Source organism: Magnolia sinica, chromosome 18 (genome assembly GCF_029962835.1).
Source record: "Magnolia sinica isolate HGM2019 chromosome 18, MsV1, whole genome shotgun sequence".
NCBI classification, from domain to species: Eukaryota; Viridiplantae; Streptophyta; class Magnoliopsida; order Magnoliales; family Magnoliaceae; genus Magnolia; species Magnolia sinica.
In genome coordinates, this window is record NC_080590.1 from 64,479,938 (window position 1) to 64,624,116 (window position 144,179).

Consider the following 144,179-nt stretch of genomic DNA (forward strand, 5'->3'; position numbering starts at 1 on the left):
TTTGGGAATGGGAAAGAGATGGGTTGTTTGTACTTGTGGTATGGTGTGTACTTGATTGATTGATTGATTAATTAATTGATTGATGGGATAAGTTGTAGAGATTCTGTCGGAATTCGCACGCGCGGCGTTTTTCTCGAAATGAATGCGAGCTCATATCTTCTACTCTAGGTATCCCATTGGCCCGCGAGACGCGGCTTTAGAACTGTGGCAACGGAGTAGTCGCTCGGATATAAGTTTCGAGTCAAGCTGACTTAAATCTATGGGTTGTAACTTAGGATTGCGTGCAAATACCGATTTGAGGTCGAGGGTCGCTGGAATTCGACCGGAACGACCGCGGAAGCCTATGGAACGATACGAATTAGGATACGGGTCTTACAAAAAGCTAGTTTATCATGAAGATAACTAGAAAAAAGGCATTCCACCTATGCATGTGTTATATGAACGATGCTGTCATAAGATCTATATAGTAGTCTGACGGCTGACGCACCTCTCCAAGAAAACCATAATGTCTGCATGGAGAATCATCATGGCCTTCATGGCCAAATACAGAAATGTCATGGCCGCTTTAGCCAATAAGAAAATTCCAACTGTTGAAACAAACTACCTATCAGGTAGCTTAACTAGAATGGCTAAATTAACAGTCGAAAATTAACTCAACTAAGTAACTCATACGATCAGACTGAGATTGGAAATTCAGGTCGGTCATCCCATATTGCACTTGTGATTTCGAAGAATAACAAGAATACGAAGAAAACCAAAATCAATTATTGATATTACGTTGGTACCCAACGGGGCGTATAGAAGACTGCCTAATGCATTAGTAATGGATGTTCTAGTCGAACCTTAAGTGTATTTTAAATTTCATATGTTTACCTTTTATTTTGAGTTTAATTTTGGACGTGATGATGAATTGTGATCATGCTTAAGTTATGTTGAAAAGGAAGTAAGATTATGTGATGATGAATTAAAAACGTGTTTACGTTATGTTGGAAAGAACAAAAGATTATGTTAGTTATATTTGATGCATTCATAACACATCTAATGATAGCACGAATTGCACTACCCTAGGAAAAAATAAATAAATACGATGCTCTGCCCTAGATTTCCTAAAAGTATATGCACGGGTGCTCTGCCCTGGATGATCTGAAATGAACATGATGTTGTGCCCCAAATTCTCTAAAAGTCATGATATACTATTTACTTTTTTATGTCGAGAACTACATGCATGATGTATGTATTGATTTTAAGTTTATTAGTATCTATATTATTTATCTGTTAATCTGAAATTTCTAAGGATTCGAAGGACATGATCCCAGTCTGATATCTTTCAGGCACTGAGCTAGGAGCACTTCGAACGTGCAGGCCACTAGTATTAGTTCTTCCAGTGCTCTAGACTTGGTTTACTTTTCATTACTATTCCTTCAGCTGTAATAGTTTTAGTTTAAATTTCAATCATCAATGTAATAAAAAGTAAGGATGAGTGATCAGTGAATTTTATAATGGCTTGGAATTTTTTTCAATAGAATGTCTCTTTATATTAATGTTGATTTTATAAATGGTTTGAATTATTGTGTATATGATGTTAATATCAAAATATATTAGTTCAAAAGCTTGGGATTTGAGTCTCGAATCACTTTACTCAGGTATCCAAATTTCGAGACGTGACAAGGTCTAAATGACCCATTTGCCTAGTTGGATGCAATTGGGGCCCATGTAACCTTATTTTGTTGCTCGTGGGACATCAGCCAAATCTCAATTTGGTGAGCGATCTTGCATTTTGGTTGGTTAGGATGACCAAAGTCCATCAACGTGTTCTCTTTTACCTGTAATTATGCTTGACACTTTGAATTTTGATTTTTAGGATGGTGCATCATGACTTCGTTATTCGGACGAGGCTTCCTCAATTAGGCTAGTCCACCTCCGGATCTTTGTGTTATGGAGCTAAAGCATCATCACCTCTCTGCACGTATAGCTCAAAGACTTTCCCATCCTGGCTTTCATCACTATTATATAGGGTAAGGGCAAAATGCTGTGACCGATACCAAGTTGGTTCCCGATGACGGAGACTTTCTGTCGTGACCCAAGTCGGTCCCCTCAACAAATGATGATCATACATCTCAAAGATCAATGTTCATAAATATATCAAGTATTATGTGTTAATGTGGCTCATCTAGGCATTTAGATCCATGAAACACAACTCTCTTTGATTAGTGACTATTGATGCAGACCAATGTCTAATCTCAAGTTCCCTGATACCAAAGGTTGTATCGTGTACTACTCACACAACCCAATGAACATAAGATTAATGTGACACTAAATATATATAAGGCATCAAACATATTTCTAAGCAGAAGTCATGATCATTTAGATTAATGGCTAAAACTGACCCTATCACATCCACATGGCTAGTGGATTAGTGCGCCATTGGTTTTCTAGTAGACTAACTCCAACAATCTTCCGCTTGTCCTAAAACTACTATGTGCTTAAATCAATCAAGCACACATGTCAAAAGAGACTTCTTAGCTTTTAAATTAAGGAATCATACTAATCGTATAAGAAGTTATTAAGTCTCTCTAATGGTAACTCTTATTGTCTTATACACTAAGCCAAGTGCATTCAATTTCCACAGTTGTTATTTTCATTCTTTATGCCATTTATCCTTGTGATCGAAAACCTGATCACCCGACAATCACAATTCACTTAAGAACTTTAATTGATCTAAAAGATAAGAATTTCAGTGCATATCACACATTTGGATCACTATGGAACTCATGGCATATCACATGTTAAACTGATAGTGTCACTATACGAGTGAAATTACACAGATATGATATCTAAAATACAAATATAAGAAGTATATCTACCCACAAGGGTGGAAATTAATCACCAAACTAGAGTCATTATTATGTCTATTTTCTCCCACTGAATAAGACAACCATTTGAAGTCATATTTTACATGCACGATCTAAACAGGGAAATCCTTTTAAGCATATTAAGATCTATTGGTCCACATCCCTTAATTGTACCTTTGATTAGCATCATCTAAATAACGCCTTAAATCTAATCAATCCAGTAGAGAAAACACAAGCAATCAACCCTTAAGCTAAGGTGGTAAAACATCTAGATGATATCATTTTATAACTTGTGTGTGGAAAGTGAAGTGTAGAAGCCATTTTAGAAAATGTGATTCATCATGCGTCATCAAGTGATAGGCAAAGTCCATATGTTCTCATCACCACCATCTAGAACATAAGCAGTGGCTATCAAGTTAATGTTATGTGTTTGATCGACAATATATTGTGCCCATCTTAAATTCTAGATAATCAGATGTAACACCGCGTACTTTTCATTACTCAAGTGTTACCATGAATTTAATTTAGTATATACATGTGTATGTCACCAATTTAGTTTGTCCTAACCTTACATCTATTCACTAACCTGAATCTAACCGTTGGGAATAATCTTAATCCATAGATCAAGACATCCGACTATCGATTTGTAAGACAGACCATCATATATCCAAGTATTCTCACATGTCCATCATAACTAACTATTTAGTCAAATATTCACCGCCAGATAAAGACATCTTACCGTCTACTTTGATTTTGGCCACTCAAACATAGTAAACTAACTATCTGATCTCTACACCTTTTCATACATGTATCGAATCAATATTTTTATCCGTTCATCTTGTTCACACCTATGAATATGCTTAACCCACCATCAAAACTACAATATGAGGAACTTACATATATGAACAAGTCACTTGAACCTAACGGTATATATGTTTTACCTCTTGACCACTGTAAAAATCCACTAGTGTTCATTAATTTACAAAATTGATAGTACACCCACCTACATACATGATTAAAGTACTAACCATCAAGTTTTTCTATATGCCATAATTACCGGCTAACTTCTTTATTAGATTTATGAAAGTATTGATTAGACCTCGGGGCGGTATAGCCCATTAAAAATGCATATTGGTTATCTAAAAGCAATCAAGGCTCAAACTAGGGTAATAGAAAGAGCATGAAAAATAAAGAATTCTTGCTAAATTTCTATGCACTCGAATGGTGTAGTTCAACGTTACGGACATCGGAAGTTAGAGAATACTTAATGTCATTAACCTAGACCCTTGAATTCCAGATAATATGGTTCTTATGATCTGTTTGATGTGAAATTTTATACCATGCCTATATGTCATAAATAAACTATACACGTAGAATTTCAGCCCTTAGATCATTGTAAAAGTGACCCAATTGACAAATCAATCCCTTAACCGTTGATTTTGGTATCCATCGAGTGAGGAAAGATCGTGAGTACTCGTAGTGGGATATTTTCCTTTATATGAATGACTTGGATTGCATATCACATGGATCGAGTGTGAAATGTGAGAACCCCACCTTGTTAGGCTTTTTCTTAAGCTTACGAACTCTTTCTAAATTTGGAGCCTCTGATTAACCCATTTTACATTGTCAATCGCAATTCAAATTTGGACAATACTTTGGCCTCGTATGACTATGAGATCATACAAAATTTAGACATTGATCTATGATCCTACATAGCTAAATGATGACCACCTTAACTCCATGTAAGACCCTAAACTTTTCAATACCCGAGTATTGAAGTTCTCGAGTGTTACTATGAAATTTAACGTAATATGTATGTGTGTATGATATCAACCTAGCCATCCTAGTTGTACATCTATTCTCCAAACACAAATTTAACCGTTGGGAATGATCTCTATCCATAGAGTAACTCATCTGACCGTTGATTTGTGAGATATGATCATTATATAACCAAATATCCTCGCTTAACTATCATAACCAACCGATCCAACCATCATAACGATGATAAATGACACTTAACAATTATATCACAGTTGATATGGTCCACCTAAGCCTTAGATCTGCCCCATTTTCAATCCTCTACCCTAATAGGGTCTTACAAGATAGACGTACGGACTGGATTTGTCAAAGGCATCCATGTGGGCCCTAGTGCAGTTGCATGTGCATAGAGTGTGCATACACTCACAACACACCTGATTTGCCAACACGGCCAACCCTTGTTGACCCGTGAAATCTTTAAAGGAGGAAGATTTCTCCAGAAATCTCGTCGACTGTAATGAATGAACAGCGTCCGTTTAAAGGACGGTTTGGCCCATCAAGACCACCCATCCGTTCGATCCGAACCGTCCATCACATTCGGAAGCTACCTTGTCCGAATCCTGGCGGTTTCCATATGAGACTGTGCATGTGTGTCACCCAACTTCCAGCAAAGGAGAAGCCTCTGCACTGCAAGCGTTAACAGGCAGTGTCTTTTGAGGACGCTGGTGGGCCACCATCATGGTGACCCACATCAATCTGAACCATCCACTAGATTCGTAGGTCGAATCAGATCAAACCCCACCTCCTTCCGCTCCCAACAGGAATTAAGAAGACAGTCAAACTCCTCCCGAAACTTCGTCCGCAAGCAACATAAAAAGAAACCAATCCGGTTTCGAATTCCATGCGTAAGGAAATCTCACGAAGGATACGTGGGACGAGCAGAGCCATCCAAAACCCAGTAGAAGTGATTCCGACCACACGTATGTTGAGGATAAGGAGGGAAACAAGTGCGGAAGGATGCACTTCCCGATTTTCACACAGATGATTTCGTAGAAGGATCTGCCACCAATCAAAAGGTCCCGCCTTCAAAAGCATGATCAAGGCCATCCATTCAGAGGCCCACTTAGGGACAACACAACACCATCCAAGATCTGATCAGATCTATGAAGGAGAAAAAGATATTGCCGGACAGGCAATGGTTTCCCTCGCAAGACCTGCGTCCAACTTTCACCTTTACATGGTGCTGCGTAAAGGAGTCGGTTGATTGCTTGCCTCCAAGTGCAGAGGTTCGTAAGTAGTATCCCGTGAATACAGGGTCGATCCCACAGGGAGATGAATTGTGAGGAGAAAAAAATTAAATGCAAAACAAACTAAGTAATAAAAATTAATCTGATGATTTGATTTTGGAATTTTTGAATGGATGTAATTCAACTGAATAAAATAACACCCAAGCTTCAAAGTTCCACACATAGGTTAATGTTCCAAAATCATGATGACTTGGATAACGCAACTAGGATCTAAGCACTATAGTCAACCTAATCGGAAAATAAAACAGTTTAAATATTTTAATAAATGATATAAAAGATTAGAAAATAATGGATTTGCACCATTGACAAATATTCTCAAGCACCAGCGATTTTAAGTATTCAATATCTATAGGATAATGAATATCAAAAAAATATAACAGGTTGAGAACATCTCCTATCTAGGAAATTTGATTGATCCAGGGTAAGCCTATCCATCAACGTGGATCTCATATGATGGAAACATATGGATCTCACAAGAGGATAAAAAATAAAACATAAATAATAGATAACATGCATACACTATTCTTCTCATCATTAAAACAATCAATCATCATAACTTAAAGAATTATTAAACCCATGTGCTTCCCTTCTAGCTTAGGCTAGAAGGAACTTAGACAAACATAACTAGAATAAAGAAAGAAAGAAACAAGAAAGAATAAATGCAAATAAAAAAGATCTAAAAGAAAAAAACAATTTATAAATCTTAAATAAAATCGAAAACCCTCTAAAGACCTTAAATCGTGCTCTTGAATGCTTTGAATGATGTTTAAGAATGCCTTAAGAAGCCCTATTTATAAGTAGGGAACTCCAATTTTCGTACGAAGTTGAAAAACCCTAGAAAATGCCTCAAATATATGTATTTTCTTAAAATAGACTTCTCGCTGTATAGTTTGTTTAAAACAGACTTCCTGCTGCGCAGTTTTCCAAAATAGACTTCAGAGCTTTAAAATACACTTTTCAGGATGATTTCAAGATTCTTCACTTCAAATCTTTGATTCTTTTCATTCCTCACTTAGTTTTCTTGGATCTTTGGCATGTGAATTCTTCGATCTTGGTCTCCTAAGATCCATCACTTGCCTTGGTGATTCTTGAGTATCAAATCCATGCTTTTTAGCACCCTTTTTCAATTCAAGCTCATAAATTCACCTTGCAACACATAATGAGTAAAATAAAATATTAAGGTGATTTATGTTCATAAAACCAAAATATAAATGGGAAAAATTATACAATATTTGAGTCTCAACACACCCCCCAACCAGCATTTTGCTAGTCCGGAGCAAAATAAGCAAAGAAAAATAAAAATAAAAATAAAAATTAATTTAAAAAAAAAATTAAAAAAAATTAAAATGAAAAAAATTCTAATTACACCACTTTCACAGGTAATCGTAATTGCATTTAGCATATGCAACAAGCCTTTAAACCCCTAGGTTTCCCCTAGTGGACGAGTTATAGTCTCGTGAGGGTTTCCAGAAATATTACCCACAAACATTGAAAACAAGAAAAATATTTCAACACTAAAAAATTTATACAATTATGCATCCATTCATCATATGAATTCCAAAACAAAACAATACTTAACCTAAGTCTGAAGTTAGTTAGAATCTCAATTTTTTAATCCATTACATCCATGAGTTCAGAGACCTAATCAAAATTTAGAATAGTTATGATCCAATATCTTTAGGTACTCCGTGACACTAGTCTAACCTTGAGAAATATGCGTATTCCCTATCCTAACTCCTTTCAATCATCCCAAGAATATGAAATCTCTAGTTATCTCATTATTTTATGACATTTTTTCTTTTATCATCATATCCTCATTATTATAGACCACCCTTAGATGAAGATTTCCATCGGGTTTGCTTCATAACCTAAGGTATCGTACTTGTAATGGTAACAGTAATGGATACTAAGTAATCCTTACTCTGGATTACTGACACGATTGTTATGGTCATTGCATTCATGCTCTATAATAAAAATTTCTTTTTTCCATCACTCTTTTTTTCCTTCAATATTCTCTCTTTTAAATATATATCAATGGTCCTAGTTCATTCAACCTTGTTTGAATCAAAAGTTGTTATTCTAGTTCACATATCATATTCCTCACTTAGTTAGCTAGGGTGTATTGTGAATTCAGTACATCAAATTATAGCTCACTTTAAACTAGTGATTAGATAATTGAACCCAAGTCTATAATTTTCAGTTATCAGATTTCTGACTACTATCAACCTAGACTAAGTATTAATTTTGCCTTTGTAATTCGCAAAATATCATGTTCACATTCTTGTATATAAAAATATTATTTTGAAAATGTTAAAAAAAAAATTTCCATAAACCTAAAAAAATAAATTTAAACCTAATTGAAACTTATGACTATCCACACCCCCAACCTAAAATCTACATTGTCCTCAATGTAATGATAATGTAATGCAGACAACATAAAAATAAAAGAAAGGATGGATAGTACGTACCATAAAAAACTCACCTGCTATGTGACACTAAAAAAATTGAATATGATACAAATCCTACACAAATGCCCCGTCAGACCAGGAGCATCAATCTGAATATTCTGGCTCATGAAGAGGGAAGAACTCCTCTCCCAAATGAAAGTTTTCCACATAAGGCTTCAATCTCTGACCATTAACCTTGTACACATTGTCATTACATGGATTCTCAATTTCAACAGCCCCATGAGTATAAACATTCTTCACAATGAAGGGGCCTGTCCACCTTGATCTTAACTTTTCCGGAAAGAACTGGAGACGGGAATTGTACAATAGGACATTTACTGAGGTTTAAAATTCTTCCTCAGGATATTTTTGTCATGAAAAGCTTTGGTCCTCTCTTTTTAGATTTTAGAATTTTCATAGAAATCTCTCCTTAGCTCCTCTAATTCATTCAACTCTAATTTCTTTTGTCTATATCAAAGTTTAATTTTTTTATTGCCCAGTAGGCTCTATGTTCCAATTCCACAGGCAAGTGGCAAGCCTTTTCATACACCAATCTGTATGGAGACATTCCAATCGGGGTCTTATAACCAGTCCTATAAGCCCATAAAGCATTGGATAGTCTGAGGGATTAATCCTTCCTATCTGGCCTTATAGTTTTCTCTAAAATGTGTTTGATTTTCCGATTAGAAATTTCAGCTTGCCCACTCGGTTGTAGGTGGTATGGGGTACTCACTTTATGTTTGATATCATATTTCTTCATCAAAGCCTCAAATGTCCTATTGCAAAAGTGAGACCCGCCATCACTAATGATGGCCTTTGGAGTTTCAAATCTAGCAAAAATATTTTTCTTGAGGAATTGTATGACCACTTTGTTGTCATTGGTCCTACTTGGAACTGCCTCAATCCACTTTGAAACATAGTCCACACAAACCAATATATAAAGAAATCCAAAAGAAGATAGAAATGGGCCCATAAAATCAATACCTCAACAATCAAAAATCTCCAATGGTAAAATTGGGGATAAAGGCATCATGTTGCGCCGGGATACTCTTCCCAACCTTTGACATCTATCACAAGCAACACAGAAAGCATGGGTGTCTTTAAACATGGTGGGCCAGTAAAAATCACACTGCAGGATTTTTGCAGTAGTTTTCTTAGCAGAAAAATGACCACCACATGCTTCCATGTGATAAAAGGAAATAACACTCTGAACTTCATCCTCTGGGACACAATGTCTAAAAATCTGATCAATCTCATATTTATATAAATACCAGTCATCCCAGAAGAAGTTCCAAACCTCGGTTTCAAAACACTTCCTATCTTGTGACTTCCAATGATATGGCATTTTTCCTGTTACAAGATAGTTCACTATATCTGTATACCAAGGCAATTTGGAGATCACAAATAATTGTTCATCAGGAAAAGTATTCTGGATATGTATCTCCTCAGTGGAATCATCTAACACCAATCTAGAAAGGTGATCGGCTACTATGTTTTCTACTCCTTTCTTATCTTTTATCTCTAAGTCAAATTCTTAGAGTAGGAGGATCCATCTCAAAAATCTCGGCTTTGTATTCTTCTTAGATAACAAATATTTCAAAGCTGAGTGGTCCGTGAAAATGACCACTTTGGATCCCATCAAGTAGGACCTAAACTTATCCAAAGAAAAAACTACTGCAAGTAACTCTTTTTCAGTTGTTGAGTAGTCACTTGGGCCGAGTTTAGAGTTTTACTCACATACTGAATAACATAGGGCCGTTTATCTTTCCTTTGGCCCAAAACAGCCCCTATAGTATAATCACTTGCATCGCACATTAGTTCAAAAGGAAGTGTCCAATCTAGTGGACGCATTATAGGTGATGTGGTAATGGATGATTTAATTTTATTAAAGGCACTTGCACACTCATCTGTCCACTAAAATGAAACATCCTTTTGAAGAAGATTAGTCAAGGGTCTATTAATGACACTAAAGTCCTTGATGAATCTTTTATAAAAACCAGCATGCCCTATAAGTGATCTAATATCTCTAACAGTTCGGGGGATAGGTAGATTAGCTATAATATCGAGTTTTGAGAGATCTATCTCAATTTCATTTTTGGAGATAACATGGCCCAAAACAAGTCCCTTTTGAACCATGAAATGACATTTCTCTCAATTTAAGATAAGGTGTTTCTCTTCACACCTAGACAAGACAAGAGATAAATTGTTGAGGTATTCCTCAAAACTACTCCCAAATACAGAGAAGTCATCCATGAAAACCTTAAGAAACTTTCTAACCATATTTGAAAAAATACTTAACATACACCGTTGGAAAGTTGTTGGGGCATTACACAATCCAAATGGCATCCGTTTGAAAGCAAACGTGCCAAATGGACAAGTGAACGTGGTTTTCTCATAGTCTTCTAGGGCTATCTCTATTTGGTTATATCGGGAATATCCATCAAGAAAACTATAGACTGAGTGACCTGCTACCCTTTCTAAAACTTGATCAATAAATGGTAGAGGGAAATGGTCATTCTTTGTGACTTAGTTCAATTTTTTATAATCAATGCAAACACGTCAACCAGTGGTGACACGTGTTGGTATGAGTTCATTATTAGAATTCTGCACAATAGTTATTCCAGATTTCTTTGGGATTACTTGAGTTGGACTCACCCAAACACTATCGGATATTAGTTAGATGATTCCCACATCCAATAATTTGATCACCTCATTTTTTACAACTTCCATCATGTTTGGATTGAGACGCCTTTAAGGTTGTCTAATTGGTTTGGCATTATCATCGAGGTGGATCCGATGGGTGCATATGGAAGGGCTTATACCCTTGATGTCAGAAACAGTCCAGCCCAAGGCTCCTTTGTGGTCCCTTAGAACTTTCAATAATTTAATCTCTTAATCCTTCTCTAAAAATGAAGAGATCACCACAGGATAAGTTTTATTTTCACCTAAGTATACATACTTAAGCTCATTTGGTAATGGTTTTAGATCAAGCTTTAGAACATTGGTTGGTGATGGCAGAGGTCGCAAGTCCTCGATAAATAGGATTTGAATGCGTGGTCTCTATTAGTACATACCAATGTCCTGGGTGGTAGTGCTCTCATTATCATCAGAAATTTCAGTAAGCATTTTTTCTAAATCATATTTTTTCACCCTAATTACTTAAATCAATTCCTCAATCAGACTAGGTTCCAATTCCTCTTCTTCTATCAAGCAGTTCATGAAATTTAGCTCATGGATGTCATTATTATCAATGGGCTGCTTACATAGATTGAAAATATTTAGCTCTAGAGTCATGTTACCAAAAGACAAGTTCATCATTCCATTCCTACAATTTATGATTGCATTTGAAGTTGCTAGGAATGGATGACCTAAAATGATGGGAACTTGAGCACTAGCATTTACACATGGTTCAGTGTCTAGTACAATAAAATCCACGGAAAAGTAGAATTTCTCTACTTGGACTAAAACGTCCTTTAAAATTTTCCATGGTACCTAAATAGAGCAGTTAGTGAGTTGGAGTGTAATCATGGTTAATTTAAGCTCGCCTAACCTCATTTGTTTGTAAACTGAATAAGATACTAAGTTGACACTTGCACCCAAATCTAGCAAAGCATGCTCAATTTGAAAATTTCCAATAATACAAGGAATAGTGGGACTTCCCAGGTCTTTGTATTTGGGTACAGCCCTTTGTTGAATGATAGCGCTCACTTTCTCAGTAAGGAAGGCCTTTTATGCACATTTAATTTCCTCTTTACAGTGCACAAGTCCTTGAGATATTTAGCATATGATGAAATTTGTCTAATGACATCAAGCAGATGAATATTGACAGTAACCTTTTGGAGCACATCCAATACCTCTTGATATTTCATGTGGACAGTTGGATTCCAAAGTCTAGATGGGAACGGAACTAGAGAATCATATGACTTAGTCTCTTTATCCTTTTGTTGTTGCGGCTCTTGAACCATAACTAGTTCATCATTTTCTTGAGACAGTGACTCATCCTTCGGTATTTCTACCGGTTGCATTATCTTGTTATCAACCTCTTTTCCACTTCTCAAGGTAATGATGGCCTTAGCTTGTTCATGATGTAGCTCACTTGGATTTGAGTCTCCAATGAAATGTGTTTCTAGGGTTTGGCACAGGTTGAGAATGAAGGGTGCCTTTTTTCCTAGCATTTAGTTGAGTCTCAATCCTAGCCACAACTGTCTTTAATTCCTGATTTGATTGGATTAGAGACTGATTCATTTGAGCTTGAGAGTTCATGAATATGGTTAATGCATCCTCCACAGATGATCGCTTTGGCGGGGGCACATATGGTGCATTATTAGGTGCCCCAAAGAAGTTATTTTGTGGAGGCATTTGAGGTGCATTGGGCTCATTAATTTGTGGTTCATTCCTCCAACTAAGATTATGATGGTTACGCCAATTTGGATTGTACGTGTTTCCCATTGGTTGCATAACTGACCTTTGGTAATTATTTATAGCATTTGCTTGATCATGCTCATGCGTGATATTTTGTACAACTGAGATTATTGGACAATCCTTTGTGTCATGGTCTATACTACCCCAAATACTATAAAAATTACCTAAGGAAGTGTTTGCTTTAACCATATCAACCTTTCTAATTTCCAAGGCTTCGACCTTTCTAACCAATACATCGAATTTTGCATTAAGGTCGTCTTCCTCTCTTAGGACATACATTCCCGCTTTGTCTTTAGGAATGGGTCTAGTTTGGTCTAATTTAGTAGAGATATCCCATGTCTGCGTATTCTCTGCTAACATATCTAGAAAATCCCAAGCCTCCTTATGATCTTTATCAAAAAAGGTTCTACCACACATCATCTCTATGAACTGACGGGTATCCATGGTGAGCCCCTTTTGAAAAGCATCAATCACGTGCCATGGTTCATAACCATGATGTGGACAAGTAATTAGAATGTCTTTGAAACGCTCCCAAGCTTGAAAAAATAGTTCATTCCCCTTTTGGAAGAATGACATGATTTCTTGTTTTAGTGCATTTATTTTGTGCTCGGGAAAGAACTTTTTCAAAAACTCTCTACTTAAGGCTTGCCATGAAGTGATGGTATTAGGTCTTAGAGAGTTGAGTCATGCTTTGGCCCGATCCTTTAGAGAATATGAGAATAACTTAAGCTTATGTACATCCCTATTACCATTATTTACTTGTAACGTTGCAATTACTTCCTCAAAGTCTTTGAGGTGCAAGTAGGAGCATTCAGAATCTAAGCCATAAAATTTAGGAATCAATTGAATCACACCTGGTTTAAAATCAATGTTCCCTATATGAGCAGGGAACACTATGCAAGATGGTAAAGTTGATCTCTCAGGGTGTAAATGTTTACGTAAAGTCCGTGGTTGGTTTAACACATTCCTATGAACTTCATTTTCATCCTCAAGAGGAGGATTATGTTGATTTTCTCTATTTTGATTTATAGTTAGATCTGACAGATTTGGATTTGGCTTATCAACTAGGTCTGCCATGGAATCCAAGTGATGCTGAGTGCCTCTTCTAAGTGAATGATCAAGGCCTGGAACTAGTCCCCCTTCAGAGGAGAGTCGATTGTTTTGATCCCTACTCCAATGGGACATATACCATCCACACCACACAACAAATACCACTAATTCAAATAGCAAGTATGATACTTAAAATAAAAATAAAAACTTAAATCAACAACCCAGGCGGCAAGGCCAACCATGAGGGTTCAGTCCACAGTAAAATAAATCAACAACCCAGGTGGCAGGGCCGACCATGAGAGTTCAATCCACAAAAAAAAAAAGTAAAACTAATGCAGAAATTAAACTATGCTAATTTGAAAAATAGATTCAGCGGATGATCTTTGTGATCAAACAGCAACTGTAGGACAACCATAGCACTTGGGTGATAAAATCCCAAGTAGGGCAACCTTATATCATAGTTAGTGCTTGAAAGACCCAACTGAATTTATTTTCAAAGAAAAAGAAAAGAGAAAAAGAAAAAAAAAATCTACAGAAAATCTGGAGGGTTTATAAGAGAACTTACCTTAGCTATCTTGCACAAATCTGATCTATCTCAGTCTTCCCCTGGCAATGGCGCCAAAAACTTGATTGCTTGCCTCCAAGTGCAGAGGTTCGTAAGTAGTATCCCGTGAATACAAGGTCGATCCCACAGGGAGATGAATTATGAGAAGAAAAAAAATCAAATGCAAAACAAACTAAGTAATAAAAATTAATCTGATGATTTGATTTTGGGATTTTTGAATGGATGTAATTAAACTGAATAAAATAACACCCAAGCTTCAAAGTTCCACACATAGGTTAATGTTCCAAAATCACGATGACTTGGATAACACAACTAAGATCTGAGCACTATGGTCAGCCTAATCGGAAAATAAAATAATTTAAATATTTTAATAAATGATATAAAAGATTAGAAAATAATGAATTTGCACCATTAACATATATTCTCAAGCGCTAGTGATTTTAAGTATTCAATATCTATAGGATAATGAATATCAAAGAAATATAAAAGGTTGAGAACATCTCCTATCTAGGAAATCTGATTGATCCAGGGTAAGCCTATCCATCAATGTGGATCTCATATGATGGAAACATATGGATCTCACAAGAGGATAAAAAATAAAACCTAAATAATAGATAACATGCATACACCATTCTTCTCATCATTAAAACAATCAATCATCATAACTTAAAAAATTATTAAACTCATGCGCTTCCCTTCTAGCTTGGGTTAGAAGGAACTTAGAAAAACATAACTAGAATAAAGAAAGAAAGAAACAAGAAAGAATAAATGCAAATAAAAAAGATTTAAAAGAAAAAAAAATTTATAAAACTTAAATAAAATTGAAAACCCTCTAAAAACCCTAAATCGTGCTCTTGAATGCTTTGAATGATGTTTAAGAATGCCCTATGAAGCCCTATTTATAAGTAGGGAACTCAAATTTTCATACGAAGTTGAAAAACCTTAGAAAATGCCTCAAATATACATATTTTCCCAAAATAGACTTCTCGCTGCATAGTTCATTTAAAACAGACTTCCTGCTGCACAGTTTTCCAAAATAGACTTCAGAGCTTTAGAATACACTTTTCATGATGATTTCAGAATTCTTCATTTCAAATCTTCGATTCTTTTCATTCCTCACTTGGTTTTTTTGGATCTTTGGCATGTGAATTTTTCAATCTTGGTCTCCTAAGATCAATCCCTTACCTTGGTGATTCTTGAGCATCAAATCCATGCTTTTTAGCACCCTTTTTCAATCCAAGCTCTTAAATTCACCTTGCAACACATACATGAGTAAAATAGAATATTAAGATGATTTATGTTCATAAAACCAAGATATAAATGGGGAAAAGTATGCAATATTTGAGTCTCAACATCGGTGCTAGAAAATTCCAGCCGACTTGGAAGCCTTATGCCTATAAAAGGGACCTTCAACATCCACCAGGAAGAAAAATGTGAGAGAAGGGAAAGAAAGGAAGAAAGAAAGAAAGAAAGCAAGAAAGAGAGAGAAAGAAAGAAAAACAAAGCAAGGAGATGCCTCCCAGCATCCACCGCAGAACACGAGAGGAGAAAGGGAAAGAGAGAAAGAGGAAGAAAAGAAAAGAAAAGAAAGAGAAAGAGAAAGAGAAGAAGAAAGGGGTGAACGACCCCACCAATTCACTGATCTACTACCAATTTTGGTCCAGGTTAGAAATCCAAATCCTCTTCCCTTTCCGAAACCTTCCTCCTCTTTTCACATTAATAGACAGAGAATAACAGGATAAACCTAGATATAATCTAGTAGAAACTATAACTAGACTCTAAATTCTAACTATTTGAATCCTGCGGAGTAGGATAAAGGAAACAGGCTTGATGCTAAGAATCCCCTAGATCATTAATGTTACTAGTAGACGATTGAACAACTCAAGGTGAGTGTTTTATCCTTAGCTTAATTTAATTTAAATTGTATGAATTATCTTGCCTTTTTCATGTTTCCGTATTATTCTGAATTATCCTTTCAATTGATTGATTTACCACCATCATTTACTTATCTTTTGGGAACTATGATATTACGCGTGATCTTCATAAATTTATGTGAGGCAATGGATACAAGTCTTGCCCTTGCCTTTATCAATTTATTGAGTTGGCAATTGCCACTCCTCTATTTATTGAGTTGGCCCTTGCCGCTCTTCTTATTATTGAGTTGGCCATTGCCACTCTCCTATTTGTTGAATTAGCCATTGCTACTCTCCTCTTTGTTAAGTAATCATTGCTACTCTCCTTTTGTTAAGTTGGTCATTGCCACTTTTCTCTTTTTTGAATGGACCATTGTCACTCTCCTCTTTATTATATTAGCCTTGTACTATCAACCTTTAAGGCTTGGGCAAGTGTCTTGATATTCCAAAATCCCGTGATTCAATTTATATTCTCTATCAATGCAAGTGATATGTTAAAGGTATCACAACTAGTAATTCAAATATTTATCATGGATGTAATGTGTTACGGGTAGTGGCCCTCTTGGTTGGCACGTAATTCCATGGGTAGGTTGGCGTAGTGCACAATCGATATAAGTAAATCGTCATAGTGTTACATCACTTTCTCGAGATTGAATGTCACAAATAATCACTTCATGAACGCATCGTGTTACGTAAATCCTCAAACCATGTTGTTATGTCGCCTTTGGATGTTCGCATAAATCTATGTTAACATTGGCCATGTTGGCGAATATCCATGGTTATGGGATGCGGGTCGAGTCGGGTTTTCTATTAATCGTAGTCCACATTGTGATGATCACTACATATGATAAGCCGCACACACTTTGCTAGGCATACATCTCATGTAGGTTGTTTGCGTATACTGATACTCCTTATAGTAGTGGAATACGAAACGTATCAAAACCTTTATATTTCTTTTATAAATCTCTTGAATTATTGTTAATCTTAAAGGATAACCATCACTATGAGTAGGGCGTTGACCCTCTCCAACCGTACAGATGATGCAGGTGATGTATAGTTTGAAGACCTAGAGGACAATCTCCCTATGGAAGATTATGCTGAGAGAATAAGAAGATAGTTTTATAATTTAGTTTTATACTTCCACTGCGAACTTGATAAATGTAACAAGCTCCCATTGTGAGGCCATTTGATTATTCTTTTACCCTAATGAAATAATCAATATAGTCGATTTTATTCTTGTGAATATTACCTTCATGAATGTATCTGGATGTGATCCAAATGAAAATAATAATAATAATAAGGTGTGATTTTAAGGCATCCAATTTATACATTATTAACACCTGGTTTTCTCGGGTACGAGTACAAACTCTGGCCATGAAAATTTCAGGATGTTACACTCCAATTCCTTCCTTTTAGTACAAAAGATGAAAATTCATATTTAGGCTTGTTCCACCATCGATCAACCACCAAATTTTACCAATCAATTTCCTATTCTGACTGCACGTTTTCTTCAAAATCGGGCACTGATCATTAAGCATGGAATGTTAATTGAGATCAAGACCATTTTGACACTCGCTAGGAGAATTTCTAAGATAGGCCAATCTAAATTTGGGATCACCAAGAAAATCATATACCCCAGCTCTATTCGACAACCCCGACATAATGGACAAATTAGATTTAAAGAAAGATGGCAGAAGAGACAAATTAAAGAAACCTAATTCAAGTGGGATGAGAAACCCAATTTGAGAAACCTACAAAATGAGCCGTGTGTCCCTTCTCCACTCTCAAATCAATGCACACCCACCACCTTCTCACATCCAAATAGCAAAGAGAGAGAGAGAGAGAGAGAGAGAGAAAGAGAGAGACTACACCAAACTCCCTATTTAGGAATGGTTTTTAACCTCGTTCAAGTAAGGCGTTGTAAAAAATTAGGAACGGTTAAAAACCATCGCAAATGTTTAATTTCAGAATAGTTCTCAACTTCTCCTAAAATAGGGCTTCGCAAAAAAATTAAGGACAGTTGAAAACCGTCGTAAGTTTTCAATTTCCCAGTACTAGCCATGCAATTACTGGCAATATCCAATAAAAATATTTTTCAATTGAAACCTGTATTTTTTATAAAAAAAAAAATTTAGAACCCAAAGAATATTGCAGTACAATTAAAAATAAATATTAAACAAATATTGTACAACTTTATAAGAAAAGATATACAACAATAAGTAGAAAATTATTCGAATACATTGGAAAATTCATCCATGTGGTCTAATCCTAGCTTGAACAACACAGTCATTCCAGTCTTTGTCCACACATCATTTCAACCAAGCAGCGTTGATACCCATCTACAACGATCACTGTTAAAGTCTTCATTTACAAGTTTAAGAGAACAAACATGTCAAGATATTGAACAAGACTGTAAATTTTAAAATGCATATTTTTAGTTCTCACAAACAAACAAGACAAATGAATATTGGTTGCCTAAATATGTTATTTATTGAATGTATACTGTATCAAAGCAACCAAAGGCTTGTATATCAAGCACATAACAAGAATTAGGAAAGTAAAAAAGGACAAAAACAAATATAGAATTTTCCTTTTTTTCTTTTTCTTTTGTTTCTTAAAACAAAAACATTTTGCTTTGCCACACTATGTTTCTTTCCCACAAATCAGGGATAAAGAAACACTTACATTGATGAATGCTTGAAAAACTAACGAGTCTCTTCATCATGGGTTTCCATTATTGCACCCAGTGGTTGTGAAATATACTAGGGAAAACCTAGTGAGGCCCACATATCAAGGCTATCTAAAAGCAACTTTTAAGTTTGGATGAACCAACAAGAAGACTTAACTCACTTATGAGAATTTAAAGCGAATAATAGCCAAAATGAGAAGAAAAAAAACATGGAAACTGATGAAAGATTACAAATAATCTTGATTGCCAACAATCGCTATCTTTAATACACAAGTACAATTAATTAAAATGAGATGAACTCATTTTTAAGTGGCAACCAAACAGGACCTTATGGGTTTGTTTAGATGCAAAAATGCAAAATAGATAGATTTGACATCCCAAATCACTGTCCAAAATGGACAGATTCGACATCCAGAATTACCATCCAAAATGGACAATAAGGATCCACACAAGGACAAATTTGAAGTTGTTCAACAGTCCCAACCATGGATAGTTTTGTGCTTGATCAAAGGTCCAAAAGTGTACAGATTTGTGGCTTACTGGAGTTGTCTAACATGTATAGTTTTTTAAGGTAAATCTTGTTGTCCCAAAATGGATAGATTTGTGGTAGATTTATGGACTGTCCAGTGGTCTAAGAGACCAGATTTTGTGACATCCGACAATCCATATTTGGGACAGATCTTAGGATAGCCATCGGTCAATTTTGGACATATTTTAAGGGTCATCTACCCTTTAGTAGAACATATAAAGCAGTCAATATCTTGCAGCTAACTTCAAGACTAGTGCCACAAACTATCAGTTATCAACTAATACAAATTTAGGTTCATTGATACTGAAGGTGAGAACTTATAGTTTGCTTAAGCGAAATCAACTCATTCATTACTGGAAACCAAGCAGACCCCGACTTTTTTAAACTCATCTGTATCATGGCATGTAATTAAAAACACTAATATTAACTGAATCATGTGTTATCTCATCCTCAGTCACACCACTAAATCATACATAGCCCTATAAAATATCATGAATTCCCAACTGCACCCCTATCCAGACACCTTGAAGCATGTGCAATTCTCATCCCTATTTACTTTAATTACAAGAATGTTAGTTCTAAAATACATACCATATAAAGTACTTCCTTGTTAACAACTTTGAGGGCAACTGATTTCTCATCCATATTGCCTTGTCTTTAGTCTTAACTGGCTAAGAAATTTTGTTAACGACGAGTCGGCACAAACAAATACAATTGATTAATATTATAATAATGTGTCTATCATGTGCAACTGAATATATGACACACTCCATAACATTGTAGTTGACTCAAAAGGGTTAATTAAAAAAATTAGTTATGCCTTGTTTTATAGATATCCAAAGATGAGATCGTGGCAGAACAAGCAAGCTAACATAAAAATCCAAATTCAGTTAAGAGCCTACCTGAAAAGATTCGCAAGGAGAACCTTCTCTCCCAATAAAGAAACTTTAACTTGACACCGTCATTATCATCAAGAGTGATTTGTTTCCACTGTAAACAATTGATTGATTAGTATTCACGATCTTGTACAAGTTATGTGCAATAATAATAATAATAAAATCTTTATACAAAAAACTAGAGATCATATGTCACAATCGGAGAAAATTGTAGAAGAGAAATTAATTCTCTCAATTTAGACAAAAAAAATAAATCATTTGCATTTGTTATACAATACATCTGAAATGACAAAGGTAAGTAAACTTAAGCTTTTAGGCTATAAAAGGACAAAACTATCTTAATAAAGAATATGCGAATGACAAGATTACTCTTAATATAAGAAGAATAGAATACAAACTTCACTATTTGTTTTGCATAATCTTATTCAAACCCAGGTTTCACAACATTGCCTGCAAGAACTTTAGAACAAAAAAGTTACAGCTAATAAAGAAATAAGGAAGGCCATTTAACCTACATTTTTGTTGCAATTATGCAATTCCTATATGAGTTCTCATAGAATACATTAGTGACATCCTTAAGCACTGCCCTCCTTTTTTGCTGACATGCTACAGTGATGAGCAATGTGATTGTTCTCATCGAAGGCTGCCCTTTTCAAATTTCCACGGAGAACCCACTTTTGGTCATGCTTCGTAGGCAGTGGTTTCAAGGGTAGCATCCCACCAACTAGATGAGAGGCTGTAGCTCGAGCTCGTGTTATTCGACCAGTAGGCTCTCCATTACCAGCAAGTAATGTATTTTCCTTTGTCATCATTTGAGGCCTTGGCGAAAGACTGCAAGGCTCTCAAACAAAAGAAAGTTCATCATAACATATAGGACAAAATAACCATGAACCACATTCATATATTTCCATTCATATTAATTTATATGATTCAATGGTTTAAAAAGTACACGCAGTGCATATGACTTCTAAAATTTGCATATGACCAACATATTATTTCAACAATGCAAAAGAACTAAACAAAGAAATTTAGTTTGTTCAAAAAATCTTAACAAAGCATGGTTATTGGATTTTAAGCATCAATAACGACATTAGTCTTCCTGAAATAATTTACTGGGATCCTGAGAAACTATGTTATGAATTCTGTAACCTGGAAGTGGCATTGGATTCACACACTATATATCCTCGATAACTGTAAATTTTGGTCTAGTGGATTACCTTAGTTCAGATGACTGGCTTCTTGTCATTGGTTGACAACTTTGAAACCATACCTGGATGAAGGTGCCAAATATCATATTACGAGACTATTTAATATAAGATTGATATTTATTATTTCCTTGATATTCATGTCGAAAGAGTTCAAGATAACTGAACTTCTTCAAATACAAATTACTAGCTTCAATTCATTTTTCTACCACATTCCTGATGAAAGGACAAAGATCATTAACCATCATTAGGAGAATACATTAACTTGGAACTTAAATCCCACTACTTTTACAAAAGATCCAATAAATGCCACTTGCAAGAATATACATGTAACTTTTCAAGGGAATGCCTATGTGGCAGTCTTGGCACAGCTACAAAGGTAACATTACATAATGATATGATTAGACCAGCTGAGATGGAAAGTCTAGTAAATCAACAGAAATTTTGTTCCGTTTCAGAAAAAGGACGCAACCAACTTAAATGCAAGAGTTCAAATTTTAAGTTGCATTTTGCATGGGCAGTGTGGAATCGCCACTCTGAATTGAGCACAATGGATAAAGTCCATCAGACCAGCTCCAAATGGTGATGGAACGCAATGAGGCAAAGAGGAGCTAAATTGAGCACAATGGCCATGCCGATCTATACAAATATAGTGATTTCCAAATGCAGCCTTACGTGAGCATTCACATCCACATTTCTACTAACGTGTCTTAAAGACACTATAGATCCTCTGCTTGGGTATCATATAATTGCTTGCTTCCTCTATATGGATCTCAGGGATGATCACTATTTTCAACCAATTCCTCTTTATTAAACGGGCTCTTTGCAATAAAATTCACCTGTGCATCCAAACATGGTATTACTGTGTTTTGATTTAAGAATACATGACATGCCAGTTTATTCATTGGGTATGATGGTAATGTTATGTGTAATTATAGTTCTAAATGTTGTACTTCTACTAACCATTCATTTAAAATGTTCTCTAACACAATAAATGAATACTTAAAAGTTAGAACATGGCAAATGAAACGGGATAGTGGATGGACCATGTTCTTAGAATCTCTAAATTTGGAAGATCCTAGCCACCAATCTTGGAATTTTTTCAGTCGAATGTGGACCATCGCTGTATTTCTCTTCTTAACATTCTATTTGTCATCTATAGATTAAAAGGTTAGGTTTTAAGGCATGATACATCCACTGCATGGCCCAATCGATCAACACTCTGGTCCCTTTGTGACATTTCATCGAGCACCTGGTGGGGGTTGGCTCATTAGAGGCATTTCGTCGAGTAAGTGACTAGTTTAGATAACTACAAGAAGTAGTTACTCTAACATTTCTATGGTAGTTCCAATCTGAAGATTATGGACTCTTGTACTCGGCCATTACAGTCATCCTCAACCATCTTTCCATCACCACATCCCTATTTATCTTCTAATTACCCAGCAACCCATGCCCATTACCATCATTCTCCTCCATTTTCATATCACTCCAATCCCCACAATATCAATATGCCACCCTATGAGATTCGACCATATTAAGTTATTGAAAATTTTTAAACCTAAATCCACAATAATTAGCCAACACATGGAATTGGAAACAATACAAAATCTATATTACACAAGTTCAATAGAATTAAACTGCAAATTCCATTGCTGGAAAGGAAAATTAGAATAAAATACCTGTTTGGATGCCTCTAAGTTCTTTTAAGTTGTAAGTGACTTACCTACAAGTCACTTACAGGTGAAAGTTACTTACAGGTAACTTGTTTGGATGTAAGTTGTAAGTCACTTACATATAAGTTAGTTTTTCTGTTTGGATAACCTGTAAGTTACTTACAGGTAGAAAGCTGTATATTCACATTGAGCAGAGCTTAGATTGGGGAATCGTTCTAAAATGTTATAATCATATAAAAAAATGGAATCAAATATGTTATTTTGTTAAGCCCATCAAGATGAATATTTGAGATAATTATTAAGCTAAACCAATCATCAAGTCGGCTATAAAAGTGGGCCCACAAATTCAAAATATTTATAATATGGAGTAATAACTCAATTCAAGCATTGAGAATAAACTTAAAAATATTAATAGAAAATCTAATAATTAAATTACATTACCAATGTCTTCTTTAACTATAGAAATTACATTTAAAACTTTTCACTTGGGAATCATCCTCTCCAACCATTCATTCCTTTGAATAGGACTTACATGATCAATGAACGTAGAAGCAAAATGCGGTCTTTCCACAAGGAATGTGTAGGCCCTATATATCATGTCAGAATCAATGGTTGTCATATTCTCCAACTCGTCCCGTAGTCTTCCTACTGTTTTAGTTTTGAATGAAACATATTCATCCATTGTTTCCTGTATGCATTTAAACATTTCAATAACAGTTGATGCAATAGAAGCATTCTTCTTCTTCTTTAATGGCCTTAGAGCAGAGTTTCTCACATCCTTTTAACCGCTTCCTTTGCCATATTGATATTGACCTTGTGTTTCGTCGGAATATACATCATCGGGTGGTGTAAATGGTGTTTATGATCTAGAGGAGTATGAGGACAATGGGATGTCATCCATGTAATGAGATGAATAGAGGACTTCTTCCTCAAGATTGACTCTAGTTCGTGCTGCATTCCCGGTAGCAGAATCATCTCCACATACAATATCAAACTGAGCTAGCAGTCGGAATGGCTTGTTACTAATTTGAATAGCTTCAGGTTTTACCTATAAAACAAATGAAATTTAGTTAGTTTTCATTGTATATGAATGACTTCAAGTTTTGAATGAAATTCACCTTGATGAATTCATTTCAAACGTCTGGTTCAACAGTAACACATTTCCTTTCTTCATTCCAACCGAAGTCACTTTTGCTAAGTGTAAGCTTTGCCAAGTTATATTTCTTTTTAAGCATTCGAAATCGATTCCTGCACTTTTCTCCATCCACTTCCACAGAAAATGTTTCCATCACAAATTTTGCTACTTTATTCATACTAGCTTCTCGAAAAGCGTTGTCAGATTTTTTTCCAGCGATACTTCCTCAACTAAGGAGTTCACCATACATTCATCCATGTATGATGTCCAGTTAATTTATGCCTTTCGGCCGCCGCTACTTGCCTTTGCATTTCGTGACATACCTTAAAACATTGGACATTTAAACATTACAAATTTGTAAAACCACATAAGATGTAGAAATATTATATAAATTGCAAATAGATGTAGAAATATTATATAAATTGCAATAATCTTTCTATCAGCATCCACATTCTAAAATATTTTTCAAAATTAACGAATTGATATTTTGTTCTGACTTATATGATTCCCACATAGCTAACGCAAGTCCAAGTCAAAATTCCCTCCATCTTTGTTTTTCCCTCCTAGCAGCTGTAGATTCATTTCGGAAGTCGCATTCATTCTCCTTCTCATTACTCTCATTACCTTTATCTTCATGCATCTCACTTTCATCTTCTCATTGTTATTTTCAAAATCAAGCTCTTGATCACGTTTTTCATTAATAATATGATTATATAGGATATAACATGCAACAACTATATTGAGTTGTGTATTTAAAGGGTAGCCTGAAGCAATCTTCAATATGGAAAATCGTGCCTTTAATACTCCAAAAGTGCGTTCTATAGCATTCCGCAATGAGGAATGACGAAGATTAAACAACTCTTCCTTTGTCCTAGGTTGATAACCTTGCCTAAATTCTTTTAGATGATACCGAACGCCACGGAATGGTGCTAAAAAAACCAGTTGCATTAGCAAAACCAGCATCTACTAAGTAACATTTGCCTATAAAAAACACACCTTAAAAGTCATGTAAATGTAATCTACTTATTAATAAATAAATACATATCTATATGTCTACTTAGATTAGTACTTGCTAGGACAATCAATTTGTGTTGTCGGCTAAGAGTGTCTGCTAGTATTTGTGAATCTGATGCCGATCCCTCCTACCCCGCTAGTACATATTGAAATGTTAAATCAAAAGAGTAGCTGGCTAACACATTTTGGGAAATAAATCCCCTTTGATTACGCTACTTGGCTTGCTCTTTTATACTGATCATCGCTGGAATATGTGAGCTGTCTATGGCTCCGACACAATCCTTAAAGTACGGAAAAAATCTTGTACCATTCATTATTTCGGGCGGTACACCATTTTTGGGTGGTTTTATAATATCGTGTTGTAAAAGTACAACTGCATTAAGCATTCTGTTAAAGTGATGACTAATTGTTTTCCCAGAATGGTTAAAATGATGTTGCATGACATGGTTCTTAATATTATGGCTAATTATATGAAGAAAAATTATTAACTTTTCTTCCAGTGATACACCAAATGTGCCTTACAGGTTACTCTTTTCTTGTATCATATCACGAAGGCTAAAGAAACCATCTTTGTGCATATGAATGTAGTTGAAGCATGTTGGCCCCGGTCCATTAATAATCGCATTCGCAACCTGTGCGCCTGTTTAATTTCGTTGATGTCGTTGTGATTCTTCTAACATATTGTTTTTATCAAGTCAAATAGCCATTACTGCGTAAGCCGTAGTTATTGTAGACATCATATGAAAATCTATCTCAGAATCTGAATCCATTTCTCAAATAGATCTAAAAATCAAAGAATACATATATAGTAAGATAAGCTAAAGATTGAAACAAATGATTGGTAAGGTCACAAAGATCCAAATTTTAATTTAGATCTTTTTCTAGTTCTAGTTCTAGTTATTTTTATAATACGTATAAGTTTAGTCCCTGTGGATTCGATCTCGGTTTTACTGAGTTATTACTACATCGCAACCCTACACTTGGGGTTGTGAACATTGGACCAATCACATTTTACTCTAACAGGTAGTCCAGATAGCCTTTGATTTGCGACCACCATTATTACCCTTATCTAAGGATCTTATGGCAATATAAGTAACTTTAAACCCTAACTTTCTTATTGCCCTTTGGAAAGGTACACATTCTTGCACCTTGCATCCCCTTTTCCAATTTTGTATCTTACCATCAACTGCATCCTTTCTACCACACTTATAACATGTCCATGTCGCATGTGATGGTTCCCACTTCATACTATAATGTTTCTAGCTCACATTGGATGGTGGAGAGCAATAAAAGATGAAATGGTTGTTATGCATCATACTTGAACATGGAAATTGGTCTCATTACCATGTATGAATAGTTGGTTGTCAATAGATATATACCATTAAATACTTACCCAATAGATTGATTGAACATTTGAAGGCTAGACTTGTGGCCAAAGGATATACCCAAATTGTTAGACTGGACTATGGGGAGGCATTTTCTCTTGTTGCTGAACTAAATTCTTGTGAGTTTTGAACTTTGTGGTAGCTAACAGGTCTTGGCTATTATACTAGTTAGATGCCAAGGATGCTTGTTGAACGATGAGCTATCTAAAGAAGTTTACATGTATTAACCTCTTGGGTTTATTGCCCTGGTGGAGAATGTGAGTGTATAAACTTTGGAAGACAAATAATAGTCTGAAGCAGTACCCCCAAAGCTTGGTTTGAGATGTTTAGTAGCATATGCAAAGGGATGGTCACCTTGGTTGTCTATGCAGATGATATTATCATTAGGAAGTTATCTAATGTGGATATCAGGAGTCAAAGCTCACATTCAAAACCAGTTTCAGACCAAAGATCTTCGATACTTCCTAGGGATTGAAGTGGCCCAATAAGCTTATAGGATTAACTTACCCCAAAAGAAGTACTATGTGGACCTGTTGGAATGTTAGGGTGTAATCTAAGTGATACTCCAATGAAACCAAATGGTAGATTGTTCGACAAACAAGGGGAACCATTTGATGATCCGAAGAGCTTAGGAAGCTTATCTAACTGTCACTTGGCCAAACATCTCATCTATAGTTGGGGTAGTGAGTCAATTTATGCATTAACCAAAGATTCAACATTAGGAGGCAATTTTATTTGTCATTTGCTACCTAAAGATGCTAAGGACATGGTTGTTTTACCTATCATATGGGCATTTTTAGATCGAGTCTATGTTAATGTTGACTGGGCTAGTATAGGGAGAGACAGAGAGTCTATCTCTATGTACTGCACTTTTGTTGGAGGAAATATAATAACTTGGAATAACAAGAAGCAAAGTGTTATTGCTTGATTTAGTGCTAAGGTAAAGTATAGGGCTATGGGCCATACTGTTTGCAAGCTTCTATGGGTTCGATATATTCTTAAGGAGCTTTAACTATTGGATGAAGAATCTATAACTCTTTATTGTGGTAACCAAGCAACAACACACATTGTCAATAATCCAATTTTTCACGAAAGAATAAAATATATAAAAGCAGATGGTTACTGCATTAAAGAAAAAATATGTCAAAGGAAATCATCACAGAACACACGTCCTCTATTTACATGTAAATTTTATTTATGAATAGCAAGATGTGCATGATTGATATATTCCTCTCTCTCTCTCTCTCTCTATTATATATATATATATATAATTGCTCACCTGCACACCTTCTTATGTGAGCACCCGTGTGCACCTTTGCACACGTGTCATGGGTGCATAATCTGAATAGTACACGTGATGCAACACCCCTTTAAACTCTATGGGCCCAATTTTCAACTTGATCGAAAACTCTAGTGGGCCATAGCAAAGAGAAATGCAAATCAAGGGAGGAAGCTGTTTCATTTTGTTATAGCCTACCAGAGTTTTGTATCAGGCGGAAAGTAGGGCTTGTGAGGTTTCATGGGTACCACATCACGTGGACCGTTCAAATTCTGTGCCCATGACATGTGTGTAAAGTTGTGCATGAGTGCTCACGTAAGAAGGTGTGTAGGTGAGCATTCCTCTCTCTCTCTCTCTCTCTCTCCCTCTCTCTCCACATGCGCGCGCGCACACACACACACACACTGAGGAGAGTGGATTATATTTAAGGCCCACGTTGACCCTATGGCATTTATATACTTTATTTTCATTATTAATAAAAGATTAAAATGGGTGTCCAAAATCCTATGAGACGTCACTCTCCTTCTCTTCATCTCTCTCACCTATCTACCTATCTCTCTTGCTTTCGCGCTCTTCTGTCCCTTTGTTTGCTTCTCTTGTATATATCATCACCCATACAAAACATTCTCTTTCAAGTGTTAAGGCTTGTTGTGAAATGAGTGGGTGAGAGGGGTTTATAATTTAACTGAATAATATTTTAGTAAATAGTGGAAGCTTGGACAGGAAAAAAAAATGCCATGTGGCGTGATTTGGTTGGTTATTGGAACCCTTTAAACACGTGGCATCTTTCTTTTAGAATTGGAATGGCAATTTTTGTAATTTAGCCAAAAGACATAGGTAATGAGTGATGAAATAACAACATAAATCCAATTTTCGCTAGTGTTGTCCAAGCTAAAATCCCAAAGCATGTGGGTGAGAGTTTCGGGAGCATTACCTGAGTTAACTCATCGTGGTTAACATGGATAGTGGAATTTAGATTCCCGCTACCCTTGCTGGACTCGAATTTTAATGCAAAAGTGGTTTACTGTTGCTTCGAGTGTCAGATGGGGCCCTCTAATTGGTAGATGAGTGGCAAGGAATTAGAATTCCGACACCCTTATTTAGGGCTGGGGTTCAGGTGTCGGAGAAGTTTTACGTGGGTATCATTTGGGCTTTAGAGGTTTTTGAGCGGGGATTTTAACAGTTTCATTTCAGGCTCCCGTTTCTAGAGACTATAGGTTTCAATTCTAGGTTTTTGGTTTTCGGTTCTTAGGGTTCTATGGTTTTGGGACTTGGTTCCTAAGGTCTGGTCTGGATTTATAAAAATCGGTCACCCTGTTTCAAGCAGGGTGTCTAAGGAACATTTGTCTTTTTTTTTTTTTTTGTTTTTTTGTTTTATTTTTTAACTACTCAAATTGATTGGCAACACGTTTCACACAAACGATGTTCCAAATCATCCAGTGGCAAATTTATTTTATTTGGTTTGGAACATCATCTATATAAAAACGCAATTGTAATTTTTATATCTGACCTAGACTTGATCAGCCCCCTTACCCTACCCTGCTGTCTTCACCCCTTATCCAGGCTTTAATCAATGGGGTTGCCAAATCTTTTATTAATCTTCAGCAATCATGGGCATGGGCAATAGATTCGATTGAGTGTGCCTAATATGTATTTGGGCCTGAATCGTAAAACCTAGGCCCAGCCCATGGAGTATCTACTAGGCTCATGGCAGACTGCACCGGGTCTCTTTCTCATTCATACCTCATGCGGAATGTCACACAAAAGCACTCCCACTCATCTTTCATACCTTTCACCCCCGTCACGTGGTAAAAATAGTGAGAAACGTGGGAAGTGCATCAAAACTCAAAATCGCAGCCAAAAAAAGCAGACGACCCTTCAAATACAGAACGAGAGAGAGGGAGAGAGCTTCGAAGACTGATGGTTAAAATGGCGGACTCAAAACCTTAACCCTAGACCTAGAAAACCCTTTCCGTTTCATCCCCACCATATTACAGATGGAACGCACGTCCGGTCCCGACCCTCCATCATCAAAGGCTGAAACTCTTCAATCCCTAGCGTCTGGCTCACTCTCCTCCTCCATATCTTCCCTTTCGGCCTCTTCAAGACCCATCCCCTCCGACAAGGACTTCCATTTCTTCTACAACTTTGACGACTTCAAGCTCCCCATCAAAGCAATCGCCGAGAACTCCGAATCGTTGCTGAAGAGCATCTCCTTCGGCCGCGGTCCGCCTTCGATCTTTCCCTCTGGGGCGGACCCTGACGATGCCTATGACTGGCTCGTCAACCTCAATGATGAGATCTTCGAGCGTGTCGATATCTCCTTGGACGAGTTCCAACGTGCCCGGAAGAAAGAAGAGGGGCTAGGTATGACTGCCGATGGGTTCCAGTTGGTCTATGGGAAGAAGAAGAAGAAGGTGGGCACCCGTAATTTGGAGGGAAATGAGAGGCGTGATTCGACTGCAGCCTCAACGGTGAGGATGGCTTCGAAGGATGCTAATCGGACGGGGGAGCGGCCACGGGTGCCATTTCACATACCGACTATTCCTCGTCCGCAGGATCAATTTGGTATTTTGGTGAATAATTCGAACCAACCATTTGATCACGTTTGGCTACAGAGGAGTGAGGAGGATGGCAGGCTTGTGCATCCACTGGTTAGTTGTGAAAAATAATTACTAATTTTCTTTTAATATTTTCGTAATATCTGTTAGATGTTGATATGCAGCTGTTTTCTTATTGTTACATACTGGGAATTTCATAATTTGTTTCTGTTTGCTTGGTGTATTTCTTTCATGTTTGCATTGGTTTCTGTTGCAGTTCTCTATTTTATTGGTTTTGCCACTTGTTTCTACTTACTGTAACTCTTGTTTTCTTCCTTTTCTTTTTGCATTATTTTTTGCTTGCCTTCTCTTGTTTTCTCGGTTTTTTCATTAGTTTATCTTCGCCGCTTTCTCATTCTCTCTCTTAGTTTTTCATTGGTTCACTTGTCATCTCAGTTTTCTGCATTAGTTTCTGTTCAGGCATGTTCTCTTGTTTTATTGGCTTAGTTGCTGTTTGCAGGTTCCTATTTTCTTGATTTCTGGTTTCTGTTCATGGTTTCTCAGGCTTCCTTGAATTTTTATTATTTTCATTATGCGCATTGGTTTCTGTTTACAACTTCTCTTGTTTCTTGATTTCTTGCATTGGGCTTCTGTTGGTGGGTTTTCTTGTTTTCTAGATTTACTACATTAGTTCTGTTCATGTTGGATTTCTTTACTAGCTTTTTTTCTTCGGCTCCTGGTATGGGTTCTCCTGTCCACAAGATTTTCTTTTGCCCTGTAAATCTTCAGGGTCTTGAAACCATTTCATAGCCGATTGGATTTATAAATTTTCCTCTCATCGGCCATTTTTGGGTTTATTAGATTTCATGTACTGGACTTACTGCTGTTGCTTTCAAACCATATCCACATTCCATCTCAAAGACTCTTGGACATAAATAGGGACGACTTTTAAAATTAGAACCTTCCATTTCCATGCTATCTTGATAGGCCCAAGTTGCACAGTTGAAGGAACTGTAGAGAAATCCAAGTCCATCTTGATCTTTCCTTCTGGTGATCCATAAAACATATTGATTGAATTGTCAGCCTCAATGGTGGAATTTCTGAATGTGTTGATGTTTCATTCTACAAATTTCAGTGGATTCGGAAGAAAGAGAGGTTTAATTTGGTAAGCACTGAGAGTGGGTTTTAGTTGGTTCACAGGAAGAAGGAGAAGGTGGTGTTTGTTAGCTGGAGAAAAATCAGGGGCATTCTTTGACAGGTAGAATGGTTTTGAAAGATCAAAAGAGGGTGGGTGAATGTTTACTTGGATGGTGTACCATTTCATATACCTAGCATTCCTCGGGTGCAAGACGTGTTCAGATTTTGTAATGATAATTCGAACTTGCCTTTTGAGCATGTTCTGTTGCAGAAGAGCGATGACTGTAGCAAGTTTATATATCCGCTGGTTAGTTCCATAATAACCAAATGCTAATTGTGTGTTTTATTTATTTATTTATTTTCATGGATTCATGGTTCTCTTGTTTTCTTGATTTTTTAAGCGTTGGTTTCTCTTCACTTGGCTCTCTTTTCTTCTTGATTGTTCCGCATCAATTTCTGTCTGCAGATTATTTATTTATTTATTTCGGATCTTTGCATTAGTTTGTGTTTGTGGTTCTCACATCTTTGTTTCTTTCTTTCTTTTTTTTTTTTTTTTGGTATTGGTTTCTTATGATTTTTCTGTAGTCCACCACCCCCCCCCCCCTTCTTCCTGTGTTTGCATCTGCGCTTGCACCTGTATGCATGTCTAGTCTATTTTTTGTTTGTTTACTTTCTTTATGGGTTCTCTCATTTACTTGGTATACATTAGTTTCTATTCAACAGTTCGCTTGTTCTCTTTATTTTGCATTAGTTTTGATTAACGGGTTCTCTCATTTTCTCAGTCTTTACAAAAGTCTCGGTGATACACATTACATGTATTGACGATATTGCACTTGTGTCGGTCTCCTTTAAAAAATTGGAAAATTTGCAAAAATCCACAAAAAATCTCTTTAAAAAAAATAAAAAATTGTTGGGATTACGTTACTAAGGGTATTGGTCGAATTCCTTTTCATTCATTTGGAGAGTAAAGGGGACTTGGTTGTGGAAAGCAAGATTGGAGAGCATTTGTTACCAATGTGAGTTTTTGCTATTTTAAATTGTTCTCTTGTTTAAATTGCTTGAAATGTGTGAAATAAAGTTAGTAATTCATGATTTTGCATGTTTTGTATACTTAATCATGGATTTAGACCTCTTAATTTTTGAATTTGGTAATAATGGCAAAATTTTGGGGAAATCATGAAGTTACTAATTCATGAACCTTCAAGTACTCTTCCCGATTTCACCAATTTAACTTGCACTTATGTGGAAAAATCATGTGAGAGTACTTGGAGGTTCATCTATAGATTGACGGAACTTTTTTGGAATTTTTGAAAAAAATTACGTTTTAATTAAAAATATCGATAAATAAAATAAAAAATAATTCTAATGAGTGTATGCTGATCTTAACATCAGCTACACATTTATTTATTTTCAAAAATAAATTTAATTTTTTAAATTATAGAAAATAATTTAAAAATATATTTTTAAATAAATCCATTGTACATTGTAGTAATGTATTGGTTGTATTTTCATACATGCCTTCTATGATATAAATTATATGAACTGATGTTGAATATAGTTTCCTCACTTCTGTCAGACAGACAATGCATAGTTTAGGACACGCCATAAAGGAAACTTATCATGTGTACATGTTTTTTGTGATATTTTGAGTTTTAAGTGTGTTTTAATGTCACCCGCCCGGGGTGTGGGTGAATGGCTAGCGCCATGGGTTCCCCACAGATGCGAGTTTGATTCCCTTCCCCATGCTTTACCTGATGCACATGGTTTGCCGGTGATTGCATGCATCCATAGGGATTAGTCTCACCCTAAAAAGGGGTGGGGACACCCTGTCGTCATAAAAAAAGAAGTGTGTATTAATGTCTTTTTTAACATCCCTTGAAGCTCCATTGAAAAATTCGATCAATTTCCCAATGTTTCCCAAGATGGTGATACATTGCACGATACATGCAATATTTCCCATGCGATAACCGATATGTTTCCGTATCCCAAGGGTGCGATACATGTGTTGATATCATTATTGAAAACACTGGTTTTAGCCACTACGTCTTGGTTCTAGCCAGCCTGTCTCAGTTTCGGTCAAGAGTGAATCATTCCGAATTGTGATTTAGTTCATTCTGTTCACAAGATTCTTCCTTTCTTGATATTTGCATTAGTTTCTGTTTGCTGGTTTCTTAGTTTCTTATTATTTGCTCTGCTTTCTATTCACAGAGTATCTTGTTTTCTTGTTTTTTTTTTTTTTTCGCATTGGTTTCTATTCACAGGCTCCCTTGTCTTCTTGATTTTTGCAAGGGCTTTGCCTTCTCATGTCTTCGTGGATTTTTCGTTAGTTCATTTCTCTGTTTTCTTGTTCTCTTTTCTTTTACATTTTCTCTTGTTTTGTTGATCTTTGCATTACCTGTTGTTGAAGTGATTTCTCCCATCCGCTTTCATCTGTGTTTTTTTCTTTCATGCATAGTTGCATTAGTTTCTGATCCTGGATTCTCTAGTGCTGTTTAATTTTTGCACGGTTGCTCCCTCTCTCTGTGTCTGTGGTTGTTCACTCACTTTTTTTTTTTTTTAGCATCACTTTCTGTTGCTTTATCCATTTGCAGGTTCTCTTGCTTTCTTGACTTTCACATTAGTTCTGTTTGTGGATTTCTTGTTTATATATTTTTGCATTTTGTCTGATCAATCTGCTCTATCACTTTCTTTTATTCCTTTTTTTTTTTTTTTTTTTTTTTTGCATTACTTTCTAATTAGGGGATCTTTCATTCTCTTATTTTTGCATCAGTTATTGTTTAATAGTACATGTGATGTGAGACTGCTAAGTTTACTCTTCATGATGTCATTAAAAGCTGAAATGAACTTGTGATGCTTGAATTTGGAATTAAACAGTTCTATGAGAAATACACTCTACAGGGGGCAGAGAGATGTTCCTTTTTAATGATAAAGATGGGTAGACCTGATAACCACATTAGGGTTTCACTTTGGTTCCAATTTACTCTTCCTACTATATACTGGACCACATTTGTGGTATGAGATGCACAAGTGGGTTTTTTTGTCAGTCATGACGGTTCTAGTGTGTGCATGCATGTTTCTTTCAATTTTCTGTTTGTCCATTGCATTTCTTACAATCTTTGCTAAACAATCTTCATATATATAGGAGAAGCTTTCGGAGGCAGACTTTGTTGATAGAAGCATTGGTGATGTTGAGCCAGTAAAACCACTTCCTTTAGATAGTACCCCATTCAATCTTGTCGAGGGAGTCAACGAATTGAAGGGGTTGGCTGCTAAATTGCGCCATGCTAACGAATTTGCGGTGAGTGCCTTATAAATGATTTTGAATACTTAATTTTCACAATGATCTTAGTATACATGATTTAATTTTGTCATCTTAATAGCTATTATATAATGGATTACCCTGCATATGAGCACATCCTAAATGATATCCAAACAAAAACTGCATTATGACCAGCGTTATCATGATTATATAAGAGATTATGCCATCGCAAATGCCATTTTGGACCAGTGGACCACATATACCATGGTGCCATATGTGGTTATTGTGCCATTGGGGCTTATGTGGGCACAGAGAAGTACAACTGCATAAGCTATAGTTATGTGGTTATCCCATCACGTACGCAATGTGCGATAGCATAACTTCCCAATGTTTAGATTTTTGATTGGTGGGACTTTTTTTTGCTTCATTTTCTCTCACCTTTTGCCTATAGATAGCCACTCCTACCCCGTTTTTCAAAACTTTAGTACTCTCTCTCCCCGCCCCGCACCCCCCCCCCCCTCACACACACACACACACACACACACACACACACACACACACTCTAATACTCTCATCTCTCAATCAATCCAGCCTCTTAACTTTCTCACTCTCTCTCATACTCTATTACTCTTATTCTCTCTTAAAATGACATCTATAAAATTTATATGTTGCTTTTTCATATTTTTTAGTATATGCATTCATTTAAATAGTTGTTAGTTGACTTATTATAGTCTAATAGTCTAATAAAACTAGAAAAAATAGTTCCCTACACATAGTATTTTTACATAATTTTTATATATATTTCTTTTTCATTGAATTTTCTGTTTTTATTTTTATTTAAAAAAAAGAAAAGAAAAAGAAAAAAGAAAAAGAAGTTTGAGGGGGCTGCACCATTGCATAAATGCACAACCCCCTTGGGTTGTACAAGATTGCTTATGCCATTTGACAACATCGATTATGATCGTGCATGTCTAAATTTTTCCTGTTTTATTTTTAATTGAATGATATATTACCTTTACTAGAAACCCAATGAGTTGACTCCACCTAGTTGAAACAAATCCAATACATAACTGTGCTCTAATTATGAGATTGTTGCGAGGGTCTCCCTTCCCCTAAAGTTAACGAACTCTATCTACACTAGCTAAGAAAGTTAACTTGCTAACCAAGCTAACTAGAAATCAACTTCAATTTGAACTCTAGTAATCATGCATGTGGACTCCACCATTGATGTCATCATGACATCACAATGTTGTAATCTTTTTCAGCCCTTTGATGGGAAATCCTCGTGATGGTGCATGGCTTTGTCTTCGGAGGATCTTTGGTAATGAATCCAGCTTGCATCACACTGCCTCTAAATCACAAAGTTTAACAAACTAAATTAGGATTGTATCTTCTAAAACTAGTTTGGGTCCTAACAGAGCTTGAATTGAATTATCTCTTCAACTAGGGTTACATCCACCCCTCTATGAATATCAATGGTTCCCTTGGGTTGCATCACCTCTCCTCTAAAATTACATCCACCCCTCTATGAATGTCAATGGTCCCCTGGGTTGCATCACCTCTCCTCTAAAATTAAAGTTTGTATTACCATGTTCTTGGGTCGACCAGACCCATTCAGCCCCTACCTTGGGCTGCAATAGAGCTTCCTTTTGCTTCCAGTCAATAAAGTACAAGTTATAAGACCGAGTCTTTCGGATGATACAAGGGAAAGAGTGAGCCAAGTAGTTAAATATGTGAGCCATCTCAGGTTTTTCAAGAACCCCCTCGACCCATAGTGTTCGATTTTGATTGTGGAGCATTCCATACACATGCTGGAAGAGCCTTTCCCTTGGGGCTGTGATGGGATGATAGCTGCCTCACTCTCTTTGGCTAATGCAGTTGCTGAATCATATCTCTTGGAGAGAGGTATAAAAACTTCCCCAATTATATTAGTAGCCAGAGTAGTTCATTGCTTAAACAACATTTTCTTTATAAATGATTTATTTTAATATTATATTCTCTATAAATGACAGCTTTAGTGATGAAAGAACAACAACAACTACTCATGTAGTTCTGCAAGTAAACAAAACCTGCTTGTAGTAGTAAAGATTGCTTGATACATAAAGATTAACCTATAGTTTCTTGCAAGACTGTTATTGTTGCCTAATTTTCTTCATTGTTTTAAAAAAGTAAAATTGGCACATGCTAATCTCCTTGGGCCGAGGCTTATTTTATATTTTTAATAAAAATCATTAATTAAGTCACCCTCAATTAGAAGATATATCAACAAGGATGACTTGAAAAATTTTGATCCTTCTAATGGAGTCCTCGTTGCTTCATATCAATCCTTGAGTCCAAGTGGTTAGAAGGAAGCAAGTTCATTCTCCCAATTCCAATTTTTCACCTAATTGAGTGAGTTTTCATCAATTTTTATTTTTAATTTTATTTAATTTATTTATTATTATTATTTTTTTAAAGGCAATGATAATTTATTAAAAGAAAAGAAGGAACAAGAGGGGTTCAAAGAGCTAAAACAAAAAGCATAGATGATGAGGTACCATCTAATCAGGACAAGGCTGAGTCCAACCACCCAAGTTTGATAACAACATCTTTGCTAATCTCGTAAAATGCATCAAGTCCTAAAGCCTAATGGGCAACCCTGCCTTTAGCCCTTAGGAGAATAGGCACGGATTGTGTAGTGAGCAACTCACCATGCATAACATGGTGAGTAAACTCTGTGGGGCCCACCATGATGTACATGTCATTATCCATGCCATCCATTCCTTTTTTCAGCTCATTTTAGGGTATGAGCCCCAAATTGAAGCATATCCAAAGCTCAAGTGGACCACACCATAGAAAATAGTGGGGATAATGATGTCCACAGTTGAAACCTTCCTAGGGCCCACAGTGATGCTTATCTGTCATCAAACCTGTTCATAAGGTTACACAGACGTGGATGGAGGGGAAACATAAATATCAACTTATAATTTTGTTTCCCTAAGAATTTATTAGAGTTTGTCTTTCCCATTTACTTACTACTATTGGTAAAAGGTTATATGAATTTGAGAAAGGATTGCAACAGAGATGGAACAAGAGTGGTGGAGAAAGGATTGAGGCATATTGTTTAAAGGTTTGCTTCAATGCTCTGAGGAATGGTAGGGTGGTAACGAGGACGGGAAAGGTACGTCATTAGGAGGTGTTGCAGGTACTGAAGAAGAAGATGGCTATATCAAGGAGAAGTTAGGGAATGGACTGAGGTCCAAAGGAAGAAGCGAGCAATAAAGGACTTCAAGAAGAAAGCTTTGGTGGAGTATCCAACCTTGTTTGTGACCGACTTCCTGGAAGGGTGGCTTCATATAAATTTTGCCAGAGTTTTCGAGAGAGATGGGGTTGTCATAGAGGTGGTTATGCCTTGTGACCAGTTTATTGGTGCTTATTGGGAATTTGCCTTCGTTTGAATGAGTGAGGTGGAGGAAGTCGAGAGAGTGATTTAGCAGCTGCATGGCATGGTGTTTTAAAGGCTGTTAAGGTAACGGTGGCAATCGTTACACATTATGGAGTCTTGATGGCCGTAATAGCCGTTATCGAAAAATAACATGTAACCGCCGTTAACGGTCCGTTACACCCCCGTAAAGGCTGTAATAGCCCCATAATGGATTGTTATGCGGCAAATATAGGTTTTTCAGATTTTTTTTTCCCAGTAAAAAAGATACGGAGACCTAACAACCGTTATGACTCGTATTGTAAAGGTAACAGTGGTAGCCATTATGGCCACTGTTACCGTTACGGAATACCTTGTTGCACGGGGAAAGTTTCGGTGGCAAGAAGTTGTGGGTCTAGGAGGCTCAGTTTGGGCTAGAGGTGAAAATAAGGAAGGGGGGATGCAGGTGGAGCACAAAAGGGAAAAGAGTGTCAGGAATTAGTTGGCGGGTGTGGAAGGGCCGAAGTGAGAAAGGGGGGATGGGTAGAGGTATGGGGAAGGGACTTGTTTCTTTAAAGGCTTCAGTGACTGGGACCAACTCGTCTAAATTAGAGGGAGGTAGGGTGTGGGTGAGGGGGTGGCAGAAGTAGGGGAGGGGAAGTGGGTTTGGATGGAAGGGGTTGGGTGTGATTTGGTCATCCGAGTCAAACCGAAGTTGGCGGAGAATGCTTTAAGCTATTTATAGTGGTCATTGGTTGTTGGCACAAGGGAAGGAGCTTCGCTGTCTCAGATTGAGGAGTGACTCTCTGAATCTTGTAACCTCGAGAAGTAGGAGTTCATGATTTAACCCATTGCTGCAAAGAAGGTTTGGATTCGTCTGCGGATGGAGGTGAATATCGACCAAGTGCTTTATGCATGGGCTTTATATAAAGACGGGCCAGTCGTGTCTCTAAGTAGATGGTCGGAGTGCTCGCACTTTGGTAAGGAAGATGTTTGATTTCTCCTCTGGGGAGTCCCTCTAGAGCTTTGGTACACAGAGGTGTTTGTGGATAACACAGCTCTTGTTTAGGGGAGATAGATCTCTTCAACAAGGAGACGGAGAAGGTTGAGGAGATGGGTGTTGCTCAAATTTGTATCAGGAAGAAGAGATCAATGGTAGATCGATCGATGATCAAAATTGCAGCAGGGACTGATGAGTTAGAGGTGAGGGTTGATAGGGAAAGGAGAGGAGGACATCATGCTAGATGGAGGGAGATCTGGGCAGTGAGAGAGAGCCGGAGGTTGTCGCCTAGCCATGTTCAAGGAAGACAGAGAAGATGGAGCTCTGATTCAGTGCTCTCACAAAGCATCTATCACAGCTCCTGCTTCATGTCACTTTATGGACGGTGGAGATGGGGTAGGTGAAGGGTAGATTGTTTCTCCATGCTACGAGTGACATCCGGTGCTTCAAGGGAGCTACTTTGCAAGCACGTCCCCTCCTATGCCGGGCTTTGGCCCTAGGCTCGGTTCTCGACCTTTCGTCGGAAGTGCCATGTATTGGGACAACTGTTAGCCTCACTTTGATCCTTTGGGTGACATGTCGCGAAGTGAGAGTCGAGGTAGGCTCGGGTAACGAAGAGGGTGACATAATCTTGTTTCTTGCTGAAACATGGCAAGAGAAGGTTTGAACCATAGAGGGCGAATGAAGAGTGGACACGTGGATATGCAAGGGCGATGATTTCTAAGGTCATTGTTATTTCTCCGACACATGTAGAGAACAGGCTCCTTCGTGCACGGCTCTTAAGTCGTTGCACATGGGACTCTTACCCAATAAATATCCGAAATTACGGTTAGTCTTTTCCATTTCAAGTAGCTAACTGCATAGGGCTTGCAAAAAGTGACGTGATCATCTCTGCTTCTTCAACAAAAGTGATGCTGGACATGAAATTCAAATATGATGTATAAGATTTTCAGGCTTTAGATCACACTAGTTCAGAGACAATCACCCAAAATTTCACATCCCACATAACGTCAAGCACTCAACAAGGGGAATCTATGCGGGTCCAAGCCTAGACATGCTAGGGCTGGATCAAGTAAAATTATAGACCAAACAATGCTCAAAGGAGAGTAAATTCATCCACACATGCACAAAAATATTTCCCCAATCCAAGGGATTCACAGGTTCAATTCGGGGAACCCTAGGGTTAAAGAAAAGCGATAGAAATTGGGGATTTAGGACAATCTAGGGTTAGGGTTAGGGAAATTAGGTGAGAGAGGAGTGAAAGAGAGGAGAGAGAGAACCTGTAACCAACCCGCGCATGTGGACAACAGGTTGGGCCTGACGCACGTGTGCTAATGGCTAGCTGCACGTGTGTGGGGCCCACGAACCCAAAAAACGCCCTCTTGGGTCTGGTCGGCCAGGGTTGAGCTTCAAAACCTCCAAGTTTCAAGTCGATCCGATGTACGGTCTGGGCGTGGCGCTCTGCCGAAGTTTCATCCCTCCTGCGGGGCTAGATTCTGGAATTTTGCTGAAGAGAGGAAAGTTGCTGCAATAAAGGACAGATTTGTAGCGCAGATGATTGTGGGAGATGAGAAGGGTGGATGGTAGAAGATGGGAGCGAATCGGGATAGATGTGGCTTCGCACCACAGTAGTTAGCCCTTCAAAGAAGGGAGGGCTTCGCACCCAATTAGGTTTTCATAACTTGGAAAGGAGCAGGAAAACACAACAATTTTTATTAATCTTCATTAAGAAAAAAAAGAAGCCTACAAGGGGTGCTTATTTATAAGAAAACCCTATACCCCTAAAACTCCCGCCATGTGTACAACCTATTACTTGGCGATGAATTAAAGCAAAATAAAAACTAATCAAAGAAATCTAAAGCGTCCATGATACTCTAAATAACATTAATAAGCAAAACCTAAAATATGAGATTAATCTGACTAGTGGGCCACAATCATGAGATCCCATGATGGGCTTTACTTGACTACCGGGCCCACTCCAACAAACCAAAACTCAGTCTTCTAGCTAGGAGGCCCTCCCTAGATGTCATCATCGATCTGGGCCCCTCCTCCTTGCGTACGTAGGGAGGGCGGTGTGTGCGTGCATGCGTGATGTCCCCATCAACTCTCCCTGATTGCGAAGATTTCGCCACTGGCGAAATAAAACTCCTGAACCGCTCTAAAATGTCAGGATGAAGTCTCTGAAGCTCCTTCACAGTGAGCCATGAATTCAAAACCCTAATGAAAATCTGATTTTTATTTTTGTGAAACTTTCTCCAAACCAGAATTTTTCTTGCACCATTATCTATCCACGTGGTTGTTGCACTACCCATGCTAGATTGGAAGTCCCTACTTCTAAGTGGGCCACTTTTGAACTATTTTATATTTTCGTGCACCGCGTATGTGAAAACTCAGGATCTTCATATTATAAATATGAATTTCTGAATCTATTATGTGGATATGATTGATTTTACATGTTGATTGCTGAAAGTAATATGTAATTGATCTCTCATCTTGCATTCGAGGATGGTTTCCATCATCCTCCATCAGATAGATTTTTGGTGTCCTTTTTTATTTTTTTCTATTTTGCTGTGGGAAATCGCCATTGGGGTACATTGGAGTTTCATTGCCGTTTATGGTCCCTGTTTGAGCAATTTAAGAGATTGGTTTTGGGATGAGTTAGATGGTGTTAGACAGAAATGGGACTCTCCGTGGTGTGTTGGGGGAGATTTCAACGTGGTCCGATTTGTTAATGAGAAATCCAATGGTGGCCGTGTTAACAACATCATGAAGAGGTTCTTGGATTGGGTGGCCAGGCACGATATGGTGGATTTGCCGTTGTTGGGTGCTAAATACACATGGTCCAATGGTCAACAAAATGCTATTTTGTCATGGTTGGACATATTTTTTAATGACCCCCGACTGGCTCGAGAAGCACCTAATGATGTGTCATTGTGGGATGACAGGAACCATTATTGACCACAACCCGATAGTTTTGAGGTGCTTATGGATAATCGGGGTCCCAAACCTTTCATATTTGAGATGGCTTCGGTTGAAATTGAATGTTTGAAGGATTTGATTGTTGATTGATGGGCTTCGTTGGTTATTGACTTGATGACTATGTTGGGTTTCGTATGTGTAGAAATCTCAAATTGGTGAATTAAAAAAATAAAATAAAAATCAAGATATGGAAAAGGGAAGTCATTGGGGCCAGGGGAGGCTAAGTTTGATGAGATGGCTATGAAAATTCTTGAGTTGGATCTTTTAGGGGAGTCAGGTGCTCTATCAGAGGAGGATAGGGAGAGGCGGGCTGCTTTGCATTTTAGATATGTTGATTGTTCTAAAGACGAGAAAATTAAATGGAGACAATGCTCAAGAGCCATGTGGCTCAAGGAAGGCGACATCAATATTCTTTTTTTTTTTTTTTTTTCATGGCATTGCGAGTACTTGAGCTTAGGAGCAATTGCATCAGCAATTTGTGGTTATTAATGGTGAAAGGATTTCGGATAAAAGAAAGATTTGTGACTCTATTGTTTCATTCTATAAAAAATTGCTTTTTTGGTGATCATTGGAATAGATTGCAACTCAATTTTCTGTCTTTTCAAAAGATTTTCAAGGTAGAGACCTCTTCTCTTGAAGCGCAGTTTACAATGGAAGAGGTGAAAGCCACCATAAACTCATCATGCAGGGACAAAGCTCCAGGCCTTGATGGTTTCCCCATCACCTTCTTTCAAAAATTTGACATTTTGTTAAAAAAGAACATTTTGGACTTTGTTGCAGAATTTTATGAGCGCAAGAGGCTTTCAGTCAATGGTGGGGCTTCCTTAAAAGCCCTTATCCCTAAGCTAGCTAGAGCAAAGCAGTTGAAAGATTTTCGTCCTGTAAGTCTTATAAGGGGTCCGCACAAGATTCTTGTGAAAATCCTTGCTTTGCAGCTTCGGGTGTCCTATCCAAGGTTATCGCCGAAAACGAAGGGGCCTTTGTTATGGGTAAACAGATTTTGGACGCAGCTCTCATTGCTCATGAATGCATAGACTCCAATTATAGAGAGAAGAAACATGTGCAAGCTCGATTTGGAAAAAAGGCCTATGACCATGTCAACAAGAATTTTTGAGATTATATGTTGGATAGGGTGGGGTGTGGGCAGAAGTGGAGGAATTGGATGTGGTCTTGTCTTCAATCGGCTTCCTTCGTTGTTTTGGTTGATAGATCACCAAAAGGAATTTTCAAGGCTTTTAGAGGCCTCAAGCAAGATTCACTCTCCCCCTATCTCTTTGAGATAGCTGGTGCGGCGCTTAATATGATGCTTTCAAGGGAGGAAGAGAATGACATGGTTAGCGAATTTAAAGTTTCTAATGTCGTGCCCCTAACCAACATCTCCAATATGCAGATGACACTATCCTGTTTTGCAATGCATCTGTGACTTCAATGTCATCTTCGTAAAATCATTGTTTGCTTCAAAGCGGTCTCTGGGCTTAAGGTTAATGTGGCTAAAAGCTTAATGTTGGAGGTCCATGTTCTTGTCAAGGACTTGGTCAAATATGTTATTGCCTTTGGATACAAGATTGGCTCGTTCCCCTCTAAGTGTCTTAGCCCGCCTCTCTGCATAGGGAAGCCTGCAAATGACTGGGACAAGGTGAATGAAAAAAAAAAATCAAGAGGACATTAGCTAGTTGGAAGTGTTGGTATCTGTCCTTGTGAGGGAGATTAACCCTCATCAAATTGGCTTTCTCTAATATGCCTGTGTATTTTATGTCTCTTTTCAAGTGCCCAATTTGGTGTTGAAGCATCTAGAAAGCTACGAAAGGATTTTCTTTGGAGGGGAGCTCATGATGGTTGCAAATTCCATCTTCTTAAATGGGGGAGGATTGTAAGCTGATTTCTGGAGAGGGTGTGGGGAAGGATTTGGGGCTCATGAACATTGCGCTTCTTGGGAAATGGCATTGGAAGCTTGACTCTGAATTGGGAAACATTTGGAGGGAGATAATTGTTAACATGTATGGAATGCTAGAGGGAGGCTGGTTTGTTAAGCGTTCTTCTTTTTATCACGCTGCTAGCATTTTGGAAGCTATTGCATCGACGGAACATTGGGTTCGGAGAGGGATCTCGTTCGCTATTGGCAAGGGGGACCAAATTAGGTTTTGGGTGGATGATGTGTGGTGTGGTGAGAGTGCGCTCCAAGAGATATTCCATTGGCTAGCTAATCTAGCCCTAGATCTCTGTCCTAGTTTCTAAATGCTTCTCTTTTTGTGGCAAATTTGTAGTTGGTGCCCTCCCTGTCATAGGCGCTTGTCCGTTGATGAGGTGATAGAGTTCATTGGTTTGTGGGACTCTCTCAAGCATGTTGTGTCTTCTTCTCAAGTGGATGACTCAATGATTTGGAAAGGACAATTACGGAAAATATCCGTTGGCTTCTCTTTTTAGGTTAATTTCTGATTCATGCATCATCCCCGGTCCTTCACACACATACCACCGATGGCACTACTCGTGTGACAGCATTTGTTTGGTTGGTTGGCCATAAAGAATATTGACCATTGATGGAGATTGTTAATTCTTCTTAACATGTGCTTGATGTGCAAGGACAATGCAGAGTCGATCAACTTTTACTCGGAAAGTGTGAGACTATTTCCTTGCCGATTCTTATTTGGCCTGGGTTATGCCAGAATTAGTGGAGGCTTCTCTAGTCATGGCACAAAGGAGGTGGTAGAAAGACTAGCAAAGTCATTTGGGGGCCTCTCATTATGGCTATTCTCTAAACAATCTGGAAAGAGAGAAATGAGTGGTGTTTTAAAAATGGGAGGTCTACGGTGGACGGGGTGGGGTGATAAAGACAATTATGGGTCTTGTTAAGGGATGGGTTCCTCATGTAAATGCTACTAAGGTTGCCTTTTTTTCTTTGGCATTGTAGTGTTGCAATGTATTCGTTTCCCGCGTTTTGGTCAGTGTCTTGATAAATTCTGTTGTCTCAAAAAAAAAAAAAAAAAAAAAAAAAAAAAAAAACCCACAGATATCAGTAGATCTTCTTAGGATTCATTAGTGTACATTATATGTGCTTTCCATTTTCTATGACATTGCATGAACCTTCCATTGAAGACAACACTTCCACCTTGTCAGAATTACTGCTGTATTGGCTTATATATACTCCATTTTCCATTGCTTTGACTTCTTAGGACCCACTCAAATGAAACTAGGTAATGGGGCGAGATTGCATTTTTACTACTTTTTTCTACTTCTCTTGGAATGGGTTTTTCTCAATTCGAAATTTGAACCCGATTCTCTCCACCTGTTCTAGCTGTCCTAATATGTTGATCTTCCCCAGACTTCTTTATAGCAGACCAAGATTGCCTCATCTTGTCCATTAATAGCTCTGCTGCCATGCCACCCCAATATCCTTCTTGTGGACTCTTCCATCTTGCCCCTTCTTCCATGCTGATCCCTTGCACCATGATGCACAATATAGTCCCCTCCACCAACCTGAGCCCTCAGTTTCCACTTCATCATCCCATCAACATCCTTCCTGAGCTTTCAACCTGCACTCTGATGCAGGACATGAAATTAAATATGACATAGTTCAAGTTTTAGATTATACCAATTTTAAACAATCACAAAATTCCACATCCTACATACGATCAAATCTTCAAAAAGGGCAATCTATGGGGTCCAAGCCTACACAAGTTTAGGTCTGGATCAAGTAAAATTATAAACCAAACAAGCCCAAAGGAGTGTAAGATTCATCCATTCTTGTAAAGGATTGTTCCCCAATTTAAGAGATTCACCGTGTTTCAATTCGAAGGAAAATCTAGGGCTCAAGTTTGGGGATAATTGGGATTTGGGATTCTTTAGGGTCTGGATTTAAGTCTAAAGAGGAGGAAAATAGAGGAAAACTAGAACTTGAGATGAACCATGTGTGTGGACAGCAGCTGGCCCTGGGTGCACGTGCGTGACCACTCGTCCGCACGTGTGTGGGGCCCACAAAGTCGGAAAGCGACTCATAGGATAGGATCGGCCAGGGTAGGACTGCCTCCATGCCAAATTTTGTGTCGATCTGATGCACGGTTTGTGTGTGGTGCTTCGTCGAAGTTTCAATCCCTCAGATGGGTCAGAATCTGAAAATGGGACTATTGCCGTACTCACTGCGCACACCCCCCACTCTATGCACATATTCGAGGAGGGCCCTACTTTCAATCTGGGTCGACGATGACATCTTTGGAGGGCCTCACAGTTAGGGGCTGCGCTATGGGGCTTTGGAGTGGACCCGATCATCACATAGATTCTACCACCAGATCTCATGATCGTGGCCCACTACCTTAGATGATCTAGAATTTTGAGTTTTAACTATTCTTGTTATTAGAAATATCATGAACGACTTTGATTGCGTAGATTAGTTATTATTTTATTTACTTCAGCTTTAAGTATTAGTGTGCGCACATGGCGCAAGGGTAAAATTGTCTTTTGGGGTTTAGGGTGTTCTTATGAATAAGCAATCCCATGTAGGTATTCTCAATGAAGTTTATGAATAAAAATTCTGTGTTTTTCTTCTTCTCTATCTTTCTGGGTTGAAGAATCAAATTGGGTGCGAAACCCTCCCTTCCTCGAAGGGCTAACTACTGTGGTGCAAAGCCACAACCCTCCAAATCATCTCCACTTCTTTAAATCCCACATCCATCATCCTCTACATCCCTTCCACCTTCTGATTCACCCTCTTTCGTATCCAAGTTCTATCCTATAATTGTCCACAAACAAATTTTCAGATTTTGGCCCATCTGAGGGGTTGAAACCATCGTTCGAAATATTGGTATCGCACAATGTATCGCACCCTTGGGATATAGATATGTTTCGGTTATCGCACGGGATATATCGTTTGTATCGCATAGTTTATTGCACTTTTTGGGAAACATGGGGAAACATTGGGAAAATGGTTGAATTTTTTAATGAAACTTTGGGGATTGTTAAAAAGGCCCTTAATACACACTTTTAAATCGTAAAGTTTCAAAAAAGAAGTGTACATAATAGATTTCCTTTGTATAGGGTCCTAAGCTATGCGCTGTCCGATTGAACTAAGACAACTATATTCAGTATCAACCCCGTCCATCCGTTTTTCCATATCATTTCAGGACATTAGGTAGGCCATACCATAGGAAACAATGGTGATTGACCATTAGTGGGCCACAAGTTTTGGATCAAGCTGATAATAGTTTTTTCTCTTCATTCAAACCATAAATTTATCTGGTAAAATGGATGGACGGAGTGGATAAAATACATGAATTATAGTGGGCCCACAAAGTTTACAAAGTACACTGCTCACTAGGGGATCCACTTCTCGGGGTGGGGCGTTGATCGTACGCAGATTTCCTACCAAGTTCCTTCGCTCAAAACGTAGGTGGGGCCCACTGTGATGTTTGTAAGAAATCCACCTTGTCCATTTGTTTTTTTGAGATCATTTTAGCACTTGAGAGCAAAAATGAGCAGGATCCAAGACTAAAGTGGGCAGCACTAAAGGAAAAGGTGGGTAGGAAAATTCCTACCGTTGAAACCTCCTTGGGTCGACAGTGATGTTAACATGCCATCCATACCGTTCATAACGTTATTCCTACACGGATGAATTGAAAATACAAATATTAGTCTGATTCAAAACTTATGTGGCCCCACGAATATTTCAAGTGTGGATGTTCAATCCTCACATTTTTGGCACACTTGAGTATTAGATCCTACTCATTTTTTATTCAATGTCCTAAAATGATCTCACAAATCGGATGGACGGAGTGGATTCCTCACAAACATCATGGTAGGCCCCACTAAGGTTTCAAGCGCAGGAACTTCTTGCGGAAGGCTTTGGCAGGAAATCCTAGTACGGCGCACGCTCCTCGGGCTCAAGTTGTACAAACATTTCAAAGTTACATGGCCCCACAATAATGTATTTATTATATCTACACTGTTCATGCATTTGGAGAGATCATTTTAGATCATGAACCCAAAAATGAGTCATATCCAAAGCTCAAGTGGACCACACCACAAATAGCAGTGGGGGACTGATTCTCACCATTAATACATTCTTAGGGCCCACCATAATGTTTATTTTCCATCCAATCTGTAAATTAGGTCACACAGACCTGGATGAAGAGGAAAAATAAATATCATATTGATCCAAAACTTCCGTGACCCCCAAAAGGGTTTCAATGGTAGACGTTCAATCTACCACTGCTGTTTGTAGTGTGGTCTAGTTGATCTTTGGATCTGTCTTATTTTTCGGCTCAAGCGTTATGAAGAGCTCGCCAAATGGACGAACGGTCTGGATATAACACATACCTCATGATGGGACCCACAGAACTTGGTGACGTCAACACACCAGTACTAAAAAAGGGGCGCGGATTAGCTAATGACAGGTTGAGTAGCGAGACTCGCTACTGAATTGACGTCGCCAAGTTCCGTGGGCCCCACCATGATGTATGTTTTATATCCACACTGTCCATCGATTTGGAGAGAACATTTTATGCCATGAGCCTAAGAATGACTAAGATTCAAAGCTCCAATGGACCCCACCACAGAAAGAAGTAGAGAGAGTGACGCCCACCATTAAGAACTTCTGAGGGCCACAAAAGTTTTCAATTAAGCTGATATATATATTTTTCCATTTTATAATGTCTTTTTTTAACTTATTAACGGGTTGGATCTCAAATAAACATCACGGTGGACCTTAGGAAGGTTTCAACAGTGGATGTCACTTTCTCCACTGTTTTCTGCAGTGGGGTCCATTACAGATTTTTATCTGCCTCGTTATTTGACTCATGTCCTAAAATGATATCTCCGAATGGATGGACCGTGTGGATATAACACATTCATCATGGTGGGACCCACGTAACTTGGTGACGTCACTTCAGTAGCGATCTCGCTACTCAACCTGTCAGTAGCTAATCCGCGTCCAAATAAAAGGCTCGAACGACCTTTTTTTAAGTAGAGAGGGTTCCGGAAGCCGGAACCCTAAAATTTCTCCCAAATCTCATCGTATTGGCGAGGATGTCTCCGGATTTCTCTCCAAAATCGGAGATTTTATTTGCGGTAACCAAGGAATGGAAGCTTCCGATCATGGCGATCTCTTCTACAGGTACCGAAATCCACCCTCTAAATTTTTTTTTTTTTCCCGATTTTTTCGGATGATGACGTCGATGTCCGACAATAATGGAGAGGAAATCGCATGATATCGTCAAAATATCGTGCGATATCGGCCGATATCTGGATTTGGGGTTTTTTAGTATCTTCCGGGGGTTATCGCGAGTGTATCGTCTCGCAGGGGTGCGATAACGATAACATCGGCCGATATATCGGCCGATAGTATCGATATTTCGAACACTAGTTGAAACTTTGGTGGAGCACCACGCACAAACCGTGCATCGGATTGACACGAAATTTGGCATGGAGGCAGTCCTACCCTGGCCGATCCTAGCCTAGGAGTCGCTTTTTGACTTTGTGGGCCCCACACATGTGCGGACGAGTGGTCACGTACGTGTGCCCAGGGCCAGTTGCTGTCCACGCACGTGGATCATCTCAGGTTCATTTTTCCTCTATTTTCCTCCTCTTTAGACTTAAATCCAGATCTTTAACCCTAAAGAATCCCAAATCCCAATTATCCCTAAATTTGAGCCCTAGATTTTCCCGCGAATTGAAACATGGTGAATCTCTTGAATTGAGGAACAATCCTTTGCAAGAATGGATGAATCTTACACTCCTTTGGGCTTGTTTGGTTTATAATTTTATTTGATCTAGCCCCAAAGTTGTGTAGGCTTGGAACCGCATAGGTTCCCCATTTTGAATATTTGATCGTATGTAGGATGTGGAATTTTGTGATTGTTTAAAATTGGTTGAATTTATTTAATTTCATGTCTTGCATCAAATTTGGTATCAGAGCCTAGGTTTTTATAGGGGAATGCATTGCATGTTTAGGGTTCAGTTTAATTATGTCCATTATGCATCAAGTCTCCTCATATAGGGCTATTTAGGACCCATAATTTACAATATGGGCTGCTGAATTTTCTGTTGTCAGAAAATCTACAAATTTCATGGCTGAATTTTCTGTTAACAAATTATTTGGGCAGTTATATTGCTGGAATTTTAGCAGCGTTGTGTGATTCCCTTCATATAGAGTCATATAAGATCATGTAGTCCCATTTAGACGCATATAGTTGCATTAGAGGGTCTTTGAGTTGAGTGAGTAGTTGTATGCCCACACGTACTGGTCGTGGTTTTGGTTTGCACCCTACGCTAAACATGGAGCAATTGCAAGAGTCAATGAACAATATAACCCGACAGTTTGAGTCTTTGGGTAGGCGCTTGGAACAACGTATTGACCAACGCTTGGATAAGCTTAATGTGCGCGTTTCCCCATTACAGACCTCCACCCAGGCAAACCCTGCTATTGGGGAAGATGCCCAATCTCAGGCAGGTGGTCAGGAAGATGGACAAGGGAATGGGGGTGGCCACGAAAATGATCATGAGCGCGCACCTGTGCACCCACCCCATGAGAGGCATCATGATCATTATGACCCATATGCGCAACTCCTCAAGGGAGTTAGATTAGAGGCCCCTACGTTTAATGGCCGCTTGGACCCTAAAGCTTTTCTAGATTGGTTGGTGGACATGGACTACTATTTTGTGTGGTACGACATGTCGGATGCTCGTTGAATTCGATTTGCCAAGATGAAGCTTGTGGGCGAAGCAAAGCGGTTTTGGGCTATTGTGGAGCGAAAGAAAGAAAGAAAGGTTGAGGGAGCCCCCAATAGTCTATTGGGGAGAAACGAAAGAAATTCTAAAGGAGAAGTACCTCCCTTTCTCTTATCATTTGAGGTTGGTTGAAGATTGGCAGTCTCTTCGACAAGGTTCCATGAGTGTGACTGAATACATTGAGAAGTTCGAAGAGTACTTGACCCGATGTGAAGTTGAAGAGGATCCCGTACTCACTCTTGCTTCATTTAAGACGGGCCTCCATTCTAACGTTAGGAGAGAGTTGCTCGCCAAGGACATAGACACTCTTGAACAGATGTATCAAGTAGTGTTGGAGGTCAAGCAATACCTCAAAGCATCTGTGGGAAGGCAGTTTGAGTCTTGTGATTCTCGCGCTAAGGCTAACTCTTCTGGGGCTAAGCCTGACACTGGATATCAATACAAGCCTTCCAATAGTTGTTAGTCTAGGCCCAATGATAATAAGGGTAAAGGAGTTGTCGGGTCTAGCTCGCGTAGAAGCGATGTGACTAGGTGTTTTAGATGTCAGGGGTTTGGTCACTTTGTCCACCAGTGTGGCACGAAAGAGGGCACCAAAGTATTCCTTATTGATGGGTAAGTAGTAGTGCCCCCAGAAAGTGACGGTGAGGAGGAAGAATATGAGCCAACAGAGATCCCTAGTGATGAGGAAGAGGGAGCGCAAGAGTCTGGAACCCTTGCTGTTGTGTGTTGTGCCTTTGCACAAGCAAAGAATACCGACGATTGGTGCCACAACACGATCTTCTATACTTACACAAAATGTGGTGATAAGAGTTGAAAGATGATCGTAGATAGTGGTAGTTGTGCCAACGTGGCATCAACTGACACTGTGAGCCATTTGGGCTTGAAGCTTGAAGCCCATCCTCAACCCTATAGAGTGTCTTGGGTTGATGAGACTTCCATTCCAGTCTCGCATCGTTGTCTTGTTCCTATTCAGTTTGGATCATATAAAGACGCTCTGGTGTGATGTTATTCCCATGGATGTTGGCTATATAATTTTGGGTAGACCCTGGCTCTATGACAAGGATGTCACCATATTTGGTCGTTCAAATGTGTGTACATTCTGGTTTGAGGGCTAGAAAGTCAAGCTAAATCCACTTCCACCCAAGAACATGACTGGAAAGGAGTCCACTACAAAGAATGGTGTGAGCGGCTCGAAGGAATTGAAGGAAACGAAGTCCAAGTCTAAGCCTCTCCATATTTTAAATGCCAAAGACTAAGCGAGAGACTGAGTCGGACTCGATGGTGTACGCCCTTGTGGCTAGGGAAAGTGCACCAGAGGTTAGTGGAGAGTTACCCACTGAGGCCATTCTGGTAGTGGATGAGTTTCATGATGTCTTTCCTGATGATCTACCGGATAAGCTTCCTTTTATGAGGGATATACGACACGCCATTGATTTAGTCCCTAGGGCGACTCTACCAAACCTCTCTCATTACAGAATGAACCTAGAGGAGCATGTAGAGTTAAAGAGGCAGGTTGATGAGCTCCTGAAAAAGGGTTTCATTCAAGAGAGCATGAGCCCGTGTGCTGTGCCCGCCCTTCTTACACCTAAGAAGGATGACACATAGAGGATGTGTGTTGATAGGAGGGCCATCAACAAAATCGCAATCAAGTATCGGTTTCCCATACCGCGTCTTGATGGCATGTTGGATATGATGGCCAACGCTACTATCTTCTTGAAAATTGATCTCAAAGTGATTATCACCAAATCCGTGTACGCCCTAGCAACGAGTGGAAGACGGCCTTCAAGACGAAGGATGGTCTATACGAGTGGCTAGTCATGCCTTTTGGGCTGATTAATGCCCCGAGTACCTTCATGTATGTGATGACCTAAGTGTTGATGCCCTTTATGGGGAAGTTCCTGGTTGTCTACTTTGATGATATCCTAATTTATAGCATGACCAAGGAACAACACCTCAACCATTTGAGGCAGGTTTGTGGGATCCTTAGAGTCGAAAAATTGTACGCCAACCTAAAGAAGTGTGCGTTTATGTCTAGCAGTGTTATCTTCTTAGGTTTTGTTGTGTCAGCTGAGGGTGTGTCGGTGGATCCCCAGAAGGTCAAAGCCATTATCAATTGGCCTGAACCCCGCAATATTCACGAGGTACGTAGCTTTCACGGCTTGGCCACCTTCTATAGGCGGTTCATTTGAGGCTTCAGTTCCATTATGGCTCCCGTCACAGATTGCATAAAAAAAGGAGAGTTTCAATGAACGAAGGCAGCCTCGAAGGCCTTCAATGAGATAAAGGCTAAAATGACTAAGGCTCCAGTCACGCGACTTTCGGATTTTTCGAAAGTTTTTGAGGACACATGCGACCCGTCAGGAGTTGGTATAGGAGTACTTATTCAGGAAGGGCACCCTGTCGCCTTCTTTAATGAGAAACTGAATGAGGCGAAGCAAAAATACTCCACCTATGATAAAGAATTCTATGCGGTAGTGCAGTCGTTGTGCCACTAGTGTCATTATCTATTGCCGCAAGAATTCGTCTTGTTTTCAAATCATGAGGTCTTGAGATATCTGAACTCTCAGAAGAAATTAAACCCTAGGTACGCCAAGTGGGTTTAGTTCCTTCAAGAGTATATTTTTGTGCTTAAGCACAAGGCCGGTGTAGAGAATAAGCCTGCCGACGCGTTGAGTCGTCGAGTCACGTTACTCAATTCCATGAGTGTCAAAGTCACAGGGCTCGAGCGTGTTAAAGAGAATTATTCTAAGTGCCTAGATTTTGGAGTTGTGTACGCATCGTTGTTAGAGAGTCCGTTAGGAGCTAGCAGTGAGTATTTGATATTGGACTGATATTTGTTTAGGAGTGACTATTTGTGCATACCTCGCACCTCCCTTCGCTATTTTCTTGTCTGGGAGTTACATTCAGGAGGGGTCGTGGGTCATTTTGGTCGAGACAAGACTATTGCCTCAGTGGAGGATAGATTCTATTGGCCAAGTTTCAAGCGAGACGTGACCAAAATTATAAGGCAGCGTCATACTTGTCAACTGGTAAAGCAAAAAAAGTAGAATATGGGGCTATACACATCTTTGCTAGTTCCATTCGCCCCTTGGCAGAACATCAGTATGGACTTCATGTTTGGGCTCCCCAAGACTATTCGGAGACACGATTCCATATTTGTTGTCGTGGACCGTTTTTCTAAAATGACCCACTTCATCCCTTGTTTGAAGACCTCTAACGCATCTCATGTTGCCAAGTTGTTCTTTAGTGAGGTTGTCAAGCTTCATGGGTTACCCAAAACCATAGTGTCTGATCGCGACGTGCAATTCATGAGTTATTTTTGGAAGACACTATAGCATATGATGAGTACTAGGCTCCAATTTTCTTTTGCCCACCACCCTCAGACTGAGGTGGTCAATAGGAGCCTTGGCCATATTTATCTCGTAGCCCAGGCCCCACATCTTATGGGTTAAGACCTCGGCCGAACCCCCCTCATGGGCTCGTGGACCCCAAATCACATGGGCCGCCCACCCCGAGTGTGTACCTGCATCCCACAGGCTACCCAACTTGAGCCCGGTGTGAAATGCCCTTGCATTAATCACCCCCAACGAGGAGTCTCGAACACGAGACCTCCCCTGTGGGCCCCAAATCACATGGGTCACCCACCCTGAGTGTGTCCCCGCATCCCACGGGCTGCCCCACTTGAGCCCGGTGCGAAAATGCCCTTGCATTACACTCTTGACCTCTTGATTCTATGCTGATTTAGAAGTTAGAACAGCATTTTTGGCAACCACTGTTGGCTGTTGTACAATTGTATACTTTTGAAATTCAAGCATCCTCCTGTGCAGGGGCTGGTTACTTTTAAGCTATGGGTAGTTATGGACATTTTTTTTCAACAGACCATGAAAAATAGTTGGTTAAGAATTATCTTCTTGATCATAATAAACATTTAGGCTCCGTGCCTGGTCTGTATTTGTCTTTTTTTATCTGTAACAAAGGAATTTATTAAAGAAAACAAGTGGAGCAAGATACAAATTCCATTAAGGCAATGGATAGGAATCCCCTATATAAAGAGAAAAGCCTATGGACCCTTTGTGAGAAATCTGCTATACAATTAGAATTAGCCTCTCTAGGGAATAACTAATAAGGTAATTCATATTTGGCATTAAACATGTGCCTGTTATGTTCTTTCATTATGAGGTCTTGAACTGCTTCTGGAGAAGTCAATGTTTAATTTTGCTGTCCATATCTGACCTGGTGTTTTTCAGATAAGAAGAGCAGACAAAGGGAAGTTCTAAACTTAGTTAATATGATTGTTCTCTTTATTAATTTTGGCAATGAATGTTTTACTATCATATTAAGATTTCTAATGTGTGTGTGTTTCCAGGTTGATTTGGAGCATAATCAATATCGATCCTTTCAAGGACTAACTTGCTTGATGCAAATATCGACTCGAACTGAGGATTTCGTGGTAGACACACTAAAGCTCCGTATTCACATTGGTCCACACTTACGGGAAGCTTTTAAAGATCCTTCTAAAAGAAAGGTACCACCACCACCACCACTACCACTACCACTACTAGTATTATTATTATTGTTGTTGTTATAATGTGTCTGCTCTGCCATTTCATTATATGAGTTTTTTTGTGTTAGAATTATCTGATTTGTAATGTGTCTAATCTGCCATCTGATTATATGTTTATTTGAAATTAGGTCATGCATGGGGCAGATCGAGACATATTGTGGCTTCAACGGGATTTTGGCATATACGTCTGCAATCTGTTTGACACTGGACAGGTTTTACCCTGTAACTGTTTTGCTCACTTGAACTCTAAGATGTCAAGTCTGTTTTCTGCTTGCCTTGTAATAGCGAAATTCATAGATGATAAAATATGAAAGCCTCATTCATCAAGAGTAAAATTTTAAGTTCCTTTCTGTGTGCTCCATCAGTCTTTAAGGTCCGAGATAAGTTTTAATTTGTGGTCAGGGCTGAATAGTAACAAATAACCTTTGCCTTCAATGAATAACCTTCTCCTTTCATCATCAAAGCCTTATCACAACTACTTGGTTCAACTACATGGAACTTGTTGCACCATTCCACTCTATTGTGAACCATATCCTTAGTTAAACCTAGTGTTTTAAATAGCTTTGCTATGTGGTGTGTAGCTTACCCTACGTAGCGTAGCTTAGCCTTAACGCCGTATAGCTCATAAAGCTTAAGGCACATGTAGCTTACGCCATATGCTACATAGCCAAAGGTACACGCTACATTGCTTTCACTACAAGTTATTTTTCACTAAAACATTAAAATCAATTAATGTTTTAAATGATCTGTTACATATTCAATTTTTATAAAAATCAGTTAATTGTTTCAATGATTTTAGTAAAATAATGTGAGTAATAGTATTAAATTAGTTAGGTTAGTCTATTTTTACCTTTATAATTAATCTTTGCGTATTTTCCTATTATTTTAGATTGTGCTTGGTTGCACCAAATGTCATAAAATTTCATTAGTAATCAGACTAATTTGATGCAAAATATTATGAAATCTCATGATATTTGGCTCAACCAAACACAACCTTTGCTTTAAAAAAATAAAAAAATAAAAAAAAATCTAAAAATAGCGTGTAGCTTATGTTGCACGCTATATAGCTTAAGCTTCACGTTTTAGGGGGGTGAACGCTATGTGACACGCTATTCACTATTTAAAACACGTTAAACTATAGGTTCTCAAGTCTTTTCATACTACCTTCACCCATGTCCTTCTGGGCCTCTCTTGCCTTTTCAGAGCGTTCAACTTCAACCAACTCACTCTTTATAACTTGTGCAGTTCTTGGCCAAACCATCCAAGTCTACTTTCCCTCATCTTATTACTGATTGCTGCTACCGCTATGTTCCCTCAAATGCAGTCATTCCTAATTCTATCCATCTTAACATTCTCATTTGTGCTATGATCATCCTATGAACATGTTATTCCTTGATTGCCCAGCATTCTGTCCCCATAAAGCGTGACTCGTCTTATAGATATCCCATAATAGTTCCATTTGTTTTCGATGATCACATAAAACTCGTAGGGGCTCATTTAGGGCCTGTTTGGGAGCGTGGATTTGTAACCCCCTGGATTCGGAACCCCCTGGATTAGAAACCCCCTGGATTTGCAATCCTCTCAGTGTGTTTGGCACCCTGGAGTGTGAATCAACTTAAATCCAAAAGTACCTATCCGTAGTATATTTACAGGGATTTGAATTTAATCACTAATTCAACTTTAATATCTCTAATTAGTGAGATATGTAATTTTTGATATAATGGTTGTGATAAGCCCACTGAAATATATACTTTGCCCGAAAATGATGAAATTCCAAGTCTCGGATGAGCCACAAGCACAAGATCATGTCTGAGTGACTAGCCAATGATTTTTAATCGTTGATTTACATGGACAATGTTTGGACGGCGCTGGACAATGTTTGGAGGGTGCTGATTTACATGGACAATGTTTGGACGGTGCTGATCATCATTAGTGGGCCATGTGCCCAATAAAATGATAGTTTATGGTGACACACATGTTACACCTATGCCTATTGAAATGATTTTAGGTATAATCCAAGCTCTCACTGTGGATTGCAAACCCCCTCAAGGAGGGGATTGGAAACCCCCTGGATTTGCAACCCCCAGTTACTTTATTCTGCCAAACAACCGGGGGATTGGAAACCCCCTCCAATCCCCTCCAATCCACGGTGCCAAACGATCCCTTAGCATCTCTACTCTAATCCAATGAGAGCTTTTTAAATAAGAGCTACTCTAATAAGCTCTTTTTGTTCTAGCTCTTTGTTTTAAATAAAGCTCATTTGGTATATCATGTTTTCAAAACCATAAAAAGCTCTTATTTGAAATAAGCATGTTTGGTAAAACGTTCAAATAAGAGTTTTTTAAAAAGGGGTAATTGACGTCATTTTTAAAGATTACAACTCCATTATAAGAGCAATCCATACGATTGTTTTGGTTGACCTTTGACATGGACCGTCCATTATATAGGGCCTGCCTTGATGTAGGTCATTTGTCATGTGGGGTCCACCATCAATGTACTTGTCCTTTATGTGGGGCCCATGTCCACCACTCATGATGTGGAATCCACATTTGATGGGTCCATCGTGTGGGCCCCACCTTCGAAGCGGATTGTCCATCATGTGGAGCCCACTTTTGATGTCCACCATCCGTCGTGTGGGGCGCACCTTCTATGTGGATCATCCAACATGTTGGGCCACTTTGGATACGGGATGTCCATTATGCAAGACCTTGGATATGGATTGTCCATTAGGCGGGGCTCACTTGCTGTGGGCCATACATCATGTGAGGCTCACTCTGTCCATTATGTTAGCCACCTTGATGTGGACCATTCATTATGTGGGCCCCACCTTCGATACGGGTCGTTCATCATGTGGGCCCATCTTTGATGTTAACTGTCTATCATGTGGGCCCACCTTTGATGTCCATCATCCATCATGTGGATCCCACCTTTGATGTGGACCATCTATCAAGTGGGGCCCACTTAACATGGATGGTCCATGCTGGGCCACTCTTTGATGTGGGCCATCCATCATGTGGGGTCATCTTTGATGTGAACCGTGCATTGTGGGTCCACCTTGATGTGATCCATGCATTATGTGGGTCTACCTTCAATATGGACTGTTCATCATGCAGGCCCACCTTTGATGTCTACCATCCATCACGTGGGTCCCCCCTCTGCTATGGACTGCCCATCATGTGGGGCCCACTTGATGTTGATAGTCCATGCAGTATTTTGACATGGGCCATCCATCATGTGGGACCCACCTTTGATGTTTACCATCCACCATGTGGGTCCCACCTTTGCTGTGGACCATCCATCATGTGGGGCCCAACATTCAACATGGGTTGTTCATCATGTGGGCCCACCTTTGATGTCAATCTTCCATCATATGGGTTCTATCGTTGATGTGGGTCATCCATCATGTGGCGCCACACTTTGATGTGGGGCATCCATTATGTGGGACCCACCTTTGATATGACCATGCATTATGTGGGCCACCTTGATATGGACCATTTATCATGTGGAGCCTCACATTCAATATGGGTTGTTCATCATGTGGGCTCACCTTATAGAGTTTGCAAAGAGAAGAGAAGAGGGCAAGATGGGAATTACTTAAAAAGCTTAAGGATAAACTTTTCCAAAAGTTAACAAAAAATGTCTTCCCCCTCGAGCCAAATGAGATCTTAAAGAAAAAGTAACCTCCCCATCCCTTATTTTTTAAGAGCTTTTTTGCTACTTTCTAAAAAAAAAAAAAAAAAAGCTCCAAAAATAAAGCTTTACCAAATAGTCTATTTCCAAAGTAAGAGCTTATTTTTTTAGAATAAGCAAATAAGCTCTTATTAATAGAGATGCCAAACTGGCCCTAGAGGTCCATCTCCACTTCATCCACCTAGCTCTAATTTTATGGACAACAGCCTTCTCAATATTTGCTTTCCTAAATTATTGACACGATGTTGATAATGGTCATTTGGGATACCTCTTGGTTAGCAATCTCAACTAATTGCTCATTTTTGCCCCTATCATTACTAAAATTGCATTCCATATACTCTATTTTTGTCGGACTAATTTTTAAATCTTTAGATTCTAAAGCATCCTTGACAATTCTAGCTTTATGTTTACCCTCTCCTGCATAGAGTCAATCAAAACCTTGTCATCTGTAAACAATATACACCGCAATATCTCTTCTTGTAACTACCTCGTTAACTTGTCCATAACCAATGAAAAGAGGTACAGGCTCATTGCTGACCCTTGGTGTAAGCCTATAGTAATTGGAAACTCACTTCTCTCCACTAGTGGTCCTCACATTTGTTACCACTCCCTCGTACATATCTTTAATCATGCCAATATATCCTCTTGGGACTCCTTTCTTTCCCAACACTTAACCAAATTAATTCTCTAGGGACCCTGTCTCATGCTTTCGCTAAGTCAATAAAGACCATGTGGAGATCAAGGTATCCTGTATCGGTATTGGTTGGCGTAACGGTGCCCTCCGATACCAATACGGATGCGGGAGCGTAACGGCAATACAGGGGCGTAACTGGCCGTAACGGTGATTTTTTATTTTTTTTTGCCAAAAAAATATGAAAAAATATGAATTAAATCCGGAATATTCTAAGCATTCCAAATATGCATTCATTTATAAATTGGAACATGTTTATGGTGGTGTAACGGTCCACTCTTTGGTGAGAAGTTGTTCGGACTGTCTGATGAATTTATGAACCAGACAACCTGGATTTGATTGCAAAACTCATATATTTAATTTTCTAACTATCTACTATCAATGATAGATATATTAGAATGAATGTAATATGAAAATATCTTACATGTGTAGGTGTTTGCAATTATTTTTCATAATTCATAAAAAAATATAAAATGACAACAACAATCTGTAAAATGAACATTAACATGTTCTACTATGATTAACACATCATATTCTACCATTAAAACATCAAAACATTCAATAAAAAATAAATTTTCAAATTTAAAAAAAGGGTCGAAAATAATGCGTAAATAGAAAAAAATTATAAAAAAATATAAAATGACAAAGACAATCTGTAAAATGTCCATGGCCGTTACTGTTACGGCCCCGTATCGCGTAACGGCCACAGCCCCGTATGTGGCGGCTGATACGCCCATATCGTAACGGATACGGGACACGCTGGTGGAGATCATTCCTCCTCTCCCTATATTTCTCCAGTAGCTCTCGAAGTAGGAAATTAGCCTCCATGGTCAAGCTTCCTTGCATGAAAGTAAATTGATTTTCTAATATATTGGTCTCATGGCTTAATCTTTCTCAACTACTCTTTCCTAAAGATTCATAGTATCGCTTGTAAGTTTAATTTTAAAAAAAGGGAGAAAAAAGAAGCGGGAAAGAGAGAAGATGATTGAGAGAAGATAAAGAATAGTTAGGGTTTGCACGCCCCCACTCCTCAAAAGTGATAAAAAGAAAAATGGTAAAACTATTCCTTGTACAAATATCCGTGTCTAAAATATCCCAAGAAAAAAAAAAAAAAAACAAGTCACAAGTGCCCTGTAGGCCCATAACCATATCCAAATGGCCAAAGGCCCATACCCATTGCTGTTAGCAAATAGTAAATGGTATCCGAAAACAGTTGTGTAATGGCTGTTCTGGCGGTTACATAACAGTAATGGTGGCCAGTGGGTACCGGTATAGGGCTGTAGTGACCATTACGGAAAAAAATGGCATGTAACAGCCTGTTATGAGGCCATTACATTTTTTATTTTTATTTTTTAAATAATAATTTCTTATCATAATGGTAATGACCGTTACCATAATTGAATACCTTGCTGTCTCCCCTATGCTGCTAAACTGGTTTATCACTTCATCTTATTTTTAAAGATAAATGTTTGTATGTGTCTAACCTGTTCATGAGGGTTCATAGATTTCCCATGGTTTTTATGCTAAAATATAGATTGTTCAGGGGGCTGATCCTGTGAACAAATTAATTTGCTCTTGACTCTGCCAACCAGCAAAAAGTAAACACTGATTACCTGAATTTGACAAATTAGTTACTTTGCACTGGTGTTCTTGTGCACAAACACAAGCACATACCTGTATCCAACTGCAGGGGTTTGCAGGTTTGAGTCGTTATACTCTCGGTTACTTACCTTTTCATCATTTTGTGAATCATATTAATTGTAGTTTGAAATCTTGAAACCTTTTTATGCTGGTAATACTTCTCTTTAGGGGACAAGAGCCTAGTATTGTCTTTTATGGTTATCTCCTGTAGCCTGTATTACTTTGACATGCATCAGTAGAGCTTTAACTGCGAAGAATTCCCTTTCTGATCCTCTGCTTTGTGGTCTTACTGAATGACATTTGGCACTGTTTTGTTTCGGATCATGTTTGCTTTTGGGTTTGTATATAACCTTCACTCCTCACATTCTGTGTCAGATATTTTATGTCTATGGGGAATGAGTTGTTGTCTTGTTGGATGCGTAGGCTTCAAGGGTATTGCAGTTGGAGCGGAACAGTCTGGAGTATCTTCTTCATCACTTTTGTGGAGTTACTGCAAATAAAGAGTAATTTACCTCTGCTTTGCAGTTCAACATTCACTTACTTGTATCTCTATTTAGTTCTTTCATGGGTAACATTGATTGGTATCCTGCCGTGCAGATACCAGAATGCAGATTGGCGGCTGCGACCTATTCCGGATGAGATGATCAAGTAATGTGCATTTAGAGTGTTTTATGGTCACTGCTTTTCTTCTGTTATGCAGTTTTCTCCTTTGCCAAATGATGAATTATATTTTGTTGATATTTGTCCTTATATCCACTATTGAGATCCATGTTGACAGGTATGCCCGGGAGGATACACATTATCTACTACATATTTATGATCTAATGAGAGGAAGGTTGCTTTCAGCATCCACTGAATCTGAAAGTGGCGGCGACCTTCTGTTAGAGGTGTGTTATTAGCCTCTCCCTACTTTGTCATCCATTGTAATGAAACTAGTAAAACTAGGATCCCTTCAAGTTGCCATTGAGCTGCTGTTAACAGTGACGCTAACTTGTTTCTCTTAACTTTATTTCTATGCAAATTATTGCTGTAAAATTATGTAGAAGTGATGATCAATTTAAGCGAGCTCATAAATTGACAATGGTATGATTATCATATTATGATTACAAGTACAAATGGAGTTCGATTGGCTTTGGCCGAGGGGAATTCCAGACCTGACATCCATTGCGGATCTGACCCGTTTAATTGTTAAGATTAGTACCCATAACCTACCCAGTAATAATCAGGTCAGGTCCAAGCTGAAAGAAGCAGATCCATTTATTAAATAGGTCAGGCCTGGTTTAAGATGATTTAAACCTTACCCATATATCTAATGGGTTGGGTACTTGGGTCTAAGTCAGATTTAAGAACTATAATGAAATGTTCACATAGTCAATGCCCCAAACATTTATTGAGGAGATGGAGCAAGAGAAATATCTTGAATCATCATCATCATCTAAGCCTTATCTCAGCTAATTAAGCCCGGATACACCACAAATCCAGTTATGTTATTCCACTCTATCAAGGACCATATCCATAATTAAACCATAAATCATTCTTACTTCCTCCACCCAAGTCCTTTTGGCCTTTCTCGTGGCCCTTTAGAGCCTTCAAAATGTGGAAGGTATCTGCCCACTTGTCTCATCCCTAGTGGTGCAATAGTCTCAATTCACAAGAAGGATGACTTGCACAAGCTCAACTAGATGCATGAACCCAGCATCAAGGTTCTCTTGTGCAGTGGGGTGTCTAAGGTTTTGCCATTCAGTTGTGTGCAACCTCTGCTAAAGGGGGGCAATTGTAGACACACCACCTGGCATTTGAAGTTCCTAAAATACCATTTGATCGGAGCAAATCTGGATGGCCAGCTTCCCGAACTCCTACTTCATAAGAATCATAGCTGTAAGCAATGTTGTCAAATGGCGATCACACAATTGCATAAGTGACCACACTTCTTTTTTGAAAATTAAAAGAAAAAAAAAAAAGAAAAAAATTGAAAAAAGTACAAAAATAAGATAAACTTTATGTAATTAGTATAAGTGATCTAATTTATTGTTTTTTTAAAAAAAAAAAAAATCTATTTCATTGTAATTTGTGATCTGTGTAAGATGAAAAAATACACTTTTTTTTTTTGCTATCTCATAATAGCATGAACGGGTTTGGGTTTGACCCGAGTGCTTTTCCATAGTATTAGACACTCTAGGGAGCATATTATGTATTAGCTCATTGCCTTGCAGGAAGTAATTGCTAATACCTTTAGATACGTGGATTTTGATTACTATGCTTCCCAGTGTAGTCAAAGGCATTCTAGGTGGACACCTAGGCATTTTGGGCTGCTTGCATAGCTGCACCTAAGCGTGTGCTTAGCACCCTATGCTTGAGGCATGCCTATGTCTGGCTTGCTGCAACCTGCATGATGTTGTGTACTTTTTTGGGTACCTTAAAGAATGATATTTTTGGAATGTTGGCCCATTGAGGGTGGAAAGATGTCTTGTAAACCCCATTGGAGTGCATTTCCCTATTTCGTTTATATCAAAGCTTTGATTTATGAAAATACCTCGTCCAAATTTCTTAGATTTCAAAAAAATAAAATAAAGTAATGAAATCTTCTTCTTCATTTCTTTCTTCTTGGTGTTTAAAGTACTATGGTGAGCTTCTTAAAAGCAATTTGAGTTTTCATTTGTGACATACAAAAGATGGGCAATGAATTGGGAATTTTTAGGGAAATTGAAAATTTCAGTTTACAAGATTTGGGGATATTGAAAATTTGGATTCTTAAGGTTTGAAAATTTAGTGGGTTTTTTTTTTTTTTTTTTTTTTTGCAAAATTATGATTTTGTTTGAATTTGGGAGAATCAAAGCCAATTGATTTTAGGATGTGATAATTTCAAAGCCAATTTTTCATAGTAGCTACAGGGGAGTTGCCACAAAAAGGAATTGTTATAGGAGTTCGTAATATGCTGAGAAGAAGGAAGATCTGGCAAGTTTGAAGGAATACAGAGGAAAAGTGGGAATCAAGATTAAATTCGGAAAAAGGCAACGGAAGGAAAGAAGCTTGGGATCCCTTGGAGAAGGGTAGTGTAGACAAGGCCAGTAACGCTGGTGATGCTGGCGACGAGGAAGGAGATTGGACGACGATTCAAACTAGGAAAAGGCACTGGAGTAGAGGCTCGGTACGTAAAGAGGAGCTATCGGAGTACCCAAACCTTTTCGTTTCTAGCTTTTCGAATGGATGGCTTTTAGTTAATTTCTCCAGGGTTTTTGGTCGAGTAGGAGATGTCACGGAAGTCTCAGTGCCATGAGACCACATTTTCGAATGAAGTTGGGGATTCGCCTTCATGCAAATGCGAACTAAGGAAGAACTTCTGAAGGTGAAGGAGATGCCACATGGGGAGAGATTCAGAGGCCAAATGTTAACGGTTCAGAGAGCTTGATTTGGCCCCGATGTAAAAAGAAAACAAGGAAGAAAGGGTGAATTGGCAAGTGAGAAAAGGCACTGATACCGGTGCGCAAAGGCGCAAGGATGCAAGATCTGCAGAGGTTATAAGGGTTTGTTTGAAATCTTTCTTGGAGGCTGTTATAAGCGAAAACCAGTTAGAAAATGGAGAGGAGATGGAACAACGGGGAAAGAGGTGGGTATGGGGAGACGCAAGCAATCCTCTTCCAATGGTATCGGTCGATCCAACAATTATAGGGAATGCTTGGGAGAGCAGGCTTGATGGTAGCACTCATGAAGAAAGGCGCCACTATTATGCAAATCAAAATCTTCCTTAAGGCTTGTTGCAAATTACAGTATCAAGACACCATCATCAAATTCCTAGTAGAAAATGAGGTTTGAATACCTTTTGGCTAAGAATTAATCTCGATGAGGTGAAGGCAGCCAGAACCTTGTCCAATGATGGCTCGATAGTTTAGATATGCAAATGGGTGGAACGATCGTAGTTTGAGATTGAAAACATCTGGTATTTAGTTTGGGGTGTCCCTTTAGAGATATGGTTTCATGAGACTTTTATGGAGATTGGGGCCTGTTTGGGAGAGGTTATCACAATCGATGATATGATAGAGAAGGGGGAATAAATCAATGCAGCTCATATGTGCATCAAGAGGAAGCAACACGATAAAGATCCAAGCTCAGTTGCAGTGGTGGTTGGCGACAAGATCTATCTGAAGATCGAAAGGGAGATTCGAAGTGGGGTGTGTAACAGATGGGGAGAGCAGTAGAGGCATCGAGAGTCGAATTCTCTAGCGACGATCGCTTTTAGTTAGGAGAAGGAAGATGGAACGGCAGACCCATACTCCTGTGGACCATTGGAATTTTCTGGTAGGGCTTGTCAAGGGTTGATTGGTCAAGAGGGGGTAGGTGGGGGTAGCGGCGATGGAGAGACGACACTTGTCGTGGAGCACGCTGCAGGTGTACGGGTGGCTATGTGGTCAGGCACCTCTATCCAATTGGTAGAGGTTTAGGATTGGAACTTCTCGGCTTTGGTATGATGTTAGTAGGGTCAGATGAAGGTTTTGCGAAGACGGGTTCATACCAGTCCGAACCTTGATGTTCGAATCCCGAGGCACGTAGCAGAGGCTCGGGTTGTCTTAATGGCCCGAAGATCGCAGTTGTTGACATGTGGCTTGGATCTCACAGGCAAGGAGAGCAATTCACTTCTCGCTATGACAAATGTGGAGGAGACGTTGCCGCGTAATCGTTCTAATGAAGAGATTAGTGCACAAATCGACACCTGGCGTTCCTATATCGGGGTCTCGGTTCAAACGAGGGAGGGAGATCTCATGCTTGTGTCCTCCCCGGCACTTGCGGAATGAAGCCTTTTGTTCCCACGTGCAGACGATTACATAAATTTCCGCTCATGTGGGGACAGTAGTCCCTATATCTTTTAAAACTTATCGTTGATGGGGACATTAGATGACCTACTCGGGTGTACCAGAGATGGAGACGACCACCCACATTAGCGCAACATTCTTTGTGGATGGGAGACGAGTTCCAGGTGGGGCCCGCCGGGCCATTTTGAAGACCCGACATGTGTTGGACGTGCATCAGCGGCTTTTTCAGTTTTGGTTAATGGATCCCCTAAAGGATTCTTCAAATCCTCTAGGGGCATGCGACAAGGAGATCTCCTATCTCCTTACCCTTTCGTGATAGTAGTTGAGGCTCTCAACAAGATGTTGAAAAAAGGGGAGGAGGAGGGTTTAATTCTTGGATTTTCAATCAAAGAAGCAAGCATGAAAGTCAATCATTTTTAGTATGTGGACGACCAATGTTTAAATTATCGGCAATAATATCGAATTATCACCCGATATTTTCGGTATCACTAGCCCTTCGAAATCGAAAACCCCATATTTTGTTTCTCTCTTGGAAATTGGTGAGATTTTGCCCTTTTTTTTTTTTTTTTTTGAAATTTTGCTGACAAAATCAATCCATAAATACTGAAAATTTAAAATTTTAAAAAAAAAATCAAAATTTAGAATACCTCTTTTCGGAAGATCGAGAAGTGATTGGATTGTGGGTCTGTAGTGTCAGTCGTCAAAAGTATGAAATAACCCAAAAAATCTGCGATTTCGGCGAGCTTTATTCTAATCTTGTTGGGATTTTTGTCAAAAATTGAATCTACGTTGTGAGCTTAAAGATGCTTTCGAGATTTTAGTGTTATAATACCATCGGCTATGCAACGGCTGCAGCTGCGAAGAAGTAACTTATATTGACTTTAGGGTTTTGGAAGAGGAATTTTCGAAACCTCCTTTTGAAGCACTTTCCTTCTAAGTTAAACTTTTAAGTTTTTTTTTTTTTTAAATGTATATTTGACACAATTAAAAGGCTTGGGTCACCACCATTTTGCCTTGAAACAAAACTAATGGATTAAGTAACTTTTAAGTTATTTTATAGTGTAAGTTTCACACAACATAATAAGACCGGTTCAACACTATTGTTCGTACAAAAATTAAAAAAGGTGTGATGGTTTGGGGTGTGGATTAGGTGTGGCCCGTGCCTCACCCAAGATGGTGCAGCCCACCATGATGTATTTGTGCATTCGTTTTTCAAAACGTTTTAGGGCATGAGCCCAAAAATGAAGAAGTTCCAAATCGCCGGTGGACCATACGACAATAATGCCACATCATTAAAAACTTCTTAGGGCCCACTATAATGTTTCCATAATGTTTATTTGCCATCCAACCTATTGATAAGGTCACATAAACATGGATGAAAGAAAAAGCAAATATCGGCTCTATCCAAAACTTGTGGCCCATTAATGGTCAATCACCATTGTTTCCTATGATAAGGTCCTCTTGATAATTGGATCTACTTCATTTTTAGGTGCATGCCCTAAAAGGGTCTTACAAAACGGATGGATATGGAATACATCCATCAAGGTGGGCCCTGATGGTTGGATGCATGGATGGATGTTTGGATGATTGGATGGGAGGGATGGATGGATGGATGAATGTTTGGATCCGACTCCGCACCTAATCAGCTCCCGATGGTTAGATGGATGGGATGGGATGGATGGGTGGATAGATGGTTGGATGCATGGATGAGCTGATGGATGGATGCTTGGATGAGATAGATGAATAGGTAGGATGGATGGATGATTGGATGGGATAAATGGATGGATGTTTGGATGATTGGATGGGATGATTAAATGGATGGATGGATATTTGGATTATTTGATACAATGGTTGGAGGGATGGATGTTTGGATTATTTGATATGATGGACGGATGGGTGAGATGGTTGGATGGATGGGTGGTTTGATGGATACATGGAATGGATGGATGATTTGCTGGGATGGATGGGTTGGATTGATGGTGAATGGATGAATGGTTGAATGATTGAATTGGATGAATGGGATGGGATGTGATGGTTGGGTGGTTTGATGGATGGTTAGTTGGATGGGATGGATGGATGGATGGGTGTTTTGGATGGTTGGCTGGATGGACAGCGTGGATATACCATACATAAACAAGGGGGCTCCAGAAATATGTGCTTTTTTTTAGTTCATTTATTTTTACATGTCTTAATTATTTTATGTGCACTACATTTGTATTATATAAACTTATTTTAGTTACTATGAAAGTGATTTCTTACGACAATGCATACTTTTAAGCTTTCATTACATGAAAACTTATTATGTATGCATTCTTTTTATAAATTTTTTATTCATAAATATGTAAATATGTGTATTTCAGCCCATGTTTTCCCCCCTTTCTCTACATTTTCAGCTATCGGCGATAATGATATTTTATCTTATTCTCCGGCCAGTGAAACTTGTAGCGATATTGACAACTCGAACACTGCGAACAATGCATTATTATTTTGTGATATAGTTGAAGAAGAGGTCAACAATCTGCGTAAGATCATTTTTTGTGTTGAGTTGGTTTTCGGTTTAAAGATTAATCTAGAAAAAAAATACGGAATCCTTGGAGTCAGGTTAAGCGGTCTAGAGGTGGGGGATTTGGCACAAGTGTTTGGTTGCAAAATGAGATCGTTCCCTTCCAAGTATCTGGGGTTACCTCTGTGCATTAGGAAACCTCCAGAACATCTTTGGGATAACATGATGGAGAGAATTGAAAGAATGTTGTCAGTTTGGAAAAACCATCATATGTCCTTGGAAGGTTGGATCACCCTCATTAAAACGACCTTCTCCAACATGCCAAGTATTTCATGCCTCTTTTTAAATGTCTAAAGTTGGTGTTGGACAAGTTGCAAAGATTAAGAAGGGATTTTCTTTAGAGGGGGCTGGAGAATAAGCATAAGTTTCATTTGCTCAAGTGCTCAGAGGTGTGCAAACCAGTTAAAGAGAGAGGGGTGGGAATAAGGGTTTTGGAATTGATGAATCTCTCTCTTTTGGGAAAATGGTTGTGGCGGTTTGGCATCGAAGGAGGAAGGTCGTAGAGAGAGCTCATTGTGTGCAAATATGGCACTGACTTAGGAAGATGGAAGATAAAGAGGTTGTCAATTTATCGCGCATCTTCGATATGGAAAGCGGTGGAATTTGTTGCGAACTCGTTTTGTGAGGGTGTAACTTTTGCATTAGGTGATGGCACCCAGATTCGATTTTGGGAAGATCCTTGGTGTGAGGGAAATATTCATAGCGCTGCTTTCCTGAGGGTGGCCAATTTAGTTACAGAAAAGGATATCATGGTGGCTAGGTGCTACTCCTCCAACATCTCTGGTGCGTGGCTTCCTCCATGTAGAGGGGTCGTTTTGGATGAGGAAATTTTGGAGTTCGAGGCATTGTTGGAAAGTCTTCGGCTTTTTTCTCCATCGATTGCGGAAAGTGACTCTTTAGTGTGACACTTAGACACTTCCAGTCACTTCTCTATGCGGTCTTTTTATTATATGCTTTATGAATCGCCTTTAGTATATGCGTCTTCCTTTCCCTCCCATTTCTGGTCTTATGGGGCATCTCCGAGAGTGGTGGCTTTCGTGTGGTTGGTGGCTAGGAATAAGGTGCTAACGGTTGACATCTTCAGAAGAGATCCATAATCATTCCCAATATCCGCATCATGAGCATGGCTAATGTGGAATCAATAGATCACCTCTTCATCCACTGCACTTTTGCTTGGAAAGTATGGGATTTCTTCCTCAAGATTTTTTAGTATGGATTGGATCATGCCTAAATTGGTGGATAGCTTGATGTGGGCTTGTCGTGGAGAGCCCCCCTGGTAAAGATGTCAAAGCGTTATGGCAGTTGCTGTTGGTTGCGGTTTTCTGGGACATTTGGAGAAGAAGTAATGGGCATTGCTTCCTCAATTGAAGCGCTTCTAAGGAGGTCGTGGTTAGGAAATTTTCCTTTTTAGTTAGAGATTGGGCCTCTAATGTTTTGGTGGTGAGAACTGCCTCCCTTTTTGCTTGTTTTTCTTAGCTGCAGCTGCCTTGTATTCTTTCACTGCCTTGTTCTCTTGGTAACGGTTTAATAAAAAATTCATGCTATCTCTAAAAAAAGGGAGAATCAGGGAAATGAGGAAATTCAGGGTTAGGATTTAGAGAAATTGAAACATTAAGGGTTAGAATTGGGAGAATTTAGAAAAAAAAATGGTGATATGGGGTCTTGAGATCCGAAGAATTTGGAATTTCATGAAATTAAGTTTTCTAGGTTTTGGAAATTGGGAAATTTGAAAATTTAGGGTTTTGTGGATTCATTGAAATGTTCGAGTAGATGAAAGTTTTGGAAGTGGATTCTAACTATTGCTCTATTTAAAATATGTATTACTTTGCAATTAGTTTTATTTTATTTTATAGACTTGCCTTTCAATTTAAACTATTAAGATCAATATATATCCTATATATAACATATAAGATATAAAAATAAATTTCTAAAAGAAATTACACCTGGAATCTCCAGGCATGCGCCTAGGCACACCTAGGCGTTTCCGACATTCCAGGGGCAGTTGCCTCTAGGGTGCGCCAGCGTCTTTAATTGCATCGGTGCGTAAAATATTATTGTTGGCTTGATTTCTTTTGAAACCACCAACAATGAGTCATGAGCAGACCTTCCTTTATGCTGTCTGTTAGTGACTATGTGAAGGACATGGTCACTGCATCGTGCTAGGTTCCTGTGGTAGTGAAGATTCCACTTTATTTACCTTTGCAATGGAAGTGTAGCTATATGTTTCTTGCATGCCTTATAAGAATTTCTTGGGAGGGAGTAACCTTGAAATTGTATTACTTTAACCGTTGTTCATGGTAAAACCTGGACACTTTTCTCATACCCAAATTCCAATTGCCATCCTTTTGGAAATTTACATTGATTAGCTGAAAGATCATTCATGATCCATTGGTTAATAGCCCATCCAGGGCAGTTATTTTTAAAATCTGATGGGGACATCACGCGCGCACGCACGCGTACGCCGCCCCCCCTACGCATGTACGCAAGGAGGAGGGCTCCACCATCGATCTAAATTGATGACGACGTCCAGGGAGGGCCTCCTAGTTAGAAGATAGAGTTTTGGTTCGTTAGAGTGGGCCTGATAGTCAAGTAAAGCCCATCATGGGATCTCATGATCGTGGCTCACTAGTCTGATTAATCTCATATTTTAGGATTTGCTTATTAATGTTATTTAGAATATCATGGACAGTTTAGATTTTTTTGATTAGTTTTTATTTTTTGTTTACTTTATCGCCAAGTAATAGGTTGCGCACATGGCGCGAGTTTTGGGGTATAGAGTTTTCTTATAAATAGGCACCCCTTGCAGTTTTTTTTGGATTCATTGAAGTTTAATAAAAATTCTGCGTTTTTTCTACTCCTCTGAGTTCCTGAGTTGTGGAAATCCAATTGGGTGCGAAGCCCTCCCTTCATTGAAGGGCTAACTACCGTGGTGTGAAGCCACATCTATCCCGATCCGCCCATATCTTCTACTATCCATACTCACCTTTTACAACCATCCTCGTTTCGAATCTGTCAGCTTTTGCAGCCGTTCTTTTCCCTACAACCGATTTCCAGAATCTGGCTCTGCAGGAGGGCTGAAACTTCGGTGGAGTACCACGCACAAACTGCGCATCCGATCGACACGAAACTCAGGGGTTTTAAAGCCCTCCCCTGTCCGACCAGAGCCAAGGAGACGTTTTCTGCATTCGGGGTCCCTTTGCACGTGCGGCTAGGCCCCTGCGCACGTGCGTCAGGCCTGGCCCGCTGTCCGCACGCATGGACTGTCGCCAGGTTTAGAATTTTCGCATATTTTATCTCTCTCATACCTATTTTCCATAATCCTAACCCTAGATTGCATTTTTTTCAATTCGTTTGCCCCTTTTCTAATCCTAGGGTTCTCTGAACTGAAACGGGTGAATCCCTTGGATTAGGGACTAATTGTTGTGCATGTGTGGATGAGTTTTACTTCCCTTTGAAGATCGTTTGGCTTATAATTTCTATTGATCCAGCCCTAACATGTGTAGGCCTAGACCTGCACAGATTCCCCTTGCTTGACTGTTTGAACTATTGTGTGGGATGTGAAAATTTTATGTGAATGTTTTTGAATTAGTTTGATCTAAAGCCTGAGATCTTGCATATCATAGTTACTTTTCATGTCCTGCATCAAAATCGGAACCATTTTGCATGTAGCCTGAAGAATGTTATCTATTCCTTGCAGTTTTCTCATTTTGCGAAATGGTGGTCATTCCTTTCTCTGTACCAACACTGATCAGCAGGTTCTTTGTTATTTGCAGGTATACAAGCGCAGCTATGACATATGCATGCAACTTTATGAGAAAGAGCTCTTGACAAGCACCTCATATCTCCATATATATGGGTTCGTTTTTTAGCATTAGATTCTGATTTGTGATGCTGAAGTGAACTTGTGGGTTTTTCACGAACATTGGCCATGCTACATCTATTTTCTGATTGTTGTGATGCAGTTTACAGGGAGCTGATTTCAACTCACGACAGCTTGCTATTGTTGCTGTAAGCAATTGATCTTTCTCTTCTCCATATTGATTTTCTAATGTTGGTGTTCTTCATTTTTAGCTCACTTTAGACTGTAAGCTAGTTCCATTGGGAAAATTGAGTGCATTTCATACTGTCCTCTTTCATCTTCTTTTTCTTTGCCGGACAATAATCAAATGGCTAGATGGTTTGACATATCTATGGAAATAGTGCTTTGTTTGTTTAGGATTATCTCATACAGTAGAGAATCTTCACTGGCTACTGCTGTTGGTTGGATGGAGGGTTTAGGTAGTACACCGATAATTCAGGCCATTTTATAGAAACTTCCTCTGCATGCACCAGAAAAACCAAAATCAGCACATGCAACCCACTGAAACTCTGTAGGATGCCCTGTGGTATGTCTGAAGGGATAGCTTGATGATCGTAAAAGTTTTATTTTACTCATTTTATTTATGGGTAATGAAAATTTTCTTTGAAAAGAAAAACAAGAAGAAAAAAGAAAGAAAGAGATGGCATCAAGGGGAATAAGTTCCCCATACAAAGGAAGTTTTATGAGGCTCATCAGAGGGTGGCGCTATGTTACTGTTTAGGCATGAAGAAAAATGAAATGTTTAGCCCAGAAACTTGTGGCATTAGGCTGCTTAGGCACACAAGGAAGGGAAATGTTTAGTCTAGATACGCAAGTCCTAAAAAATCTCATCACACAAAAGACAAGACGCTAAGGACCGGTGACCTCCCCCCTTGCCAAAGAAGAGATGATTGAAATGTCTTCCACAGTAAGTTAACCACCGCAAGATGCAGATGAGAAGCCTGGACCTTAACACAACATTCTCAACTTCCACATCAGTCAAATCTTCCACTTCGCTCGGGGACCCTTAAGGCAAGATGGATGAAGTTCTGTTGTTTGGACTTAAAAGACAATGTCCACTGTTAGATATCCTCATTTGCAAAAGACTACATCTACGACCATCTTCGGTAGTAGCTGCATGTTGATTTTTGTTCAAATCAAGTTATCATGTGTCCACTTTTGCCCGCAAAGAAATACTTCATCTGTTTCAAGTTATGCTTGAAATGAGCATTATTCAAAGTACTAGAAAAGGAACAATTGTTTTGGCGGAAACGCATTCACCCCACCCTCAATGCCCGAGGTAATGACATCTGTTGCCTACCATATAACTCCATTGCATTGCTAGTAAAATGCTGGAATTCTTTGAAAGAATTAGAGTGATTGATATAAAAGGTCAATAGCTAGTACATAACCTAGGATTTTTTTTTTCGAAGATTGAATATGTTTATATAAGAACGGAGCTGAAGCATCTCAAAAAAAAAAATAAAAATAAATAAATAAATAAACAAAACAAAACAAAACAAAACAAGAAGAAGAAGACAAAAACAAAACAAACAAGCGAAGGGCAAAAGAAGCAAAAAACCTTCCAAACAGCTATACAACTTGAAACATAAACAAACACACCACTCAAGACAAAAAGAGGACCCAAAGAAAACAAAAGGCAAAAGTAGCTACACTTGCCTAGAAGAGGAAGTGATAGAACTATCACAAAGATTAAGGCTTAGAGACCAATCCTTCAAATCCCAAAAGAGCTGATCCAACACCCTTAAAGAAGCAGAAGAGATGTCTTAAAAGCAACGATTGTCTCTTATCGCCAAAGACCCCAGAGAGAGCCATCATCACTAGGCGCCAGATAGCTATGAAGTCTCTACCAACGCCTCTTCCACGCCGGTCGAACAACAAGCTGTGAGCTAGGCATCACCCAAGGTTGATGAAACCTAAATAGAATGGACGACCATACTTCGTTCGTGAAGGGGCAATGCAGGAAGAGATGGTTGATAGATTCCACATTGCCAAGGCATAGGAGGCAGACATTGGGGAGGATCATTTCACAACATTGCAAATTGTCCACCATGAGGATCCTCCCTCTAGCGAGAAGCCAGACAAAAGCAATTACCTTGGGAGGAGCTTCATACGTCCAGATGAAGGAAAGAAAAGTTGCATCCGGAGATGAGGGACTATTGATGAGGTGCAGGAAGGACTTGGAATAGAAGTTGCCCAAAGGAGACAACGACCAGAAGGAGTCATCCACCCCCACTGTGAGGATCCTCCCTCTAGCGAGAAGCCAAACAAAAGGAGCTTCCTTGGGAGGAGCTTCATACGTCCAAATGAAGGAAAAGTCGCATCTAGAGATGAGGAGGGACTATTGATGAGGTGCAGGAAGGACTTGGAATAGAAGTTACTCGAAGGAGACAACGACCAAGAGTCATCCACCCTCGATCTTGAGCTCCAACAGGGCTCTTCTATGAGCCAGACACCCAAACCCTGAACCAATAGCAAAGAAATAATTAGCAATAGATAGGGAGAGATTAGAGGACACATTGTGTAGACAGAAGCTAGTGCAGACCAAAGAAGATAGAAGCCAGACATCTGTCTGAAATCCACTGATCTAGCTAGAATATGATTTAAGTCCCATCAATTAGACCAAAAGAGACCCCTTCCTAGAATTGTGTCTTGATGCCCAACAATGGCATTCCAAATCAAAGAGGCCTTGTAAAGAAAAGAAGACTTGACTGGAATTTCAGTAGAAGAAGATCGTTATTTTCTGGAATGGATTTGCATGGGAGAATTATGGCAGTCCAGGGAGAGGAAGGCAAACATGTGAGCTTTAGGTTAGATGATCAGTAGGCTATCACTAACAGTTGTGACAGAGGGGTCACCGTGGGCGACATCTAGGAGACAGTAGTCCTTAAGAAAGGGGAGCTGACGTTGGATAGTGTGAATCATGACTGGGAGCTGTTGGAGGAGGCTCTAGTTGTCACTCCTAGTGTTCAAAATATTGGCATCCCGTTACGCATCGTACCCTTGGGATACAGATACATATCAGTTATCGTATAGGATATATCGGTTGTATCACGTAATGTGTTGTTGTTGTTGGAAACATGAGGAAACATTGGGAAATTGGTTGAACTTCTGAATGAAACTTTAGTGATTGTTAAAAAAGACATCAATACATACTTATAAATCAAAACATTACAAAAAAACAAGTGCACATAATAGCTTTTGTTTGTATGGGGTCCTAATCTATGCATTGTCTTATTGAATTGATGCAAGTATATTCAAAGCCTATTCATATAATTTATAAATGTAAGAAGATGTGTGGAAACCCAAGCAATACATTCAAAAGCAAAAGAAGAATCGTTAGATCGGGTTAAATACATGTTTGATTTTATGTTTGGACATAGATTGCAACCGATTTGCAAGAAATTGAGAAATTTTGTTTTTTTCAATTTTCTGCAACTTAGCCCATCTCCTCCAAATCTCAAAATCAAAGCTCCCAATCCATGATTTTTCATGCAATTTGACTTTGATTTCACATGTGGGATATATCCCACTATCTGTGCATTTCACATATACAAGATATATTGTGGGATATATCGGTCGATATCTTCGATACTTGAAACACTAGTCACTCCCCTTTGTGCTGAAATGCTGAGAGAGGGTGGGGGGTTTGGTGGGTTTATCTTTCAGAGAAGGTAACTGATAATCAAGATGATCTCAAGGAAATAATCGATTACGGAGTAGTAGTTTTGATGGGTACAAACATTCTCGAGAGGGTGGGGGGTTTGGTGGGTTTATCTTTCGGAGCCTGGGATGAGGATGTTTTTATTTTTTTTGCAATTTGTCCAAGCTAGAGGAGCTTAGGATCAACAGGATATCTAGGCGTTGAAACATAAGAAACTCTGAAGGGCTAGAGGAAACTCAAGTCTTGAATTCTCTATTAACTATGATTCGATAAGCAAAGAAAGTGGAGGAAAAAGGGCAAGAATGGGTTAAGTTTATGAACTATGATTATTCCATCTTGGAATGTTAGAGGTTTGGTTTGGAAGTTCAAATGGGCCTAGGTTCAAAAAGTTTGTAGATATTCGAAGTTGGACGTAATTACTCCACTAGAATCGAAGCTGCAATCAGTTGACATAGGTATGTTTGATTCTATCTAGGGGTTAAAATGGGGTGGGCTTTTATGGATGCGATTGGTACTGCTGGGACAATTATCGTTTCTTGAAACTCTAGGATATGGAGAAAATTTGACTCTTCTAATATTTTCCCTTTGTCGATTTTGTTGTGTGAGATCTCTTCTAGTTTCCAGTGAGTCTTTACAGCTGTCTATGGCCCTTGCTTACACAATCTCATAAACCAATTTTGTGAAGAGCTGGATAACATCAAACAGAGGTGGGAGGTGTCATGATGTGTTGGTGGTAATTACAACATTGCGCGGTTTATTCACAAGAAATCCAACGGAGGGCGTCTAACTAGAAGCATTAAAAGTTTCATTGGTTAGGTGGGGGCTACGTACAAATGGTCAAATGGTCAAGAAAATGGCACCTTGTCGCAGCCGGACAGGTTTTAGGTTTCTGCTGGTTGGATCGAAAATTTTCCTTTGGTCAATCAGCATGGTATGTTGAGGATCACTTTTGACCATTGTCCCATTGTACATGAGGTGGCATAAGAAAATTAGGGTTCAAGGCCTTTCAAGTTTGACATAGCATGGTCGAAATTAATGGCTTCGAGCAACTTTTAGTCAATTCGTGGTCCTCCTTTCCAGTAGATGGTTATGCTAGTTTCAAGTTGGGTAGGAAATTCAAGATGTTGAAAGACTATTAATTTGTGGAAGAAAGTGTGTGGTGATCGAGAAGCAAATTTGATAAAATGGCGGCAAAAATCCATAAATTAGATCTTAAAGAGGAGGGCGACAACTTGTTGGCAGAAGATAGAGATAAGAGGGTAGCTTTGTCCTTGAGATTTCCTAATTGGGCAAAAGAAGAGAAAATTTGATGGTGTTAAAGATCTAGAGTGGCGTGGCTTAAAGAAGGGTACAAAAATATTCAATATTTTCACCGCAAAGCTAGTGCTCGGATCCATGGAAATAGAGTCTCTAGTTTGATTGTGTACAAATCGAGGACTTCAAATAAAAGATATGTGATTTCATAATTCAATTCAATGGGAAGTTAAATTGTGAACAGTGGGAGAGGCTGTGGTTAGATGACCTAGAGTTTCATAAGCTATCAGGTGTGGATGCCTCCTTGCTAGAACTGTCAATATTGGAGGAAGAGATTAAAGCTGCTTTAAGTTCTATATGTGAGGAGAAGGGGCCCTGATGGCTTTCTAATGTGCTTATTTTAGAAGTTCTGGCAATTAATTTAAAATAACGTGATGGACTTTATTGTGGAGTTCTTTGAGCAAAGTTCTCTCTAGTGAGCTTGGGGCTTCTTTTATTACTTTAATCCCAAAAGTAGAGGGAGCAGAACATTAAAGTCCCAAAAGACTTTAAACCAGTCAACCTAATGGGGGGTTCATAGAAAATTGTAGTGAAGATCCTTGCCACTAGGGTCAGGGAAGTCCTTTCGATGGTAATTTCTGAAAACTTGGGAGCTTTCGTCGTGGGTAGACGGTTCTTGGATAGCATTTGAATTGCCCGTGAATGCATTGATGCCAGGAATAGGGGGAGAAGTGGGATAGTTTGCAAGTTGGACATTGAGAATGCTTATGATCATGTGGATTTGGGGTTTTTAGACTATATGCATGATAGATTGGGTTGTGGCCAGAAATGAGGGGGTGGATTCGTTCATGAGTGCAATTTGCCTCTTTTTTTTTTTTTGTCTTTGAATAACTTCTTTAAGAAGTTTTGACGATTAATTAAAATGGATGTGATGGACTTTATTGCGGAGTTCTTTGAGCAAAGCCTTCTCTCTAGTGAGCTTGGGGCTTCTTTTATTGCTTTAATCCTAGAAGTAGAGGGGGCGGAACAATTAAAAGACATTAACTTGGTCTGCCTAATAGGGCGTACTTATAAAATTCTAACAAAGGTTCTTGCCGCTAGGTTCAAATGTCATTTCTCAAAACTAGGGAGCTTTTGTCGCAAGTAGACAAATCTTGGATAGTGCTTTAATCACCTATGAATTCATCGATGCCTGAAATAGGGGGATAAGTGGGATAGTTTGCTAGTCGGACATTGACAATGCTTATGATCATGTTTTTTTGGGAGTTTTTGGACTATATGCTTGATGATTAAGTTGCAGCTGGAAGTGGAGGGGCAGATTCGTTCATGTATGCAATCTATCTATTTTTCTGTCTTAATTAATGGGTCCCCAAAAGGGTATTTTGAGGTGCCAGGGGCCTCAGAAAGGGGGATCGCTTATCTTTTTAATGGTTTGTTTTGATTGGGGAGACACTTAGAAAGATGCTTCATAAAGGAGAGGAGATGGGTTAATTAACAGTTTAAAGCTTTAGAGGACGATGCCTAAATTAGCCATCTTCAGTAAGCAGACGACACTCTCCTTTTTTGTGATGTGGATGTGATTTTGGTGCATAACTTGCAAAAAAAAATCATTGTTTGCTTTGAAATGGTTTCCAATTCGAAGATTACTGTCGCGAAGTTTTCGGGTGCAAGATGGGGTCATTCCCTTTATCTCTTTAGGGTGTTCTCTTTGCATCGAAAAGATGACTAAGGACCTTTGTTGTAGGGTGATTGAAAGAATATAGATGAAACTAGTGAGATGGAAGTGTTGGTATTTATCTTTAAGAGGCTGATTGACTCTTATAAGTGGTTTTCTTTAATATGGCCGTGTACTTTTCTCTTTTTGAGTGCCCTAAATTGGTCTTGGATAGGTCTTGAAGGATGATAGGAAGTTCCATCTTCTCAAATGGGAATAGGTGTGCAAGTCGATTGAAGCGTGTGGTGCCAGCATTACAAGTTTGGGGGATATGAATCTAGCCCTTCTTGAAAAGTGGATTTGGAGATTTGGAATTGAAGCAGGAAGAATGTGGAGGGAGCTTCTTGTTATTAAGCATGGTGTGTAGGAAAGGGATTGATTTGTGATGCAGGACAATTAACCACTTGCTCTAAAAGCTCGAACTGTTAGAGGATGGGGAATTAATCCCTTTATCTCATAGCCCAGGCCCCACATCGCATGGGTTAGGACCTCGGCCGAACCCCCTTCGTGGGCCCCAAATCACATGTGCCACCCACCCCGAGTGTGTCCCCGCATCCCACGGGCTACTCAACTCGAGCCCGGTGTGAAATGCGCATTAATCACCCCCTGTGAGGAGTCTCGAACATGAGATCTCCCCCGTGGGCCCCAAATCACATGGGTCACCCACCCCGAGTGTGTCCCCGCATCCCACGAGCTACCCCACTCGAGCCCAATGTGAAATGCGCATTAATCACCCCCGGTGAGGAGTCTTGAACACGAGGCCTCCCCTGTGGGCCCCAAATCATATGGGTCACCCACCCCGAGTGTATCCCCGCATCCCACGGGCTACCCCACTCGAGCCCGGTGTGAAAATGCCCTTGCATTAGTTTGTGAAGAGTCTTCTTTTTGTAGAGCCTCTAGCATATGGAAAGTGATTGTGGCGACAGATCATCTAGTTCGTAGGAAATTTCTTTTTCGCTCATGAGTGGGCATTGCATTCGGTTTTGAGTGAACATTTAGTGCAGTGAATGCACTTCAAGACCTCTTCTCTAGAGTGGCCTGTCCGCCCTCGATCATTTTGTCTCTATGGCAAATTGTTATTCTATCTATGGTGGATTTGTGGTGTGGAATCCTCGTTGAGGGAATTTTACATATGAGGAGTTTGTCGAGTTCGTCGTGTTATTGGATTGCTTGAAGAGTATGTCCATCTCAAGAAGTGGGCTCCATGATTTAGATGGGGCATCACTCAAGAAAGTTCTCTATTCGATCGTTTTTCAACTTGATTAGTTAGCTGCCTCGTTTCATTGTCTTGCCTCATCTGTTTCACCATTGGTTCAATGGAGGCCCCTCGTGTGGCAGTTTTTTTTTTTTTTTTTACTAGTGGGTCAAAAGAGAGTTATTACTGTTAACAATCTTCAAAGGAGACCTTTAGTCCCCACTCCTCCCTAATATCTATTTGATGTATGTGGAGAATATGGAGTCGATTGATTGCTTTTTTGCCCATTCACCTTTTGTCTGCAAAGTTCAGCATTTCCTGTGTCTACTTCATACTGAATGGGTGATGCCGAACTTAGTGGAAGATTTGCTATGGGCTAGGGATGGGGGAGTTGGAAAAGCTGAGAAAGCTAACTGGAGGTTGATCCTCATAGCCGTCGTGTTTGGGTTGTTTGGAGAGCTCAGAGTGGGTATTGCTTTCAAAATGAGAGTGACCATGGAGAAGGTTATTAGGAAAATTAAAGGTCTTGTTTTGAAGTGGGCCGTTTATGTAGGCTGCTAATCTTTTTGGTTCTCTATTATTTTTTGCTTCTATTGTATTCTTTCTTGCCTTACAGCAAGTCTCTTAATAAATTTGTTGCTCTCTCCCTGGGGAGATTGGATTTCCCCAACTCCCCTCAAATTTCCTTAATTTTGACTTCAAATATTTCGATTGTTAACTCAAATCCATGTCAATGTATAAGAATTATGCACAAACATGGATTTGTAGTGAAAATCCATGCCAAAAGAAAGGAATTTTTCTCTTACAAGTCTTTCGCCTTTTTTCTTCCGAGCCACTGCTGCTTTCGAGTCTTAATTTCTCCCTCAAAATGAGGTATTTGATTCACAAAAATTGGAGTAGTCGAAATCCACTCCCTAAACAGATCCAACAACAAAAACAATAATAATAAATCAAAATTTCTTTTTCTTTTTTTCTTTTTTTCAAATTTCTGTCAATTTTTTTTGTATTTATGCATGCTGCCCCTTATGTTGACCTGGACCAGCAATAATATCATTGATACAGATGATACATGAGAGGATTTATGAAGGGGGCATGACGATATTTTGGCGACACGCCTAGCGATATATGGGCAATATTTTGCCGATATATGAAAAAAATACTTCCAAGTGTTTAGGTATCACCAACCTGGCGATACCGATAATATCAATATTATCTGTGATATTTACTCTGTGGTATAGGATTTTGCTAACTTCCCCAACTTTATGAGGATTAGCAACATTCCCAGACCTTTTAAATGACACGTAGGGTACGCAATCATCAGTGAGGATTGTTCATTCAATAGTACCATATTGAGCAAGCCATGGTGCAAGAATCAGGCGATTGGATGATCCAACCCTTTGAATGTGGCCAATCTGTTACAAACTGTCCATTGCTTACAGGCCATAGATCAAATGGTTAGAATCATCAAACTGCAATGCAACTTTGGAATCATACGTATACAAGTGGGATCTATCAAATACATGTTTCAAGATGATGATTGGACCTATTTTGTTTCTTTGTTCAATCTCGACTGGCCATTTTTCATGCTATTGATTGGATGTTTAAGATCATCTAAGTGGCATGATTTTTGCACCATTGTGTGCTCCTAGTAGTACGAATGAATGAGCAGTTTAGATCCATGATTGAGCATCTCACATGTCATTTAAAAGCTTTGGGGATGTCACCATTGTTCCTGTGAAAGTGGAGATGTTAGCAAAACCCTTGCATACATTCGTGCGTGTGTGCGTGTACAAGTGTGCTCCAGTGGTAGCAGCACCACCGTAAGCTTACGGTGGTACCGTACGTATATGGGGCCCACATGATACAAGTCATCCAACCCGTTCACCAAATGCATGAACTCAAGTCAGCCCTACGTACATCAGCCCGTTAGCCTGACCCAACAGTCGGTGGGCCATAGAAATGGGAACAGGATGCGAGGAACGCCCACCCTTAAGTGGCACCATGGTCCACATGAGTAGCAAAACAATTGGATTTTTGGCCTGAACCTCATCCAGATGAAATGAAGGGTTTGAATGGCCTGGATTGAATATACACTACACTATGGGTCCTTTGTTCAAATCAACAGTAGGCATCCACTCTCAACTTGTTCCCTGAGGTGTTGCCCACCTAAGTTTTGGATTGGGCTGATTTTGGGTATGGGAGGTAACTCAAGGTCATGCATTGGATAGATGGGTTGGATGTCTTGAATACATCACATGAATCCCACTTCTGCCTGGTACGACTAGGGGTGGGCATCGAGTTGAGTCGAGTCGAGGTGGGCCAAGCTCGGCTTGGCTTGTCCATGGTGTACTCGAGTTCGAGCTCGAGCTCGAGCTCGGCCTCGAGCTCAACATTGAAGCTTGGCTTGTTTGCCAAAGCTATCGAGTCGAGTTCGAGTCGAGCTAGTGGTTCGAGTCGAGCTAGTGGTTCGAGTCGAGTCAAGTTTACCTCAAGTCGAACTCGAGCTTGTTCATATCATCATATGTTAAGTTATTAAAATTTTGGCTAAAAAAAATTTAAATGTCTCATATACTATTGCCACATTACTAAGACATAAATGATAAACCTCTAGATACTATCAATATCATACCAAAAAACCATATTTTGTCCTCAACAATCAACATCAACATCAATTCGAAAGAGTTAAAATATATCAAAAATTATAAAACCGTTCATGAAAATTTTTAAAGCTTTCCTTCAATCATTCTGGCCCACGTTTTCAATTTCATTGTCCTCTTCATACTCTTTAGCATCAAAACTGCTACCGCCCCAAACTGGATGCAACCAATCTTGCGTACATATCAGTGCTTCAACTGTATTCAAGGTGAGTGAGCTTCGATACTTGCTAACTACCTTGCTGCCAGTGTTAAAAGCTGATTCTGATGCCACAGTCGAAATTGGAAATGATAAAATGTCCCGTGCCATCAACGAAAGTCTAGGGTATTCACGAGCTCGTGACTTCCACCATTGCAAAACATCGAAATTATTATCTTTTATCCTTATGACCGGTTCCTTCAAATACTTGTCCACTTCGGATTCAGTTTTTTGCGTATTCGTTTTTTCTTGGTCTAAAAAAGATATAAAGTCACGAAGTCGCTCGCCCTCAGTAGAAGAACTATCTGCAGTTTGAAAAGTACATATCGCACTTGATGTTTCGGCCGAATTATCAACATATGATGTGAACAACTCTTCAATTGCAGCATTAATAATGGCGGTCTCTGCTGAAACTCTTTCGGAACTGGAATAAAGCGATCTGAAAACAAATCTAACCATCGCCATCTTGTATCGTGGATTCAGGACAACTGCAATGGCCATTAACAAGTGGCATTGAGCCCAATACTTATCAAATTTCAACTGCATTCCTAGAGCCAATCAAATTTCAACTGCATTCCTAGAGCCATTGCTTTCAAAAATTCCGGACCATCGGCGTCACATTTTTTAAGCGCGTTCATAATGAAAATAATTTCAGGAAGAAATTGATTTGCCGTGGGATACTTATTTCTTGAAAAAATCTTCGTGCAGTTGTAAAAAACTTTGAGAAACCGATGAACATCTTCAGCTTTCTTCCAGTCTTCATCACTTGGCACGTACGCGTACATTTTATCGCGCACCGCGAGTTTAGGGAATGCAACTTTAAATTGTAAAGCCGTTTCCAACATTTCATATGTGGAATTCCAGCGAGTGCAGACATTTAACTTCAACTGCTGTTTAGATTTCAAATCCAAACGTTGGATTATATCATTCCACATACTCAGTCTTAAAGGTGACCCCTTTATATATTTAATGCTATCTCGTATGTTTGCAATCGTTGAATCAATTGCTTTCAGCCCTTCTTGCACAATCAAGTTGAGTATGTGAGCACAACATCTAACTTGGAATATTTTACCTATGAAGAATAGATTTCCGGCAGCCTTGAACTGAGTACGTAAGAAAGAAATCAACGTATCATTGAACGAGGCATTATCTAAAGTAATTGAAGAAATTTTCTTTTCAATGCCCCACTCAACAAGACGGTTGTAAATGTAATCGAACAGTACCACACCGGTATGAGGAGGAGGAACGTAGCGGAAGTTTAAAATCTTCTTTTATAGTTTCCAATTGGCATCAACGAAGTGTGCGGTCAATGACATAAATCCCTTTCTTTGATTCGAGGCCGTCCACATATCCGATGTCAAACTTATTTTGGATACAGATTGTAGGAGAGCTTTCAAGTTAGCTTTCTCAACAGCATACATCTTCATGCATTCTCTTTTCACAGTAGATCGAGAGGCCTTCTCACATTTGGGATTTAGAAATTTACAAAATCCCATGAAAACCTTGCTTTATACCATGCTGAATGGCTTCTTATTGATTATCACTAACCTTGCAAACCACTCATTCAGTTTATCCGAGTCATACTTATACGTTGAGAGTGCAACTTTAGAGTTGTCATCTTCAGAAATAGTAAATGAAAGCAGTTACTAGACTCCACCCTTCAATGTTCTTGGTCTCTTCACACATTTATCTAGATGTCTCTGATAGTGAGTTGTAGAAGAACCAGAATGCTTGGCGTAAAGAGTCTTACAAAATTTGCATCTAATCTTAACAGAACCATCTGGTTGCGTGATCTCATCAAAAGATTCCCATATCGCCAATCTTTTTTTTCCCTTTCACAGAACCTGAAGTTGTTTCAACTTTGTTCTCTAATTTTTCTTCATCCACGGAAAAAGGAGAATTGATTGACGCACCAGGGCCTGGAGTACTTGGGTTTTCTTCAGTAATAATCTAAAAATCAAAAGATAATAAGATTAGGGTAAGATCAGGGCTTTTATAGGTTGAAGGAATTGGTCAACGACATTTATACGTATATATAAATATATAATACAAACAATATTAGGCCCCTACATAAACTGCAAGACACAAGTGTCTCAAATAGTCCCCTAATAAATAAATCCACTGGGATACATACATATACATAACTATAAATTGTCCATAATTGTTTCAATTTTTTTACTAATTATTTCTAAATATCTTATTCCTACTTGTCTCTATCCCATTCGGTAACATACCATGTACGGTCCCCATACAATTTACATGCGAGCCAAAATTTTGGCAGCACCTCCCTATATTCTCCAGATATATGTAAAATTCAATACTAATTAATTGCCACACCCATATGTAATTCATTACACATGTAGTGGAAACTAATTAGTAAAGAACCACATATCCGGAGAAAATATAGGGAAACACTACCGAAATTCCAACCACTTGTAAATTGAATGATGACAACCTAAGTACATGGTATGGTACCGAACTGTCCAAAATGGGACAATTTAGGAATTCATAAAGAACAAGTATTTTCAACGGAATGATTGTACTTGTTCAATATAAATTCCTAAATGGGAGGTATATTGCTAAACCACTAAGTGGCCTAAATATTAATTAACAACATCATATCACAAATAATAATAAGCATCAATATGACAATATGTAAAGAACAATTATCAAAATATATAACAAACATTTTATCCATACAACTACAACTCTGGGATGATTAGTTATTCCAACTGTCCATTGATTTCATCCACATCTTACCTAGGTGGTTAACACAGCCGCTTATACTTTTACAGAAGGCAATTAGACCTATCTAATGGAAGGTCTGGATTTTAACATGTACAACAATTTCTTACATATGAGTGTATAGCTAGATTGTGCTAGCATTCCTCTTCGAGGATACACATGACACTCATGCTGATGAGAAAACATCATCTTCACAAGGATGGTTATTATTATTATTATTATTATTATTATTTTATTTTATTTTTAAGTGGGAGCATTCTACCTGACTTTGATTAATAATCCCCAACCTATCATATAAGCTCAACTACTTGAAAAAAGAAAAAGAAACTAAGGCTGTATACAAACCGTACGATCAAATAATAGTCGCAACAATGATGGGCATGGATTCTAGAATTCCCATGATAAGCTGATGCAATTGGACCGGAATCCTCTGCAACGCCTATCCTACCAATAAAACAGCTGAACTCTATGGGGCCTGCTGTGTTGTGCGTGTGACATCCCATCCGTCCATCTGGTGCACCTTCTCATGCTCACCGCACAGGTCTAAACACACATTCTCCGGGACCAGGTCCGGTCCTGGCTTGCATGGTGTATGTAATCCGATCCTTGGCTCATGGGCTGGACCTTCAGATACTTAGTCCACTTCCAATCGTATTCCCTTTATATTTTAGTCCTTAATTTGGTAGTTGCCACTTGGACGGTCAGGATCGTTTGAGTAGCGGGACTTTCAGGCTACACTTCATTTCAATGGGCCTCACCATTTGCATGGTGTAGATTGTTGCATGTATTACATGTGTGCAATGGATGAATCAAGAACTACCATCACAAAGTAGACCGCCTAATGAAGGTCTAATTTTTGACATTTTTGACGATTTCTTACATATAGGTGCACATCTAAATTATACTACCATTCCTCTTTTAAGATATATCATCCATTGATTTCATCCACATCCAAGTTGGTCAATGCAACTGCCTATACTTTTACTGTTTTACATTCTTAAAATCAAATTGGTTGAAAAATCGTAGCCACTAATTTGTTGATGATTTTTTTTTTTTGGAGATATTCTCTACCGTCCAATAAATGTCCAACAGTCTAATGTCTAGACAATCAAATGCGATAATATTAATTCTTAATAAATCTAAACCAGCATTCATAATTTTGGAACAGCCAATTTTTTTAATAATTATATGCCACGTATGCAGTTTCTCGGTAGATTTGTGGCATACATCCACAGTACACGTGGCATACATCTACCTCAATCCATCCCAATAAAAATATGGGCCCTACATTGGATGGGGCATAGCATCACAGATCTTATTGATCGGACAGTTCTAACTATCAAAATTGGACATTTTCTTTCTGAACTTCAAATGCCTGGTGACAACCCAGAAATCAGTTAGGATTTGTTTGGTCTTTTGGGGCCCACTATTTGAACATTTTGGATTGAAATACATGCGTGTCACATGTGCACAGTGGTTGTGTACATGCATGTGCTATGAATCTATTATATCGACGGTAATTTACAACTACTTGCGTATCATCTATCGCACTCTGCCAGAGTATCAAAGTATTTTACTTTCCTTGGAAGGACAAAAAGTTTTTCTTTGAGACTGAGAGGGTCAGTATCGGAAGATGATACGAATCGTGATCAGCCCTCGCAAAAACCAACAGGAGGTTCTCCTCTAAGACTGAGAGGGTCAGTATCGGAAGAGAGAGAGAGAGAGAGAGAGAGAGAGAGAGATGGCATGCGGGAGCATGGGATTTGGAAGTTGGAAAATCGATCCAAATTTCAAGCTGGGACCCACAATCAGGGCCACACCGGAATAGAAGAAGAAGAAGAAGATGATGATGATGATGAAGAAACAGATCTGGGCAGTGGGTACTCACCTTGTCGGGATTGGGCGCGGCAGGGCAGCTCTGGTTCGCTCGGCCAGGGTAGCGTGTGAGCAACGTGCGGGCAGCATGGTGGTGGTCCCGGACTCTTGGTGGAGTGTTGTTCTTGTCGGGTGGGCGTGCGGCGAGCAGCGGCTAGATGGGGACCTTGTGGGGTAGAGAAAAAGAAGAAAGGGAAGGGGGGCGTGCAAGTACGGTTAGGTTTTTTAATAGTATATATATAATATATTTAAATTAAAAATAAATTATATATTATATATATTATTAAAATTAATATGGTTTTATTTAATCGAGCTTGAGTTCGAGTTTCGAGTCGAGTCGAGTTAAAATGACCCCTGGTCGAACTCGGCTCGAACTCAACTCGAGCTACAATAAATGAGATTGACTCGGCCCGACTCAGCCATTCAAGCCGAGTCAATTCGAGCTGACTCGAGGCGAGTCGAGCGAGTTAATCGAGCTAGCTCGACTCGTGAACAGCCCTAGGTACGACTGTAGGTTACGGTGGTATTGGTGGACCACCGGATCATGCCCCTTACACACACACACAACATGTGGAAAATGCTCATGGGTATTAGTACCAATGTTGTTAGTGGTGGTTAGTGTTTTAAATAGCTTATACTATGCAGTGTAGCTTAGCTACATGTCACTTAGCTCATGAAAATAGCTTAAAGTCACATGTAGCCCATGCTACACTAATTTCCATATACTATAGGCTTCGTAACCTACACTAGACACTATGTAGCTTATATTACAAATTATTTTTCACTCAAACATTAAAATCAATTAACATTTTCAATGATTTGTTATATTCTTCTATTTTCACTAAAAGGTATTTACTGTTTTCAATGATTTTGGTGAAATAATATAAGGAACAATAGTAAATCAGTTTTCATCACTAATTCTTTATCTTTATACTTGTTTTGGCACTATTTTTTCTATCATAGTTGTGTTTGGTTGCACCAAGTATTATGAAATTTCATGATATTTGGTGCGACCAAACGCATCCTTAATTGAAAAACTGTAAGTAAGGTGTAGCTAATGCAACACGCTACATAGCTTACGCCTCACACTGCAGACGAGGGAACACTATGCTACTTTCTATTCGCTATCTAAAACATTGGTGGTGGTAGCGATCTATTACAGGGCCCACGGTATCTGTGCATCTAATCCACCCATCATTAGGACCCCCCTTTGTTGTCAGGCCATGGGGCCAAAATTAGCTAGAACGTAGACTCAAGTGGGCCACACCAAGGAATAGTTGGGATGGGATGCCCAACAATAGAACCTCCCTAGGGGTTTGTGGATCCATCTCATCCAAGCCATGCATCAAATGCCTCACCACTAAATGGGCCGTTTCAAAATTCAAGTGGGCCACACCACACGAATTTATAGCCTTTAGGCATGATTTGACTTTTTTTCCTAATGGGGTGGCCCACCTGAGTCTCGGATCAGCCTGATTTTTGGGCTCTATGGTGAACATGAAGGGGCTAACACGATGAATAGAGCATATTAGATGCAGACACCATGTGTGCCCCGCCAATATCCCAGCACCAACATTGTAGTGGTACCGGCAACAAATATTGTCAAAACTGTTATTGTATCACAAATCTTAATAGGTGTTGAATTGTATTGAATCGCAAATCGTATTGTAAATCGTGAGATTCTTTGTGATTTTCTTTAAAATATGAAAATATTAATAAGTTAGGATAAATAATTAAAAATTTAGCAACCATCCTTTTGCCATCAATATACACCAAGTAATACCATGTCATGACAGTGTTAAAAGATTCTTATCTGTCCTTTATTTTTTAGTCTTTCAAGAAAATTTCCTTAAAAAAACATACGGATCCTTTAATAATTTATGTTCATGTTACCTTTCTTGAATGTATAATCTCATTGGAAAAACTGCATTTGATTCTATAGACCGACAAAAAAAGTTATTTTGATTTCTAACCATCATTCCACAATACATATAAGTCAACATGATTGTAACCATACATAAAAACATTCCACACATGTCATACATCAATTTGGTGTTTCAACTAGTTTAGAAGTATGAAATCATTAAATAAATAAATAAATAAATAAAAACTCTACTATTTAATATTAACGAGATATTATTTAATCTCTTTTTTTCCTTTTTCTTTTATTGAAAGGTAACATTGCCAGGGATTGAACCCTAGATCACTCACACACACTACACTGCCTTTACTAGCTCACCTAACGAGCAGGAGAATCATTTAATCTCATATAAAAGCAAAATAAAATAATTTACCTTTTCTAAATGATTCTTTCTTTCTTTTTGTTGAAAGGTTTTTCTTTTTCTAAATGATTATTAAAGCCCCACCAATTTAAAAACACAAAATGGAAGCCAAGTGAAGCTGAAAATAGAAGAAAACAAGCATAATTTGAATCGTAAATCATAGGATTCATATAAAAAAGGGATTCAAATTGTTTTGCTTAAGATTTGACTCAAATCGTAAATCGTAGGATTTTGATGACACTGCCGGTAGCATGCTATATGGAAAATGCTCACATGTGCACGTACCACCAATGGTGATACCTTTTTATTGTGGGGCCAACGTGATGTGTGCAGCATATCTGTCCCATCCATTGGTGTAACCCTTCGATGCCCTTCCATACAAACACACAAAAAAGATGTCCAACCAGCGGTTAGTATCTATATTGTCATGTGTGCAAAATCCAAGCCATTCAAAAGTTGGCATTGCCATGAGGGAAACTTTGTGGGAAAATTAGATTGATCCACTCATCAAGTGGGCAACACCTGTTCTGCGCACAACTATGCACACCACCACCACCACCATCATCATCATTATCAAATCCTTATCCCAGCTACCCACTAATTGGAGATGGAACCACGTTCTGTTGTTCCACTGTATTAAGTACCATATCCTTGTGAAACTATAGGTCATCAAATCTTTTGTTACAACCTCTTCTCACGTCCTTTTGGTTCTTTGCCTTGCCTTTTTAGATCCTTCAACTTGAACCAACTCACTCCTAACCTGTGCGGTTCTTGGTCGCCGTTGCACAGGATCAAACCATCTAAGTCTACTTATAACCTTTTGGTGCTACTCCTTGAATGCATTCGTTTCTAATTCTATCTTCCTATTGCCACTCATCCATCTCAACATCCTGATATCAGGTATGAGCATCCTATGAACATGTTCCTCAACTGCCCAACATTCCCCCCATAAAGCATGGCTGATCTTATAGCTATCCTATAACATTTCACCTTTAGTTTGATTGTTATATTCCAATCCCATAGAACTCCCAAGTTGCATCTCCACTTCATCCAACCAGCTCTAAGTCTATGGGCAAAGTCCTTCTCAGTTCCTATACTCTCGAATTACCAACCTAACATGTCGAAAACGATCATCTTGGGGTACTTGTTCAGCAATCATAATAATTCCTTGTTTTCACTCCCATTTGCATTCCATATACTCCATTTAAGTCCGAGTAGCTTTAAATACTTTATATTCAAAAGCATCCCTCCATAGAGCAAGCCCCTCCATCATCTTGTCAATCAAAATTATGCCATTTACAAAAAACGTACACCCAATGTTCGAATTATCTCTGATATTATCTTTCTCCAGCTCAGCGATACCGATAACATCGGTAGCGATATTGATAACGCTGGTAGTATTAGAAATTCCAGATATTAGCAATGTATTGCTAAGTATCGCCAACATATTAATATCACTAATGTAATCATCAATATTTTCAACTATGTAAATTCTAGGTGTCGCTTGTATTGCCAATGCATCAATATCGCCAATGTATTGCCAATATTTTCGACTATGTAAATTCTAGGTAATGCTTGTATCATATGTGTATCGACGATATTTCAATAATATCGCCAACGTATTGATATCATGGGAATTTTGTATATTAGAATTTTTATTTTTTTTTAATGGGCACATGGTTGTATGTAGTGTTCAATTTGTCATTGATACTAATAATAATATATCGATATTATCAATATCGCAACATGCGTGATATTGAGACCACAATCTTTCGTTTCATTTCCAATTGTTGATGATTTCTTGGTGAAATATCATGTGTTGTTGATATTTTGCAATATTGATGGATTGATGCAGGACATGAAATTAAATATGATATGCAAGATTTCAAGCTTTAGATCATACCAAGTTCTAAGCAATCATAAAAAAAAAAAAAATCCACGTCCCACATACGATCAAACATTCAACAAGGGGAATATACGGGGGTCCAAGTGATGCAGGACATGGAAAATTAAATATGATATGCAAGATTGCAGGCTTAGATCACACCAATTCAGAAACAATCACACAAATTCCACATCCCACATGAAAATCCAAACATTCAATTAAAGGGGAATCTATGCGGGTCCAAGCCGACACAGGCTAGGACTGGACCAATAAAATTATAAACCAAACAATGTCAAAGGGAAATAAAATCAACTACTCATGCATAAAAATCAGTCCCTAATCCAAGGGATTCCCTAATTTCAATTCAAGGAACCATAAAGTGATAAAAAGGGGCAAATCAATTAGGGATCATGTAATATAGGGTTAGGATTCATAAAAAAATGACTATGAGAGGATAAAAGAGGATAAAAACCTGAGCCAAAAGATGATCCCGCGTGTGGACAACAACAATGGCCCAAACGGACGTGCGTGTGATCCCGGCCGCACGTGTGTGGGGCCCACTATTCAGAAAAAGGCCACCTTGGCCCTGGTCAGCCAGGGATGGACTCCAAAACCTCCAAATTTCAGCTCGATCCGATGTACGGTTTGTGCGTGGTGCTCCGCCAAAGTTTCAGCTCGCCTGCGGGCCGAAATCTGAAACTGGCTGTAGGGTGATGAATAGCTACAAAAGTTAAAAAATCAAAGCAATAATGATGATAAAAGATGAAATATATGGATAGGAGAGGGTAGCGACAGATGAGGATAGATGTGGTTTCACACCACGTAGTTAGCCCTTCGAAAAGGGAGGGCTTCGCACCCACTTTTGAATTCTTCCACAACTCACGAAGAGAGCAGAAAAATAAAGCAGGAATTTTTTATTAACTTCAATGAATGAAAAGAACTACAAAGGGTGCCTATTTATAGGGAGAACCCTATACCCAAAAACTCGCACCATGTGCGACACCTATTACTTGGCGATGAAGTAAACTAAAATAAAAACCAAACAAGGAAATCTAAAGCGTTCACGATGTTCTAAATAATAACAATAAGCAAAACTAAAAATATAAAACCAATCCGACGAGTGGGCCACGATCATGAGATCCCATGGTGGGCTTTTCTTGACTATCGGGCCACTTTTCTGAACCAAAACTTGTCTTTTAGCTAGGAAGCCCTCCCTGGACGTCGTCATCGAGCCAGATCGATGGTGGGGTCCTCCTTCTGCGTACGTACGTGCGTAGGGGTGGTGGTGTGCGGGCGTGCGTGTGCACGATGTCCTCATCACCAAGCCTACACAAGTTAGGGCTGAATCAGATGAAATTATAAACCAAACAATGCTCAAAGGAGTGTAAGATTCACCCATCCTCGCAAATAAATGCTCCCCAATTCAAGAGATTCACCATGTTTCAATTCGGGGGAAAATCTAGGGTTTATAAAAGTTGAAAAACTTGGAATTTGGGATTATTTAGGGTTAGGGTTAGGGAGTTTAAGGTGAGAGAGAGGAAAACAGAAGAAATACGAAACCTGAAAAGGATTCTACGTGTAGACAACAGGCCCACCTGGGCGCACGTGCGTGACTGCTTGGCCACACGTGTGTGGGGCCCACGAAACTGAAAAAGGCCACCTAGGGCTTGGTCGGCTAGGGGAGGCCCACTCTCACACCAGGTTCGCGACGATCCAGCTTTCGGCGTGTGCGTGGTGCTCCACCGAAGTTTCAGCCTCTCTGGTGGGCCAGAATCTGGAAATCTACTGTAGTGAAGAACTTGGGTACAAAAAAAGGATAAATCTGAAGATGGGAGGGTTGTGGAAGATGGCGGATGTGGGGTGGAGGAGGTGGGGATGATTTGGGATGGTTGTGACTTTGCACCACAGTAGTTAGCCCTTCGAGGAAGGGAGGGTTTCACACCCAATTAGCTTCTTCAACTCAGAGGGATAGAGAAGAAAAAACGCAGAATTTTATTCATAAACTTCATTATAAAAAAAAACTTACAAGGGGTTGCCTATTTATAAGAAAAACTTATACCCCAAAAGTCATGCCATGTGCGTACTCTATTACTTAGAGACGAAGTAACAAAAATAACAACTAATCAAAGCAATCTAAACCGTCCATGATATTCCTAATAACAATAATAAACAAAACTCAAAGTACTAGATCATCTAGAGTAGTGGGCCACGATCATGAGATCCAATGGTGGGATCCATATGATGATCAGGTCCACACCTAAGAACCAAAACACAATCCTCTAACTAGGAGGCCCTCCCTGAACGTCGTCATTGATCCAGATCGATGGTGGGGCCCTCCTTGCGTATGTGCGTTGGGGGGGGGGGGGGCGTGCATGTGTGCGAGATGTCCCCATCATGGATGTTTGGATGAAAGGCTAGATGGTTAAATAGGCTAGATGGGATTCTTAAATTGATTTCTTACAACAACACATGCTTTTAAGGCCCCTTTAAATGGAAACTTGTTATGTATGCATTCTTTTTGCATTTTTTTTAAAAATTTCTAAATATGCAAATATGTACATTTTAATATCTCCAGAAGTTTCGCCGAAAATTCCACCGTTTTTCCTATGTTTCCCCGCATTTCTAGTTATCAACGATATTATCGGTGATATCAATATTGTTTCTGTATCCCCGACTTGCGAAACTTGTAGCGATACCCATTGTTCAAAATATCGGTATCGTGTTATGTATCACACGCTGGGGATACGGATACGTATCAGTTATCACATGGGATATATCAGTTGTATAACGTAATGTATCGTTGTTGTTGGAAATATGGGGAAACATTGGAAATTGGTCAAATTTTTCAATGAAATTTCAGTGATTGTTAAAAAAGACATCAATACACAAGCAATTTCAGTGATTGTTAAAAAAAACAAGTGCACATAATAGGTTTTCTTTGTATGAGGTCCTAATCTATGTGTTGTCTAACTGAATTGATGCAAGTATATTCAAATTATATTCATATAATTTATAAATGTAAGAAGATGTGTGAAAACACAAGCAATACATTCAAAACCAAAAGAAGAATCACTAAATCAGGTTACATACATGTTTGATTTTATGTTTAGATACAAAGACTACAACCGATTTGCCAGAAATTGGGATTTTTTTTATTTTTATTTTTTGAATTTTCCGTGACTCAGTCCCCCTCCTCCAAATCTCAAAATTGAAGCTCCCAATCTATGATTTTCCATGCAAAACATGAAAAAAAAAAAAACATGGATTTGTAACACTTTGACACTGATTTAACATGATTTACAGAAAAAAAAAAAAAAAAAAAAAGGGATCGAAAATAATAAAAAAAATGTTCACCGGTTCGAACATGTGGGATATATCCCACTACTTGTGCATTTTGTATTGTGCAGGTGAGATACAAGAAATATCGTGGGATATATCGCCGATATCGTCAGTATTTAAAACATTGGCGATACCGATACCTCGAACACTACGTACATGTCAAGACCTCTTCCTGTAAATGCTTCATTAACTCAACCATAATCAATGTACACACATGCATGCACATAGACAACCGTTTCTTCATATCCTTAGATATTCCTATGTATGTATTATCTTTTCATATTATTGTGTTATTCACTACTTCTATTGCATGCAGGGGCTTAGTGAGTGGAGAGATATCATTGCCCGTGAGGAGGATGAGAGTACTGGCTATATATTGCCAAACAAAGCATTACTTGAGATCGGTACTGGGAAAGCATAGCCATTCTAATTTGTTTTAGATCCATTTATTGCACTGAATTTCCAAAATGAATCCAACTTCTCTCTTTTATATTGTTTCCACTAAAAGCCAGGCAGATGCCCACCACCTCTGGCAAGTTGCACCGAATGGTGAGGTCAAAGCACCCATATGTTGAGCGCAACCTTGGTCCTGTTGTTGGCATAATTAGGAGTGCAATCACGAATGCTGCTGCTTTTGAGAATGCTTTGGAACAACTAAAGAAGGGGCGGGCAGAAACAGTAAGGCGTACATCCCAGTTTATACAACCCTGCATTCTGCCCTCCGTATTTCCAGTTCTTATAGCAGTCCTATTGATATCATATATAGGTACGAGAGCAAATTATGGAAGCAGCTGCTGCTGATGCTGAAAATCGGGTTTCTCACGAGGATCACATAAGTATGGAGATTGCATCTGCTGCTCAAGCAGGAAGTCTTAATAGCTTCGGTAATGTAATCAATGTACAGAGAGCTGAATGCATGGAAGTTTCTGCAAATGTGAAGGAGGAATCTTCAGAACAGGCAAGCATGAATTTTTATCGTGGTGAATGTCAACCATCCATTTCATCTTCTGAAACAGTTTGCTCAGTGGAGCTATCCCAAGAAGCAAGGATTGAGTCTTCACATTTAGCGAAAGCGGTATGTTAAAAGTTTGCTTCTCGGTAACATGTCTTGAGGAATTATATGGTCCTGGACAGGGGGATATGCATGGATTCCTTGGATCTTAAGTCTGTATAAGTGGGATGAATGGTTATCCAGACCATTGGTCTGATTCACCCCACCACAGATGGGAGGATGCCAAAAAATCTCTGATACCAGAAGCTACCAGTGATCCATCCAATGTTGTGCCCTTCATCGGCTGACTGTGAGCCTTCTTAACCACACGTCTTCAAGCCAATGGTCGAAGGGCTAAGATTATCACATGGTGTGATTTTTTTGAGGCATGTCCTATCCCTTTTGGTGCCATCAGATCAACATCTGTGGATCACCTGGGGGCCCTTCGTAGAGATTCAAGGGTGGAGGATACTGCACATCCAGTTATCTTCTAGTTGAGGATTATAATATATTTTAGTCTTTGTAGGATGATGTGATCTGATGCCAATATGCTTGCATCTTTGCAGGCTGCTGTAGCATCTGTCCAAATTCTAAAGAAACCAAACCGTGCCTTTGGAGCAATGTTAGGTCATTCTGCCTCTAAGAGAAAGCTGGATGGTGATCCTAAAGGGAGTTTTCTTGAGAAGGTATTAGAGAATGGTCAATTGGATACTCTCTTTTTTCACAGATACCACCTTTTCATGAATGGTAGAAAGGCAAAAAAGTAGTTATCCATAGAGGAAAAGGTTTGCATGCATAAAAAGCTGGGGGTGTAAATGTCAGCCCCCATTCAAGTAACCACATTCTGTCCTCATATCTTGTCAATCATTTCTCTGTTTACTTGCCTCTCAACTTTGTTGTTACTTCCTTTTCATTTCTGGGTTCAGGCCTTGCTGGGTCCTGGGTCTAGTTCTTGAAGGCCCAGAGCTGGATCCGACCAGGTTCAGGTACCCATCGGATCTTTGGATCTAGATTTTGGGTTGGATTCAGGAGAGATAAGAGCATTCAAATGGTTCAGCTCACCTGATTGCTATAATCATCAATATTTATTAAATATACACCACTATAATATTAAAACTAGGTAAACCCAACCCAGAACCAACTTTAACTGGGTCCATCACAGGGACCCCATCTGAACCTGACCAAACCTAATTTTTAACTGGGTCCAAAAGGCGAAACCTGATCCCAGCCCGAAAATCAGGTTGGGTCCATTGGGTACCTAGATACTCCCCTAATCATTTCACTTTATATCTTACTGATCTCTAGAAAGGAAGATCATTTCATGCTAGTTGTGTTGAAAATTTTCAGGAAAAGGCTGAGGTCAAGGTGGAGCAGATAAAATCATCTGTAACCCTTCCATTCCACTCGTTCTCGGGCAAGAGTAAACAACCGGTATCAACTGCAGATCGGAGCATCAAACCCTGCGATCTGCTACATCGGGAAACTAATGAATGTGTCCATGAGCCGGCAGAGGTCGCCGAATTAGAAGATATCATACCATTGGAAACCGGTTCTAATGATCGAGAATCATCCCCAGAAATTCCAGACGGGCCGGAAAATGGCACCACCAGAGGTTCTCCATCAGGTTCTGACACGGCAGATGAGCCGACATCACTCACTGATTTAGCCTCCAGTTTCCAGAACTTCTTCCAGTCAGGAAATCAGAAGAGGAACTCAAAGCAGGAGAGAACCCAAGAGGCAGACAGTTTTCTGTTGAAGCCATTTGATTATGCTGCGGCAAGGAAGCAGAAGAGATTCGGGGATTCCCAGGAACAAAAGGTGGATGTGGAAGGTGGCAATGATGTACTTAGAGCGCCATTGGATTCTATGGAGAGCCATAAGGGTCTGATTTCTGGTCGGGCTCGCAGGGAAGAAACAAGTAGGGAGTTTCCGCAGCCGAGACGTCGGCAGGCATTTCCTGCTTCAGGGAATCGAAGTGCGACATTTCGCTAGTCTATATACATGCTTGATTTTCCCCTCCCCCTTTTTGGGTGGATGCTCTCTCACTGAAAATGATTAATGAATAAATACATGGTATGATCAGTATCATCTTTGAAGTAATCTTTTTGGACCAAAGGAGTGGAGGATGGCTTGAACTTATTGATGCACCACCCACGGGACTTCCAGTCCACTTTTTGGGCCATAACAATTCCAGTGTAGTGCTGGATGGTCATCCAGATCTCACTGCCAGGGCCAAAAATACTTCATTTTGCGGCATGCTCTACCCTCACCCTTTCCTGGAATGCTCCATAATTCTATGGATGCGATTGTTGGATATGTGATTTTGCCATGGCTGGCAGTAACCTTGACTTCCCTTGTGCATGGAGCACATCATTTGGTCAGTAATCCTGGATAATGCAGAATACCTCCCTTCCGCCCAGAAAATGAAACACCCATGTCAATGAGTTGCCCTCCATGTTCCAGCCCTTCCAGCCTTTGCAGTGAGATGCCTTGAGATATTGCTCTCAAATTGCCATAGGAAATTGTCTAGCTCCCTAATGTCTGGCTATCCATTGAAGACTATACGAGTCTAGTGTTTGCATTTCAGATGCTTGCCTATAGCCATATTCACTTTTTCATTATTTCTAATATCCCTTTCATTAACTAGCTCCTGCAGCATGAAGGTCAGCATCTTAGTTTAGAAAGCTCCCTTCTACTGATGGTGAGTGTCTACTAACTTGTCAAGAGTACATGGCATGTTCCTCATAAAGTTCCTTAACCCTGCACTCGAAGCCCTCCCTCTTATCTTGTTGCTTGTTAACTTGAACTACTCTTGTCCATCGACCCATTGCAACCTCCAACCTTGTGAACCGTGCCTCCATGACAACCATCAAGTTACCCTCACTTCTCCCTTCCTGTCCTGATTGCTCATTGCTGTTTAACTCCATTGAGACTTTAGCTCTCTTTTTAACTCATAAGAACTACAACCCATTAGTGACCATCCTTGGATACTGCTTGCCGCAGCTTGCGTGCTTCTCCAAGCATCAACCATCAACCGTCCAGCATTTGACTAACAATCCCTTGCTGTGCTAGTGAACTGCCCAAGTGTTAGTTAACTTGAGAAAATAATGTCTTTGATTGCATCTATATTTCGACCAATGCATCCCAATAATGTTCTTCATTCCCTCCTTGGCATTACTCAATGCACGTGGTTGCGGGTGATTGTGTGTATCCACAGGGAATAGTCTTGCCTCTAAAGGGGCATGGATACTGTCTTCAAATAGTAGTAATAATAATGTTCTTCATTAAAAAATATTAGCAAGTAAAATGTGCATCCGAGACTCCAACATTGCCTTCCAATCCGATATTATAGTTTTGTCCAATATCATCTAAACTTTTCTTTTGAAAGAGAAAACCACAACCAAACAACGATCAAAGGTGCGATTGAGTGTTATTTTTCTTCAGTAAAAGATATTTTGATCTCCCCTTTGATAATTTTAATTTCTGGATGTTTTGGATCAAGGCGTATTGCCTCAGACAATAGCATTGTCAAGTGCAGTATCTTTAATTGGCCCATATAGATTGTCTATCATCTCTTCTTTTGCATCTACCATTGTCCCTTTTCAATTTTGAATCAAATCTTTTCATTAGACAATGTATAGTCATTTTCATCAAACTTTTTCCAACTGTAAAAATAATCTTTTGTGGGTTTTTTTTTTTTTAACCATCAAATAATGATTATGGCGCCTCTAATATCCATATTTTACATCTGTAATTGTCATCCACATAAACCATGTCACATCTAATGCAGTTTTATATGAAGTTGAAGTGCATGATCTAAAATCCATTGATGCTTCAAATTCTTTCATAGAATTAATGACCACTATTTTTTATATCAACCATTTCTTTCTACTGTATTTCCCTTGGAACCTTTTGAATATAACCTTTGATCAAGCAATCAGGCTTTGAACTTTACTAATCTACCTTTCTAAATTTGCAATTATTTTGTAAGCTGCCCATCTTCCGTAATTTCAATATTTTACAAACTTTTAGAAACCTTTTAACTTGGATCTCATCCAATATCGATTACTGTTGCCTCTTGCAGTAGTTCTTCCTTTGGCCATTAAAGCATCATTAGATTAATCCTGAAACATCCACTAAACCCTTTTACTATTTTTCTATATATTCTTTTTAAGCAACATGGACGGTTGATTCCATATTGAGATCTTGAGCATTTCTGAGATTCATGGTTGAAGCATCCTAGGAATCTAACATTGAACATGGTAGTAGAGCTATCTTTCATCGTCATCAACCATAACCTTCTGTTAACCATAGTATTGAATTCATTTAAGTATGCTTGCAAAGAGGACCCTTCCTTTATGGTCGAGTTAAACAATTACTTGGGAAAAATTTCTTATTTGATATATATTTCTCCTTATATGAGTTGCTTAACTCATTCCAGAAGCCTTTGGTAGTGGTTTGACTAGATATGTTCGAAAGTATTGAATCATCTAAAACAAGAAGATTCGCCAAAGCCAACTTGCTTTTTCTCTTCGAATATCCCATTCTTTCATTTGTGCAGGCTTGTTTTTTCCACCCAATCATATTGCAGAGCCCTCCACCAAAATGTTATTTGTATTTAATTTCCACAATGCATAACTGAATTTGTTAAACTCTAGCACCTTGAATCTAGTAGAACTCAATTTATCCATAACAAACACATTCAACATGAGCACCAACATTGATTTTGCCTCTCAACATTGCTCAAATACCAATTGTTGAGAAAATTCTAACATGATGGATATATATACACACACACACACACACACACACACACACACACACACGCACACAAACAAACAAAATCACAAAGAAAAGAGTAAAGGAGAAGCAAGATATAAGGAGTTGTATGGTTTGGCAAAATTCCTTAGCGCCTGTTTGGCACAAGGGATTAGCTCGTATTAAGTGGGATAGGATTTCAAATCCTGTGGTAAGAAAAATCATCCTTGTTTGGTTCATCATAGATTTCCAACATTGGGTCCTGTGCATGGAGTAGGGAGGGCTAGAGAGAGCTTTCGCAATCCTTTCCGCTCAACCAGGATTTCTGGAATCAACGGGATTTCCTCCTAAAAGTCGTTAGGCAAGAAGTTCTTACGCTGGAAAGGAGGTGGGGCCGACCTTGATATTTGTGAGGAATCCACTCAGTTCATCTATTTTACAAGATCATTTTAGGGTATGTGACCAAAAAAATGAGGTAGATTTAAAACTCAAGTGGGCCACATGAGAGAAAACGGTGGAGATTGAGTGACCACCATTGAAACATTCAATGATAAAATGACGGCCAACCGACTAAGGCTTCTGGTGGACCTGTTGTGATCAGTGTTCGAATTATCTCTAATATTATCGAAATATCTCCGATATTATCTTTATCTCCAACTCAATAATACCGATAATGCTGGTAGTATAAGAAATTCTAGGTATTAGCAATTTAACACTAAGCATCGCCAACGTATCAATTTCGCTAATGTAATCGCCAATATTTTCAACTACGTAAATTTTAGGTGTTGCTTATATTGCTAATGCATCAATATCACCAATATTTTCGACTATATAAATTCTAGGTAATGCCTTGTATCATAAATATATCAACGATATTTCAATAGTAAATTTTTATTTCAATTTTTTTCATGGGCACATGGTTGTATGTAATGTTCAATTTGTCATTGATAATATCTCGATATTATTAATATCACAACATGCGTGATATTGAAACCACAATCCTTCGTTTCCTTTCTAATTATTGATGATTTCTTGGTGAAATATCATGTGTTGTTGATATTTTGCAATATTGATGGATGTTTGGATGGAAGGTTGGATAGTTAAATAGGCTGGATGGGATGGTTGGACTGATTTCTTACAACAACACATGCTTTTAAGACCCTATTAAATGGAAACTTATTATGTATGCATTCTTTTTGCAAATTTTTTTTCTAAATATGCAAATATGGACATTTTAAAATCTCCTAAAGTTTCGTTAAAAATTCCACCATTTTCCCCATGTTTCTCCGCATTTCCGGTTATCAACGATATTATTGGTGATATTGATATTGTTTCCATATCCTTGTCTAGTGAAACTTATAGCGATACCGATACTTCGAACATTGGTCGTGATTATTTTGACAGGTCTCAGAGCATACACCCACTAGTCAAATACAATGGAAAATGATGGAATGCAATGTGTATGCTAAAATGATGGCTAACTGGCTAAGGTTTTTATGGGCAAGATCCGATTATATCTGTAGGCCACAAAACATATGCCTGCCAGTCAGATACAATGGAAAATGATGGAATGCAATGTGTATGCTAAAATGATGGCTAACTGGCTAAGGTTTTTTATGGGCAAGATCCGATTATATCTGCAGGCCACAAAGCATATGCCTGCCAGTTAGGTGTGCAAAAATGATGTAAATGTACTATAATGATGATGTAAATGAGGAGCAAGGGGTTGAGAAGAGAATGAATGTCGCATGATACCGGTGCACTGATTTGATGAAATTGATATAGGCTCAAACTGTTGGATGAATGGTGGTGTTGCAAGTCTAGATTGAGCGATTCATATTTGAACTTGGGTGGCTCAGGAGGCTTAATGTGTGAAATGATAAGGGATGAGAGATGTGTGAAATGAGAATGGAAGGGGGCTATTTATAGTCTCCCAACCTAGTTTTCTTGTAATTCCTAGTAATCCTAGGGACAAAATATGGTTTAATGGTTAGGATTGGAAATTGTCAGATGGCATTATATCATGGGTTGAATAAGGTGGTAAAAGTGTAATTTTGGGTAAGGAGATGGGTATCAGAGTAAATACACTTCAACCGCACACTTAAGGTTTGAAAAATGAGAAACTCACATGCTTGAGGGGCGCTGCCCGAAAGAGGGGGAGTGCCACGTGACCGGCGACAACCTGGCTACCGCGGGTCCCCACTTGGACTCCCTAATTTGCCAGGGAGCATCCTCCAAGCGTGTGGAGGCTCTGCTATGAGGGTTGCTGCTTTAAGGTTTCAACCATTTCTCCGATTGGGCTTAGTTTTGGGCTTGGTTTCGGGCTTGGTTTTGAGCTTAACTAGGTGAGTTGATTGGATTGTGAAGTTGAGTAGGCTGACGGGGTGAGTTGACTCACCGAGTTGATTCAAAGATATAGGGTTTTGGGTTCCTACGGTTTAGGATTAGGCTGATTGGGTCAACTGGGTCGAATGGGCTAAGTTTAGGATTTAGGACTGGAGTTCCTAGGGTTTAAGCTTCTAGGGTTAGGGTTTTGGATTGGGGTTCGGTTATCCATCCATACGTTTAAACTCTATCAGCTTATCAGCCTGGGGTGGGGTGTCTAAAGGATCTCAGTACCCTTTTAAACCATGACTGTCACAAGTGCGTGGGACACCCCTGTGGACATTAGTTCATGAGATGTACGGTCATCTTATGTGAGGGGACTGACTTGTGTCAGGATGGACAGTCTCCACCATCGAGAACCGACTCGGTGTCAGTTTATGTCTTACCCTTACCCTACAGAAGAGTGTGAGTGTGTCATGAACAAAGGATATAGGTTTTGACCTTTGGTCACTTACATTGGTTGATCGAGATCAAGTCAACGATCCGGGGGCCCATTAGCCTGGAGTGTGATCGTGAGATCATGACTTGATGATGCATGAAAGATTATTGATCCTTATACATAAGGACATGTAAGGGTCACGATCTTGACTGGTCAGCTTTAGCTTTTCCTACGATGTCCATGCATGGGCAAATAAAGTGGATGTAGCTAGGTACTTCGATTACAAGTCATTAATTCTTACACGGTCTGATAAGGGATCCACTGATTTGCCTAGGAACATGTTTATGCATTTGATCTGGATATATCAGGAACTCATCAAGTGGTTTTTCCACTAAGCCCAACACTAATTATTTTTCTCGCATTTTTAGAGGTTTTTAACTATTGACGTTTTGTTTTACCGTTAAAATTGCTTTGATTTCACTTGATGATCTATATTTGATAGTCCACTTTTGATTCATATGGGATATGATCATTAGTAGATGGTCATGATAGTAGAGGGATTAGATCATGAGTATATGCATAAATGAGGTGGATTGACACACTTCCCTCACAGTATGTTAGAAAGTTGTGCATAGGGTGGCAGAGTACTATATTGGTATTCCCATAAAACCCTAGCTTCCTCCTTATTTCTTTTGATCCAATCCCAGAAGAGTAAATATGAGAAGCCCTAGACAACTTTCCCCTTGGGTGTGTGAATTAGAGAAAAGAGAAAAATATCTGTTAAGAGAGTAAAAATGAGTGTTTCATCATTTACTCCATTTATGTGTGGTCCATCTTTAGGGATGGTTGTGAAAATTCCTTGGCACTTTCCAGAAGATATTACTTGGGTTGTCTAGATCTCTCCGATACTGGGATAGATTGAAGAGAGACTTTCTAGTTTGGAGGATAATCATCGGCACTGCATCGATACATATCGTCATATTTAGCTATAATCTAACTCTATCGAATTAGTTATTTATTTCAAGAAATTTTACATGATTATATTCGAGAGATCTTAGATTAGGATTTCATATTTGGACTTGGTGAAAATCATATTCCGCTATGCAAGTTCGATGAAATCCCATATTTTCAGAAAATTCAACAACTTCATTAAGGGATGGGAACAGTTAGATCATTATACTCTTAATGAGGATCGAACTAGTTTTTGTTTCATGTTTGTCGGATTTCTAGATTGGGAGATCTAGTCTGTTGAAGTTGGCCATTTCTTATACATCCTTTTTTTCGATCCAATTTTGATATTGGATATTTTGATCTTAATCTTTTGTTTGATTGGAGATGTTTTACATACATGCTATATCTTTGATGATCTTATTTTTTCCATCAGGGTTTTGACCCACTAGTCGTGGGATCCATGATGTTTGTCATGGAGGATCATGATTGACCAGGATGGTTATTCAAGTGTGAGATCTTAGATCATATATTCCACACCATTCTTTTGTTTATATGGGCCTTAATATCCGAATGAAGAAACAAATGTGATAAACATAGGAATAGTAAACGTGGGGGGATAGGTGAATGGAGTTGATCTTCAACTTTTACCCGAGGGACCCATCCTTTGGTTTGATAAGGACCGTATGGCCGGTCTTTTGGGTATGGGTAGCAGCTTATGCACCTTCATCCTCTCTCCTCTCATTTCTAAATTCGTTCCCATCCTTATCTCCTTATTTCTCTCTCCCTCTTTCTAATTTCTTTTTATGAGATTTTCAATTTTTAAGGAACTTATTTAAATATACTTTTTTTGTTATAAGGATTTTTGGATATCCCAAATTTGAAAACTAAGTTAGAGTGGGCCTCTTTTCCTATAATAATCCTGACCATTCATTGTTTACATATAAGCATTGTATGTTGTTATGTGACCATATTTGATTGTGTGGACCTTGATCCATTCGTTCAACCACATGTTTTTGTGGGGTCCTCTTAATCCTTGATATGAGGAATATGCCATGTCATCTATTATCTACGGATCCATTTGTGGGCCACGTTTTGCGTAAGTTTTAGTAGGATAGAAAAATCCGAGCAAGACAGATTTGGACAGTCAGATTGAGTCCATTTTTTTTTAGATCTATCTTCAAAAAAGTAAACCATACATCTGATAGTAATTTTTAATAGATTCAAAATGAATAGTTACATACCTGGATCGGATATCGGATGGCTGAGATCTAGTTGGATCAAGTTAAGCTGTCTGGGTGCATGCGGACTTGCTATTATGGACGGACAAAAGCCTATTACGGCCCACTTTGGACCCTTTTATGATTTCTTTTAGGAGATTTGATCTGTTGATTTTATATTTCTACTTGTTGAGGTCAAAATTTGGACTACCCTCCACTCAATGCTGCAAACCTCCAATGAACCCTGGTCCTGCACAAAAAGGTGAGCAAAGGAGACCCTGGCTAAGCCGGGGGACCCTCCGATGCCTAAGTCAGTCTAGGAAATCTAGGTCTAAGTTGAATGTAGAGAGAAGGTGCGAGATATATTGCGTACCTGTAGCAATGGGGTCCCCTGGTATTTATACCTATGGGTTGGACGATCCACGTCCGTTAATGTTGGCATGATTCACTCAATCAGCAAGATATCGTGATCATGGAGATATTATCCGTAATCTTTGGGTCGTGCGGCGTATCGTGTCTTAAAGGCATGTATCCTTAGGCGAGATCTTCAGTCACATTCGTATCTAGGTTGATCTTTAGGCTCGACATATAGGGTATCCTCTCCCAGGCTAGGCCCCAGCCTCAGGGCTCGGCCTTAGCCTCGGCATACGGAGCATTCGCACTCTGGCTCAGCCTCAGACCGCATAGACCTGAGCCCGAGTACTAGCAGTCAGAGTTTGTCGGTAGACCACTGAGGTCGGAGTTCGCTGAATGGAGCTAAGGACGAGGATTATAGCTCGGCTCAGCCATCCTTCTTCAAATGACGATGAGGGTTCGGATCAGCCATTCAAGATTGTAGTTCCGAGTTGCAATTCATTAGCAAAGAGCTCGCCCCAGCTAGCCTGCGGTCGTCGCTTAGGGCTTGGCTCATACTTGATGTGATATCCTCCTCCCGAGGCTTGTTCAGGTAGCCCAGGCTGACCTCGATTATCCTTGTTCAGATTTCCCCATAACACTACTCAATAGCTTCTAAACCAGGGGTCATTTGCCCGTCCGAGTTCGGACTAAAAAGTTACTGGACAAACAATATTGAATTTCTAATGACTGAGCAATCATGTCCATTGCATGGACCATATCTCATTTTTTGACGATCCTTTTGAGATGAAATTTTATACAAGGAATATTTTAGACGTTCTCTTTAGAATGGTCAGATTGGATCGGGCAGATTGCATCCCAATCTATCTAGAAAAATCTTGAACCATCCATTGGCTCATCATTGATCATTAACGGATTGTTTTGATCAAATTAGACTTGTTAGAAATTATATTGGGCTAAACATTTCTCCATTGACCAATGGGTATGTATGGAAACATCCATAGGTTTAGATTGACCAAAGGATTGCTTGATCATGGGGAATCAATTAGATTAGTCCATGTGCCTAACTTAGTTTGGTTCGAATGGTTAGATCTATATTGTTTTACCATGTACTGGATGATTTTGGTTGGACATCCACTCATGTGGGATATACGTGTGGATCTTCATACCCTTGGTGCAAGGTAGCCCACATGTTTAGCCACTTATGGCGGTATGTGGTCCTCACTTGTGTGGATGTACCCTCACCCGCCATGCCATCTTGATGTTAAGGTTAGATCTTCATTGATTGTGGGGTTACAGGCTTGGCCAAAGATTTATGGTTGATGGATGATGATCTAAGGCTAGACACCATGTGGGGTGGATGCCCAATCTTTTTTTTTTTTTGGTGGACATGGCACGATTGGGTAATGGTATGATGTAGAAACTTTGATCGGACCATATCTCACTCATCATGGATCTATTTGACCTAAGATTTGATGTGAAAGTGTTATTCCATATGATCTTTTTTCTACATGGATCAGATTTGACCATTAATGATAAGACCTGTCCGTGATTGAATCCAGGTTGATGACTTAATGATGGATGCATTTCATTTGTTTGAGATCGGATTGAGCCCAAACGTATATATCTCAATGATGATGTGTTGAACACATCCATCGATTTAGATAGAGTACTGGGAGGTTGGATCATGTGTTTCCAACAGATCAGCCTTATTAGTACTTGTGTAGATGTTTGCAGGGTTCTCATAACCCTTGCATAATAATCCCATGAATGGTGGTTTGAGTTTCACTCTATGGCATTACAAATGTCGATAAGTGTCCTAGCCCCATTCTACAGTTGCGAGACTCGATGTAGGAGGGTAGACAAGATAGTTCAAACAAGTGCCTTGCGGTTAACCATTTGATTGGGGTACATGAAATTCCATGTCATCTCGTGGTGAGTGATATGTATTGGCACCACAGCCTTGGTACTCACTTTATCATGAGGTTGTGCTCTTTTGATGGTTTCATATCTTACATGGCGTGATCATGTTTCCCGTTATCGCTTGGTGCAATGGGAGGTATCAAGTTGTGCAAATGGGGCATAAATTGATGGACTCCGCGTCAGTGTGCCTACAATATATTCCCTAACATAGGAAGGAACACTTTTAGACTTACGATTTATTGGTCATGCAGCAAAAATGTTCATATTAAATGTGGTATCAGAGATCATCACGTCCAAGAATGCTTACTCGGAAGAATTTCATCTACTGGTCCCAGAAGCTTGAACTTGTTCTCACCCTAGAGCGAGTTCAATATGTTATTCACGACCCTCCTCCTACTAGCCCTGACCTTGAGAATGATTCAGAATCCCTGGTTGTCTCTTCCAAACATGCTCAGTGGGAAAGAGATAATGATGTGGACAAGGTTTACATTTTGGCCTCCATATCTGACATGCTCCGCAATCAAATGAGGAACATGATGAATGCAACATCTACCTTCGCCTAAAGGGAATGTTTTGATGCCTAGTTCAGTGCCCAGGTGCAATTCCTTGAGAGAAAAATGTATTCCATGGAACCCAAGGATGGCTCTTCAGTTAGTGAGCATATGCTTAAAATGCTCAAGGTAGCTAATGAACTAGAAATAATTGGATCTGGCAGGAAAAAGGATATCATCATCAACGTGTCTTTGATACCTATGTACGATAGGTTCATAAAGAACTATAACATGAATGAACTCAAGTATGATGAGTAGAAGCTCTACACGTAATTGGTTCTCTTTTAGGCCAATAATACGAAATGTCAAAAGGGATGTGTGGCCATGTTGACTAAGGAATCCTCTAGTGGCAACCCCAATGCCAAGAAGTGCAAGCACAACCATGGTAGAGGCAATATATCTAAGGGTGCAGGTGCCCTGGCTGGCCCAAAAAGTAAGAAAAAGGGAAAAAGGTGAAGGAGGGAGAGGTTGTTGGCACCGTGGGAAGCCAGGGCACTTTAGGAATAAGCGTGAAGCCTACAAGAAACTTATTGTTCAAGAGGCCAATGCAAAAAAAAAAAAAAAAAAAAACAGAAGGGACATAATGAAAAATAAAGAGAGGGCGAGTGTGCATCCTCAAAGAGTAACTTCAAAAGGATGTATTGTGATTAGTTAATGTGACTCTCTTGGTGTGTGTGTGTGTGTGTGTGTGTGTGTATTACCTTAAAGAGATACTTCACATCTAGCACATATGTTCTTTTATAGGGAAAATATGCCGACCTACCGTCAACAGGCTAGGTCAAGTCTTCTAACAGCAACAGATGCGACCCAATAGTCCAGCACTCACCTCTCGACCAACCAGGAAGAAAACTCAATCTCAGCATCAGGTCAAGCTCAACCCCAATGAGCCCGTCCTCAGCTAATATGCCGAGTTCGACCCAAGCAAACCAGAACCCCAAGAAGAGCTCGACCTCTCAACAACTAGAGTTGTACATGGGTCGAGTTTGAGTCGAGCTAGGCCTAGTTCGACCCCACCATGACCCGAGCTCGAGCTCAGCTCGACTCGGTCTTCGAGCTCACCCCTTGAGCTCAACTTGGCTCGCTGGTTTGAGTCGAGTTGAGCTGGGATCGAGTCGAGCGAGCTATCCGAGTCGAGTCGAGTTAATATTATTTTACAATGATAAAAAATCAAGATTGTTGGAATGGAGACAGGTGCAATGGCAGTGTATAACAAGTTAATATAAGCTAGCAAATAAAAATATGAGAATGTTATAAGAAAACCATAAACTCACTTAAACATATGAAGGTGCAGTGTCAATCTCATCTAGACTCTCGATCTTGCCCTCTTCATTATTCTCTTCATCAGATGAACTGCCACCCCCAACTGGATGTAACTAATCTTGCGTACAAACGAGCGCTTCAATTGTTTTGAGTGTAAGAGAGCTTTTATACTTGTTCACCATCCTACTACCAGTGCTAATGTAGACTCTGATACCACTGTTGTTATAGGAATTGATAAAATATCTTGAGCGATCAACGATAGTGTAGGGTATTTTCCTTTATGAGCTCTAGTCTTCCACTAGTCTAAAACATCAAAGTCTTGCCTGAAGACCTTCACGACTGGCTCCTTGAGATATACTTCTAATTCTGATTCATCTGTTTGTTAACTCGCTTCATCTTGTTCTAAGGCTGAGAAGTACTCATCGAGAAAATTGTCATCACCTATATCTGAACTGGAGCTGCGTTCATTCATAATTTAAGTGTCCTAACTTCTGGAAGAATTACCCACATAAGAAGAGTACAATTCTTCAATTGCCACACGAACATTAGATATTTCAATGGCAACCTTGTCACACGGATAAATCTTCTTATAAAAATAACTAATCATTCCCATTTTGCAGTAAGGATCAAGTACAATAGCTAAAGCCATCAATAGGTGACATTCGCTCCAGTACTTTTCAAATTTCACCTGCATGCTTAGTGCCATGTTCTGAATATAATCTGGACCTGTTGTGATACTTCTCTAAAGAGCATCCTTAATCTTCCAAAGCTTTGGAAGAAATAGATTTGTCGTTGGATATTTATTTTCGAAAAATAGCTTCGTGTAATTATAGTAAACTCGAAGAAAACTACGAACCTCTTCAACTCTTTTCCAATTATCTTCACTAGGTAACCAAGCATATGTCTTATCACGAATTGCAAATTCTAAGAATGCATTTTTCAACTCCATCGCCGCATCCAACATTTTATATGTTAAATTCCAACGGGTGCACACATCTAACTTCAATATTTTTTAAGTTTCAACATTTAAATATTGGAGTATGTCATTCCATATGCTAAGTCTTGATGGTGACCCCCGTATATACTTCACACTTTCTCTTATGTTCTCAATTGTGCCTTCAATTATTTTTAGCCCCTCTTGCACAATTATATTCAGAATGTGAGCACAACATCTCACTTGAAAAATTCCTCCTCCCCCCCTCCCCAAAAAAAAAAAAAAAAAAAGATTCCTGGCTATATTGAATTGGCTCCGCAAAAAAGAAATCACAACATCATTTGTAGAAGCATTATCTAGCATCATTGAAGATATCCTACTTTCGATGCCCCACTCCTGAAGACAATAGTAAACGCAGTCCGAAATAACCAAACCGGTATGAGGGGGAGGAAGGTGACGAAAGTTTAATATAGTCTTGTGGAGATTCCAATCTTCATCCACATAGTGTGCAGTTAGCGACATGTAACCCTTCCTTTAGTTCGATGCCGTCCACAAGTCTGAAGTAAGACTTATATGTGAGACTGATGACAGAATGGCTTTCAACTTTGTCTTCTCATTCATATACATCTTCATGCATTCTCTTTTCACCGTGACCCGCGAACACTTCTCAAATATTGGATTCAATTATCTGCTGTATTCGCTAAAAACTTTGCTCTCTATAAATCTAAATGGTTTCTCCTCAATAATAACTATTCTTGCAAACCACTCTTTTAGTTTGTCTTTTTCAAATTTATGAGTGATGAGAGCAACTTGCGTGTCGGAGTCGCTTCCTCTAGATGAGGCAAATGAGAGCAATTGTTGGCCTGAACGTGGGATTTTTGGACTCTTAACACAATTACTCGTGTGTCTGCGATAATGTGAAGTTGATCCCCCAGAATGCTTTGTGAATGTTGACTTGCAATTTTCACGCCCCAAACTCGGAAACCGGGCTCACAAAATTCTCGATCACTGAATCCGGCGCCGATAGCCTCCATAGTACCCCATTCTCGACTCCCGGCACCCATATACCAGGTTCCGATCCTATGATCTTACAAAGAGAATTTTTAACATGAATTTGATTCGCAATAAACATAACCCACAAACAACAACCAACAACATCATCACAAATCCACTAAGATAAAAACTTTAAGTATAATGCGTAAGGGAAATACAATATTGATAATCAAAAGCTCCAGAAGTCAGCTGTACGCTCCAAGCTCAATGCTGATGTAGCGTCTAGCGTCACCTGCACGCATCATTCGTGCATAAGCTTATAGAAAGCTTAGAGGGTGGTGAAAGTATGTGCGCAATATAAGCGTGCTCATAATGCAATATCAGAGTAATCCGGAATATGTTAGTGAATCCATGAATACTATTAACCGTACCAAGGCTATGTGATGCAAGGCATGAATGCTATCGGTCATATCAAGGCCATGAGATGCAAGGCGTGAATGATGTCGGCCATACCAAGGCCATGCGATGTGAGATGCAACTCAAGCATACCAATCCTCATCCAAATCCACATATCAATGCAGCTTATCACTAGAACATCACATATCAGTACAGATCTCACTCTGGATAATCACTGGGGTCTAATACACTCTATGCCAGCTTGTCGCCCCTATCCGAGCGCACGACTGGGTAAGTGGAAGAGACCTCACTATTCACCTGCCAATATCGGGCCCGACTCGTCGATAGCAAACCCAATCCTCAAGCTGGTCAAGCTCAACCTAAATATTACTCCCTCATCAGGCGGGCAAGGTCACACCCCTTTCCAACCGACCACGACATAGTGAGAGACGCAACCTACTGGTATACAACCCTCATGTGCTCATGTATCCACTCGGTCTCGACATTGAAGTCATCCTCTGGTACCATTGGGTTTAGAAATTTTCACCCAGGGACATCTATGGCGCCCTGATGCTAGCAACAGTATTTTTGGTATCCAATCCGGCTCTCCACGATGTGCATGTGGAGGCCACGGCCTTGATGTAGCTAGGGCATATAGTAACCACATCACACAATACAAGATACATGAGTCATACAATCCAGTCATGTATCAATCCTACGTGTACCGTACGCTCATGAGGGACAACACCGCCTGTCAGGGAATCCCATAAACAACTTGCTAGAAGGCATATGCAATGGTCAATCTCATCTCATCACAAGCATGCAGATGATACGTATGAGCATGTATCATGATGTTATGTTATCACATAGTCATAATCGGAATCGATAATCGGCATCGATAATTGGCCTATATACAAGGCGGGGTCCATAGATGAATAGCCGATCTAAACCATAATATAAAGATCGGCCCTCAGCCGTGGCTATATCAAATCCGGTAGCACGGACCCATCCGTCTACGGCGAGTATAGACCATGCAACATCAATGGGGCCCAATAATTTGGATTAACCCACTAAGAGAACGGGCCTAACAAGGCCTAAGGGAAGGTTACAATGTGGAGATTTAACCATCATTGCCCATCAATATGGACATTTAACCAACATTGCTCCCAAGGAGTGGCCCACATAGAACCACGTATAGTGGGCCCATGGCCTCATATAAGGGCCTATATACATCACCATGGGCCTCACTCAAGGGCCTAATACACATCACCATGGGCCTCACTCATGGGCCACATACACATCACATTGGGCCTCATATACATCACATCGGGCCTCATCATATGAGCCTCACATACATCAAATGAGCTGCAATACATGGGCCTCATATACATCAAATGGGCCGCAATACATGGGCCTCATATACATCAAATAGGGCGCAACACATGGGCCGCAACAATGGGCCTCCAACATATCACAATGGGCCTCATATCTGAGCCTCAATATATATCGCATCAAGGTAGGACCCACACACTATATTTTCACTTTATTATATCTACACCATACATCTATTCTTAGAGATTATTATAGAGCATTACCCAAAAATGAATCATATCGAAGGTTCATTTGGACCATACCACAAATACCAGTGGAGATAATGATTTTCACAGTTAACAATTCACCGGGCCCACCATAACTTTTATTTTCCAATCTGTTCATAAGGTCACAAAGACCTGAATTAAGAGGAAAACAAATTCCATATTAATCCAGAACTTCTGGAACCCCAAACGGGTTTCAATGGTAGGCGTTCAATCCTCCATTGGTTTCTGCAGTGTGGTCCACCTGATATGCAGATTTGTCTTATTTTTAGTCTTAAGCCTTAAGATGAGCTCACCATCTGGATGGACGGTTTGGATGTAACACATACACCAACAGGACCTATAGAACTTGCTAACATCGGTACAATAGCTAAGCTGCTCGTGGGGTGCAAGATGGATGGTCTGGATTTAACACATACCTCAGATCAGACCCACAGAGCTTGCTGATGTGAAATACAATAGCAATACATCTGGTGGGGCCCATTAGATGGACAACTTAGATACATCATCATCAGACCATAGAACTTTGCTGATGTCATGCAGTAGTTAGATAGCTGGTGGGACCCATAGATCTTGCTGCGTCGAATGCAATTGTAGCTGCTGGTGGGACCCACAGAACTTACTGACGTCAAATGCAGCTATAGCTGCTGGCGGGACCCATAAAACTTTCCTGACGTTGGTACAACAACTATTTGCTATTGTGGAACCCACTGTCCAGGGCCTGGACAGTGTGGATCTAACACATATATCATGGTGGGCATCCACAGATGGACGGCGTGGAGGATACAATACATAAATCACAGTGGGTCCCACACACGTGGCCCACCAGTATCCACAGATGGATGGCATGATGAAACACATATATTACACTGGACCACACCATCCTCAGCTGGACGGTGTGGGAAATACATATATTCAAGGTGGGTCCCACGTCCTAGCTAGACGTGGAGACTCCACACGTGCAAGGGGGGTCCCACGCCCTAGGACAGACAGTTGGATGTAACACATACCTCATGTCAGACCCCAGAACTTGCTGACTTCAATCCAACAACAACTGTGCTGTGTGAGACCCACCGTCCAGGGTTGAACGGTGTGGATACAGCACACATCAAGGTGGGTCCACACGTGTGGGACCCACTAGCTTTGGATTAAGCTGATATTGGTGTTTTCCTTTGTCCCGTGTAATGCCCCGGCTTCCAGGAATCGAGTATGTGACCCGTATCCCAAAAACCCAGGAGTTAATAGAATAATAATGGCAATCAACATGTAAATCGAAGTGCAAATAGCGGAATGAAACATAGCATAGATATGACCCAAATCGTGAACTATATCCTGGCCCACTCAGCAGGGGGCCACATACAAAACTTCAAGTTCAAAATATACTGAAATAATCCAAAGGGGCTAATCTATTAGTTTAGCCCAAAATAAGTGGCCGCCTCCTGCTGCGACTCCTCGTCATAGAACTCCTCAACCGCCGCTGCCTCCTGGTCTGTTGCGTACACATCGGCTCCTGTACCTGCATCCTCTATACGGTTGAACATTGATGAATGACTGGCTAGCTTAGTATGATTTTCCCTCAACATTACATACCACCGCCCTAAACAAGATGTAGTATAAAACAATATATCATACAAAACAGGGCAATATGAAAATCTTAATTAATTCATGGATGAATGAGTGCACATCAACTGGGGATGCTCATCCAGTTGACTTTTGGGCAAAACCCATACAATGTGGCTGGTCACTAGCGAAAGTACATAGTACATGCGTAGTGCCAAACTCACCGAATGTGGGTCGATAGTCGATGGTCTGGGAGCTAGCAAAATGATACCCCAACTAAATCCTATTAGGAACGGCTACAGCATCTAGAATTAGCCATCCATCATCGCTCGAATGTAATGTATGCATGATTAGTCAACCCGTTATTAGTCCAATTACACTCAGCTAATTTAAATAAGTTCATAGTCACTACGAGGAGCTCATGGCCCAGCGTAGGCCGACGGCTCTAGCATAGTGTCCCATTGTCACGCCCCGAACTCGGAAACCGGGCTCACAAAATTCCCGATCGCCGAATCCGGCGCCGACAGCCTCCGTAAAACCCCATTTTCGGATCCCGGCACCCATTCACCAGGTTCCGATCCTGGGATACTACAAGGAGGATTTCAAATCATCAGTCTGATTCATAATGAGCATAACAAAAGCATAACCCACAACTAATAACCACAAGAACACCACCACAAAATCCACTATGATCAAAAACTTTTTAGTACAATGCGACAAAAAAGGGAAAATACAATGTAACAAAAGAAGCAAACCCCAGAAGCTCAGCTGCACGCTCCAACTACAGCGAGACTATGGCTGCGACTGCGTCCTGGCGTCACCTGCACGCATCAATCGTGCATAAGCTTATGGAAAGCTTAGAGGGTGGTGTAAGTGTGTGCGCAATATAAACGTACTCAAAATGCAAGGTCAGAGTGATGTGGAAACATGGTAATGAGCACATGAATGCAATCACCGTACAAGGCTATGCGGTGCAAGATATGAATGCCATCGGCCAAAACACGGCCATGCGATGTGAAATGCAACTCAAGCATGCCAATCCTCAACATGTATCGACAGTTCTCATTCGGGATAATTACCGGGGTTCAATACACTCCAAGTGGCACTGTCGCTCTCCTAGCCGCATACCCAAGTGAGCGTAAGAAACCTCACTATCTCCCTGGCCTAGTCTGCCAATACCTATCCGCACGTCGATAGCGGACCCATTCACGAGCTGGTCAAACTCGGCCTAGTATTGCCCCCTACCCTCGGGCGAGTAAGGCCACACTCCTTCCCAACCGACCACGACATAGTGGGAGACACGGCCTCCTGGTATTCGGCCTTCATGCGCTCGTATATCCACTCGGTATCGACGTTGGAGTCATCCTCTGGTACCATCGGGTTTAGGGACTTTCACCCAGGGACATCTATGGCGCCCGTATGCTAGAACCAAATATTTTCGGTATCCAATCCTGCCATCCACGATGTGCATGTGGAGGCCACGGCCTTGATGTAGCTAGGGCATATAGTAACCACATCACACAATACAAGATACATGAGTCATACAATCCAGTCATGTATCAATCCTACGTGTACCGTACGCTCATGAGGGACAACACCGCCTGTCAGGGAATCCCATAAACAACTTGCTAGAAGGCATATGCAATGGTCAATCTCATCTCATCACAAGCATGCAGATGATACGTATGAGCATGTATCATGATGTTATGTTATCACATAGTCATAATCGGAATCGATAATCGGCATCGATAATTGGCCTATATACAAGGCGGGGTCCATAGATGAATAGCCGATCTAAACCATAATATAAAGATCGGCCCTCAGCCGTGGCTATATCAAATCCGGTAGCACGGACCCATCCGTCTACGGCGAGTATAGACCATGCAACATCAATGGGGCCCAATAATTTGGATTAACCCACTAAGAGAACGGGCCTAACAAGGCCTAAGGGAAGGTTACAATGTGGAGATTTAACCATCATTGCCCATCAATATGGACATTTAACCAACATTGCTCCCAAGGAGTGGCCCACATAGAACCACGTATAGTGGGCCCATGGCCTCATATAAGGGCCTATATACATCACCATGGGCCTCACTCAAGGGCCTAATACACATCACCATGGGCCTCACTCATGGGCCACATACACATCACATTGGGCCTCATATACATCACATCGGGCCTCATCATATGAGCCTCACATACATCAAATGAGCTGCAATACATGGGCCTCATATACATCAAATGGGCCGCAATACATGGGCCTCATATACATCAAATAGGGCGCAACACATGGGCCGCAACAATGGGCCTCCAACATATCACAATGGGCCTCATATCTGAGCCTCAATATATATCGCATCAAGGTAGGACCCACACACTATATTTTCACTTTATTATATCTACACCATACATCTATTCTTAGAGATTATTATAGAGCATTACCCAAAAATGAATCATATCGAAGGTTCATTTGGACCATACCACAAATACCAGTGGAGATAATGATTTTCACTGTTAACAATTCACCGGGCCCACCATAACTTTTATTTTCCAATCTGTTCATAAGGTCACAAAGACCTGAATTAAGAGGAAAACAAATTCCATATTAATCCAGAACTTCTGGAACCCCAAACGGGTTTCAATGGTAGGCGTTCAATCCTCCATTGGTTTCTGCAGTGTGGTCCACCTGATATGCAGATTTGTCTTATTTTTAGTCTTAAGCCTTAAGATGAGCTCACCATCTGGATGGACGGTTTGGATGTAACACATACACCAGCAGGACCTATAGAACTTGCTAACATCGGTACAATAGCTAAGCTGCTCGTGGGGTGCAAGATGGATGGTCTGGATTTAACACATACCTCAGATCAGACCCACAGAGCTTGCTGATGTGAAATACAATAGCAATACATCTGGTGGGGCCCATTAGATGGACAACTTAGATACATCATCATCAGACCATAGAACTTTGCTGATGTCATGCAGTAGTTAGATAGCTGGTGGGACCCATAGATCTTGCTGCGTCGAATGCAATTGTAGCTGCTGGTGGGACCCACAGAACTTACTGACGTCAAATGCAGCTATAGCTGCTGGCGGGACCCATAAAACTTTCCTGACGTTGGTACAACAACTATTTGCTGTTGTGGAACCCACTGTCCAGGGCCTGGACAGTGTGGATCTAACACATATATCATGGTGGGCATCCACAGATGGACGGCGTGGAGGATACAATACATAAATCACAGTGGGTCCCACACACGTGGCCCACCAGTATCCACAGATGGATGGCATGATGAAACACATATATTACACTGGACCACACCATCCTCAGCTGGACGGTGTGGGAAATACATATATTCAAGGTGGGTCCCACGTCCTAGCTAGACGTGGAGATTCCACACGTGCAAGGGGGGTCCCACGCCCTAGGACAGACAGTTGGATGTAACACATACCTCATGTCAGACCCCAGAACTTGCTGACTTCAATCCAACAACAACTGTGCTGTGTGAGACCCACCGTCCAGGGTTGAACGGTGTGGATACAGCACACATCAAGGTGGGTCCACACGTGTGGGACCCACTAGCTTTGGATTAAGCTGATATTGGTGTTTTCCTTTGTCCCGTGTAATGCCCCGGCTTCCAAGAATCGAGTATGTGACCCGTATCCCAAAAACCCAGGAGTTAATAGAATAATAATGGCAATCAACATGTAAATCGAAGTGCAAATAGCGGAATGAAACATAGCATAGATATGACCCAAATCGTGAACAATATCCTGGCCCACTCAGCAGGGGGCCACATACAAAACTTCAAGTTCAAAATATACTGAAATAATCCAAAGGGGCTAATCTATTAGTTTAGCCCAAAATAAGTGGCCGCCTCCTGCTGCGACTCCTCGTCATAGAACTCCTCAACCGCCGCTGCCTCCTGGTCTGCTGCGTACACATCGGCTCCTGTACCTGCATCCTCTATACGGTTGAACATTGATGAATGACTGGCTAGCTTAGTATGATTTTCCCTCAACATTACATACCACCGCCCTAAACAAGATGTAGTATAAAACAATATATCATACAAAACAGGGCAATATGAAAATCTTAATTAATTCATGGATGAATGAGTGCACATCAACTGGGGATGCTCATCCAGTTGACTTTTGGGCAAAACCCATACAATGTGGCTGGTCACTAGCGAAAGTACATAGTACATGCGTAGTGCCAAACTCACCGAATGTGGGTCGATAGTCGATGGTCTGGGAGCTAGCAAAATGATACCCCAACTAAATCCTATTAGGAACGGCTACAACATCTAGAATTAGCCATCCATCATCGCTCGAATGTAATGTATGCATGATTAGTCAACCCGTTATTAGTCCAATTACACTCAGCTAATTTAAATAAGTTCATAGTCACTATGAGGAGCTCATGGCCCAGCGTAGGCCGACGGCTCGAGCATAGTGTCCCATGACCACCATCCTCGGCCCATGAGGCTACCACCTTAGGGTATGTGTAGAACCCACCAACACGTGGTTAATCAATTCCCAATGTAAAGGGGGTTACCACCAATACTGACTTGGAATGAAATGTCGGAATCGTTAAGTACGACGATTAAAACATGACGGCATGTGTGATTAAAAGACGTGTAAACAGTGATATTTATAGATGTTGCAAGGTTCATTCCATAGTCAGATAGGTGAAACCACACACGGATGGTAAACCCCATAATCAAATTCTATCAACCACAACCTACATGTTAGGGGTCTACTTGCATCGCAATCAGTCTAGTTACACCCTAAGCACGGACTCTCTTTAATTAGAATTTTCCATGGAGAGATTCCACTATGTGTGTATCATAAACAATAGCATGGATCCCACTCATGAATAAGAAGTAGAGAGCAACGCATGTATTCCAACGAGTCACGTGATCATGAGTTTACAATTCAAAATATGTACTAATTGAACTAACACATTGCACATGTAATGAATGACTAGTTGAGTTAGTTGGATAAATTTAATACATATGTTTAAGTGAGCTAACCAAGTATAAACGTAAACCTAGAACATGCGTTTGAACCTAACAATCAGATATTCTTAAGCAACCTCGTCAAGTAAGTCAATCATTTCTAAAACATGGGAATCATTGACTAAGCAAATATACCAAACGAATACACTCTATTTCCAGGCTATTTAATCATTCCTTGAAGCAATCTCTAAATTAAAAATAATTCACCATAAATCTAAATAGTCATTATATGCCTCTACATTTCTAGATTATTACAAAGACTACTCTTAGTCTAGTTTGAGATGGAAAGCCTAAGGGGAAGAAAATCATCACCAGAAAAGTCGTAATGCGCCCCTTGATGCAAATATCCTCAAGAAGTTAGTGGCTCCACGTTAGTCAAATAGTCCCCTAGAGAAATTTGCTAGCATTAGACGATAAGTTCTAAAGTCTCAAGCATAAGGGTTGGTGTAAGGTTTGAAAAGCCCATAGTTAGGGTTGTTTGGACTTCCATCATGGGAATCAGGCCCACCCAACATTTGGTTCAACAAGTGGCTTGATTGGCTAATCTGGGCCTGATTTGGCCCATCTTGATGGGCCCAAAGGTGGCCTACCAGCTAGCAGGGTGCGGCCCACCAGGATGTAAGGTGCAGCCCACCAAACCGTATGGTGCGGCCCACTGGTACGTGGGGCGTGGACCTCCAATTAGTGAGCAGGGCCTGGGTTTGCACAGGCCTACCGCCTGATTACAGGCCCAATCCTTAGGCTGATTTTAGCCGATTTCTAGGCCAGCTTTCAGCCCAATTGATGGTCTAGCCAGGAGGACTGGTTCCAGTCTTGCTTCACTGTCAGGTTGAGGCCGATTTCTGGCTTGATTGGGAGTCCTTTGAAGAGCATTTCTCAGCCCAAATGTGGCTGATATCAACCCTGATTGACAGTCTAACCAAGACCAGCTGAAGCCCTACTAACGGCCCAACGGGATGGCGATTCCAGCACCCAACATGGCCCAGTTGGGGCTAGCCTTCACCATAACTTTTAGGCCTGATCATAGTTGGGTTTGAGGCCTAGATGAGAGTCCAACTCAAACCCATCTGAGGGTCATTCTTAGCCCAGGTTGCTGCTCGCTGGAGGACTGATTCCTGTTTGGCTTCAATCCAGTAGATCTCCTAGGCTCGTTGTGAAGGCCCTGGACGTTGGTTCACAATGCAGCCACTTGATTGGCCAAGCTCAACTGCAGTCCACTTGTGTTGCTGGAGGTCTGGGTCATCACTTGGCCTAGACCGGCAACTACAATAGGGTCACTCCACGGCCCACACAGAACCTGTTACAGTCCTAGGTTGAAGGTGATTTCAGCCCAACCTGCTGAATTGTTTCACACCAAGATGTGGGCTGACTTTGGGCCCGCAACTGCAGCAGTTGGAACCGTTTTCACGGTCTATACTCTGCCTCCTTTCTTGTCTAGATATGAGGCCAAGCTTGGCCCAGAACACAAGCAGTTTGAAAGCCGACTTCGGCCAGGTTTTTGGCCCAAAATTGAGCTACTGTTAGGATTTGTTTTCAGCCTGATATCATGGCCCGTTCCCTGCCACATTCCCGGCCCAGAACTCAGCCATTAATTGGCTTAGTTTCAACCGAACTACGGCCATTGTTTGGCCTGGTTCCGACTTAAAACAGAGGTTCCATTTTACTGGGTTTCAGCCCGAAATATTGCCATTGGTTTGGCCTGATCGGAGGCTGTATTTCCCATGAATTTTAGCCGGACGTTCACCCCAAAACACAACCATGGCGAAGGCTGGTTTCGGTCCAAATCACCGCCGTTGCTAAACTTGGATTCAGCCTGAGTGTATAGCCATTGGTTGGCTAGTTTTCAGCTTATATCTGGCTATCATGCTGGTGTGTCAATGGGCGAACGAAAACAAGAAGGCCCTTGTTACCTGGCTGATTCCTAATCTCAGGAAGGGGGTGGATTTCTCTCAACCGAGTCGAGCTACAAACGGACTAAGGTTAACTAACTTGCCACTCAGCTCACTCTCTCTCTCTCTCTCTCTCTCTCTCTCTCTCCTTTTCCTCTCTTTCCCTTCTCTTTTCGCTTTTACTGATGAGAATCCTAAGGCTACAGGACCCTTTTTATAGCAGTGGGAGAGGGCCACCAACGGCTGGAAAGGAGCTCTTCATGCCACGGCTATGATTGAAGGGTGGCCTTGCATGGAGCCTATCCACACGCTAGGATGGATAGCTAGCGCCCTGGCCCACCAGAAAAGTAAAATTTTAAGTCTGGTGGGGCCTATCTCTTGATCTCATTTGGATGGGGTCTGTTTGAACGGACCAGATGGGACCTTTGATCAATATGGGGCCCACTTTTTGGCCCCCAAACGTTAGTTTCAGGTCATCTCATGAGATAATCCGGTTTTCTTCATTTTCTCATAAGATGAGATATTTCTCTCCCTCATCTTGAACTATCTCCCATGAAGGGCTAGGATTGCTCCATGTGGCCCAAGGAGTGGCTAGAAATGCTCCAGCACTCCCTTCCCAAAGAGGAAACCCACTTTTTTGCTTTTCCATGGGCAGGCCTTGCTTAGCTATTTCTGGAAAAGAGAGAGCATGGCTCTCCCTAGCGATGGACGGATGGGATGGCCTAATCAGGGCGATCACATGCCACCCATGGGGGTCCCAGATGGGTCCCACCTCACTGACATCCGCCACGTGCAACACATTGGATGGTCGCAACTTATCTCCCACGTCCCTTTACGTGGGCTTAAAAGCCTATACCATTTTGTTAAGTCGGGACCCACGAGAATAATGAACGGTTTGGATTGTTCAGAAAGTGCCCAGGGTGGGCCACTTTAGAGTTTAAAGGCCGTCAGTTTCAAAATGGCTGTTGGCGAGAGGATTTTCGAAGTTTTGCAAAGGAGTTCGGTCAAAGGTCGTTTGATCGTCCCCATTGTTCAAGTGCACATCGTGCACAAGCACACTCGGTGCACTCGCACACTGTGTAGGGGTCCACTATAATGTTTATGACTAAATCCACTCCATCCATTCGTATTGGGGGCTCTATGTAGGGGTCCCGGCCTAGTTTGGGGCGGGGTCGAGGCTCAGGTGGGCCATATTATACATCTACATCCTTTGTTTGGCCAACATACCTTGATCCTAAGGTTGGATTGATTTAAAATTGGGTTTTAACGGTCAAAATGGGGTCCAGATCATGATGAGGGCTTGATTTGTTACTAGTTATCTCTCAAGAGTTGGTTGTAGGAGCGTTGTCCCTAATATGATTCAATTAAATGACACAGAGCTTCTATAAGTTGGGGTTTTTAGTTTATCTTACCTTCCTAGATGTCATGGAGTCCGTCTTAGCTCCTAGGGCCCCTAATTGACGGCTTTATTGGTGATTGGAAGTCTCATCCTGCATATGTTTGGTTCAAGTCGATTATCAGTCGAGCTTTGATATCCACTGCTTTGGGTTTAAATGGTAACACCCGTGTATTAGAAGTGCGAGGTGTTACATCCTGGCTGGCCCAAATCGGGTAGCAAGGCGGGCCCAATTTACTGGACAGACAACATGGATAAGAATGCATTATAATGGGCCTGTTGGCCCTGGACGGTCTGGATGTGCTGTGCACATCAGGTGGGCCACACATCATCATTATCATCAAGAAAAAAAGAAAGAGAGAGAGAGAGAGGGAGAGAGAGACGACGTGCGATGGAAGTCTCCGCCACTATGAGCCCTCCCTTCCATACATTACAACATGTAGATCAAGTGGGTCCCAATAAATGTGGGCCCACTAATAGAAATCGATGATGAAAATGCTACTATCACCCACCTATATCACTCCTTCTTTAGCTCCTTAGACTCCTTGGCTCCTAAGCTAGCTCTTTAAGGGTGGATGATGAAGGTTGGATGGCTAGGATGGGAGATTGGGTGGTAGGGAGTGGGCCTTCTCTTGAGTTCTTCTCTCCTTAGAATTTTTTCTCTCATGGAAGCTTGGGATGGAATGAGATGGAAAGAGAGGGTGATGGGATGAAAAGGATGGAAGGAATGGATGTTGTAAGAAAATGACATGAAGGGTATGGGCTTGGTTGAATTTTAGATGAGAAAGGGATGGGTGGAGAGAGAGAGAGAGAGAGAGAGAGAGAGAGAGAGAGTTGACTTTGGGTAAGGCTTGTGTAAGAGAGGGATGGGTTGTGTACTTGACTTGTGATTGATTGATTGATTGATGTGATGGATTGTAGAGATTCTCTTATGATTCGCAATGCACAGCATTTTTCTCGAAATAAACGTGGGCCCACAACTCCTGGCCTGGGTATCGCATTAAGACGACGGCGCAGTCGCTAGGGTACAAGTTTTGAGTTGAGCCGATTTAGGTTAATAAGGGCAACTCAGGGTCACGCGCAAATGCTATCTATGCATCGCAGGTTGCTAAAATTCGATCAGAGGACCGCGGGATCCTAAGGAACGGTACGGACTATGATACGGGCCTTACAGCAATGCTTATATCTAACCTTCATAACATGGTTTAAACCTTCTTTCACCTCAACCTCTTCAAAATTGTCCCAAACTGTTGATCTTTTTTTCCTTTTATTTGACGCATTTGAGACTGAATTTAAGTTTCTCTCATCCCGTTCAACATCAACAGCTAGAGGGGATGTGGTAGATGCACCAACACCAGGGGTACTAGGGAAATCCTCACTAGCCATCTTTAAATATAAAAATAAGAAAACATGCGTAAGATATGTGCAGTTCGAATGTGTGATTGTAGTATGTGATTTGTAAGTAGGCAGTTTCTAACGTCTCCTAACTTTTAATTTCACTTTTTTTCCCATTCAGTAATATATCATATACTCTACTAATACAATTTACATGCGATTCAAAAATTCGACAGCATCTCCCCATAATTCTCCAAATATATGTAAAAATTCTCTACTGTTTAAGTGTCATCACCATTATCCATTATTCACAGTCACAGATGGGAGGCAGTCAACCAGTTGAGAACCATAGATTCAGAGAATAAATTAAGTTGATGCACCGAATCTCGAATTCCATGTAAATTGTGTAAGCAACATTAAGGTACATGATATATTACCATGATATATTACCAAACTGTCCAACATAGATAATTTAAGAATTCATATATATATATATATATATATATATATATATATATATATATATATATATATATATATATCAAACCAATAATTGATTTGAATATAATTTATTGTATATGAATTCTAAAATAGGTAGGTAGATTGCTGTCAAGTGTGTTAAGTGTCATGTGAAGTCGCTCTAAAACTAATTGATTTCTGATTAATTGAAGTATACAATTATAAATCATATATTAAATATATGATTTTTAGTTGAATACTTGAATTAAGCATAAATCAATTTCAAGTAATCTCACTAATTGAATATTAAATTCAACTATTCAAGTAATCAAAATAAAAAATTAATAAATCAAATCATTAAATCATATCAAAATATTATACTATTCAAAATACTCAACCTTGACCCAACCCTGACCCAACCCAAAGGGCCCAACCTGATGCTGACCCGTTGCTGACCCAACCCAACCCAACTCGACGCTGACCCAACCTGACCCTGGCACAACTCGACACTGACCAAACCTTGACCTAACCCGACGGTGACCCCACCACCCGACCCAAACACACACCCTAACAGGCTGACCCAGCTCAATTTGCATGTTAAAAAAAAGTACCTGGAGCTTGAAGGAGAGAGACAAAGACAGAGAGAATGAGAGGTGGGGCTGCTACCAGATTTCCTGCTCGGAAGCTCAGCTCGTCGTCCGGCCACTGGTGCTGCCGGATCTCTGCTTGGAGGTGGGCCTAGCAAGGGTTTGGTCACCCAACTCGTCCGCTGCTCTGCTCAACTCATCGCTCGAGTGGTGGTCGGAAGTCGAACGACCGCTCGCACGCACGCTCACTCAGTCAGTTGGGGGAAGTGAAAAGGGTAGAAAGAGAGAGAAGGAAAGTGAAAAGGTTTTTCCTTGGGGTTTTAACTTTTAACTTTTAATGTTTTTTATTATTATATATTATAAATAAATAATATATATATATATATATATTATATAATATTAAAAATGAGTTGAGTCGAGTTCAAGTTGGGTTCGAGCCGGGTTCGAGCTCTGTTTTGAGTCGAGCTTAACCAAGCTCGAACTCGACTCATTTTTAATTGAGCTGGAGTTACTTGCGTTGGGCCTGATTTGAACCTACATGTGAGACAAGTCAGAACGAGTTCAAACGAGTTGAGTCGAGCGAGTTTATCGAGCTAGCTCGACTCGTGTACAGCTCTATTAGCAATAGGTAGGGCTTGACCCCAACGTTAAGCTGAGCTCGACCTAACCGACGTTGTTGTCCGCCCGCGATCCACCCCGAAGATCAAGGAAACCATCTCCTACATGGTTCTTTGTGTCGAAGATTTAGAGGATCTCCACCGCGCTTAAATGTCCTCGCCAAAATAGGGACGATCGCCCTCTACGCCACCGCCTCTTCCCACCTATAAATAAGAAGATCCCTAGAGGGAAAAGTACGCACAATCTCTATACCTAACCCTTCTACACTCAATTAGACCTAGACTCCTGACTTTAGCATCGGAGGGTCCCCTGCATACGAGCCAAGGTCTTCTTTGTTTGTTCTTTGTGCAAGTTCATGAGCCAGGGATGGCTAACCAGATTTCTGCATCAACAGTTTAGCGTCATCTATGGGAATGACATTTGAAAGACATTCTTACTTCATCACAATCCATCAATGGTGAGAGAAAAGAAGAAAGCCCCGACCTCCCCAGGTGCACTCGACCTGGCACGGCCAGAGCAGTCAGCCAACCATGGAGGTTCCTCTTCGTAGATGTAAGCTGATTCTGCACCCGTGGGTCCGGAGAAATGATCCTGCAACCGTGGAGGTCGACTTATGTCCCTCGAACACCAAGTTGAGGCACTAAACAACAATATGAGCTCTATGAAGCGGTTACTAGAGCAATTGCAATCCCGCCCAACCCAGGGGGCCGAGCATGCTTCGGGATGGACGGTACTAGAGACTCGCGGGGCATCTGAGGCGCCCGCCCACTCCCAAAATAGGAAGGAAAATGCCCCCAAGCCCGTGCCTTCCCATATCTCTAACACCTTCGCTCTGGCAAAGAACGACCTACTCCCTGAGTTGGATAAAAAGAAGCACGATACGGTCTCCGAGGAGATAGGAAGTGGTAGTCAAGAGCGAAAGCCCCTGGGAAGGTGAGCTCAAAGACTTACGAGGCCAAATCGATGACATGTGGCAAACCTACTGACCAAGCGCCCCAATCCCAGTAGATGCAATGCTGGATGAAATCAAACCTCCTTTCACAACCGACATCATGATCTCGCAAGTCCCACTAATGTTTCGAATGCCGCAGATCACCCCGTACACAGGGACTACCGATCTCGCCGAACACTTGAAGTCGTTCAAAGCCTGGATGAAACAACACTACAAGCCAATTGTGGTCATGTTCGATAACCTTGACCGGACCAGCTTGGATGTGGTTCCGACAGTTGAAGCCACAATCGATCAATTCCTAATTTGCTCAACTCCGCAAAGCCTTCATCACCAACTTCATTGGAGGAGAATGAAGCCTCAAACCGGCATCCCATCTTCTCCATGTCGTCCAAAATGATAGAGAACCGTTGAAAGATTATGTGGGATCCCAGTACTTTGTAACATCACTTATGTACACGTGTCCCAACTCACACCGTTGATAGACCATACACCACACCCCAGTGCACCCAGCAACCCCACCCAAGTGATTTGTTCCGGATGACCTTGAGACCTCTATCATGTGGACTACGTCACTGCTGCAGTTGCAACGGCGAAAACTGTGTGTCAATTCGACGCTCCATTAGTGAATATGATCCATCGAATCTACGGCCCAAATTACATTTCTTATAATAATAAGCAACCTTTATTGTGCTTGTCCCATTGGACTTAAGCCCATGTGGGCCTAAAGCCCACTTTCTAGATCATAGGAATTATCACAAGATAAGACAATCACTAAATGATAAATAAGGTGTAACATCCCAAATTTTCACGGCCAGAGTTTATACTCGTGTCCGAGAAAACCGGGTGTTAATTATGCATAAATTGGATGCTTTAAAAATCGCACCTTTTTTTGTCATTTAGATCACATCCAGTTATATTCATGAAGGTAACCATTCGCGAGAATAAAATCGACTGTATTTATTATTTCATTAGAGTAAAAGAATTCAACAAATTATCAAATACCCTCTCAATGGGATCTTATTACATTATCAAGTTTGCAGCGGAAATATAAAACTAAATAATGAAACTATCTTCTTATTCATTCAGTATAATTTCCATAGAGAGATGGTCCTCTAGGTCTTCAATCTGTATATCACCTGCATCATCTGTATAGTTGAAGAGGTTCAATGCCCTACTCATAGTGATGGTTATCCTTTAAGATTAACAATAATTCAAGAGATTCATAAGAGTAATGTAAGAGTTTTGATACGTCTCGTACTCCACTACTACGAGGGGTGTCGATATGTATAAGCAACCTATATAAGATGCATGCCTAGCAAAGTATGTTAGGTTCATCACACTTAGCGATCATCACAATGTGGAAAATAATTTAAAGCTATCTGGCTCTCCCCGCATCCCATACTACAGAGATTTATTGGCATGTCCAACGTTAACGTGGATTTACGCGAACATCCTAAGGTAACAGAGCACATGGATCGGATGAATTATGTGATACGATTTGTTCATGGAGTGACTATTTGTGAATCCAATTCTGGAAGTGATGTAACACACATTGTGAATTACTTACATCGATTTGTGCACCACTACCTAAAATCCATGGAATTACATGTCGACCAAGGGGGCCGCTACCCGAACCGCATTACGTCCACAATATTTATTTGATCGTTAGAAGTTGGATTTCCAACATAGTACTTGCATGCAAGATAGTGATGTAGTGTTTTGAGTTATGCATCAATAGTTTGCAGTAAAATTAGATATTTGAAACATATAAGACAGGTGCAATCAATTCAATTTAAAATTGCAAAGTTAAAGAAAAATAACTCTCACATAAATTCATAAAGATCACACATAATTAACATCATACCTTAACCATAATTTCCAAAGGATAAATAATTGATAGTTGTAAATTAAATATTTACAGGGAGGATTCATAGTAACATGGAAGCATGTGAAAGATCAGGATAAATCAAATCAAATCAAATTAATGTAAGTTTAAAGGAATCCCTCACCTTAGCCTTAGATCTAAACCCTAAGTAGATATCCATGTAGGAAAGCTTCTACATGAAAAGCTTCCACATGAATCACGACATCACTTAAGCATGAGGGAGACACCATGCATATGGAGAAGGAAGAGGGTGTCTAGGTTTCTCATTCTCATTCTCTTTCTCATTTTTTCTTTTTCTTTTTCTTTTCTCTCTCTCTCTCTTTCTCCCTCTCTCTCTCTCTCTCTCTCTCTCTCTCTCTCTCTCCCTTTGGGCATTGGGAGATTGGGCATGTGAGTGGAGAGGGGAATGCACACTCCTTTTTAAAAGGAGTGGGCGTGTGAGAGGGGTGCATTTTGCATCCCACTTGGATTTGGTTTCTCCAATTTTCCCATTTCTGACCATCTTTCTTTAAATATAATTCATCCATTGTGTCAAGGTCGTCGAATAAAGCTGGGGTGTATGATTTTCTTGGTTATCCGAAATTTAGATTGACCTATCTGGAAAATTCTCTTAACGGGTGCTAAAACGAACTTGATCTCAATTAACGGTCCACACTTAATAATCAAGGCCCGATTTTGGGAGAAATGTGTATTTAGGATAGCCAAACGGTTTGAAATTTTTTGGTGGTTGATCGATCGCGGAAAAAGCCAAATATAAAATTTCACATTTTATACCAATAGGAAGGAGCTGGCTTCAACTTTCAATAGTGTAGGCTCATATATCGGGGCTTAAATTTTGTATAACATTGTAGTCATATGAGACCAGAATGTGATCCAAATTTAAGTTGCAATGGATGGAAGGAAGCGGTTAAATCGTAAGATCCGGATTTATAAGGAGTTGATAAGCCTTGACAAGATAACTTCGGGCCTAAGGAAAAGCCTACCAAAGTGGGGTCTTCATATTTCACACTTGGTTTATATGATGGGAAATCCAAGTCTTTCATATAAAGGAAAATATCTTACTACAATTACTGACGAGGTTTCTTTACTTGATGGACACCAAAATCAACAGTTAAGGGGCTGATTTGTCAATTGTGTCACTTTTGTAATGATCTAAGGGCTGAAATTTTACATTTATAGTTAATTTATGATACATAGGCATCGTATAAAATTTCATATCAAACGGATCATGGGAACCATGTGATCCAGAATTCAGAGGTCTAGATTAATGGCATTTTCATAATTATTGCTGATATAAGAGTTTGAGAAATCTAATAGTTTTACATGCTTGTAGGCATATTTCTAAGTAATTCTTACAAAAGAACTTATATCTAAATCATTATGAATAAGAAATTATTCATCAAACGAATTAAAGGAATGTACATATATTAACCAACATAATGGATGGTCAGATGACATGTTAAAAATAGAAAAAACTTGATGGCTAGTACTCTGATCATATATGTAAGTGGATGTACAATTAGTTTTTTAAACAGATGATCGCAAGTGAGTTTTTGGAGTAATCAAGAGGTAGAACATGTATACTATTAGATTTAAGTGACTTGTTCACATGTATAAGTTTTTCAGATTATAGTTTTAATGGTGGATTAAGCATATTCATAGGTGGTGAATAAGATGAACAGATCAGAATCTCAATTTGATATGCGTACGAGTGAATGATGAGATCAAGTTGATAGTTTACTATGATCAGATGATCCAAACTCAGAGTGGACGGTTAGATATCTTTACCTAGCGGTGAATAGTTGACTAAACAGTTGGTTATGATGGACAAATGAGAATTCTTGGGTATATGATGATCTTATCTCAAAATCAACAGTTAGAAGGCTTGATCTATGAATGGAGATTATTCTCAACAGTCAGAGTCGTGTTGGAGAATAGATGTAAGGTTATGATAGCTAAATTGGTTTCGTACACTTGTACATAATAAGTTAAATTTTATGTTAACACTCAGAACTTTCAATACTCGGGTATTGAAAAGTTTGAGGTGTTACATAAGGAGCTAGCACATATAAGACAATACATTAAAAGACATGTAGACACCCCACCCAGGCTAGCATCTTGAGAAGGCAAAGACAATCCGGAAACCCTGATCATACCACAGCCTGATCCCTAACCCTGATCATACCTAAGCCTAAACCCTAACCCTGATCATACCTCAGCTTGAACCCTAACCCTGATCATACCCTAACCTGAACCCTAACCCTAGCCTAAACCCTAATCTAAACCCTGACCACCACCCAAGCCAGTGCCTACATGCAAATCAGTACAATTCCCTAAAATACACCCAATCATTTTGAGCCAAAACTCCGAAAATAGACTTTGGATCAAGCCAAAACACCAAAGCAAGCCCACCGGCTAAAGCCCAAAGAGAACCTAGCCCAGGCGGTAATCGGACTACTGCGGGTGGTAGTCGGACTACCGTCGATGGTAATCGAATTACCGCTCCTTATCCGACAGGTGTCCCGTCTGAGCACACAGCTGTCCTTCGTCCTAAAGTCAACTTTCATATGGAATTACCCCCGAAGTTCACCCTATTTACCCTTTTACCTAACCCCGAGATCTTATAAGGGCATGCTGAAAGTACCCTGGTTTGTCAATTAGCATGAGTGTTGAGTCAGCTAGACAACAGAGCCTCATAAGAAGATCAATTCAAAGTGTCTGCCTCAACCGGATGTGTGCAAGCTCGCCACAGGTAAATTAAGCCTCACATCCCATATCCTAAAACACCAGGTATATAAAACCCTTAAAATAAATTAGAACAACATAAGGTTTTTAAGTTAAGAAAACTTTTTCAAAATCAGAAAATCTCTAAGTTTTCTTGCTTTATTGATTTATCGATAATAGGTTTGATAAAATCAAGATGTGTTGTTGATGTCCTCGAAAGCTTAATCGATAAAATCGAATGAGGACATAAAGTGTCCAGCAACTGCATATACATCTGGAAGAAATTATCGATGTATCGATACCCCTATCGATATCATCGATATTTGAATCTCGAGTTTATCGAAGTAGACTCGATATAATCGACAGTAGAGTATTTATGTCCCTGTTTTTTATAGAAAAATCATGAAAACCTTTGATATATCGAAGTACCCTCGATATCCTAAGAATTCAAATATTGATGATATCGGAAGTCCTTCGATGATATCGGTCTTGGACACAGTCTTTCCAGCAACATTTTTCAGGTGGTTTTTATTTCTGATCGAGGGTCCCTCGATAGAATCATATTCAAATATCGATAATATCGAGGCAGGATCGATGGCATCGAGAATGGACATAAACTTGTCTAGCAAGCTTACTGGAAAATCCTTTGGATTTATCGATGCATCGACACTGCCTTCGATATCATCAGTATTCAAATTCCGATGATATCATGTGTACCTCGATCATATCTTTTGGCCTGAAATTTTTTGAAGTAAGTCACATCATTTTTCAATTATCAAGGAATCGATCCTCGTTTCGATAATATCAGAGTTCGAAATCCGATGACATTGACACGTGTTTCGATGCCCTCGACTAGTTGGCAAAAAGTTTCAAAAGCGTATGACATTTGAGTTTATGTCATCGAGCGGACAGTCGATGCTATCGAGAGTGTACGCTCGATGATATCGACCCTACTCGATGATATCGAACTCTGTCATAAATGCGACCGTTTTATATCCGTTGAAACTTTTTGCCTATATATAGAGAGCTTGTCATTAGTTGCTGTGAGAGAAAGAAGAGAGTGCTTTAGAGTGTTTAACCTTAGATCATTTACCCAAAGCACTTTCTCTCAAGGGAGTTCATCCTCCAATCCACCCTCATCATTGATATTCAATAGAGTGGATTGGGGAATGAACTTCCGCATTTAAGGATCGTCCAGCTACCACCTTAATGGCAAATCATTAAGCTGGGATGCCTTGAATGCATAGATGATTGGAATCACTTTATCTCCTTTATAGAAAAATATTTAAGAGTAGGATTCCATCATAACCTTGACCCAACCCGTCGCCATGCATTAGTATATCTTCTGAGTTGCGGTTCAAGGAAGCAGAAGACTCTTCATCAACAAAGGAGGATATCTTCATTAATGAGCTAAAATGGGACTCATCCACTTATCTATAAGTAACTAGAGTCAAGAGGACCCTTGTGATCATTCCTTTGTAGGATTTGGTCTAATGTGTTTCTCACCCTTGCAAGTCCTCTAGGAGGCCTCCGGAGGGAGTGTACGTGGTGGGTACGTAGTATTGACCCTTGCTCTGTGGAGAGCATAAACTTTTGGTTAAAGGTGAACCTGTTTAAAACCTTGGGTTCGAGGTGAACCGTGTGAAATCTCCGTTAGGGTTTTGTGGAAGATCCTTGGCCAGTGTGCCTAAAGTGGGTGCGATGTGTTGACCCTTGCTCGTGAGAGCGTAAACAGTTAGCCTTAGTGTAGGTTGTAAAGGTTAAAGGTGAACCTGATTTAAAACCTTGGGTTTGGGGTGAACCGTGGGAAACCTCCTTAGTGAAATCCGGTACACTCAAGGGTTGAGTGCGGTTACCAGGAGTGGAGTAGACAAGTAGTCGAACCACTATAAAAATGGCTGTGTTTGAGATTATTATTGTCTTTCATTTAATTATATGATTTTCTTAATTACTTTCATATCTAATTATCTGAGATCACACCTCACACACACTCACAGTCATATCCATCATAGACTAGTTTGCATTTTGTTCATCTCTTAAATAGTTTGTGATTGGATCCTCTACCAAGCTTGGAAGACAGTAAAGTTACTTTTGAGTAATCCTAATATATGCTTGTTGTTAGGATTAGTATGATAGGATTTTAAAATATTATAAAATTATTAAAAAGTCCTATTTACCCCCCTCTAGGACATATTGGCATATTCCTACTTCAACTAACGCGGTCTTTACCGCAATTTCAATTGGTATCAAAGCGGGTCTCTCTTAAGGACTTCACCACCTAAAGAATGATCTTGACTGAAGTTGGAAACATGGTCAACAGTGTCTCAGAGGGTGTGACAAATCGGAACAATTGCCTAGTAATCCATACTGCTCTGAAAGTTGGCAATAGTTCAAAATGGTACCTTGATAGTGGATGCTCAAGACACATGACTGGTGACCAAACTCACTTTTGTGAGTATTCAGACTTTGATGGAGGATCAATCACATTTGGAGATGATAGCTCTGCCAAAATTATTGGACAAGGAACAATAGCTATACCAGGCCTTCTAAAAATCAAACATGTTCTTTGTGTAGAAGGTCTGAAACATAATCTCCTTAGTATCTCTCAAATATGTGACAAAGAACATCTGGTCACTTTTTCAAAAGATATGTGTAGGATTTTAGATCATACAAGAAAATCTCTCAAAAAAGGTTTACGTATTAATGATAACTATTATATTATTGAGAGTACAAATGAGAGTGGGTTATCCACAAAATGTAATATGGCTGTAAAGAATGAATCCAAATTATGGCACCAAAGGTTGGGACATGTTCACTACCGAAATTTAGCTAAGTAGAGTTCAAAAAATTTGGTTAAAAGTCTTCCCAAGATTAGAAAAGAAGAAAGAGTTGTTTGTGGAGAATGTCTAAAAGGAAAACAGATAAAAGTTTACCACAAAAAGACAACCACCATATCAACAACAAAACCTCTGGATTTATTGCATATGGACTTGGTTGGCCTGACCAAAGTGGAAAGCCATGGCAAGAAAATATACTTCCTGGTGGTAGTAGATGACTACACCAGATTTACTTGGGTCGCATTCCTTCGAGAGAAATCAGATGCCTTTGAAGAATTTGTAATTTTGGCAAAGCGACTTCAAAATGAAAAAGGATACTACATTAATCGCATCAGAAGTGATCATGGTGGGGAATTTGAAAATGAAAATTTTGAAAAATATTGCAATGAGAAAGGAATTCGTCATGAATTCTCAACCCCAAAAACCCCACAACAAAATGGAGTCGTTGAAAGAAAAAATCGAGGATTGTAAGAAATGGGATTAGTTATGCTGAATGGGAAAGATATGGCAAAAGTTTCTGGGCAGAAGTCGTCAATACCGCCTACTACATCATTAATAGAGTATATCTTAGAGCAGGCTTAAACAAAACTCCATACGAATTATGGTATGGGAAACTACCTAGTGTGAAATATTTTCGGGTGTTTGGTAGTAAATGCTACATCTTAAGAGACAAAGATCACCTTGGAAAATTTGAGTCTAAAAGTGATGAAGGTATTTTTCTGGGGTATGCTATGAATAGTCATGCTTATAGAGTGTACAACCTAAGAACTCTCACTATTCAAGAGTCTGTCAATGTGGTAATTGATGATCATCCTCATGAAGAAGATACCCCAATAAATGAATTAGAAGATGATGTAGATTCATGCATACTAGAAAAATCTGATAACAAATCTCCATCATCCATTGAACCTCAACCATCATCTGACATACCCATCATAAAGGATCACCCTCGAGAGAAAATTCTTGGAGATCCTTATGACGGTGTGAAAACTAGACTGCAGATAGAGAATATCTATAGTCATTACTGCTTTACCTCAAAGATTGAACCCAAGAATATTGTAGAAGCTCTTCAAGATGAACACTGGATAAATGCTATGTAAGAAGAACTTCAACAATTCCAAAGAAATGAGGTATGGAAACTGCTTCCTAGACCAACTGATACAAATGTCATTGGAACCAAATGGGTCTTCATAAATAAATCTGACAGGTCAGGCAATGTGATCAGAAACAAAGCAAGGCTAGTTGCTCAAAGGTACTCACAGATAGAAGGGATTGATTTGGATGAGACATTTGCCCCTATCGCTCGTCTTGAGTCTATTAGAATTCTTCTATCCATTTCATACGCACTAAAGTTTAAACTATTTCAAATGGACGTTAAAAGTGCTTTTCTTAATGGGGATCTTGCTGAAGAAGTTTATGTAGAACAACCAAAATGATTTTTAGATCCTAAGCACCCCCATCATGTTTATCGTCTGGACAAAGCTCTGTATGGTCTCAAACAAGCACCACGTGCTTGGTATGAACGATTAACAAAATTTCATTTAGACCATGAATTCTGTAGAGGAAGTGTAGATAAGACATTGTTTACCCAGAGAACAAAGAACTCATTGCTTATTGCACAAATTTATGTGGATGATATAGTGTTTGGGTCAACATGTGGAGATGCTGCATACAAATTCGCCAACCCCATGAAATCATATTTGAAATGAGCATGGTCGGCGAATTAAACTTCTTTTTAGAATTACAAATCAAGCAACTAAATGATGGAATTTTCATAAATCAAGCCAAGTATGCAAAAGACTTGGTGAAAAGATTTGGGCTTGAGTCTGGACACACTTATCACACACCTATGAGTACCACGCTTAAATTTTCCAAAGATGCTAACAACAAAAGTGTGGACCAACATCTCTATTGGAGTATGATTGGAAGCCTACTATACCTCACAGCCAGTCGTCCAGATATATCCTTTAGTGTGGGAGTGTGTGCTTGGTATCAGGCAGATTCTAAGGAGTCCCACCTAACGGCTGTTAAAAGGATTATCAAATATGTAGCAGGCACTACCACTTTTGGTCTATGGTATTCATTTGAAACATCCATCATTATTGCAGGCTACTCTGACGCAGGTTGGGCTGGAAATTTGGATGATCAAAAATCAACAAGTGGAGGATGTTTTTATGTTGGAAATTGTCTGGTCTTGTGGCAGAGCAAGAAGCAAAACTCAATATCATTATCCACTATTGAGGCTGAATACATTGCTGCAGGAAGTTGTTGTGCACAACTCCTTTGGATGAAACAGATGTTGTTGGACTACAGAATCAAACAACCCACAATGAGTCTGTTCTGTGATAACACAAGTGCGATCAACATTTCAAAGAATCCTGTCCAACACTCTCGGACCAAGCACATTGACATCCGTCATCACTTTATCCGAGAACTCGTTGAAGACAAGATTATTGCACTGGATTATGTTTCCATAGAAAAACAACTCGCAGATATCCTCACTAAACCTCTTGATACAAATAAGTTCAGTGATCTTCAAAAATCCATTGGAGTATGCACTTATTGAAAATATCCCAGTGACCTTGATCCACATAGGTAAATCTTCACACTAGGACATTCATGGTTATGTTCAGCCACAAGTCTAAACCTCATAAATCAACCATGTTAGTTTTGGGATGCCAGATAATAACTTTCTCAATGATATCTAAACCTTGTCGATGTCATCAATAAATACAGTTTGATGAGATCAATATTCAACACCGATGAAATCGAAGAATCTCGGGAATGCAAAGTGATAACCAGCGGTCCTTCCCAACGGTTGGACTAACCTAATTTCTACTGGACATTGGCATCTTCCCTATGGTCATTAGCATGGTCTTTAATGTCATTATAGTGTGTGATCGATGCCATCAATGAGGGATTGATATGATCGTAAGCTCTACTATAAGAACAAGGGTGTTTTCAAATTCAGAATCTCATATTTCCTCTCTTCTCTGATTACTTCTTCTTACCTCTACCTGTCCCTCACACTGAAAAATCATGCACAAAGGGAAAGGTAAGTCTCTTCACTTTGTACAATCAAAGAACATGCAATCAGAATCCAGTAGGCATCAACCTAAGCCAATGGAAGGACGTCCATTCACCATTGTTGAACATCTAGTGCTCAATAGTGTCATTGAGCCTTTTGGAGTGGACCTACTTTTGGAAGTAACAGGTTGGCAGAACATCCTTAATCTTGGAGGATCATATCAACTAGGGGTGATCCAAGAATTCTTCAATCACTGTCATGTTATTAGTGATGATCCCCCTAGCATTCGAATTGAAGTAGCACATTACTCAAAACTTATCACTCCGATCACCTTGGCTCATCTTCTAGATCTTGATGTCACTCGAATCCCAGTGACTAACAGGAATCTCAACGGTTTGGGTGGTGGGGAGAAATAACTCGTGCATTATGTCAAGGCACTAGTGTTCCACGAAATCATGAAAATCTGCTTCACATCAACTATCTTGGACCCACTTTCAAAATTCTTCATAGCATTTTTGGGTCTAATGTATATCCTTGCGATGTCAAAGGTAATCATCTCCCTCCGTTTGTGATCAATGTGCTTTATGATGTATATCAAGAAAATCAAGTGTGCTTGCCAACTCTTCTCCTCAAGCAAGTCATTCGTGTAATCCAAGGCAATCATAGGGAGACACTGCCCTTTTCGGTGCTCATATGCAAACTTGCCCATCATGCGGGGTTTTCTGCCACATCTGACGTTGTGTATCCTGAAGCATGGTTTGACAGTAATGCAGCTCAGGAGGCCCAACAATTGTGTCCCTCTTCGTCTCTCCCTAGGCATAGCCTTCCCAAGCCGCGGGCCGTCCAACATGCTCAACCATCAATTCGGCCTACACATGGAGGGTCCAATCGCACGCCGATGGTTAGCTCAGAGTCAATCACAAACCACCAGTCTCATCATCTAGAACGACACCTACTGAACGGGATGGCAGGGATGGAGGAGCGTCTGCACAACTGTGAAAGGCGCCTCACCACAATTGAAGAGAAAGTCGACGTCCTCCAGCAAACCACTCAGCAAGTGGTGGACTTGCTTACACAGAGCAATCCTCGAGGACATTAAGCTCATGTTGAGACGTACAGTTGCGATCGGATTACCAAGCATGTCTATTTTGTGTAATTTGAATTGACTAAATGCTTCACTACAAAATCTTAGGGCAGTATATGATTTGTTTGGATATTTTGAATATTGCCGAGTATTAATCACAGTTATTGGCTGCCATATTTATATATGTGATCTCCTGTTTTTCTCTGAGTATATGTGGTTTGTGCTTATATTGCAGATGGTATGTGATGCATTTAATGTTTTGCTTATTTCTCACTACCTTACTTGATATCCCCTGCATACATAGGATTCACATATAAGATGTTTTAGATCACTGGTTTAATTATTATCTATCTATCTTCACCCTATGTATGCTTACTGAATGATGTTCTCCCACATGTCTTTAAACTTCAGTCAATATTTACTATAATGCAATCTTTGTCAATGACTGACAAAAAGGGGGAGAACGACTCAAACACCCCATCAAGAAATGTATATCTTCTTGAGTATGGTGTTGCAGGTGTTAGGGGGAGCAGCTACACCAAGATAGGGGGAGTCTACAGTCAGGGGGAGCAGCTTCTGAGTGTGTTGTGTATATGACATTGTTAGCATTGTACAATTGTGTAAAGAACATGTACACACAATTTAAGATGTCAGTATAGAAGCTGGTCTAGGGTGTTTTGGTATTTTGTCACGTAATTGACAAAGGGGGAGATTGAAAGTGCCCTGGTTTGTCAATTAGCGTGAGTGTTGAGTCAGCTAGACAGCAGAGCCTCATAGGAAGATCAATTCAAAGCGTCTGCCTCAACCGGATGTGTGCAAGCTCGCCACAGGTAAATCTAAGCCTCACATCCCATGTCCCAAAACACCAGGTAAATAAAACCCTTAAAACAAATTAGAACATCATAGGATTTTTAAGTTAAGAAAACTTTTTCAAAATCAGAAAATCTCTTAGTTTTCTTGCTTTGTCGATTTATCGATAACAGGTTCGATAAAATTGAGAAGAGCTATCGATGTTCTCGAAAGCTCAATCGATAAAATTGAATGAGGACATAAAGTGTCCAGCAACTGCATATACATCTGGATGGAATTATCGATGTATCGATACCCCTATTGATATCATCGATATTTAAATCTCGAGTTTATCAAAGTAGAGTCAATATAATCGACAACAGAGTATTTGTGTCCCTGTTTTTATAGGAAAATCATAAAGACCTTCGATATATCGAAGTACCCTCGATATCCTCGGAATTCAAATATCGATGATATCGGAAGTCCTTCGATGATATCAATCTTGGACACAGTCTTTCCAGCAATATTTTTCAGATGGTTTTTATTTCTGATCGAGGGTCACTTGATACAATCGATATTCAAATATCAATGATATCGAGGCAGGATTGATGGCATCGAGAATGGACATAAACTTGTCCTGCAAGCTTACTGAAAAATCCTTTGGATTTATCGATGCATCGACACTGCCTTTGTTATCATCGGTATTCAAATTCCGATGATATCGAGTGTACCTCGATCATATCTTTTGGCCTAAAAAATTTCGAACCAAGTCACTCTCATTTTTCAAATATCGAGGAATCGATACTCGTTTCGATAATATCGGAGTTCGAAATCCAATGACATCAACATGTATTTCGATGCCCTTAACTAGTTGGTAAAAAGTTTTAAAAGCGTAAGATATTTGATTTTATGTCATCGAGTGGACTGTCGATGCTGTCGAGAGTATACGCTCGATGATATCGAACTCTATCATAAATGCGACCATTTTATATTTGTTGGAACTTTTTGCCTATATATAGAGAGCTTGTCTTTAGTTGCTGTGAGAGAAAGAAGAGAGTGCTTTTGAGTGTTTAACCTTAAATCATTTACCCAAAGCCCTTTCTCTCAAGGGAGTTCATCCTCCAATCCACCATCATCATTGATATTCAATAGAGTGGATTGGGGAATGAACTTTTGCATTCAAGGATCCTCCAGCTACCACCTTAATGGCAAATCAATAAGCTGGGATGCCTTGAATGCATAGATGATTGGAATCACTCTATCTCCTTTATAGGAAAATATTTGAGAGTAGGATTCCATCATAACCTTGACCTAACCCGTCGCCATGCATCAGTATATCTTCTGAGTTGCGGTTCAAGGAAGCAGAAGACTCTTCATCAACAAAGGAGAAGATCTTCATCAATGAGCTAAAATGGGACTCATCCACTTATCTGTAAGTAACTAGAGTCGAGAGGACCCTTGTGATCATTCCTTTGTAGGATTGGGTCTAAGGTGTTTCTCACTCTTGCAAGTCCTCTAGGAGGCCTCCGGCGGGAGTGTACGTGGTGGGTACATAGTGTTGACCCTTGCTCTGTGGAAAGCATAAACTTCTGGTTAAAGGTGAACTTGTTTAAAACCTTGGGTTCGAGGTGAACCGTGTGAAACCTCTGTTAAGGTCTTATGGAAGATCCTTGGCCAATGTGCCTAAAAGTGGGTGCGATGTGTTGACCCTTGCTCGTGAGAGCATAAACAGTCAGCCTAGGTATAGGTTGTAAAAGTTAAAGGTGAACCTGATTTAAAACCTTGGGTTTGGGATAAACCTTGAAAAACCTCCTTAGTGAAATTCAGTACACTCAAGGGTTGAGTGCGGTTACCGGGAGTGGAGTAGACAAGTAGTCGAACCACTATAAAAATGACTATGTTTAAGATTGTTGTTGTCTTTCATTTGATTATGTGATTTCCTTAATTACTTTCATATCTAATTATCTGAGATCACACCTCACACACACTCACAGTCATATCCATCATAGACTAATTTCCATTTTGTTCATCTCTCAAATAGTTTGTGATTGGATCCTCTACCAGGCTTGGAAGCCAATAGAGTTACTCTTGAGTAATCTTAACATATGCTTGTTGTTAGGATTAGTATGATAGGATTTTAAAATATCATAAAATTATTAAAAAGTCCTATTCACCCCCCTCTAAGACATATTGGCATATTCCTACTTCAACTAAAGCAGTCTTTACCGCAATTTCACATGCCACATGGCATTTTTCTCTCCTCAACTAAGCACAAGCTGTCATGTCAGCTTTTACCCTTCACAAACCTAACAATTACCAAAATGTCATCACAAAAGGCTATAAATAGCCTTCACCTCTCTTCATTTCATACAACACTTCTACCCAAGAGAGAACATTTTCAAAATTTTCTAAGGAGGAGAGTGAGAGAGAGAGAGAGGAAGAGAGTGAGGGTAAGAAGGAGCTCCAAACCTCTAAGATTCAATCTTTTAGCTACCTCTTAACCTCCTCCAAGCCATCTTGATCCCACAATCTTGCCCAGATTGGTCATGGTGTATTCCATGTTCTAGCCATCTCAAGAGCAAGCCAAAGATCATCTCATTTTCTTAGTTAAGCATTCATCATATCATAATCTCTCTTCTCAACCCCCTTGCTACTCTAGATCGTTAGTGAATGTATGCTCTTTGACTTGCCGAATATCGGATCCTGTCACATCAGAAACTCATGGTGATCTAGTCCGCTCTTTCTTTATTATTACATTAGCATCAATATGCCTTTCTAGATACTCTTCGGACATATGCTCTGTGGCTTGCTGGAATCCCGGATCTTACTACATCAGAAATCTGAATGTGCCTAGTCCTATCCCGACTACATCATTTGTCCCTTCAGATTGCTTACCACACAGAGTAGAGGTCGTACATTGGTACGGGCAGAGAGGGTGCCTAACACCTTCCCTCTTTGTAACCGAGGTCCCTTACACAGAATCCCAGATCACAGACTAGGAGTCAACTTAAAGCAAGATAGTCCTCGAATTCTCTAGCTTTACATATTCTACAGGTTCTAGCCGACTGCTGGATTTATAGATTAAGTGGCTAGTGGCGACTCCAAACCTACACCCAATAGGTCATCCACAGACACCAAGAACATAACATCCAATGCCAAGCGTGGGTGTCGATTTCCCAGCATTCACAGAATGGCGACTCCGCTGGGGAATTGCTAGAAAACACTAGCTGAGACCCGACTCGAAAGCGTGTGGTACTCCAATCTCAAGGGACATTCTTCATACATTGCATCCATAAAACAAAACAAAAATCTTTAGCTTACACTTGTTTGAGCACCAATCCTAGCCATAACTACCAGATCTCGTGTAGCTACGGCTACCTAAGAAGAAGAGTCGACAACTTTGCCAGCTCCTGAAGCACCGGCACCGGCACTGAGACCCCTGGCAACTCCCACAGACTCACCAACCACTACAGCCATGAATGAGATGACTCAAAATCTCAAGGCGATGCAAGAGTTACTACTTCGCCTGGTACTAGGCATCATACCCAGCATGC

General features: G+C 39.8%; 1 protein-coding gene, 1 long non-coding RNA gene and 1 other non-coding gene across 5 annotated transcripts; 2 read left to right on the plus strand and 1 right to left on the minus strand.

Annotated features, from left to right (window-relative positions):
• The first annotated feature begins 13,273 nt into the window (after positions 1–13,273).
• On the plus strand, positions 13,274–13,380 carry LOC131234100 (small nucleolar RNA R71). Its single transcript, XR_009165512.1, has one exon. It is a non-coding gene; the product is annotated as a small nucleolar RNA R71 (small nucleolar RNA).
• A 16,568-nt stretch (positions 13,381–29,948) lies between these two features.
• Positions 29,949–98,877, plus strand: LOC131233189 (protein RRP6-like 2). Of its 3 annotated transcripts, XM_058229817.1 has the most exons (15): positions 29,951–30,773; positions 34,939–35,094; positions 55,516–55,674; positions 55,842–55,925; positions 62,159–62,238; positions 62,333–62,383; positions 62,514–62,622; positions 72,880–72,962; positions 73,069–73,114; positions 96,088–96,175; positions 96,280–96,449; positions 96,538–96,585; positions 96,676–96,846; positions 97,329–97,448; positions 98,110–98,877. In XM_058229817.1, exons 1-15 carry the CDS (start codon positions 30,117–30,119, stop codon positions 98,752–98,754), a joined length of 2,667 nt encoding a protein of 888 aa, XP_058085800.1. In that variant the 5' UTR covers positions 29,951–30,116; the 3' UTR covers positions 98,755–98,877. The 3 variants fall into 3 exon arrangements, with proteins under 3 accessions (XP_058085801.1, XP_058085800.1, XP_058085799.1); XM_058229816.1 differs by having other exon boundaries at positions 29,952–30,773; positions 96,538–96,846; XM_058229818.1 differs by lacking the exon at positions 97,329–97,448 and having other exon boundaries at positions 29,949–30,773; positions 96,538–96,846.
• Positions 84,826–88,459, minus strand: LOC131233191 (uncharacterized). The gene is made up of 2 exons (XR_009165118.1): positions 88,279–88,459; positions 84,826–85,595 (listed from the first exon to the last, which is right to left on the minus strand). It is a non-coding gene; the product is annotated as an uncharacterized LOC131233191 (long non-coding RNA).
• Positions 98,878–144,179: the final 45,302 nt, after the last annotated feature.

What these genes read in the sequence shown, in the direction of transcription:
- LOC131233189 (XM_058229816.1), top strand. Translation starts at nt 30,117, where the DNA reads ATGGAACGCACGTCCGGTCCCGACCCTCCATCATCAAAGGCTGAAACT. An exon ending in AAGATCCTTCTAAAAGAAAG is followed by an intron (nt 55,675 to 55,841) that starts GTACCACCACCA and finishes ATTTGAAATTAG; the next exon opens with GTCATGCATGGGGCAGATCG. An exon ending in CTTCACATTTAGCGAAAGCG is followed by an intron (nt 96,847 to 97,328) that starts GTATGTTAAAAG and finishes GCATCTTTGCAG; the next exon opens with GCTGCTGTAGCATCTGTCCA.